General features: G+C 39.1%; 1 protein-coding gene across 2 annotated transcripts; it reads right to left on the bottom strand.

Annotated features, from left to right (window-relative positions):
* Positions 1-49,945: 49,945 nt before the first annotated feature.
* On the bottom strand, positions 49,946-122,238 carry TOX3 (TOX high mobility group box family member 3). 2 transcript variants are annotated; one of them, XM_085071871.1, is made up of 7 exons: positions 121,531-122,238; positions 73,603-73,668; positions 69,470-69,721; positions 56,058-56,327; positions 54,628-54,855; positions 53,196-53,276; positions 49,946-51,818 (listed from the first exon to the last, which is right to left on the bottom strand). In XM_085071871.1, exons 1-7 carry the CDS (start codon positions 121,630-121,632, stop codon positions 51,075-51,077), a joined length of 1,743 nt encoding a protein of 580 aa, XP_084927997.1. In that variant the 5' UTR covers positions 121,633-122,238; the 3' UTR covers positions 49,946-51,074. The 2 variants fall into 2 exon arrangements, with proteins under 2 accessions (XP_084927997.1, XP_084927996.1); XM_085071870.1 differs by having other exon boundaries at positions 69,470-69,724; positions 121,531-122,236.
* Positions 122,239-144,179: the final 21,941 nt, after the last annotated feature.

Here is a 144,179-nt window from a genome sequence, read left to right as displayed (position 1 = left end):
TGAGAGAATAACATGAATGGGGTAGGACTTCTGATCTGGAGGAGAAAGACAACGTGGACACACCTCTGTGGAGCAGGGCAGCCCCCACAGCTGGGCTCCCACAGAGAGCCCCAACTCCCAAGGCAGCACTGTCCAGGGCATCTTTCTCCCTCAAGTAACATGAAACCACAGAAAGAAGGCTAGAATTCTCAGATTCAGTGTAAAGTTACAAAAGCTTTTGTCAGTGCCAAACAAAGAACACAACTGAGGCAGTGCCATTGAATTATTAAATAAAAGCTAGAGTTTCAACATGTATATATAATCTAAGCATACAGTCTGCTACATATGCAGTGCATATATTTCTCCTTACCATCTAAAATTTACTTAAAACTAATATATTTAATCAGTAAGTAAGCATTATATAGAAAATATAAATTCTATGAGTACAATATGGATCCCCCACTAAGTACAAATAATCACCCTGCTGAGAAGAGTGTCTACATTACAATCTCCTATGCTATTTTTCCTGCACTCCCAGCACATGAAGGGCTCCCTAAAGCCAGGATGAGCTCTGACAGCCCTGCAGCAGGGTGACACCAGGGGCTGTGCTCAGGCAACTCAAGTGCACTGTTAACATTTAGAACCACAATCAACAACACGTATCAAGTAATCTGCATGTAATGGTGTTGAGTAGCTTCTAATTTTAAAAAACTGAGCATATTGCCCACTCAAAGGGGAAATTCCTTGTTATTTTGATGTTAGATGTGATTTACAAGGCCAACAAGTTAACAGCACAGCCAATAGCTTACAAATCCATACCATATGGATGTGGCTCTGCAGATGACAAACATGCTTTGACTCACCTGCAGTTTATTTTCTAGTATACATAGATGACTGCACTCAGGCTTTATTCAGACTCTTTTCCAGTACTGTCAACAGTTTAAAAATTGAGACCAATTTCAATCAAGAGTTTCACAGACCAGTAATGTAAATAGTCTTTGGAAACATAACATCCAACCCTTTAACAAGCATTTATCATTAGCTTATATAAGCCTATGGCTGGAAATGAGAGGGAAAGGAATAAGAAAAAAGAAAAAACAAGTGCTACCTTACTAATTAACCAGAATGGTGAGCAAAACACCCTTACAGCAAGGAATTGGTTAGGCCACTGGTAAGCCAGAAGCTTGACCAAACTATTGTCTTGAATAACTCAGAGGGTTGAAGGGAACAACTACTTACAGAAAAAAAATCCATCAGATATCTATCTTCTGTTGTTTGTATTATTGACCTGATCACTTGGCAGGGCAGGTGAACAATGTTAAGTCAAATTCCCAAATGGTTTAATTCAGCACAGCTTAATTCAGCCTTAATTTAGCACAGTTTCATTGACTGCAGTCCAGCTGGGCTGATTTATTCCAGCTAAAGGGTTGGCCCCACTGTAGTGTAACTGGTGAAAACTATTATCCACTGAAAGCATGATCATAAAGAAAAAGGTATTGAGAGGCATAGTATGAAATACAGGGTGTTGATATACTGAATGCTAACAATGTTTATCGCAAAGACAGCTCACTCTTTCACTGCTGTGATTATAGGTGCCTTTTGTTACAACAGAGCAAAAGAAGAACATCTTTATTGTTTGGAAGTCCATGTGCTCCTCCTATTTATCTTGCACTTGAAATCTTTACCCTTAGTTTGTGACAACATAATTATCTCCATGGAAACCAGCTAAATTGTGGTGAAATAGAGCACTTACGTAAGCCCTGGACCCTGCTTCTTCCCCAGCAAGCACAAGCGCTGAACAGACTGACCTGGGCACGTCTACATGGGCCCACTGTCCCCCTGGCAGAAATGCCACAACACACTGATTTCCTGTGTAGCCAAATTATACCACTTACTACATTAAGGCTTCCTAAATAGCTTTCCTAAAAGGCCTCGTTAATTCTTCAGTGCAATGAAGAATTACTTTGGTTTGATATTCAGATACCTGTATGTCTACCCAAGTTAGGCTTAGAGTGATTTGTAAAACAGTGCAATGTGTGGAAGGTGTCATGGAAAACATCAATGCTTTACAAAACTGAATTTCCAGTTTCACAACCTGAAAACACAAGTCCAGCAAGGCAAATATTTCCTAACATGAGTTCGAAGTTCATATCATGGAAGCTTAGCAACAATGAGAAGATTAAGTATGGGAGTTCTATTAAAGTATTTTTTCCCTTAGTGCTTTTGAAAATCCCACTGCACACTGTTAGTTGCAACTATGCTGGTCCAATCCTATTAGCTCTCTCCATTAAGTGTTCACAACTTCCCCTGGAAGATGTATTCTTCCATTTCAGCAGATAAAAATTAATTGTAGGCTTTTCACAGTTAAGTTACATTCATTTTATTTTTGAATTCGGCATGCACTGATGCTTTGGATAACCATTACAGGGAGACCCTTGAATACTTCACCATGTTTAATAAATAAATATGTATATACACACACAGATTTTTCTGGGGCTAGAAGAGACAAATAGGAATTGTGTGGTAACATACCATGCATTTGTAACATATTGCAGATATCTAAAGGCCAAATTATTTTTAGCTTGCTTGCCTAAAGAGATGAGTCTTTTGTGCTTGTGCCTCTGCCTGTTCCTTTGATTCTGCTGGCCAGTTACCCTCAACAGACAGGCAGTATTATCAGGGAGATTGTTGCTAAAGATTTCCAAAAGCCAGAGCCAAATTCTGTCCCCATTAAGGAGATGCTCAGAGGACTTTGGCCCTTTACATTCCCACAGCATCACTTCTGGCTGCTCATGCTGAGGACAGGCTCACTCTGGACTAGCAGGGATATGTGCTCTCTTTGTCCCCTCTGACTACACAAGAGTTTATGACTTATTGGGAAGAGATTACAAAACACTAAATTAAACAACTCCATCAGAAAACAGGGCTGAAGCATAGGAAAGATTCTGAGGTGCTGCCATGGAGAAGACGTGATGAGGAGAAATGGAGTTGATGACATGACAGAACATGTGAAGAAATTGGACAGAAATCTGCAAGACTTTATTAGGGGAGTCTCACAGGGGAGTTATTCCTGGAAAAACAAGTGCTCTCTTATTGTAAAGCAATTAACTGGAATTCACTGTCAAAGGTATTGCAATTTTGTAAATTATTTCAAGAGAACAGTAATCTAAATTTACTAATGCTTTTTGTTTCAGGTGAACACATAAGGCTTTCCTCCCCCAAGCTACTCATTTCTAAAGATGTCCTGTGCTCCAACAACAGCAATTTCATCCCACATTGTATTTAGCAAATTGCACTGAAGCGCATGAAGCCTTCCCATAATCTCTGTAAACATGGCTGTATATCTAAAGGCAACTCTTACACATGGGTCATTACAGATTCTAGTGCTTGATATCTCCTATTCCTGACCACGTCATCTCAGTAAAAAAGTTGTTCTGCATTTAGATGCCAAATAAGATGTTCTAAAATATATAAAATTCAGACATTTCAATAAACATATTTTTCTATACATATAGTAGATTCATATAATGCCTTTAAACAAAACAAAATACACATCTAGAGATTTAAAGAGCTCTACAGGCACTAGGTATTTTGCTTGAATGCATCATTACCTGTATACCTATATTATCTTCTTCTGGGCAGTGGTAATGAGTGGATCTGAAATGGTTAGGCTGTTTTGTTTATCAGCTGAAGTTTATACTAAACTGAGCCAGAAAAACAAGAGGCCAGACACAACAATTTCCTGAAACTGGAGATGGTGAGTAACGCAGCTTACACACATGGTGTGGCACCTGGTGCTCATTACACACAAATCAAACAAGCTCATCACTCTTGTAAAACATGTCTCCAATATGAGCCTGTTAAAACCCCTTCTCTTCTATTTCTCTCTAATTTTTAGGCATCGTGGTCAAAAGGTGATAACCACTAAAAAGAACATACCAGTTTGCCACCAGGGAATAAGCTGCAGCTGAGTTCCTTGTTTCTGGAGGCTTTCATTTTGTGGTCCTATAAGATTAGGGCACACAACCCACCCACAGCAGCTGAGAGCACTTAGCAATAACCCCTCCCTCTTTGCATCCTATGGGATGCATTTCAGAAGCTCTAGACTAGACTGAAAAAAGCCCACAGAACTCAAATATATCTGACAAGAGTAGCAGAAAGCCTGCAAAAAGCACGTAAAATAGAATTGTTAACAGCTCATGTTTGAACCAATATGATAGAAGTCTTACTGCAAGAGTAAGTAGAGCCTCAGTGGTTACCCCATTGAAATATAACAAATGCAGAATATTCTCCAAGGCTGTTTAATACGTACAGTGCAGCCACTAAAAGACTTCTGGGCTCCTCCAAGTTATCTCCTGTAGGGCTTCCCATAGCCTTTTCCTTATGTTTGCAAGAGGCAGAAAACGATGACCTAATAATTAACAAAGAAAGACTTTAATTGTATGATAATTTAATGGCTGAGTTAGAGAGGGCTTGTGTTATGAAATGAGATGTCTTAGTGGAGCACCCTGGTGAAGTGCACATCCAAAACAGATCCATTTTTATCTGCATGAGCATTCTGGTCTAGAACACCCATAGAGCCCTGCCAAAATGACCAGCTGGTGCTGCAGCAGCCTTGTGATTGTACCAAGTAGTGCAAGGAGAAGGGACAATCCTGCTTCTCTCGGCAGCTGTGTGAGCCCAGTAGCTCTGTAGTGCAGCATATCAATTACCCAGTAATTACCCCCTCAGGTTCCTCTTACTTAAAAGACAAAAAATCCAAAACTTTACATCAAGGTTTCCTAGAGAAAAGGTGATGCTGGAGGAAGAGGACAACATTTTCACATGTGTTTCTTCTTTCTTTCTTTCTTAATAATAAAAGGTCAGAGTCTGTAATTTTTAACTTGGATAAGAGTTTGGATTCACTAAGACTTCTGGAACAGGTGAAAATAAAAGCTGTGGAGTCAGTCAGAGAATAGGAAAAATAAGAGTATTCAGTATAAAGACAATCTGAGATGATACATAAATCTCTACAAGAAGCCACTGTTTAGCATTTTAATAAAAAACTTCATAGTGCTATTTTTCAATCTTTTTCAAAACCATCTTCTTTTCCTCAAGAAATTTAACATTTTTTATCATAGAAACACCTCATTACATTTAAATATTATGTGAGGGAAAGGAGTCATACATGAGTAATACATCATCAATAACAGAAAAATAAAACTACTGGTAGCAATTAGCATTATGAAAAAATTTTGTGAGTAAGTGAACATATATCTAACCTCTGTTAACTTTTTCCCCCTTCAACTTAGAGTAGGAGTTTCTCTGTCATTGCAACACTAAAGCATCATCTATCATAAGAGGAACAAAAGACCAAAGCACTATTCAAAGATGATAACATGAAAGGCTTTGAGCCTTTCATGCTTTCAGTCACATAGTTCTGAATCCTCCCCTTCTCTATTATTTCTGTATATTACTATATAAAACCATGCATCTATCCTATGGAAGATCTCATCTGGAGGTCAGAATTTAAAATAATACTTATGCTAAACTACAAATTGTTAGTGTCTAACAATTCAAGCTCTTTTTTTTGTAGTTTTCATAGCAGTTATACCAAACAGGTGAAGGTATCTGTCATAAACCAATCTGTCCTTCGTGTCAGAGTATTTAGGCCCAGTTGTTAAATCTCTATAACATAATAATTCTTTTTATGTCTTTAGTACTTTTCTCTGAGGACCTCAAAGTATTTAATAAATTATAATTAACAACTTTCTAATCAGATTCATATTTTTCTTACCAATAGAGAAGAAGAAACATAACATTTTTTACCACAATTTTTTAAGTCTTAAAATAAGCCTGTGGCAGAGGTAAGAACAGAACCCATTATAGCAGAGATCCCATTGCTTTGAACACAAAAGCATTAGTTCAGAATGTGTCTTGCTCTTGTTTAGAACTGTTTTCTGTGCTACTAATTTTGTAGACAAAATGCAGCCGAGCACTGAAGTCTTTCAGTGTTTGTTGTATAGCCGTAGGTACATGAAGTATTTATTCACATGTTGACATGAATTGTTTCTATGTAGCCTATGAGAATTCTTTCTTACTCTGTTTTCTTTCTACTACGTCTTCAATTTTTCCACCTCTCATCAATCCTCCAGAAGTACAGCACATGCATTTTAATGGAGAATACATCAAAGGTCGACAATGATGGCTGGCTACTCAACAGAATGCCAAACTGGTGAATCACAGCTCACAGGCTAAACAAAGACCAATCTACATACTCTACATGGGCTTGATTTTTAATCTCTGTATTGCCTGGGCTCAACAACGTTCAGCTGTGCTTCTACCATTCACACACAGCTTTTTCAGCCTTCTAGAAATATCAGCACAATCTCTAACACCTAGATCTGTTACAAGCTTGTCTTTGCCAGCGTTCCTGAAAATATCTTTAAGCACATTAAAATTCTACTTGAAGAATTAAAGCAAAAATTGAGGTGGAAGGATTTTCGCAGGATAGTGTATGAGAGAATTAGACTCTTGTGCTTGCAGAAGAGATGTAAAGGGAATACAATTTATTGAGAGGAAATAAGCTATATCTTAGATGAGGTCATGCCTATGCAGCATTGTTTGTCTGCTGGAATTAGAAGTGAGGATGAATGAGTGAGATGGCATGTAAGACAGCTCCAGAATTTCTTCCATATCCAATATGTTCCATCCATTCAGTAACAGTGCTACTGTTACATAGTGCCTCTCCCCTCTGTAGGATCATTTCATTTTTAATGGAATAAATACATAAATTTAAAACCTGAAAGCTTGCCTGCAGCCATTAGTGGCCTATTGACAATGTCCATGTATTTTCTAAAAGACGCTTCCTTGCATCCCTCAACACTGGCAAGCCAGAAGGCAGAATAAAATGTGTAAAATGAAACCAAGAGCTGAAATTCAAATTTCTAATGCATGGAAATGTTGTGCTAGCAAAATACTGTGTTGATTATTGTCCCTCTTCACATGATGACTACCAGCAGAGCTCACAGTACTGAAGACAACAGTTAGCAAAATACAAGACAACTCACATCTCCAGGGCACCTCAAGCACAAAAATCTACATCTTTGGATGATCAGAAATACCAGAAATCTACTGAAAGAAGCCATTCTGCAGCTATTTTACTTACAACTAGATGTGGTTGACCCAGAATTAATACATCAATGCATCAACACCAGTCCTGTGCCAACAGTGCCCATAATCCCAACACTTCTCTCCTGAGCACTGCTGGAGGTGTGGAAGAGGGACAGCTCTGTGCCTAGGACAGGCAGTAGGAACAAGGATTCTCAGGGCTGGTGGCAAACTCTTCCTTTCTGTATGTCTCCTGAGTGCCACTTAATTCTCTCCACTGCTAACTAGAACATCAAGAGGAAGCTTCCAGGATGCAGAGACCCAGCATAATCTACAAGCCTAGCAGAGTTCAGATGTTATTTGTGCATCACGTGCTGCAGATACAGTTTGGCATCAAAGGCTAATAGATATTTCTTTCTAAGGCACATAGCTTGTTAGGAGCTTTTTGGACCTGGAGACCTGAGACATCTGGGAAAAAACGAAAATATTTAAATGTTTTAAAGTGTTTAGAGTCCAGGCAGTGCACCCTTCCTGCTTGCAGAGAACCAAGTAGACTCACATTCATCCCCATTTTTAACTCAGTACATACCTAAGCCCACAGGGAAGTGAGAGGTGTGACCACAGCTGAGCAGAGGCTACAAAACCAAAGTAGAGCAGAGAAGTTTGTAAGAACTCATCCTCCTCCAAAGACATACCCATGTATGACATTGTCATGAAGACAGCATCCAAGCCAGCCAGAAGTAAATAACACATTGGAAATAAGAGAGCAGGGGGAAAAAAGTGTTGGATTTTTTTTTTAAATTAAATACTCTTGCCTAGTTTTCCTTAGCTAATTAGCATCCCTTCTTAGCGGTTTAAGTAACTGCTCATTTAGATCAGTGAATGATTGCTCTGAGATTAGGGTGTGGGAAAAATTTTTCTGTTGGGAATAATCTACTTATGCTACTGTTTATTTGAAGCAGTGATAAACATAGAGATTTTCCTTCCATATGTGCCAAGTATAAGAGAAAGCAGAATGATTAATGAACCCTTACATTTTACCAATAAATTACTAACTTCAGACACAAATTTATAGTTTTCATTAGTACAAGTTTCATTAGTTTCATTGCATGCTTTTCTTGTTTTTTTAAGAATGTTTATATTATTTCCATTTGATCTGCTGGGAATGACATTTTGCGCACCATTATTTATAATCTACAAAAATTAATTATGCTTCTAATTAACAGCATGAAAATAAATTATTGCTCAAGGAGTTATTTATTCAGTTGTAAAGTAGGAGCTTTAAGACTGCATATACATATACACATTTCATTTGTGCTTCTAGCCTTTTCTCTTTCTTCCCTTCTGTTTTACTTATTCATTTCTTCCCAGATTTCTGAGGCCCATTGAAGTTCGGCCTTTGTGAAAGTTTTCAGAATCTTAAATTTACTTCTTCTTCAATAAACAAGAACAGGATATCCAATTTGATATGCATTCTTCTTCCTATGCAAAGGCTAAGATATGTAAATAAATTAATAGTGGGAAAGAAAAAGTGAAACTACCTTGACCGGTTAATGTACTCCCTTTTCATGGCCATTTAATGAAATTAGCAGTTGTGGAATATGCTAAAGGTGGCTCCAGAGGCTGACATCTCATTATCTAGAGAGCATAAAAATGGGACAACCATGATGCAAACTACTTTTTTCTGCTCTCCTATTTTATTCAGGTGCAATTAGGAGTCACCTTGCAACAAAGGCAGGACACCTTTCCCACTCCATTCTCACCTCCCTTTGTCAGGTGTCAGTGGAGCTCGTGCCTTGCTCCTGAGAAGAGGCTCTGACACCATCCGTCTCCTCTCAGAGTCTCCACACAGCTGTTGGGTGACACAAACTCTCAGTTACAAAAGGGGCTGAGTGAATGCAACCACACAATTACTCTGTTTGTGCCTGTTTTCCATACATTTACAAGTTAATGGCAGACACAGTCATAAAAAATATTTTGAACTGATGTTGCAGAATATTCGGGGAAAGTGCATTTTAAATCATAAATATTCATTTATCCAAATATTAAAAGTAACTATTCCACACAGAATGTCAGGGAAATTGTTGGCGGTGTTAGGTCCAGGCAGACCACCTCCAGTTTTTAAATGTAAACAGCCAGAAAGTAATTTCAAAACATTCTGTGAACTTCAGTATGCTCACACAATTCCTTTCAAATAGCTGAAACCAGGCTGTCTATTCACAGATCGAGAAAGAAGGCAACTATCAAATGTTTAACTGTTGAGCCTGAGTTAGGCTAAACATTTTATTTTTTTTTAAATCTAAGATAACCATTAACTACCAAAATAATTTATCTGATATTCATTTAATCATCCATAGCCTTTAAAAAATAAAGGCTAAACCATCTATAACAGTTTCCAGCAATATTTCCACTGTCTATTTTAAGCCATGGTGTGCACACACACATCTGTGAATACTCCTTCCCCACAGGCTGTCTGCATCTCTCTCTTTCTTCCCAAGCCCCAGACGTCAGCTGAGGTTTAGCACTTCAGCACAGGGGAACAGGTACTACCTCTGCTGTCCTGCAGACACAGCCACACCTGTTCCTGCTGCCTTTCCAGCTCCTGTTGGGCAGCCAGAGGCTGCACATCTGCCCCGAGGACCATGGCAGAGCTGGGGTGACCAGCTCCATGTCCCTGGCAGCCAGTCTGCCATAGTCTGCCATCTGCTCTCTGGAGCCTTGTCCTGCCACAGTCCTCTCCAAAGCAAGCTGCAGAAGCATCTGGAGGTTTTCAGATACAGCCACAGACTAAATGAATATGATGATTAGAACAAAATAGATTTTTAAAAGATGCAGCCCTATATTTATAGATGGGGCAGTCGCTGTTTAGAAAGAATCCATCGCTATCAGCAGCAAGCAGCAATGGCTGATGGTGACTGATCTGTTCCACCAAAACATCTGGCAGCTCCTCCTCTTGCTAGCAGTGAAGCTGGAGAAGGCTCCCTGGGGAGAAGACCCTATTTCTCATATAAAGTTTCATTAGCTGCCACTGAGACTCTTTCTCCAGCCACGGCCACATGGCAAGGCCCTTGGCAAGAAGGGGAGCACAGATTGCTGAAGCATCAAAAAGAAAGTGGAGCATGATGACAGCAGTGTGAAGGGAATCTGCTGGCAGCAAGAGGGACAGGAGACTCAGTGTCTACCAAGGGAAAGACTTTGTGAACCTGTTACATATCAACTCTCGCAGGTCAATGTTATTTCAGGCTTCGTGCAGCTACCAGAGGCTGGATTTCTGGTGGGGCTGTTCCTGCTCTTGGGGCTTCCCTCTGCAGAGGAGATGATGTGCAAATCCTCCCACAGAGGGGAGGGCAAGGTGCTCACCCTGGCTGTGCCACTGCCAGAGGACTGTCATGGTAAGAGCCAGCACCGCTGTTTAAACAGGGGACAATATATGGAATTACTGAATGTAAAGCACTACCAAGGACCAAATGCATACAAGAAGGGTCTTGCTGAACCACTGAACAGTACGGCACTGATATCATATTGATCTGAAACTTTAAAATAACAGTACAGCAATTTTGCTTTACATATATAGTACATGTGGAAGGGGAAGCCTTTCCTTTCAATCCTGGTCCTTAATCATCTGTTTTTCTTTCTAGTTGCCATGTGGGTCATGTTGAAAATGTAATGAGACTATCAAAAGGTATGTTGGACAGTTTAATAGAGAAGTCTAATAAACAGATATTAGTAATGAACAGCTACCAGATAGATTAACATATCTTCTTTCTAATAAAATGTAATGTAAAGTAGATAGATTGTGATACTCAACAACCTCAGTAGTGGAGTTAAAATTGAATTATATGGAAGAAAAACCAGCTCTGTTCTGATTTCAAAATTATGATGATCTACTATTATGATCCATCACTAGCAGAGCAGTAGGTGAAACAATAATAAATCACTCCTATTTATAATGCAGCAAATCATAAGAAGTATCAAGCAGAGTTATAATTCATTTTCACTTCAGGTCATAATTAGACATCTACTGCATTGTATTTTTCCATAGGTATATCACTAGCTCAGTAATTCATAATCCATCACACAGAACCAAAACAAATGTAGACTGAGTAAAAAACTATTTCTCTCCTCAATGTATTTAACATACTTACTAAGTAATTGTAATAAGTACAGCTACGCAGTACACACAAGTGATATGCAGTATATTTTTTATATTATGTTAATATATTTCAGTAATTCTTGCAAAATTCCCTAATGGCTTTTGAATTTGAGGACTTAAAAACAACTACACACTTCCAAGCATACATTTACCAGTTATTTGCCAAGCTGTTTGGATAATACAGGGGGTGATTTGTCAGCCAGATACTGGCTGCAGGTTTCCTCTTGGTTTCTGAGTGCACAGCTATTCGAGGGAGATTAGTAGCAAACTGGTAGGGATTTGCATTTGAGGCAGGAATTCAGTTATTTTACCTTCTCCCTTTTCTTGTTCTTCTCCCAGTGTGAGAAATTTTGCTCCATGGATCATGCAGGAAGTGCTGTGCTGCTAAAAAGCAGCAACTGTGATATACACCTGCTCAGATCAGTGGAGTTTATTATAACAAGGATTAGGGAGTCTTAGTCATATTTACAAAGAATTTCTCTCCAAAGCAGAGTGAAGCCTGTGTAGCTTATTCTTCATAAATAAATACCTTTAAAAAAAAAAAAAAAAAAAAAAAAGCAGCACAAGATTAGTTTGGACATAGAGACCTTGCATTTTACTTTGTGAAATCAGCCTCGCTGGCAGGAGGGTGCTGCTTCCTAGATGCCAGATCCAAGCATATAAAGTCCAGAACCACCATTCTTGTTTTTAACGAGTCCATGCAGGAGTTGCTGAGGCACAGGAACTGTTCATTAAGGATGAAGATAGGAGTCTACATTGCACATCTCTCAGTGGCCAGCCAAGGCCGATGAGTATCCTGTAAAACCCCAACAAATGCACACGACAAGTTCAGAGACATCTGGAGAATGTTATAGCAAACTGCTTAAACTCCCTGTGGCTTGTGGAGTTGCCACTGCCCTGTGTTACTCAGCTTGTCACGTTTCCATCCCCTCCTGCTCTGACCTTTCACTCGAGCTCTGCCCCTTGGCTCAGGCTCCTGACACTCTGACCTATTCCCAGCAGTGACAAACAGCACATTTCATCCCCAATTTACAGCTGGCCGAGGTCAGGCTTTAACACCTCCAGCCATTATTCTACAATCCTGTTGATTATAGAGTTATTTCACAAGAACACCTGTCATCCACTTAAATCATATCCTCCCATTATTTTGTCACTCCTAAGACCACAGCTGGAGAAAACAGCCACCAGACACCAAAACAAGGCAACTTCTGAAGAACAGGAAGGTAAGCTGTACATCAGAATAGTCACCTGTTCTTCACAAGCCTTCTGCCAAGAAAAAGTTATTGCTCTCCTGAGGTGGTCAGGGCATTCTCAGGCACAGCTCCTTCAGCCCACACAGCTCCCAGAGCCAGCAGGGTTAAACACATCCCCCTGCCATAAATAAAGCACCAGCTCCCTGTGCAGGGGGAACCTGCCCCTCTGGATCTGTGTGTGCCAGCTTTGGTAGAGACATCTGTCTGATAAATAGCTCATTTTGCAATCACTATCATATAATTTAGTATTTTGACAGGTGCATAAACTTAACATGAGCTTTATATAAATATTAAACAGTCTTTCTAAAAATGAAAGCTCTGAAATGAACACAGTTCCCTAGGCCTGCCTTAATAATTATTCTGAGGAAAGGTTTCACTGAAGAAGAAAGGAAAAGAGATTTCTCTAGTGAAAGAGCACTGGAGTAATTTGGTGATATTGTATCTCAGTTTTGTGACTCTCAGTTTCAGGTGCTATTGAACCAAGCCTTTCTTCCCTTTGTTTTGGGAAGAAAAAACAAAACTGATAAACTCACTTGTTTTGATTCTTTTTCTTTGTTTTGTTTTGGGATTCTTTTGTTTTCTTTTGTACTGGGGTTTTGGAGGTTTTTTTGTTGTTTTTATTCTAATTTCTTTTACATTTCAGGTTTATCTCTTTTTCCTTATCCTGGAGGGAGATGTTTACTATAAATTTGCAACAATATCACAGAATGGGATCAAGGCTGAGTGAACACACAAGAAGATTTAAGAAAGCAAATACATGATAGAATTAATGAAGATGTTCCCTCCTGATGCTCTTCCTGTTGAGATACCCCCTTCACCCCACGATAGCCCTTCCATTGTCCACCTCCTTCCTCCTGGCCACTGTTCTGCCCTTGCTGGGTACAGCTTTGTTCCTGGAGAAGCACTTAAAGGATAAATTCTGAAGCCTTTGTGATGTTTTTTTTTTTGCTTTTTTATTTTTTTCCCCCACGCAGACATTGATTTTACCAAGAATGCACTCTACTCTCAGCACTTATTGCAATCAACATGAAAATAGTGTGGTACCACTTCTGAGGGTACCTTTCTTGTTTTGTCTCCTGTTACAAAAGATCATTTAAAGTGAATGATACAGCTGAAACCTGCTGCTTTACTCCTTGTGAAAATGTTCTGTTCTTTTTTGTCCTTAAATACAGTATTTAAAGTAACCTTTTATGAGGCCTTCCTCTTGTCAAGATGAAACTAAAAAATAGGGGGCTAAATATACCCCTGCTATGTCCTACTAATGGCAATTAAAAGTTACACAAAATGCATGCCTTATTTTAAAGATTGTTTTAATGGCTATCAGATAACCAAGCTGTCCAACAGAACTGAGAGAGCCAATCTTGGGACTGAAAATTATGGCCTACAAGACCTTGATTCCTAATTCTCCTGTGTGGTTAAATCCAACGCTAAAACCAGTTTGCCTCAAAACCCCAACAGAGACACTGCCCAAGACACCAAAAATCTCAGTGAGAACCACAATGTAAATCACAGCTGCTGACACCTGCCTCCATTACTTTCTTGTACACCTCTTTATAAAACACCATCACATTTACCTGTTTATTATTTATTTGTTTATTAACTAAATTAGTACATTCTATGCATTGCATGCTTCATTAAGTTGTTTTGCTCATTTCTTACTTTTCTACACAGGGAAACACTTTTAGAGCAAACTTAGGTCCATGATGAGGAGGGATTTTTTTTTTTTCCTGTAACTTCAGCTGTATTTCAGTCTTTTATGTCTTTATTGAAATCCCTTGCTGACATACAGATACAAAGAGAAAAGAAATATTCAGGCATCACTTTTATTAAGGATTAAATTCTGCTGGGTATGACACTGAAGGTGAAGTTTTCAAAAGATAAACTTTCCCATAGGATTGAATGACATAATTCTAAAACTGCTTTCTTCAAATGGCAGTTTATTAATAATGACCTTATGCAAACAATTACTGTGGAGCTTCTTTTTGTGACACATCAGAAGTAAAGCAAGCCCATAAAATCCAGAATGTTCTTTTCTATTATCCTTTAGTATTCAGACACAGAACATTCTTTATTATCTTTTTTTTTTTTAATTTTTAGACCAGTTAGTTTACTGGATAAGTTGATTCATGGTACCACACTGTACAGTTATTTCCCTTTAATTTGTAGGGCATGGTTTTGAGGATGGACTGGATATGTGACTCTGCAGCTCTGTGTCATCATGTTGCTAACAAAGTAGATGAGGAAAGGCAGCCTGAACTCTGCTTTCAAAGTCTAGTAAAATAAACCTAGTCTTTAATCCATTTAGTTTATTATTTAAAGGGAAGTGTGAGCTGCTCACCTCAGGTTTAGGTCTTGTGTGTGCTACTTTAATGCACAAAGAGATCTCATCTCTGCAAAAGGGTGAATTAACTATAAATTAGTTTTGCTGCAATAAATTAGTATGCATAACTGCTCCTAGCATCACATTCTAACACCAGAAAATACAAGCATGGGCCCATAAGTTGAAAATCTAGACAAACTATAAATAAAAGATACTTTGAATTCAAAATCCAGTTCATTAAATGAAAATTCCAAAAACATTTACCAGAAGTGTTCAGGAAAATCCAATTCTTATGACTAGTATAGCAAATCAGTTCTAGTTCCCACAAACCTCTATTTGACTGTTTCTATACCATGTTACCTTTCCCTGGTCCTTAAACAAATAAAGACCCTCATCAGTATTTGACCAGAATAATTCCAAATAAATAGAATTTGTATGTGTTGAAGTGACTTTTAAAGACAGATTTTTCTAGTAAAATAATATGGACCTCAATAAAGTAAGAGAGCTCCCAAAATATTTAGGAGGGGTTGTTTTTAAGACCCATCTGAATTTCATGGACAGGTTTTATCATGTGTGATTTCCATTCCATTTTCTTCATCTCTGTCATAGCATAAAATTTCATCAAGTGTAAATGTCAGATCTTTTCTTTATTATTTGCTAATGTCATAAAAAGCTGAATTGTTTGCTTTGTTAAAGGGCTTACTGAGCATTGACTTTTCTTTATTTGTATTTTACTACCAAAAATGTTTTAAAAAATAAAATAATAATAAAAAAATCCCATCTGAAATGGAATTTAAATAACAGAGCAAGGTTTGCCATTATCATAAGTGTATAAAGTACTTTGTGAGTAATAAAATGGATCATGGATTCTGGATAATTCAAACTGAAATGTTATGTTCAGTATCAAGATTAGATTACATTAATGTGGTTCATTTTAAATGGTTTAAAGGCCATCAGATGCATGTGAAAAGAATCTGTATCATAACTTAGAATAAATAGACTGAGACATTTGTTTATAATGTCAGTGCTAAACAAATCTATTACTATATTTCTGCATGTAACATTATGTTTCCACTATTATTAAACAGGCAGAGCATGAAGATAAATTATAGCCTTAATTATAAACATTACCTTTGCATATTTATTAATTTAAAATGAAACAGTGTTCACTAGCCTCAGATTATTTACATTTTCTAATATTTTAATTACCTTTGGTTTATTTATATAACTTCTTTGCTGCTGCTGGTCATACATAGCCCCTTAACTTGTGTAATCTGATTTTCCACACTACATATTATCCAGGAAATCAGACAATACTGTTATGGTTAGATTTGCCATAAGATACATAGGGAAACAACAGAGTTAACGATATGAACTCCAGCCTTGCTTCCCTTTTTTTCCCAATTGCACCCATCTAAACACGATGCAAAGAAAACTCTGCTTATCCTGAAACTATTCCATTTGACACTATGCCCTTGATTCAACATTGCTAGTATTCATTCTTAAAGTGATTTGGGGAGGAAAAAAAGTCCTTGAAGGACTCCATGTTTATTATAGCTCAATAATGAGCAGATAATGGGCAAAAAGGAGGAATTAAGGTCATAATGCAGCCTGAAAATTTTCTTTGCCTGGTTGAACTATTTCAGAGGAAGAGAAACTGCTGAAGTTTCAAATCCCTGGATGAGTTTCAAATCCTTCCAACTTCCAGCAAGAAAATAGGAAAACAAGCTTAACAGTGAAATTCTTACTGCTGCTTTACAATGAATGTCTTTAAAACCTCCAGTCAGCCACACTTAGCTCAAGTCAAGCTAGGACTCAGCTGACTCGAGCAGCAGCTCTGCAGAGCTCACCTGCAAACAGCCATGGCAGCAGGATGGGCAGGGTGGGCTCTGCCTGCCTCTGATCCCAGTCACCTCATCAAGGCTGCTATACAGCTTTTCTCTTAGCATAGAGGTTTATCTGTGGCTGGGGAAGCGGCCAAGAGATGAAGACATTCCCATATAAATTCTTTTGAAATTCATGTTAAATGCTATTTAATATAGGCTTCTTCTTACATGGTCTCTCTTTGTCCCACATATGTGGAAGAAAATTTGTTTAATGTTGATTCTAGTTTAAATTTTTTTTTTAAATCTTCACAATTTATCATTATTTATAATTACAATTAGAAATTGTGAAATTTATATTATAAAATATTGTAATATATTATATTATAATATATATTATATAAAATTATCTAATTTATAATATAAATTTATAATATGTATATTTTATAATATACTTATTTTATAAGTTTTACAAAATAAATTTTATCATGAAAATGCATTAGCTCTCTTTAATATAAAAAAATTCTTTGAATCAGAAATGTCTTTAAATTAAAGTAAATAACATAAATATTTTTATTGTGTTTCTGTCTCCAAAGACGGAGTTGCCTTAGTAACCATGAGCCAGAGACACTGAAGGGAACCAGCTAAAGAGACCTTAGAGTGGAATGAAATACAAACACATTTTTAATATTAAATAGAAAGCTTAAATTAAGTTTTCTAAAGACTTTACACTCTGTGATTCTTAATATGCTACAACATCATATATTCTGAATAAATGAGAAGGTCAATCTAGCCCACTTTCTACATGTTACCCCATTTGGACCCAGTTCTGCAGAATTTTACCTGCACAACGCTGAAGATGACTCGAATCAGCATCAGCCGTGTTGGGATGGAGCCAACACTCCAGGAGGAGCTGTGGGTGTTCTCATCACAGCCAGGTGCTCCTGACTGGCAGAACAGTGGGGTTCAGCACTCTGGTCAACACCTATCACATCTGAAAGGAAAGAAGTAGAAGAAAGTCCAGATCACTCAATCCCTTTCAGTAGTGGAGTAGCAGAACAAAATTGGATGGGGCGGGGCAGGGCAGGGGGAAAGAGAAGGGGATTGAATTATTTCTAAGAGGCAAAAAAGTGTTGGACTTTGTGGATGCTTCCCCAAAACTTCAGTTCTCCAGCCATAATCTAACTAACTGACCATAAGGCCAAAATTCCCCTGCTACTTTACGATTTTTTTTTTTAATTGTGTCCACAAAAAAAGGGAATTATGCCTTTTTAATTGTTGTCTTAATCACAAATAAATGAGCCCAAGTGTTGTCATCTTTCTACTTTCTGCACCCAAAGTCAAAATTAGACCTCAGTCTTTATCTAGGATCATCTAAAATTCTGTGTCCTTAAAAATACACACCATACTGAGTTACAGTCCTAGCAATGACAAAAAATAACCTGATTAATTATAAACCACCCCTTTTCCAAAAGCTTATCACTAATCCAATCTAAGAGCAGTTGAAACTTTTTAGTGAGATCACATGTTAATTTCGGATAATCATCACTAAAACTGTCTAATTATTCCAATTCATTATGATGACTGAAACCTCCTTTGTCAGCTCTTTTGACCTCTATAGTTTTATTATTCTTTAAATCATTTATAGCATGTCTCTTGCCATAGCTGAAATTGTAATTAACCTTAGCAATATCATCAAACATTTTATCAAGTTCTTCATCCAAAACTTTGGAAAAGGTTAAGAGTAGTAGGCAGAACTAAAAATAAAATGTCCTCAGTGGTGGACCTTGTTCATCCAAAATTTGTTGTGAAATAATGATGTAACATCAAGGTTACATATGAACGATGAAGTAAGAATCATCATTCTTCCTTTAGGAGAATATTGTCTTAGTTCCTTCATAAGACAACAGTATTTTTAATGATATCCAATTAAACTCAATAAACCAATTAGCATTAACTCTCAGGGTAATTACATCTCTGGGCTTGACAAAGATCATACTTCAACCAACATGCTAGCAGAGCTTGGAGACTGAATAAATGTGTGGTTTACCTCACAAGGTCATCTCCCTGATGTTATTATCCCTGACAAAGGAGTCAGCACTGCAAGAGCAGAGCAAGATGGCAAATGTGCACACTTGTCTGACCGGGCTCCTGCCCAATTTTCTTGATAGGTAAGAAACATCTCCTGGCAAAGCTCAGCAAAACTCTGCACCATTCCAGCCCTTCTTAACAAAAATGGAGGAGAAAAGCAATCTAGCCATGCAGAAATTAAAATAGGAAGTGCCAAGATAATGCAATTTTACTTTGTATATGCTGGAAAGGCTGGCAGAGCAGAAACAAAAGCCATCCATGCGTGGTGTACCTGGGGAGAGGCTGCAACTGTGAGACTCTTGTATCTGCATTGGAAATGGTGGGTTATGCAGGGCTCAGGCTGTATTCACCAGCAATTCTATTCCTGTGCAAATAACTTAGAGAAGGGTAAAAGACCAAAATATTTTGTGTTAATTTGAAACCAAATTCTGCCAAGTTTATGACACTGTCTTAAAATACCTCAGAAAATGATGGAAGATTGAACAACTATCGATTTCATTGAGTCTAGTTCAAATTTCAAAACATCCACATTTTCTTCAGATTTTATTTAGTATAAACTTTGCAGAATCAGTGTCCTACGAATCAAATATGCAAAACATTTTCAGGAAAAGACAAGGAAAAAGAATGACCTTATTTTGGTCTTTTCTTTTTTTTTTGGTGGATGGAAACTCTGTAGGAATGATTTATTACACAGCATTATAACACGTCTTCCTGATACTCACAGATGTCTTAAAATGCAGAATTGGAAATGGTGATAGACATTTATTACTGCAATGTATATAATAAATTTATATCTGATTTGAAACTAAATTGATCCCAAATTTAGTTGTATTTTCTTAACTATTTCACCTTTCTTTAATACCTTCACTTGTTCACATCAAGAAACCTTAGGAAAAGCATTTGAGAAAAGATAATACTAAATCTGCTGTGACACATTTCATATTATGCCAGATTTGACAGCTGGAAAAGAATCCTATTTCCAGCATGAATTTTTCCATTGAATCTTAACCATGGGATTTGATTTTAAAACATTTTAAAATAAGTGACATTTGAACTTCTGTGGTGAGTGCTTTATATTTGTGAAAACAGAAGACATGTAGTGCTTATTCCTCTGAACCCCCAAACATCCAGGGCTAAGTCCTGCTCTGCAATGCATCAAGCCCAAATTTCCAAGGCTGTTGCCTTTTCCCTGACTCCAGTGAGAGCCTCCCCAGTGGCACAGCCTTCTGTAGAGGAAAGGGGAGAATCACTGCCCGTCCGTGTGTTCCACCCAGGTCTCCTGCTGTCCCCTGGGGCAGCAGCTGATATAAATAAATGCAAGGTGCACAGGGGCTTTGGATTTAGGTGGGGCGACTTGCAGGACTTGCTCAAACCAGACTGTCCAAAGGTTTGGGGGTTTATCTACTGTGTGGGAGCAACATTTGAGTAGCTGAGACTCCAACAAACTTCTTTTTCATTTTCACAGCACATATTAGAGATGTTGTTCCATGGATGTTGTGTATATAATCTTACTAACACATCAATTTCATCAGGTCTGCCACAGTACCTTAACTATCATTTAATTGAATGTGATTCATATCTTGCAGATTTAATAGCTGTGTGATTTATCTACTTAACCAAAAAAAAGACAAATATTAATAAATGTTATACTGTGAACTCATATTAAATATGATGGGTTTATTTCTCTGGACTTTTTATTGTACTAAATAAAGCTCACAAGCTGAATCTGTAGAGGTAAAAAAAATGGTTCCTAATTATACCATTCTAGTTTTTAACAAGAAAATCAAAACATCTTTGCTGTTAGAGCTAAAAAGATCTCATTATGTCCTACTCATCCTTAGCACCAGATTTTTTTCTAGTCACAGGTGATCCTTTATCTCCCCCTTTCTCCTTCTAACTGCATTCAGCATTTGTCCAAAAGACTGCAACACGTCTCCTGACATTTCATAAGCTTTCTAAATTCCATTTTTCCGTTTTACTTGTTTCCTCTGGTAGTTTTAAATCAGTTTATCTCTCCCACAGAGCAGAGGTCCTGACCTGACACGGACCTTTGACCGTCGCAGTGCTAACACAAGAGCTCACTTATCAGATCCGAGTGCCTTGGAAACCCAAAGACAGCTGGCACTTACTGAGAATGGGAGATTAGTAAAATTAATGGTGTTGCACTGAAATGCACAAGGTAAATATTTTGATATGTTAGAAGAGCATATATTCCCATAAACCTTATCCATATGGATGCCGCACAGGAGGGGAGGCTGAGCCGGGAAGGGAGAAGCAATATTCAGTGCCAAAAAGTGGCTGTTTCCTCTCCAAAACAAGTTTGGTTTTTTCCTTCCAGATTTCTATTTTCTTTAATTGAGCTTTAAAATAAAAGGGAGGTCAGCCTGCTCATCCTTGGCCTTCTTGGAAAATTATTCAAAGTCAAACATACGTGGAAGGTACCATGACCTCTTCCACACACCCCACGGAGGGACAAAAGGGGAAATTTGTAACCCAATTTGTCATAAAACTTATGAAAAATATTTGAATTAATTGAAAAATTTGAGGAATAATAAGTCTAAAATGAAAATTTGATATGAAATGCTAAGAAGAGGCAGAAGTTATTTTAGCTAGAACATCAATTTATTCATTTTCAAGAAAATTAGGAAAGAGCTGTGTTTCTTTCATAGAAAAAAACCTCAACCTTCAGGAATTTAGAATTTAAGTTCTTATAAAATCCAGGAATGCAAAGCATGAAATTTTCTTCAGCAATTCCCTCAAATTTCACCACTGGAGAAAAAAATACCAACTGGAATATCCACAGAAAAAAGTCCATTTCAATTATAGCTCTGCTCAGGTTCAAGTTTGCTATTGCTACCACAGTAATCATGTTTGCAAAAATGTTTTCTGTCAGAAGGTAATTCCTGGATAACTCTGTAATCTTGAGAAATTCAAGAATGAATATTCACCACCTCCAAAATTAGATCACACTCAAGAAAGATATCTGGAATGACAAAACATAACTCATTTGTAGCTTGATGGAGTTAAGGAATCAGTCTTAATGCATTAGCTGGATTTAAAATTTTATATTCCTGCCTTGCTCCACCATCTCTAAGTCTGTACCGGGGCCAAGACAAGGAAACACCTTTTCAGGTCCGAGTTTAGAGCTGGAAAAGTGTGGCTACAGTTTGACAGTGCACAGCCCCATCCCATCAGGGCTGCACTGAACACTCAAATATCCTTTAGTCAGCAGAAAAGGGACTTTGCATGTAAGGGCTGCATTTCTTCTCATGTTCCTGGACTTCCTCACATATATGTAGAGGGACACAGCTACCAAGAGAGCCAGTGAGCTGCTTCCTAAAAGTTGTGAGATAGCTGTAACTAATGTTTCCAAACAAGTTTTGTAGTTGTGAGCAGAGGCCACTGAAATGCACCAATAATCCATCCAAGTAGTCTGCATTCGTACCAGCAGACACATTGTGATTTAAGAATATTAAAGAACAAACAGATGACTATACTCCTTGTTAATCATTTCTGCTATTTAATTATCCTAATAATATCCTGCTAAGAAGAGGTACCCAGGCTGAGTTTGAATTCAACTCACTTCCAGAAGAAAAATTAAACTTGCACTGATTAGCAGAAAAAAGTGAGAAGAGGGAGGGAGCACTGAGCAGAGATCAGCATTGGTCTTTAAAGGTTTGTGGGAGATATTGGCTCAGAGAAATGGTGTGATGGTCATAGTGGGGAGCATTGAGCAGCCCCAGGAGGAGTGGAAAATACAATGGCTCTCCCTGCTGAGGCTTTTAAGGGCAGATACAAAACACCTGCAAATACCTCTACCCTTGGCAGAGTGGGGCTGTCCTTGGGAGCTGAAGCAAGTGACCACTTGAGGAGTCCTTCCAACACAAACCATTCTTTATTTTAAATCTTTACTTTCATTTTCTACATATGACTTGGGTTGGTTTGCAGGATTCATGAGCACTACAGTGTCACCTCTGTTTCTGACACATACCTATAGCCACAGATTAAGATTTTCACTCATCATACAGACGTAGCATGTCTTACCCCACATGAGCCTTACCAAAAATGCAACCCTCACTTTAATGAAGATTCCTAGTAATGTCAATGGGATAAGGTTTATGCCTATACACATGCAAACAGGTTCTTTGTTGTTAAATCTTTATTATTCTAGTGCCAACTGCCTTGACACACAACAAAATCAGTACTATTAACATGTTAACTGGAATATTAATAATACTGGTGTGGTTGTTAAGATTCCTAACGTTTCAATATTTTTCTAAAAATGGATTTTTTTTCCCCACAAAAAGGGTGTAATTTAACAAAATCACTTTCTATTTGCACACAAGTTGCACGTGTACCATAGAGAGACATTGTCATTTTCCTTAGCACAGGAAAAAGATCAGGCCCTGATGTTAATAGGAAGCCCCCTGGCTTTATTAAAAATAATGGCAGTCTTGCCATGGGCTCCAGTAAAAATAAATGCATAATCAGGCTTTCAGTTCAGTGCTTACATGTCCATTCTACTTTTCTTCCTTGCTAATAAGGCATGCTCTAGCTTGCTCGATGAAATTCATAGTCTTTTACAAATAAATACTTCTTTGGCACTATCCTGTAAAAATGGACTAATCACAGTTTAGAACATAAATTATGGGAGCATAAATAAGAAAGCATCTCTTTTTCCCCTCCTCCTGTTGCTCCATCTTCAAGTTTGACTTTGATTGGAATGGGATTGCTGGTAGAGTTGGACAGTTTACAAGCTGTCCCCAAAATCCTGAATGATGTGTCTCTTGCTGAGCCTATGCCCCACAGGATCCGCCAAGCAGACATCACACTAATCCACTATTGAACTATTCAAGCATGTGGGAGTTTGAGCTGTCAAGAACTGTAAGAATCATGTGCAAGAAACTCAGCTTTTTCTCTCTTTTTCTTGCCCATTTCATATATGTAACTACATTTATCAATGTGTTATGTGTTCATCTCACCACTCACCTATTTTGATTTCTTGCTTTGAAGAAGCCACTATAATCAATCTAAACCAATCCAAACAATCCAATGGGTCTCATATGTTCCCTTCAGAAAGGGCCTCTGTGAAGAAAATGCTTTTACAATTCACACACAACACAAATGCAGGGGGAAGCAGCTGAAATGGGACAGCTCTCCAAATGGTCACAGGCTTGTGCTGAGCCCTGAACAAAAACTCAGCCTCTCTTCCCCTGTAGCTGCAAACATTTTCAATATGACCTCAGAAAACGGTGGATAGTTTGGCAATCAAGAATTTATGCAAACCATTAACACCCCAATTTCCCACCCTACCCCAGTTCAAGGAGAGAGGGGAGGAAAGGAGCCCAATTCGTGCACTGGGACTTTCCAGCTCCTGCTCAGGCTCCCTCTGGGCTCAAACCTTTGCAAAAAAACCAGCATCACTTGGGTCAAATACAGGGCTTGGCATGGTTTGAGGATACTGCACAAAATTCTGAGAGATTCCTCTGAAACGCCTTGACACAGATTTACTCCTGGGTTACACAGTGTAATTGACCCAGCACTTCTGAGAAAGATCTTCAAGAAGGGAGGAAAAAGCCTTAAGCATTTGGCCATGTTCAGTGTGGAGATGCACTTTTGTGTACTGCCCAGAAAAAGGTAAAGAAAAGTAGATCAAGAAGGCAAACACTCCCTAGTTATGTGACTCCATCACAAAATCCCAGCTTGGGCTCTCTCTAGCAAAGTGGGCAATATCTATTTCAAGAAAATGTTTTTATCATTTATTATGTCATAAGCAAAAGAGTAAAATAAACTGTTTATTATCATGTATAAAATGCTTTTGACCAGCCAACTGAAAAACTAATTTCATTTTCTCATTACACTGCCTCAGGCATCCTTTAACGTCAATTTTTATTACAGACAAAGAAGGGAAATTAAAATGATCAGTTACAGTGGAAGAAAATACATTTGTTTCAGATTTTTTAAAAGTAAGACTAATAAGCACTGAACCTGCTAATCATTCTTGGTAATTACAATTTTGCAAGAAATGGAAGAGAAGTCCTAGGGATCTGTATTTTAATGCCCCAGAAGGAACTCTCCTGTGTGGAAGTATTAAGGTTTCCAAGAAAATTTGAAAAAGTAAAACCAGAAGTCTCTGCAGAGACTGCTAGGTCTCATTGCACTGGAATAGGAAAGCTACTTAGAGAGTTTCTCCCTAAAGGAGAATTAGAGGTATTTTTCTTGCTTCTAGGTGGAATTTATTCTTCTCCTTTGGGTACGATTAAGGCAGCTTCACCAGCACAGTCACATTCCTGCCCATCTTTTCTACTTCCAAAGTGCACCAAATTGCAACGCTTTTACCAACTTAACAAACACCACAAGCACACACCCACAGGGGAGGTGGCTCAAAGTCCCTCTTCTGCCCCCACCCTGGGTGGGTCATCTCGGCCCTTTTCCTCCACAAAACGATCAGAGCAATCCCAGACTGAAAGCTGGAACCACAAGGATCCCTGAAAGAGACATAGGAAAAATATATAAATATGCAGATGCCTGTGTCCCAGTAACTCATTTTGTGCTGTGGTTTCTCTCCAGCCTTTTGGAGATATATGTCCAAGAAACAGAGAAGCAGCAAGACTGAAACAGCTGACATAAGTATGTACCATTTTGTGGGTTTTTTTTCCTTTTGGTTAGTTTAGGGTTTTGTTTTTTTTCCTTGAAAGATTCAAATATTGCAATTAAGCTCATCACCACAAAGAGCCTAAAATAAAAGATTTAATCATCCAGTGCCTGCAAGACCTTCCCTGTGCTTCAGCTTCTGGGGACTGGCAGCAGGGAGGACCTTCACAGGTGTGACACCAACTGTGCAGTGACACCCAAAGTGATGTGCTCCTTCCAAGGAGCTTCTGCCATAAACTCCACCAAAGCAGATGTTCCAACAAGACAATAACACAGTAGGACATTTCATGAGCAAAGAGAATGTCACATCTTTTTGTGCAACAATTTCATAGGCATTTTCAAGCCAATCCCCAAGCTACTTGCAGCTGTAGGAATTCAAGCTATTCATTTTCCTGAGACAGCTTTAGGAGCCATCCTGCTTCCTTTCTTCCCTTTGCTTTTTTTCCTTTTCTATAATTTTCTTCTATTTGGCCAAAATCCTGGATTTCACCAGGAGGGATGAGTTCCCAATGATGACAGAATATTACCTTAAATTACTATCCCTGTCTTCCATGGAAAAGACTACGGGGAAGTGTATTTATAAATATATAACATTTTTATTTACCTACATATTAAACAACCATCTTAAGACATGGGAGCTGGTGCTGGATGGAGGAATGAGGGCAGAAGTATGTGCTATGAATGTGCTCAGCTCAGTCACTTCTGGAGTCAAACTAAAGACAGTCCATCCTTAGCCATCTGCAAAAATCCAGATAGCAACCTCCTAAACCTTGCTAAAATGGTAAGTGTTAGGGGTCATCTACTTTCAAAGCATCCTGCAGGAAGTCCTTCCTGGGACCCAGGTGAGAACTGCTCTGGGCAGTTCAGGTCTGATCCTCTGCTCTTGGACCTTGGTGGAATTACTCTGATTTATTCAGGACTGAGGCCAGTTAGTACCAGTTCAGAATATAGTTTGGACATACCTGTTTACAGTGATATATGCAGCATCACTCATGGGACAAAAATGCCCTCATGTAGATCTGAACCCTAGACAGGTGTTTTTCTCTTTTGTTTCCTGCAGTTTAAATATTTCAGGCCAATGCTTGAATGATCACCAACAAAAGCTAAATTACCATCTATCTCCTTTCTAAGTGACATGTTGATTTAGGACTCTATGGCACATCAGTTATAATATGACTAAACCCACCTAAATTACTCTTTTACTTAACTCTGCATATTATCTGTAGGTGTTTCTCTGCCAGGCTAACACTGAGATTGTGGCAAGTACCCTTCACTTCAAAGCTCTTCTGGCTTTTCCCAGGCAAAATTAATGTTATTATTAAGCTGTTTAATCCTAATGTAATTCATCTTAAAAACAGGCAGCTGCAAACAGCTAGTGCATAAGGATGATGAGCAAAGCTTGCTCTTATTGAGCTCACAGGAACTTACCACTAGCTACCAGCACTGCAAGATGGTTTGCTTGGGTCTGTAAAACAATCTAGTCTTTCAGGACATAAAAGTAATATAAAATTGGATTAAGGGTATAAGAGGTGCTAAAATAACATTTCCAGAAAACAAGAAAGACAGTTAAAACAGAATGCATTCAGTATACAGAGGTAAATACAGAATTTTGAGAATACCTCCTATTATCCCAGTGAATATTCTCAGGAGGATAAGGAGGCTTTATATCACAGATAATTAAATGCAGGCTCTTTACTATTATATCTGTTGTATTCAAGAGAGCAGTAGGTTATAGGGCAATAGACTGAAATTAGATTTTAGCAGAACATGTGTCCTGACCTTTCTTTAAAGCAGATCTATTTACTTTATAATGCAGTTCATCTTGTAGGAACTGATGTACTCATAGCCAGTGTAAAGGTTAAGACATATGTGACTCTTAAACCTTCTTGCTTCTAACTCTGACATAATTCTCTTTGTTTATATTGTGCAAAGAGATATTTTAAATAGCCAGTGCTGAAAATAATCTTTCTTTGTGGCAATGTTAATTTTGCCTACCGCAACATTTACACATCCAGTGGAGCAAATGCATTTCTAAATTGCAAATCTAATGGGCCTGATCTTCCCAGTGTAAATCAGAGCAGCTCTGCTGAAACAAATTCTGAAGCCAACTAAATTTCACTGATTTATATCTAGGTACCTAACTTGGAGCTTAAATGGATTAAAGCCAGATTTACATGATTGTAAGTGATAAGATCTTGGCCTCGTGTATTTTGAAACATTATGGGCCAGATTGTGAAACCCTTCTGTCAGTGGCACAACTTGCATGAGGAAGTGCTCACCGATGTGGCTGCAGGCTGCACAATCTGGCTCTGTATTACACAGATGTAAACAAGGAACCAAGAGAAAGTTATTAAGTGGCTTTGATGATCTCATAAATAAACATGTCATGACACTTAAGTAGCTTTAATAGTATCAGAATCACAAGAAATATGTACAGTTCTATATTACAGATGTCCTGTGTTGGAGTCCTTAAACAAAACTGATGAGAGTTGATTCAACTATATCATGCCATGATTCTGGATACCATTTGATTTGCAGAGAAAAACCAGCATAAAATAGGACAATGTCATACTATACAATGCAAATAGGAGGTTTTGCACATTCCTCTTACTACTCTTCCTGTTGTTGTCCATTGATCTCCCAAAATCTTTTACCCTTTGCTTGTGATTTTTTTCCTCTTGATCTTATCTGCCTTAATGTAATTTATCTTCCTAGCAAGACCTTCAAATTTTGAGCACTACCTCCTTTGCATTAAATAAATTTATCTATTAATAATGCTTTAATTTAATACTAAGGCATATAACAGACATTATAAGCATTTGTGTGCATGCATATTTCACTGGCATTAATATACATACACACATTAACAAATCCTTATTCCATGTATATCTTGTTGACAAATTCACAAGAAACATGATCATAAATTTAAGCACTAATAGCATCCAAAGTCATCAGAGGTACACTCTATAGTAACTACTCCAAAGTGCATGCCCACCCCTGGAGTTACTACTATGTCCTAGCAGAAAAAGGCTTTGTGCTGGGTTGTTCTGCAGCCACTCAGGACCCGTGCAATCACACTGCCATAACAATTTCTTACTCAGCAGAAGGTGACATTATTGAATCAGCTCATTTCCTGTGTCTGTGGCTCTTAACCATCAAATGCTACATAACACTCCTACCCAAATATGTAGTTCTTTGCAGTAACAGCACCATGAACAATAAATACAAAAGAAAAGGAACAAAACAGCATTTTTCTTTCAGACAAGTAGTGTTCATTTTAGGGAGGTTTCCAGTGAACCTATTCTATTTGACCATTTGGATAATGATCAAAATTTGCAGCATGCAGGGATAATATTTGAACCTTCATTGGTTGGGAGGGGAAAGTAAAGAACAGCATCTCAGCAACTTCTCAAACATTTCTGGAAGCAAAACAAAAGAAAATTTGCTTTTATCAAATAAGCATTTAGAAAGAAAAGAGCAACTAGGAGATTGGCTAATAGAGCCTCCTGAAGATCCTGTGTCCTTCAAACTCATCCCACCCTAAAGCTGTTTGTCATGGACTAGGAATCAGTCACTTCCCAAGGGGCAGTATTCAGCTCAGAGCACATTCACCAGCACTGGCACCTCGTGGCGCTGGAAATACAGTTCCCAAGGAGCATCCTGTCTGTCTCAACAATTACCCTGAAAAATGTGTTTCCATTTAAGTCAAAGGACATTCCAAACAAAGCTAAAGTAACCGGAACAAACAAAATAGAAAGGTAGAAATGTAATGTGTTGTGCACCTGCACAGCAACACAAAATTCTAACTTAGTCTTTTTGAGAAATAGAAAAAAATGTCTCACAGAAATAATTACCTAAAAAAAAATTCCTCACCTTAGTTTTTATACTTAATATTATCATTCCCCTCATTCATAATATGAAATTCATATGAATTACAGATTCTAGTCTTACAAACTCCAGTAAAAAGCAATAAGCAGTAAAACTAGGAGGTTGCAAGGGGAGAGTGTGGACCAATAGCTCTGTTCTGACATGATATGATAAATATCGATTCACTTGGCTGTTAGGCCTTTCTACTGGATTATCCCAAGTCAGTTTTTATTACTGTGTGCAGACACACCAAGCAGTACCACAGTCAGCAAACAGAAGCAGCAGTGTGGAGTCCCAGGCTTGTGAGAACAGCCCTGGGAGCTTCCTGCACAACCTGCCCTCTGCCAGCAAAGCTGGGCTTTGCTCCTGAAGGCTTAAGACAAGACCAAGAAATTTTCCTCCTAGAAAATGCAAGCTCATATAGCACCTGAGATCATCTAATTAGTTGGTATGAAATCATACATGTAGGCACACAGAGAAAAGGAGGGCCAGGGAAGGGTGTTTGGCAGGAATATTTGTTCACTGCACATTTTTTCTAATGGGGGAGGTAAAAGATGGTTTTAAAGGCTGACCCAGGGTGGGAGTTGCATTACTGCATGCTCAGCTCCATGGGCAACTGGGCTCTCAGCAGTATCTCAGCTCCTCTGATACTCCCATCTTAATCACACTTCCCTCTGTTCCATGGCTATTCAGGTAAAGTGTGCCTTGCTAATGCCCTTTAGCAAAGAGGAAAACAATTCCAGGTTTCTATGGGAGAACCACACCAGAGAAAGCCCTTAAATATTTTGATGAAGCAGTGCCTTTTACCAGCAACACCACCAGGAAAAAAGTTTCCAATGGCTAATAAATACAGCTGCAGCCTTACCACTATCACACCTGCTGTAGAAATGGAAATCTGGAGGTTTGCAACCATGAATAATTTCTGTTGGTACCACAAAGTGCTGCAGAGAGGCCCTCACAGCAACACAGCAGCACACAGGGCTTTCCTGCAGCACCTTCTCTTGGTACCTGGAGAATCCAAGGCTCCTGGCACAACCTTAGACTCTGAGCCTGCCACAGGAGGCAAAATAGCAGAGAAACTCCCTCTCTTTTCCCCCAGAACAAAGCTTTACTGCAAGAGGGGTGATCTGTCCTGGAGTGAGGAAGCAGCTCAGAGAGGAGCCAGCGTGAGTGATGGTTGCTATCTGAGTCCACTTGCAGGAGTGAGAAGAGCTGTAACAGCACATATGGCTCACTGTGCTCTGTGCTTCCCTGCTCTGCTTCAGAGGCAGCTGAGAGAATTTCTTTGGGAGGAATAACGAGCACAGACTGACTGGGGGGAAGTTCTTGCAGCCCCTGGCATGGGTGCCTCTCCCTTCCTTTCCCTCCTCTCTCTCTTTCTGACATCTCCCTTAACTTTCTAAACTCACCCATTCTCTTTCCTCAGAACACACACAAGGGCTGCATTATGAGCTGGGAGATAAGGGAAATGGTGAATCATGAAAAACAGTAATTAATACTGAAATGCCATATGTGGTGTTGGTTTTGAATACGTTGCATAAGATTAGTGTTTTTTATAGATATTTCTTTCCAATAAAAGACTAGGCTTTCTCTTAAAGCTAAAATAAAAAGCAAACTCTGAAACAGCACCAAAAACCACAAGCTCGGTAATCATCCTCAGTAATGCAATTTTGAGTTCCACAAAAACTTACTTATTCTGGCAAGCTCCAGATTTGTAGAGCAGTTCCACTAGCATAAGGGATATCTGCACTGACTTTAATGTGAGCAAAATGGCTTCTGCAGTGTTCTAAGAGAAAAAGTGGATATATTATGGAAGAGGCCTTACATAATAACCTTTTTGTAAAGCTTGGATGGCAAGATGATTCTGTAAGACACTGAAGTCACATGCCATTAATCAGAAACGACAGTCTTTATTCATGTATATTTGACTGAAGCTGCATAATTTTAGCCTCCAATAGCCCTGAATAAATGACCTTAAGTATAGCACTTTTTCAAATTGACAGTGATTGATGATGGACCAAAAAATTATGAACACTGAAGAAGTAAACATGAAAAATAGACAAACCCTTTAGTATCACACAGATTTCTTGTTTCTTTCACTCATTTTTATCTCTATAACCTTGCTCATCATGCTTTAATCACTTTTATACTGTTGCATTTGTTACATTTTGCCTGCAGTGCCCCCACACTAAACCCTGAGCTTGCTGAAGGAGTCATTCAGATAAATTGAATTGATTTCATATTTTCCCATTCATGAAAAGAGTCTTTAAAGTTAGAAACTCTTTATGCAGAATGAAACTAAAGAAACTGATTACTTCTAGACAGCATTTATCTACATCTCTTGACAAAACTGCAGAGCACTTACTCACGTGAGCAGCATGTCTTACACAATGAGTGGTTAACCAGCCTCACCAGAGCTGCTGCAGCAGCAGCCCTTGAGCTTCCTGCTCCCTTTTATAAACACAAACCACCTGACTGGCCAGGGGATAAATAATGTAAATAATGTTCTCTAAGTAATTAAAACCCCACCCTATTGATCCTTTTACAAACCACTATGTGCTCACGCTAATTGATGAAATAGTAAAGAGAAACCAGAACCTAATTAAATTCGTTGCACATAAACTAGTCTTGTCTGTAGCAGTATCCTCTGCTGGAGTTAATTACTGACCCCATGCTGGACCCAGCTCTGTGCCTCAGCACCAGCTGATGCTCCCCACATGGAGAGCACACAGGGCTGAGCCCAGATTTAAGTGCAGTTTTATACCTCCCCCAAAGGGTGTGCTTGTATTGGAGCCCAAGTTTATGGCCTGACATCTGTACTGGGTGAACAAGGACACTGTGGCAGAGGGGTTCACCTGTTTGCTGACAAAACTGCTCTGTCTCTGTGTGACCCACAGGATGGGACCAGCTGCAAGATGGGAGAAGGGCAAGTGCTGCCCTGCACCCATTCCCTCTGCCTCTGCAATCAGTCACTCAGCAAGACATGGTTTCTGGGGTTTCTGATTTCAGTTGGGCTTTACATGGTTTAGTCTACAAAACACATCTCATATCACGAACAGAATGACTGAGCAAGAGGAAAACCAGTGGGTTGCAAAATGTAAAAATGTTTGGATTCATCTTTTAATTCATCTTCTTACAAAAAGCTTTAGCATCTGAAGATTAAATTAGAAGTAGGCGTGGCCCTATTGTTTTTTCCTTCAGATCAGGTGTTGGCCAAGTAGGAGCATCATCCAGAAATCACCACAGCCCTGCTATCTGCCACTGAGGCTGGTGGTTGAGCTAATCCATTGTATACAGTTTGATTTCCCTTGCAGTCCACAGGGCTGAGTGAGTGGCAGTGGTTTGTCGTCCTGGCAACTGAAACACAGTTCTAGATGCTGCTTTTATCTGGTGCTGTACAACACCACAAATCCCTTCTGTCTGTCAGGCTTAAATGAAAAGTTTTGGGGGTTTTGTTTAGTTTTCTGGGGTTTTTTAAGTCAAAAATTCTTGGTTTTAGTAAGAGCTAGCAGTTGTTGTGAAGGTAAAAACAAAGTTTAAAGCTTTCAATTTGTATTAATTCACTCTATTCCAAAGCTTTGAACTGATTCCGGGAGATTAAAATTCTGCAACGTTTCATTAAGAGCACACTGATGCACGTGCTGTTAGACTGTATAAAATGAAAGGCTTTTATTAGCACTTTTCCCTATCATGAGAGTGACTTTCATATTGGATTAATAAGGCTAATATTGCCACTGCATTATCACTTTATGAAAATTTGCTAATGAGATTTGAAACTGCTTAATGAAAATATCCCAGCTCTTCCAAACACCTACCCTGCTGACCACCTGCTGGAAGCTGGGCTGCAGGGCCACTGCAGGCATGGGGAGAGAGTACCTGACACCAGGAGAGGCAAACTTTGATTTTCTCTCACACTGCAGCATGTAATAACATTCCACACCGAGGTCCCCTGAGTTGCCCCGTGTTGGCGTGGCTCAGGGCTTCCCGCAGTGTGACAGAAGGTGACATGGTGTAATCCCCAGCACTGAGCTCTGAGGAGCCTGCTGCCTCATTAGAGCACTTGTGCAACAGGGCTGGGTGTGCCCTGATGGACACTGCCAGCCTGCTGGGCCCAGCCCTGGCTGCAGCCCCACACCTCTCTCCAAACTGGGGTGGCCATGAGCCCCCAACAGCCCTGGGCAGTGGGAGCCACAGCAGGACAAGGGGACAAGCCTTGCTGACAGGTCCCATATTTCAAAATAAAAATTAAAACAAAAAACCCAACCCAAAACCAGCAGCAGCAAAAGTTACTCCCTGCTGTTTACTTTGAGCATCATCCACTTTGGGGTGTGTTTTCAGTTTTAAGCTTAGCTTGTCCCAGTTTGTTATTCCTTGCCCAGAGAAGGCATAGCAATGGCTTGGGTGCTTGCAGAAATAGCTGCACTTCTGCATTTACAAGAGGGAAGATCTTGGAGGCATTTACCAGTGCTCAGCAGTACTTTGGGGCTACAAAAACCATCATGGTAGATATACAGCCCAAGTCCACAGATTTGCAACAGATCCATTAAAAAGGAGCACTTTTCACTTCTTATAATAATTGCTGAAGGCCATTTGACTCCTCTGGAAAGCAATAAAACTCTGTTTTTTCCTGCATTTCCAGCTGTCACGGTTTTGTACTGGTCCATGAAGACAATGAGAATGAAATCTGGAAAAGTCTTGGTCATAATTCTGCATTCCCTGGCACATTTCTCAGCTGTGGAATTATGCAACAGAGGGATTTGTCCTTGGGTGTCTGCTTTGCTCCTGCCATGTGTCATGGCTTGTATTGCTGCATCCAATGCCCAGAGAAACAAAAAAAGTCCTCACCATAGGAGGCATTTGGGCCACTGTTAGCAGAGTGAGGAGCTCTGTGCAGGGAGCAGTGCTGTACTCCAGGAAGTGTTGAATGCCAGTGTTTATCCAGCAGGAATCTGGAGCATGAGAATTTCTCTTTTGGTTCTTGGTCTTTTATTTATTTATTTATTTTTTACTATCTTTTCATCCAAGTGAAAAGCTCACAAGAAAGGGACAATATGCAGTTTAAAAACAGATTAGTGAGCAGATGTTCATCTAATCCAAGCACCCACCAGGAATTTTTGTTTATTATTGGATTACATTTAGGCCACAAGAAAGATAAAGCTGCTACTAGAATGTGCATGTACGTTGCATGTCAGGGCCATCCTACTGCAGGTTTTAATGCAGAAACCCCAGTTTTGGAGGTATAACCTCAATAACACTAATAGGCAACCACAGGTCATGTAGTTCTACTTTCAAACTCAGCTCCTGGTGCCATTCAGATTCTCACCAGCAGAGATTCACCCACACTCCACAGCCATGTGATGTTCAGAGTTGTTAGGACTCCTTTCCAACATTATAGTCCAAACCATTTTAGATTTACTCTGTTTTCTTTTCATATCTCAACAGGTTGGTGTGATTTCACAGCACATGTGGGAAAAATATACACCTTGATTTGACCACTGTGCCAAAGGCAGGTGGCTAATTGGTTATGTCATTAACTAGTCAATCCCCAGCACAAAAGGCATAAACAAAGTTACATGAATCAATATTAATAAAATACTGAAACAGGGACTCCCAAACCGTCTGCATGTATTGATCAGACATGGGAAACCACAGAATCAGGCAAAACCCCAGCCCCTGAGCCAACGTCCAGCATGGCAATCAAGGGACTCAGAGCTCCTCAGTCTCATTCACACAAAGGTTACTCAGGCATCACTCTGGCAACATAAAAATACCGCAAAGGGGATATAAATATTCAATCCTTAAGGTCCATTTACACTGCTAGAGGGGTGTAAAATGGCCTTAGGGTAAAGGAGAATTAAGATAATAGATTTTAGGGGCAGAAGGGATCACTGTGATTACTTAGCCTGACCATAGAGTTTTACTCAATAATTCATTTGTTGAGTTGATGTCTTCTGCTATCAGGAGTGCATCTCAGTACCACAGGTACTTCCTGCCCAGTGAGCCATAAGGACATTTTGCAATGAATATGCCAATGCTACAGAGTGCAGTGCAGTGCTCTTGTGGCATCCAGACGTCCCTTTGGTAAGAGCTGAGTCCCTTCTGTTTGGGCTGGAGCCCACCCGGCTGGGAGTGCCCAGGCTAACAGCACCACTTGGGCATTTTGGCTGGGGAGCAGCATGAGCAAGAGCAGCAGGACAGGCAGCCAAGCACAGCACCTAAGAGGAATTCTTTCCTCAACAGTTAAGGCAACTGACTTCACATGTATCCAGAAGTCAGAGCCTGAAAATAGAGACTGTATTTATATAAATCCCACTGTACTGCTGCTGCTGCTCATGGTCATTGGTGCTGAGAAATACAGTGCTGAAGCACAGCCCCAGCAAAACGTGAGAAGGTGGGAAGGGCAGCACAGAAGTGGATGCAATAGTTCCACTCTGAAATGCAAGAGGATGCAGTCCCTGGAGCTGGGCCTCCTCTCCCATCCTTCTGGGTAGAGAAGTTCATGTGCACAGTGCTGGATCAAGCTCTTTGTGCTCTAGATGACCTATTTAAAAAAAAAAAAATTAGTTCAACATGCAAGCCCTTGCAAAAAACAGATGCTGCAAGTGAGCTGAACAATCTTGGGTAATTAAATTGTAATAAAAATTTTGCTTCATTCATTAACTATGGTAATTGACCAAAAAGCAATAGGACACCTGCTATTTTCATTATAACTGCCCTGATATAATTCAGGGCACAATCTCCATGTGGAACAGGTCATTTAAGTATAACATGGCTCCAGATTATTGTATTAAACAGCTCATAAATATCCTCACTTTTTATTTCCAATCATTGCTTTCAACAGAGTTTGACCACAGCTGAATCCTTAGACCAGGATTTATAACAAACAGCATTTCACCAGATTTCTAAGAGTACTGTCTTTTCCTCTTTCCCATTCCTCTAGGGCCTATCTAGCATGAAATGTAGTCTCTGTAGATCTTTCAAAGGTCAGTGGGTGTTTCCTCCTATTTTGCTTATTTGTTATTTAAATGTGATAATGTACTGCCTTATTGTTATTTTTATTTATTATTTACAATGTGCCAATAGATGGAAGTGTCTCCCCTGCAGAGTACTGTCTTACAAACAGATGTACTGGAGATGCAAAAGAGCACTTCTATTTTTCCAGTACAGGGCTTTTTTTTTTTCACATCCTGCAAAAGAAGGATTTATTGTCTAACTGTATGGATGTCAATGCTGAGCCAGTTCTGCAGCCCAGTCAGGCAGGGTTCTTACTGCAGTAATATATTTACCCAAATAACAAGCATTGTGGCAATTGGTTGAAAGCATCCAACCAAACACATTTCTCAGAGTTTTAATTTAAGTAGTAATGGAGTATTAATAAGTAACAGGAGAAAAAATAAGATGAGTTCATATAAATTAACCATTCCAGTGGGTTTTTTACTGTAAAAATTATCCCAAAGCTCCTAAGTCGTATCTTGAGAATTTTAGCTAAGCTGCTTCTTGGCTGAGTTTTGTGAGGGCTCTGCTTATTTTCAGTTTCAGCTGTACAACTTGTACAGCACATTGAATGATTTAACCAAGCAGATTTAAAGTTCAGTAGACAGTGTTCTTTGTTAGATTTTAGTCACATACCAAATTCAATAGACTCTGCTGCAGGCGTACGTCAAAATGCCAGGAAGGCATGAGACATTGTTGAATATGTCGGAGTTTATTGTTTAGAAAAAATTAAACTTGGTCTCTCATTCAATCTTTTTAATTAAATAGTCATACTCTAAAGCTCAAGGGACAAGGAAAAAAAGAGAATAAAGGCAGTTGTTCTGTAAAACACAACAGATATTTCTTTATATCTGTATTGAACAAGTCAGTATATGTCATCTTCCCTAAAAATAAATACAAGTATTTTGGGTAAATGTGTTCCAAGCAATGAATTACCCTCACTGCTGCTAACTATTACCTACATAAGATCATTAACAAACAAACAGCTTTCCTGCATAAATAGAGCTTTGTTTGTTTCTGCATAGGAACTGCCATCATATTCTTTGCTGGTGAGTTTTGGAAAACAAGTCTTAGATCTCCCTGCAAAGATCTCACACAAAAACTGAACAGCCATATGTGATAGCTAGCTAAAAATCAAGTCATTTTTCTGCTCCCTGTCTGCAAATTTGTCCTTAAACATGAACACTGAGCAGACCGCATGCTAAATCCCAGGCATCAGGCATCAGCATTAAATTGCTTAAGCCCGGAGAACTGCCAGGAGCCTGCCGAGCCTCCCATTTCAAGGAATCTGCTCAAAGGCCACTATTAATAGTGTGACCACAAGCCTGACCCACTGGATTCGGAGTGGGAACACTTGAAAAGTGCTCCAAGTGTGGGTAACCACACCACAGAGAACCAGCAGCCTTTAACTCTGTCACCCCTGCAGGCTGGAAGGATGTTCACCCTGCAGGGGCCGCGGTGGGAAGCAGCTGCTCACCAGCACAGTTATGGCTTCAGTTTGCTAAACCAGGACAGCAAGATTTTCATTTCAGACCATCCATGGGTATGGTCCTTTCCACTCCATGCCATGTTTGCCCAGACAGCACTGCATGTCACCAACCAACATTAAAAATAACGATAGTTCTGGCTGCTCTCTGCCTTTGACTGTATGATCATCAAAATAACAACAGAAACGACAAATCTCTTCTATCCTAGTTAATGCTAAATTGTGTGACAGAAGTGCTTAATTCCTGCAAATGTAATGAGAATGGGAAGTGGTACAAATTCTAAGCCATTGAATTACAATCTTTAAATTGTAATCCTGTTTTCTTCCTTGCAGACCTAATTCACAGTAACTTGCAGCAAATCAATCAGTAACTCTTTAGACTGGGCTTCTTAATATTCATATTTTCAATTATCTCTTTAATGTGGGTAGAGATAGTTCATTATTCCTCTTCACTGCAAATATTTTCAAATGCAAAGTGAAGTTTTACAAGGTTATGACTAAAATATGCACTATTTTCTTATACCAAGCTGTGAAGTCAGTAAAGTCACCCGATTAGTGGTGATCAAACAGCAGCCATGCTCTTACAGGCAGGAGTCTCCATCTGTTCCATTGAAACTGAGTTACTTGGCCAGTTTGGCAGAGCAGGGTTAGGTCAGTGCTCAGTGTACTCATCTTTTGTGGTATTTGAACAATAAAATAAGGAAATACTGATGTACCTACAGTTTGATAAAGGAAGAACATTAGCAGTTACTGGTCAGTGCTTGGTAGTTAGGCTTAGTGCTTGGAAAAGACTAACTTGATATAGTAAATTTTCCCACTTACTTGGCTTGCCATTGTCATGGATTTTGCCTACAGAATTTGTTCATGAAACTAAACTTTGCCTTCCCCACTCTGAAACATTCCAAAGCCAGAGTAACCTTTGCAGTGGTTTTAAAATTAGGCCTTTTAATGTAACACTTAAAATAGGGGTTGCAAAGGTTTACCCAGCCAGGTCTCCATGAGCTGCTCTGGGACAAAGGTGAGCACAACACACACACAAAGTGCTATTTTCCCAGACTACATTCCAGTCTCCAACCAATTTATCAGGGGGCTTCCCAAACCAGAGATGGTGTCTTTGTGTTGAAGAAACCTGAACAGAATTTCCTTGATGATTTTGACAACTCCATGCTTTGAACCCTCATAAAGTTCTGGCAATCTGACAGGAGGAGTCTTACAGGTTGAAAATTCTGCTAGAGTGATGGAAGGGCTGGTACAGGTGCTGTGCAGAGAAGGAGTGCAGGATTTAACCTTCTGTATTAATATATCAAAACAGTTATTTAGCTGAGAGTACAGTAGCTATGTGGCAGCTTTATTCCTTTTTTTTTAAGCAGAAGTTAACTTTTTTATTTAGTTGAACAGCCTTGAAGTAAATTCTACCAACTTTCATTTTCAAACTACAATAGCCAATAATCACTTACAATCCAGGTGCTGGGGAGGTGTGCAAGAACCTTTTAAAATGTAAAATAACATGATTCTCTGACAAATAGAAAGGAAATCATTTTCAATCTAAAAGCAGTTGGAAAATTCATGATGTGTACTCATTAAAAGTGCCTTCAAATATCAAGACAGGCTTTCTCTGTAAACGCCAGATGAATAAGAATGGTAAGCAGTAGCTATGATGTACAAAACGCTTCAATGAACACAGTTGGTTTTGGTTTATACTGCTGGGTTGGCTTTTTTTAAAATCAAATCTGTATTGCTTAAAAGAGTTGTATATGTACCAAAAGTAGGAAAGGGGTAGGGTAGAAAATCTAATCCCACCTCTATGTAAAGATGGAAAAAACAGCAACATTGATGTTGCTTTGTGACCAAATACAGCAACAGTGGAGGCAGCACCTTTTTTTTTAATTACTAGCTGCTTAAATGTCTAAGTGTGGAAAGCAAGACACTGCATTTTCTCTATAAGGAGAATCAACTCTTCAACACCAACTAAATCCCCAGATTTCCCCCAACCTCAGCACTGCTCACAATCATTCATTCAGGGCTTCAAATGTGAACAGGACTGTGCTGGGCTCTGAGTCAAACAGCCTTCACCTTGCTGCCAGCAGGAATATGAGCACAGCTCTGAGTTATAATAGTTCTTTTACATTATAAAAGCACTGAAGCTGCTGTCAAGATTTGGTCCAGTAGCTCCAAAGCCACCATGAGCTTTACAATGGATTTCAAGAGGTGATGGCTAAAATCCCAGTGGCACTAAACTGAAAGTATGGGATGGAAATGCTATATATGATACGGTTAAGGGGTTAATTACTCTTTATTCAAGTGCTCTTAAATTCACAAAGGGATCATCTCTCTACTCTGTTCCAAAAACTCAGTTTCTTATAGCACCTGACCAGCAAATCTCAGTCACAGCAATGTTTGTCTTGAGCTGCAGATGATCAACCTCTCACCCTCTGCTTTTCCACACAGGAAACCCAGGAAGATGTTTTAAAGAAACAGGTGCAGTTATCAACATTAAACAGCACAGATGTTAATTAATCATCAGGAATAATAGACCTGGTTCAGCTTTTCATAAAGTTACCTATTTATTCTGCTGCTTCAGTTTTAACAAAAATCTAGGTAACAAACTTCTCTTCTCACTCCACTTTCATAGAGTGAAATCCTTTAACAGAACCAAAACACAAAATAAAATTAAAACACCAATCCTTTGAGAATTCTCATTATTTCTATTTTCAAGGTCTGGAGAAAGAAGAGATGAATTATGAGCAGTTACAGGCTTTTCTACTGTTCTTAAATCTGAATTATGTTTCATACCCAGCAACATACCTCATAAAGAGCTTAATTTTAGGCATGAGCTTAAGAGCCATGGAATCTATGGAGAAGAAGGAAAGGTGTAAGAATGCTGGTGACCAGAAATGGCCTCTTGGCAGGTCACAGGTATCATTAGTGTTGACAGAGGCCATTGATACCTGTGGGAGATTTAGAATGGTTTGATTTGACCTGGGCTTTTAATGGTGCTTATAAGTTTTCTGTAGTTAAAATGAAGGAAATTGAAGCAGATTTTTACATCTAAACATATTCAGTCTGACTGTCAGCAGGCCTGAAGATGTGCTTTGGCAGTGCACAGTGAGGGCTGAAATACAATCAGGACAGCCCACAGGGGCTCTTGGCCACCCCCAGTCCCAATCCCAATCCCAATCCCAATCCCAACGTCCATCACAGAATCAACCAGCTGAATATCCATGGTAGTAATGCTGCACTTCTCACCCACCAAACTACACCAACAGGGAGGATGGCAGGGAACCCCTGTTCAGTGCCATGTTACGATATCTACCATCCTAAGAACAGTAGAATTTTAAATCTCTATCCTTGACCCCAAGATGCTGCAATTTAAACAGCTTGGTGTCAGAAAAAGAAAAACATCAAACAATCAAACATGCAGGATTACAGGCTGGAAATCATGTCTCCTTCACATTCCTTCTCCTCAGGCTTTTAATATTACAGTGGACAGATAGGATATCTTTGTATGTGCATTAAAATAATTCTTTCCATAAATTAGTATTGGCTGTAGCTCTAGATCCTCCAGTGAAAGTGTTTGAAGGCAAAAGCATCATCGAATCATAGAATGGCATGGGTTGGAAGGGACCTTAAAATCACCTCATCTAATTCCAATCCTCCTGCTGGGCAGGGACATCTTCCACAAGACCATGCTGGTCAAATCCCCATCCAACCTGGCCTTGAAACACTCCCAGGGATGGGAGATCCATAATTCTGATTTCCTCATGCCCAATGAAGCCAGCTAGGTGCCCTTGACCCACAGCAGGGCCTGATGGAGCTCACAGAGCCCCACATCAAAGGGAAGGTTCCCTCCTGTCTCAGGGATTTGCTGTGATGATCCTGAAAGCCACTTTCCCATTGCTGTTGCCTGGCTGGGACTGGCAGGCTGTTGGGAACAAGCATCAGACACCAATGCCATGGCCTCGAGTCTGCATGGAAATGAGTCCTGCACCAGTGGCAACACACAGAAAGCAACATTTGCCCTCAAGAACAAGGCTTGGCCAGTGCTGTATGTGCACTGGGCTCTGCAAACCTGTCATGTTGTTCCCACGTGCCTATTATGAGCAACAAATACAGTTCTGGAGGAACTTTTGCTACACATGAAAGCTCATACAGTTCATAATTTTGAGAGTGTTGTCTTGGGGGTTTTCTGGTTGTTTTGTGGGTTTGTTTTGTTTTGTTTTGTTCTAGGGTTTTTTTTGGATACTCTCAAATAACCTGAAAGTTATTTTATTTCTTCATTGTAAGGCTTTTTTGACTTATTCAAGTTTTATTTTCCAGTGCTCTCTGTGAAATACTTGTTTGCTGAACCAGATGATGCTGATACAGAGTGCTCATGTACACTGGCATTTCCTTGGCTCCCAGATGTTGACTGGAGATCTGTGCAATTAAAACCATGCTTCCCCATGTGAAAGCCTATTTGGAGACTCTGTTCTGAGTAGGACAGCAACTGCTCCTTGGTAGGGTTCCTTAAGGGTGCAAATTACCCCAGAATACACAGTATATGTAGTTTTTCTCAATTTACATGGATGACCAATTATCTTGTCACCTCCTTTCCTTTAATTGTTTCCTGCCGCTAGCAGCAGAGGGCAGGGCTTGTGCAGTGCCCACCTCCCACCTGAAATCACCCTGCTAGGGAGCCAGGCTCCCACAGGGATTGTGTAACTTTCCAAAGAGGTGACCTTCCTCCACTGCTCAGGTTTCTGGTATCTCAGTCCATCTGTTTGTTTGGTCCTCCTGTGCTCCTGACTCCCTTGGAATGGCCCTGGAGAACAGAATTACTACTCAAGATATACAAAGATAAGGCCAACAGTCTTGCCGATGTGGATGGAAAGGATTTGAAATCACCTTTACCACTTCTGTATGCTAACCACAACTCCTGTTCAGTTAGGAACACTACAAGCATTTTGCATTTTTTACAAATAAGGCACCTCATACTGGCAATAGCTTTTACAAGTATAATTACACTGTAGTTCTATAAAATAAAATGTAATGCAAAACTTACACTTTCCAATTACACAATAGTAATTGTGAATAATTACATAAAATCTCCGGCCCTTTTTATGGCTATTTCTGACTCTGAGCTTGTGCACACTATATAAACACCATCTGTAGAGAATGCAAGACAACTTCTGTCGGAGCACAGATATAAAAAAAGTGTATCATCAACTTTTCAGTGAGCATCCAGTTAAACAGCTATTGTCTGTACCTCCTTCTAAACTGCATTCATTCAGCAACTTACCTTTTGGATTCACACTGGTGCTTTTTTGCATCCAAGCTTACAGACCTCCAGTACTTTTGTTTATTGCCAGAACATTTCTGCAGCACCTCCATCCCTCCCTCCCTCCCTGGGCTCCATGTGGCACGTGCAGCTGCACATCCTGCCCCAGCCCCTCCATGGCAGTGGGATTATGCACCAGCAGTTGACACAGAGCAGTGGTTTCCAAATTCTTGCTGTGAAAAGCTTTTGAGGTGTTTCAGTAGAAGGCTGCTGGTTGTGAATACGAAAGCAGGGGCTTTCCCCTGCGCGGAGGCCCCTTCTTAAGTATAAAGTACAAACAATGAAAATGAAAAGCAATAAAAAAGAAAGATCTGAGCTTTGAATGCTTCTTAGGGTCAAGCACTAAACCCTCTTTTGACAGCTACACAACCCACACTTGTTCTCCTCAAGAGAATTTGACCTCAAGTAAGGAATTGAACAAAGTGCATATTTTGTCTACAGTGGACAAATACATTGTTCCAAAGCAACAAACTGCAGATAAAATATACAGATAACGATAGGGAAAAAAACCCACACTCCCTAAAATGAAACCCCCACTATAATTTATGCAAATTTTTAAAAAAGAAGGAATATTTTTTCCTTTCATTGACTTTGTATTGTATGGCAGAAGGTTAATAAAGCATTATATTTCTTCTCTGTTATTGATTAACCAAAGTCAAATAACATTATCATTTTGCTTAATGCATTTAAATCACAAATATTTTCCCAGATGCTCTGCACAGGCACTTTGCAGATTTCAGTGGAAGTTGTTTACATGCTGAAACATTGAGCAAAACACTTTGCTGTGATAGCAACACACACCCAACAGTTTTCATTTTGTCAATTCAGAAGGAAAATTGCTGTTCCTCCCTCTCCCTCAAATTCTCTTTCTCGAAGAAGCATTCCCATGTCATAGGAAAAAATTACAAGCATGCTCATCATGGCTGCATTTCTCTGTCCATTTTCAGCTAAGCCCTGGTCCGAAGTGTCCTGAAATCATTGGGATTGTTTCTATTGGCACCATGGGCTCTTATTAGCTCTGACTACACTGCACAGCTGGTTTGTATTTCCCATAGGTGCAGTGCTCAGTGGCATTGCTGGCACAGGGAGATCTCCTGCCCCAGCAGAGGCTGCAGTTCCCCCCTGATGGCCATGGGGACAAGGAGAGGCAGTGGCCTACGATGGGCTGATCTGCTCCCTTTGAAGGCATCAGTTACATACTGCTTTAACACCAAAGTGACATGAAATGAGATCAAATGGAGCCTGTGCTGCACCCACATCCTGCTGTCACTGGTGGTGCTGGGACCACCACCCATTCCCAGTGGAAGCAGCTGAGAGCGCCGGGATTGAGAATTGTGCATCAATTCTTTTTTTTCTTTTTTTTCTTTTTTTTTTGCTGATCAGCAGCTTTGAAAAGAAATAACCAGAGCCAACTGCACCTTCGGTTTAAAGCCAAGTACAGCTTCAGGAAACATCAACAGAAATGAACGTGAAAGTATCACCATTTTTATTACGATTTTTGTTCAAGGATGTTTAATTTGATCAAGCCTGCTAGCAAGTTCTGGTCCTTTTCTGAAGTGAAGGATAACTTCATTTGCCTTGGGTTAAAGGAAAAAAAAAAAGAAGGAAAAAAGAGAGATTGCCCAGCCTTTATAGAAACACAAGTATCTAAGCTGACACTCAGAATTACATGTATTTCACATTGGGCTCAAGACTTGCTGTAATACACTTGTCTGCTGTAATTGACCAAAACTCTTATAGATTTATGTGCTACCATTCTATAAGGGAGAAAGTCTGTTTACATAAGGATGATAATTATCACTAGCTTCATCTATATTCTGTCAGTGCCAAGGCATGCTAAGCAGTAACCAAATCCTTTGGCAGTCTTTGCTGCAAAGCACCTAATGTTAACCCAGAAATTCCCAAATGCATGCCTGGACTTATGTATATTTTAGACATTTTCCACATACAATTAAGTGCACCCATATGGACATCTCTTTATTAAAACAAATATGTATTGTGTATGTGCACAACCTATTAATTTCCTTGTGACCCACAGGAGCAAGAGGAACATGAAGGGGAGCTGAAAGGGGAGAAGTTCTTTAGGACAAGCTTTCCACAGGTGGTGAGCAGATAGGAGCAGGGTGCAAGATTTTATTTATTTATATATATTTATAAATGTTTATATATACACACATGTATCAGGGCAGCAGTGAGGATCCCCTGATCAACAGTCCATACAGCAGAATTTTCCAAAGTGAGCTCTGATTGCCAGGCACTAAATATTCTTCACTTCCAAAATTAGGAAGAGGAAAGTAAGAAATGGGAGATCTACCTACTATTTTTTAACTATAGTGGTCAATTCTTATGATTCCTGGAACACCAAAACCAATTCCAAAATTAAGCAGCTTTAACCAGCAGCAAGAAAATAATAACACAAGGGATTTATTATTTCAGTGCTTTGTGCTACTGCAGTGTATATGTTTGTTATCAGCACAGTGTGGGCTACAGCACTAAAACAAACCAGCCTGTAGTAACGAAACCCTTCATGTTTCACAAATATTGCCAGCAGGTACCCTGGCACTTTGTTTGCCTGCATTTACTTCTCTGTTTTCTAAATACAAATATTTGGTTAAGGCACCTGCTCGGTCAAGGGCTGTGGCTGCTGACCCAGGTAGAACTTTTCAGACCTGTGCACAGTAGGATACCTTCTAAATGACTGTGGATGCAATTCGCCATCAGGTGGTTAATTCTTCACACATTCATGATGATTCACAGTCATTGAACCAGCACTAAGGATAGATACCTGTACTTGAAAATGAGACCCATGACTTGTTTAGAATAGAATTTAATGAAAGCAAATGCAAAAAAAAGATTGTTTTTAGATTCTGATTATTGTTATCAATACTTGGATCTGTTTGGGAAACAAATACATTTTGCAATTAGACCCCTGATCCATAAAGCACTTGAGCAACTGCACAGCAGGGCATACGAGTAGTCACTTCAATGAAATAACTACTTTTATACATGAATTATCAGCTCATTTTAAGTGATTTGCTGGATCAAAGCCTCTCTGTTACAATTAGAGCAGCAGAGTGACAATGATGTAGCAATTCCAGTTTGGAGAAAATAACACACGAAAGGTAACTGCATCATAAAGATATTCCTGGAGACAAAAGAGAATAAATGAAACCTGGAAGAAGTGCCCATGTAACTCCAGCACAATTATCTGTACAACTTCTTTTACCTAGAGGATTAAAATTTAATTTCAAATCTTGTAAGAAAACTCTCCACTACTTTGGTTTGTTTAGGAGCTGAAGATGTGAATGCTCCAAAAACTTGGAGAAAACCCACTGTTTAAAACACCACTTCTGGTTTTTAACTGAGGTAAACAGAATGCATTCTAAATCTCCAATGTAGCCTATTGAAGTGTCAGAGCAGCTTGTTCAAAGCAATACATTCACTTCTCAAAGATTTTAGTATTATAATCGAAAATTCTCTCCGTCCGATGCACCTGAGAAGCATTAACTTCTTGGTGACTTTAAGAACCAAATCCTTTAATACAAACCTAGCTTTTCCCACAGGCACTTGAAAATATTTAGCATTTTTTCAGTTGGATGCAATTTTCATAATAAAGTAGCTCACTTGGCTACCTGACACCACAGACAAAGACGCTGAGTGAGCAGCTCCTGCCAACTTAGAGCACGATCACAACCCTCAGCCACATATTAAGTAGGCTTTGAAACATCCAATTGCTGTAACAATGCAAGCAATTTACGTATTATATATTACCGTTATAGATTTTTTCATTATTCATACGTATGTTTTTCTGTAATGTCCAGGCACAAGTCTTTCACATTCTGTGTCTTTCAGTCAGCCTTAACAGAGCATACAACAGTTCTTACATTTATGTAACATTTAAATTCCACCTCTCTGACCAGCCTTAGGTTACCAAAGCAGCCCTTTGGTATTCTTCTGAATGGCACTGGCCCATCCCTATACATGGTGCTCCCTACATTCGTTTAAATTTCACTGGCAAATCTCACAGAAATGCAAGGGAATGACATATATTTTTTTCTGCGACAAAACACTCAGCCCCAGTCTATCAAACCAGAAATGTTCATAGTTAACTGCATTTCTGGCAGTTTCCAGGGTACAATTGTAAAACTACAGTATATTTTGTTAAATCAAACCCTACAATGATCCTGGTTTACTTCCATCCACTTAGCCTATTAATGCAGGCTAATACTGCATGTTCTTGTGGCAGCAAAATCTAAAGTGTACCAGGAGACTCTGGTGATAGATTACATGTACATGCTGTGTCATATCCAATTAACTCAAATTGACTGTGTACTGCATTATGCTGTTAGTGCATGGAAGATCAATAAATATGGAGAAAATCCAACGAGGCGCTCTCCATTCCCATCCAATTCTAGTAGGTCTGAGACAGATCATGCTCCTATGATGTGTGTGCTGCTGCTGAAGAGGGCAGGTGGTGCATAGACACCATTCAAACTTGGCCTATTCAATCTAAACTCCTCTAACTCGCCATTCATGCATAGCAAAACACCATCTGGTCCTATTTTGCCTCCAGCAATCACAGCTGACCAAAAACGATAATAACAGCTGTTGCAAAACAAAAGCCAAACAAAGGGGGGAGGGAAAGGTTAGAATGCAGTCCAGTGCTGCAAAATACTCCATGAAGTGAGAAATGGAAAAGGAGCCATTCAAATAGGAATCCCCATTGAAAAGAGTCACTGCAAGACTTGTGGTTAAACTTGAGATATTTAATCCATCTGTCCTGCAAACCACAATGGTCAGGTGATAATATAAAATTGAGATTATGTTGCACAGAGGTATTTAAAGGCTTTGTTCTCCAAGTTAGAAACTAATGACCCTGTGTCAGCTAAAAATTAAACCTCCTTATGTTCTTTCATCATGTGTCAACCTGGGTTAATGTGAAAGTAGAATGTGGTTAACCGGGGTGATAAAGCATCTGAAACCTTGGGAAAAGAAGGGAACAGTTAAGTGCTTCTAAATGCTATGAAGGAAAACATTCTTAAAAACCATGCACGACACTGAAACCATAGAGATTATTGCATTTTTCTTGTATAAATTGCGTATCAAGCGATTTAAACTAACAGTTTTATTTATGACCTATGATAGCACAGTTATTCACTCAGACTTAGGGAACATGAACACAAACTTGCACAGTTTGAAACACAAGATGTTCTGCAATATGCTATTGTGGGTAATGCAAAATATAATTTTGTGGCAAGCAGGGGGATGCTCCAGCTTTTCGAGATTCAAATTTTGATATTTAAAATGTACAGTCCTGCTTGATGATTAATTTTCCTTTTTTTTTTTTTTTCTTTTTGCTGCAGTAATTAAAACTATTTTTCCTGGAATTGAACATCAGTAGTTCAGCAGCTCTTAATCAAATGTGATAAAACCCAGGATTTATGAAACCATTTAATGAGTGTAATAACACCTGCTTCTCGCTGCAAATAGTTGAAAACAGACTTCAGTTGTAATTAACTCTTATCACTAGTGACATTTTTCCAACGATACTTCATAGGTCTTCAAAATGACAATTATAGAACTAATACACAATTACTGTCACATGCAGTTTAGCAATTATTTCTGAAGACATTTGTCTAAAGGTTTCAAAACTGACTATAAAATGGTTCCCTTTGTTATGTAACATTGGTTAAAACTGACACACACAAAATCTCTCCCAACCAGCCTCTGTCGTGCCATTTCTAATGCAGACAGGCTTCCTTGCACTTGGAATAAACACCCTCCATCCCAGGCATTATTAGATATCATGCTAAGGCTATTAGGAGCATGGGTAGCTGTCAACTAACACCTATTATGAAAAGCTTCAATTTATACATGATTTTTTCTGCTCCAAGAAATCTATAAATTTATAATTAGAATCTCTTGCTGTTCAATATTTGTACATAATAAACAGTGTACCTGAGGATGATGAAATATTGAAAGCTGAATTCATTATGAATAAACTCACATGAGTACCTCTTCCCTCAAGTCTGGCTGCAACTTTTTGGGGATCTCTATTCCATTATTTTTGGGTTGTGGTCTGAGCATGCTAGCCATGCCTCAAACAGGATTAGGATTCTGCTCAGGCTTGACACTTGCTGTTTTTAATTTTCATTTTATCATAAGCAGTTTAAGATTGTTGCCAGTGGTAATTTGCAATTTTTATCAAGACCTCTTCATTATAGCTTCTGACAGGACAGATGCTGTAATTAATCATGCCAGACAACTGGGGATAGTGGTCAGACTGCACTCACAGCACAGATATTGCAGGCAGAAAAGGGAGAGAAGAAAATAAAGGCTCTCTACTTTCTGTTCAGAGCAAAATATATGAACAGCACTAAAAACCTGACAACACACTGGATGTTAATGTTTCTAAACCCTTCATATGAAAGGCCAGCCCTCTCCATCCCCCCCACTCCACCACATTCTACTTTTATGAGAGAATAAAAGTCACACAGCTCAGGATCAGCCCAAGCCAAGAGCTGGAGGCTTACAGAGTGAACCCCACAGCAATAGCTGCGTTTACATCTGAAACTCTCAGATACAAAGAAAACCACAATTTGTGCTGACTTTCTGAGCTTTACTGCTAAGAGACAAGTTCACTACCCTGTTCTGCAGATCATCAGCTCAGCCCACCATGACTGCTCTGTGACTCCACCACCAGCTTTCTCTCTCTGGAGTCACAGACATTGCAGAGAAGTTGCCCAGGACTCTTCAGCAGAGCCTCTTGGAGGGTACAGGAGCCAAGTGCTCACTCTGTGCCCATTGGTATCTGTTCACTCCGTGTGTTTGATAAAAATCCAAAGGAGTTTCAAAAACGCCCAAGAAAGCATTTGCAGAAGGAAACATTTCTGGTTTCTCTATCAAAGACTTACAGCTCATCAGTTTTACTGAAATGTGTTTATTCTATAGCAAGATAAAAGCATTTATTTTAGATAAGCAAAATACAAACAACTTAATTGCTGCTATCATAACTCATAAAAAAGTATAAAACAGCATAAAAACACAATAAGCAATGTAGCAATTAATAATTCATGTTACCAGTGTTTACATTAAAGCCTCATTTATGAAAACTTTACAACACATGATATGAAAACTTACAACTTTTAAAGAAAATATTTACATTGATTATTCAGTTGTGGAGTTTCATTTAAATATTCTACTGGTTTTACAGCGTATTAACAACTCTCGCATTTCTCATCTTAGCTTTCTGTAATAACAGTTTTATTTAAGTGCATTTCCCTTTTAAAAATACAGTGTATTAAATCTGAAACTCATCACTTCAACACAGAATATAATATTCACATTTGTTCTGTAATTGGAATTAACGTAAGAGGGTAAATGTCAATATATATTTTCTTACGAGCTATGGCAGGATTATTTGGAGAAATGAAGTGAAAGGTTGAGTCAAACATTTAAGTCCAGTTACTTGCATTTGTTTTTCTGAAGACATTTAGGAGAGAAAAAAAATAAGAGCTTTGGCAAAAATCTGTGATTTACTCTATTTTTTCATGACAAAAAATGCCATCAACTATCTCATGTCATACAAGTATGATTGTATGAAATCCAATCATCATTTTACAGGTAGTTACAACTGTGCTTTAAGGGCTTCAAGAGTTCATACTGCCTTGAAGTGCATTATTCACTTTTAGAGAAAGAAGGGTTATAGCATATAACTCTGAAAGGCCATTTTGCAGTCATAAGGTCCAAGTATTTATTAGGCCAGTTGATTCACATATTGTAGGTAAAGCTTAAATAAATTAAAAAGGCATCACATGAAAAAGAGAACAGCATTTTTTCTTTTAAACAAAATGATTTATAGTCAGCTAAAAGATGATACACAGCTACATTGTAGTTCTTTATTGCCTATCTAATAGACACTTTAGAGGATCATTTGATCTGTTATGCATCCCTGCATAACTACCATCAACAATTTACAGTTTTCAGCCAAGTATGGTTTACCCCTACCCCCTCCATCAACACAAAGCCATGTTGCAAGATCACTTATCTTCAGAAAATACTGACCTGCGACAATACTTGAGTCTGTGTCTGAGACTGTATTTGTGACTGGTGCTGCTGAGGTGCTGGCTGAGGGCTCCCAATGGCAGGGATGGGAGAAGTGATCTGCGGGGCTCCTGGAGAATGCTGCTGAGGAGAAGGCTGTGACTGGTGTTGCATGTGCTGCATTTGCTGCTGCTGCATTTGCTGAAGCTGTATGTGCTGAAGCTGCTGTTGCATTTGCTGCTGATTAATCTGCTGCTGAAGATGCTGCTGCTGCTGCTGCTGCAAATGCTGCTGCATGTGGTGCTGAAAATGCTGCTGCTGCATTTGCTGTTGTATTTGCTGATGCATTTGATGCTGATGTAGCTGCTGCTGTTGCATCTGCTGCATCTGTTGCTGCTGGAGCTGCTGGATCTGGTGCTGCTGGCTTTGCATGGAGGGACTGACCTGGGACGAGGACGGCGCTGCCACCATGTTCGTGCCCATCGAGCTTATCAATGGAGCCGCAATGTTTGTTGGCAGGTTTGGGGCAATGGTAACAGAAGCCACAATCTGATTCATTGGCAGTCTCATGGTCAAGGGTTTTGGGGCAATTGCTCTGGAAAGGGGCTGCTGGAGAGTTTGGGGAGATGCCGACACTGTCGCGTGTTGAGACAGGGAACTATTCAGAATAAGCGAGGAAGACAAATTTGTGGATGCCAGTGTTTGCTGAACTGAACGAATTGTCTGGGCCTCAGCAGATTCTGCAGCAGCCTGTGTTTGGAAAAGAAATTAATTGTCTTTTCAACAGAAAAAACATTGTCACTGTTTACATGGAAATAAAAGCAACAGCTACTCAGAGACCTTTGTCATCTTTTGTTTTCTATCAGAAAAGATCAATCTGCAGTCTGAAAACACTGATCCAACAATCCATTATATCACCTCTTTATCTACCTCCCTACACGGTACCTCCAGGTCTTGGACAAAAACTAACTTGTGCCCTTGATCAACACCAGAAAGTCACAGATGTCACACACATTTTGCTGCTAAAAGAGCTAAAACAGGGCCAACACTTCCTATATTTACATGTTTGAAAAAAAACCTGTTCTTTGGGAGGCAGCAGCACACACTCCCTGCCCCACAAGTTATCTACCAAGGAGCAATTAACTGACACGCTTTAGACATTTACCTTGGAATGTAACAAATTGTGTTGCACAAGTGTCTATCCCATCCCTTCTCTCAGGAACCATCTCATATGAAAAAGCTACAGCAAGGATGTCTTACTTTAGGGGAGATGAGATACATTGACTTTGAGTGTAATTTCCACCTGCAATTTTCCCAGAAGTTACTTGGCAGTCCAAGTCCCATGGATTTGCAGGAAAAAAATATGATTTCTGACGGTTTTGAAAAGGCAACTTAAGACTCACTAAATAATATCCCTAAAAGGTATATCCCCTGCTGCTCTTAAACTTAGCATTGCAATACTAAAGGCTTTTAGAATGTTATCTAAGTCCCAGAGGCAACAGAAAAACACAGCTTCTAAACACAAGAACAGATCTTCCAGCTTTCAAAAACCCATGTGCTTTGTTTCCTTTGCAAGTTTTGTTTTAACTCAGGATGCACTAAAATACTCCACGTGGCTCCTGGCCAGCTAGTCCGTTTGTAAGCACTCCCCACATGCAGAGCCACCACACATTTCTTTCCCCTCACCTGCACTACTTAAGCTCTGCCACACAACTACTGCTCTCCAGCTCTATGCAAAGCAAGCCTGTCCTTTGAGAAGCAGCACTTGAGGAAAAACAAACCTCTGCAAATAGCTTGCAAATGTTAATGTCAAAAGATCAGTATATTTTTCATGACTGAATTTTACTTTTGTAGTGAAGTGCATTGCTTTGCCTCTGCAGCTCAAGGAAGATGTACATTTACAAAGATGTTTTCTGGTAATCATTAGTATGCAAGTAGAGGGATGCAATTTTTTTGCAGGGACTAAGCAGGGTTCAAGCAGCAGCACAACATCTTGTAGAGCTGCATTACAGAGATCCTAGGATTCAACTTTTATTTTGTATAACATCCCCCCTCCCTTGCCCCAAATATTTCAATATCACTGGTAAAAGCTCACTTGCATTACATCGAAGGCATTATTAGGCTTACCTTAGAAACAAGGCTTGCTCTGTAGGCAGCAAGTGCCTTTAGGTATTCTTTTTTGGCAGCTTCAGTTTTTCTTTTATATACCTATTAAACGAGACCACAGTTTCACCAACTTCAACTATTAAGATATTTTTGCCAAAATGCTCTCAAAATCATTTGCAACGAAAAAAAAAAAAACATAGACCAAAACCCCTGAAAACACTCCACTCTTAGATGTGCTTTTTCTTCCTTGAAAGTTCTAAATATTCTTGCAGGTGGTTACAGGCTTTCAGGTCTACTTGCTGGACTTGCACTACAATTTATGATTATCATGAATAACAAAAGACTGCTATTTGACTTCAATTTGAGCAGTCAATTGTTTGACAAGACTACCTATGCAGTCTTTACTCCCCCAGAAAACAGTATTTTATTGGCTCCAAGTAGCAGGGATAACAGAACACTGAGTATTTCAGATGCCAAAATGTATCAGCAGTAGTCTAGACTAGCAAAATACACCCATTCACATTTTCTTCAAAACAAATATTCGAACCACATATAAAAAAATCTGTATACCTTTAGAAAAGGTGGTTCAAAGAGCTTGGACTTGCCCCAAAGCCAGCATGAGAGAATCCCATTGAGTTAAACAAGAACAGTTAGGCAGAAATTAATAAATCCGCATTTTCAATCATCAGTAAATTTAAAGTTCACCTTTAAACCATGTTCATTATCATCTGTCAGAGCAGACTAGAAGTTTCCAAATGTATTTCAGAAACAAGTACCATTCATCTTCTGCCAAAAGGTGTCCTATCTTGGAATCTGCTCTCGCACAGAAGCTTCTATTAACTGTCACTGGGAACTGAATGGAACATCAACAGGCAAACAAAGGGTATCTTTTTTAACCCCCTTCAATCCATGTGCAGCAGTTACATGTGTGTAGGAAGAATAACCCTCAAGGAAGTACAAAACTCATCACTCTGTAGCAAGTTGGAGCTGGAGATAGCATTTCACACACAACTTTGTAATGAGACTCAGAGGATTGGCTTCAAAGGTTGGAAATCAACACGCTTTGTAACAAATTCATAAGGCAGATCAAAGGCAATGGTAAATATGCTGTACCTTCCTCTTTTCTAACTTATTAATAGGAAACAAGGGCTTTGAAATAGGAATCATCAAAAGATGGTTTTAAGAGGACTCTAGGACACTATAACCTGAGCTCTTTTACAAACTGCCCTTTAAAATTTAAAGACAAATACACTCATTAAATACTACCAGTTGGCTCTTACAAAAAACCAATTTTTTAGATGCCAGGTCTTCAGCAATTTCAAAACTCAGCATAGGTCTACAGAGGTAGAGTTCTACATCAGCAAGTAGCATGGTCCACTCAGAGCAGAGGTGGAAGGATTTTTTATAAGGACTACTATATTACTTCTTGTGAGACAACCCTGCACCAAGTTACCTGTTTTTGTTCTTCTCCTAAACTGTCCCACATAGATGCCACTATTTTTGAAACATCTCCAAATGTAGCATTCGGGTTCTGTCCTTTAATTGCAGCTTGTGTATCCCTGAAGAAAAGGGCATATGCTGACACTGGCTTTTGTGGCTCATTGGGGTCTTTCTTTTTCTTCTTCTTTGGAGTCTTGGGCTTCTTGCCAGAGTCTGGGGCAGCTCTTTTTTCTCCAGCAGCCTAAAAAACAGTAAGAACAAGAAAAGTAAATATATGCATGAAATAAGTCAGATAAATTGCAAAAAATTATTAACAGTCAGTCTTAATATTATATGGATAAAGCCACTATGTAGGCAACACTTGGGAGAGTCCTGTTGTGCAAGTCCTTCTCTGTACCAGAGTACTTAGTCTCACTGTGATCTCTTTGGATCTACTGGAACTAAATGCATGAATAGCAGTTACTCATTTTAAGCATGGCTCTGAGAGTCACATCCTACAAGCTTGATCTGAAAAAGTACACCCCAGTGCTAATTCGTATTAAAAAAAATTAGGATTTAATTCATAGCATATTTTGAAGAGGCCATCTATGTTTTTCCATTAAGATACAATTTTAACAGATGAGACTCAAAACGCAAAAGCTTGAAGGCATTTTCCAATTCCTAGGCTTAGACTGTCAACTCAGACATGGGCCAGGGGTTAAAAACCCCACCCTTCAGGCAAAAAGCAATGTCCACCTGCAGGAGCACTGGCTGTGTCCCGCCAGGCCCCCTGTGCTCCCCAGGCAGGGCAGCTGCCCCCTCTTTTGCTGGACTATGCACAGATTATCGCAACAAGGAGATCAAGTGGCTCTAAATATACCTCTGTGATAGTAATTTACTTTGATATTTTGAGGATCCTATACAGTGAGCTTTCCACATGCATAACTTCCATCAACTTAATGAGAAAACCTTTCATGGAACAGTCTTAAATTAGGCCTTTTACATAAAATGGTATGGCAACATTTGTACTTTATTTGGTCGATAATTTTTCCTTTTAGAAGAGATTTATTTACAGCAAAGTTTAAGTTAAGTAAACTCTGAGTTAGAAGAAAGCTTATTTTATTTCTGTATAAACACATCTATGTTTTACACGACTCCAGAAAACACCAAAACGACAAAACTGTCCAAAGCTGATTCGTGAAGAGATTCAACAGATCTGAAAACCTGAGACAAATTAGACCAAAAATATACATGACTCTCTCTATTCTTAGGTTTATTATTATGGAGGTAGTATGGAAATTTCTCATGTGAAAAAGGTAACCAGGAAATTAATCATATTCCACTTTACTGTAACATCTCTACTTTAAATGACCACACTTCAGCTGAGCTGATACTGCCACATCCATGAAAATACAGCGTGTGCATGTGTGAAGCTTGCTCACCACAGCCCATGGAATAACTTACTCTGTTTGATTCATCTGCATCTTCCTCATTGATAGAGCTGGATGGGGAAGGAGTGGCTGATTTACTTGCAGGAGGGGAGGGAGAAGTGTGTGGCAAATTAGTGCCTCCTAAATTTAGCCCCAGCTGCGCACTTAGCTGAGACTGGTTAATGGTGGTGAGCTGAGAGGGAGGCATAATTCCCGAGTGAGCAGCATCAGTCATATGGACAATAGATCTCATAATCAGGGAGTGATCCTGGCGGTACTGGGAAACTTGTGTGTGACTCTGGTCCTGAAAGAGATGGAAATGTTCTTTAGTTGTCAGCAGTTACCATACAGCACTATCAGGTAAAGTTCACAGGCTTACAGAACCACATGCAGTTTGCTTCCTTTCTTTTTAATGAATTAAATATATTTTTAATGAATTATGCGCAGCAACAGTTACTATAATTGGCTCAGACTTCACTTTTCCCCCAGCTGTGGCTAGTTTATTTTTGTTTTTTGAATAAGAATTGCATTTCTCTATTTTTAAACATTTCTTCTCTTGATGCAGTGAGAAATACCTAGTTAATAGAGAAACAGGATAACTGAGGATTCAGGAAAACATTGCAAATGAGGAGACACAAACTGTTGTCAAATGCAGGAAGTAAACAAAATCAGGGCAGGGTGAAGGGATATAGAGACAGAGAGAAAAGCATCTTCCTTTCTGACATTGATTATTTTTGGCCATTACAAGTAACAGCAGTAGGTACAAACCAGACCTGTCTGAGTGGGATTTTAAAGCTGTTTTAAACACAGAACACTGCCCTGTCAGGTCTGGAGTGCATTCACTGCAGCAGGCTGGAGAACCCAGTAATCCTAAACACTCCTAAAGATCCCTGTTGGCAAGTAGCACACGAAACTGCACATTTTTATCTTTAATCCAACAATCAAACGTGTGGAAGTAGCAATCGATGTACAAATCACTGACTTTATTTTTCTGGTACTCCACGTCTCAGAAACACAAGTGCTTGCCAGGTTTGGTTTCTACTGTTTCTTGAGGGCACAAACTGTGTCTCCTACATCTGCACAATATTTATCACATTTGTAAATAAAAAGAAGAAAGACCCTGAAGGTAATGTCAGCTGGAATCTGCCTATGAAAACTCTTTTTTTTTTTTTAACCACACACAGATCAATACACAATGAAGGAACATTTAAACAGAAAAGAAGATTCCTTAAAAAGTTAATAAGAGAATAAATAGCCCACAAATTGATTCAGCAACCTGATTAATCTGTAGTCATTGTTTGAACAGCCAGAAACATGAGAAATAAATTAGATTTTGAAAACTCTTTCATAATTAATAACCTTCATTGCAATTAGTAGCAGGTGCAATGATCCTTAATGAAATGACACAGAACAAAACAGCAATTGTGGGAGCCCAGCATAAGCCCACTGGACTTCCACAACAGAGCCTGACCTTCCTGGGGCTCTCTTATTAACTATGGATAAGCCCAAACCAGTTTTCAAAAATCTGTGTCACCATAGAGGTAAGTTTAGCCTAAATGTCTTTCCCTTCCTTTTTACAACTCTGCCCTCAACAGAGGCAGTGGTTCTCTGCTCCTGGAAGCCTTTCCTGGGCTGGGGTAAGGGGGGATGCACAAAGAAGCAACACCCATGTTAGAGAAAATGCACACCCTGCCTCATCTGCCTTTATACCCAAATACTGCAGCTCACTGCTTCCCGACAGCAGATCATAGTCATTCTGAATCTGGCATTTGGGTGTCTTTCTGCTGAATCCTATACAGTAGAACAAATCCTTTGACACAGAAGTACACATAGTGGTGCACTGGATCCAGCAGAGACAAAGTTAACCTCACCAGCTCACAATGCAGATCCTGTGCATCAGGGCTCACCCTCATCCTCCCCATGCTTCCCCAGCCATTGCCAGCTTGGCTCATCAGCCATACCACACCACACTGCTTCCCCTGCTTCTCAAATGCTTTTAATATTTTCAGTAAAGGACTGTAGTTCCTTAGAGATGAGTGTGTGTGCCAAAAGTGGAGCACTTGATACAGAAAGATCAGAACATCAGACTTATTGGCTGAAATACCCATTTGCTTCAGGGCACCTTTCTGTGAAAATTTACTGCTGTTAACTACAGGGTCATTTTGATTGTGACTTGTATTGGCAGTGGCATCTGGAAGTCATTCAAAGTCCTTTGTGAAACGATATCACTCTCAGCCTATTACTCCAATCGTTTTAGCTCAGAGATGTTACTTTATTGCATGAGGAAAACTCTGCTGGTTTTTTCAGCAAAGCTGAAGATCATCACAATAACCTTCTCTCATGAAAATTAACTTTCTTCATTATTGTGCAGACAGTACTTTGTTGGAGGTGTTCTACCCCTAAAAGCCTTGCTTTTGTTCTCCCTTTATTGCTACACAATGCAGGCCTTTCTGGCCTTTACACTGAGGCAGCAAAATGTGATGACATGGGTTACAAACCATTTACTCCAAGTCTTGTCATTTTGGTTGCATCTATGATTTTATTGAGACTAAATTCTCCTGACTTGCACTGACCCAGAATCTAATTTTATACACAAGCCCATTAATTCTTAACTGTCCCTTCTTCTGATACTATTTGATGCTTGTGTGGGTTTTCTGTATCCACTTATTTAATTTCCATTCTTCTTTTCTGTATATTTTCCTGATTTCTTTAGCCTTTTTTTTTAATTTTAAGAGCTTCAGTAAAATCTACGAGTGGTGATATTTTGTAAATGGCCATTTAGAACCAAACTGGTAAGACATATTTTATAAAAGAAAATGTTTCATATAATTTCCAATCCCTTATTATTCACATTATATGCGCATATGAAGACAACAAACAATGTATTTTCTGCACTTTCAGTTTAAGTTATAGGGCTGATGTATATTAAAAAGAGAAAGGAATAGGATTTTCATTTTTTGCTTTATGGTACAGTGCTTTGGGCCTGAACAACCTATGGTACCTACAGAAGAGCTTTCAGACAAAGATGTATAAGCCATTCTTTGTTTGTACAGTGGTTTGGAAAGTAGCAAGAAGGCAGGGAAGCTAGTTCATAGAAATATTAAAGCCCATGGCATTTTTATATAGCTCCTGAGCAAACAAAAATCTTCTAAGAAGGGACCTATAAGCAAGAAAACAAAATTTCCATCTATTAACTCTTATTTTTTCCCTGATACTACTAACGTCCAATACCAAACTGAAAGGATCAGTTATTATTATCAGTTCATTAGGCTTGAGATGTTTATCAAAGAAATGTTAAAAAATGAAAATCATCTTATATCAGAAGCACACATGGAAATACAAGTGCACTGAAGCACCCACATGACATCCTAATTACTTGACTGTATGAAAACTGAAAAGCTCACGTATCCAAAAATAATCCACTGAGAATACTGGGAGAATTTTAAAGAACATCACAAGCTCTTTTACATAAACTTAACCAGAAGTAAATGTGATACACAAGTATTAAAAGCATTCAGGATTTTTGTAACATTAAGCAAGAACAACAGATTAGTTCTGACAAAAACTGATTAACTTCTCAAGCAGGCAGTACCATTTTGACTGAGCCTGATCTGCTTTATAGCCTTAGATTGAAGTTAGGCAAAATGTGGTGATCTTAACACAAGTCAGGCAAAGCTCAACCACTGGTTTACTCAGCATGACATTAAAAGAAGGACATAATGTGTGAAACCAAAACCAAAAGAGCAATAACTTGTCTAGTTCCTCTGCAGACTGACATGGCTTTTAGTCAACTCTCTGTTGTCCTGCATGAGAGCTACAAACCCTCAGGCACAGAGACATTGACTGAGGAGAACACCAGGCACCTCTCTGGGCTCTGCAGTGACTGGGCAAGGGGAAATGGCTCTGCACTGAAAGCAAGGGGCTTGGATTGGGTAATAGGAAGGGATTCTTTGATGTGAAGGCAGTGAGGCCCTGGATGGGTCACCCAGAGAAGCTCAAGGCCAGGCAGGATGGGACCCTGAGCAAACTGCTCTAGTGCAAGGTTTCCTGCCCATGGAACAAGAGGACCTTTAAGGTTCCTCCCACCCCAAATCATTTTACCATTCTATGACTCTAATTATCTATCTGGATTTTTAAAAAAGCAAAATACAGTCCAAACTGTTTTCCCCTTCTCAAAACAACTTTATGGTGACTATCTAGGCACACTAGGCACACAGCTGTCAGCACTCTCCTGCACACATTATAAAGACATTCAGCATTTGGTTCATAGAAGGCTTCATCAATGGAACCATAAAGATATCCCTCCATCAAAATATGCTACTCCCAACCATTCTAATCACTTTAGACAGTCATGTCATAGAAGTCATATTTAGTCCTATTGCTAAAAGACACATCTCACAGCCTATGACAAATGTATATCTCATTTTACTCTGATCTGTAAAAGAGTAAGTTCTCAGAAATGTATAAAATATCAATGCACCAACAGACTCTAGAAAGCAAATAATGAAGTAAGGCGACTTGAAAAAAGAAAATAAAAGGAAAGGAATGTGTAAACTCCCACACTTTAATTTATACAGTTTTATCAAAGGTGTTTTTCAATGTGCCATGGAGTACTAAGAGAAAAAATTATTTTAATGAAACAGTTTGTACTTCTGTTATTAAACATCCAGTACTTAGTATAGCTTGTAATACAGTCAGTATTTATTTTGACAGATAAATGCATCCAGCCATTACATTAAGAGATGCCCTAATTTCCACTTACCTACCCTGCATTTTAAGAATCATTTCCATACAGTAATTCTATCCTGAATTCCTACCCTGATATAATTTTAATCTGTGGGAACATTCAACAAGATATTTAAAAATATAACTAGGAAATTACTTTTTAGAACATTTTTGAGCAATACTGAAGCCTTGATTAAAATCAATGTCTACAGCCTTCCATCATTTAAATATGCAGCACTTGCAGTGAGACTCTGGTCACTGAGGACTGAGCCCATGGAAATGCCTACAGGAGGATGTAGGGCTGGGCTCTGACCCTACACTGCACGAGCTAGTTTCAGGGAATTGAGAAATCTGCCAACCAAAATAACTGAGGAATAACTAAGCAAAACCCAACATTTATGGTTATGTTCACTGTGCCCTGGTTTCAGAAGTTGACTTAAACCATTATATATTCTATTGCCTGAGGAATTCATCACTGTCAATGTAACATAAGCTGATGCAATATTTTAAAGGATGTATTAAAGTTGAAGCAAATGCACCGCAATGTAAAGAGTGAAATCCTCAGTTGTCCCTGACTGTAAATTACTCCCTTTACTTTTAGTCAAGTCAGCATATCTCTAGAAGAAATCCTCAATATTCTTTTTCTCCACAAGTAAAGTATAGATAAAAGAATCCATTAATCTAAATTTTTACAGGATTGGACTTCACTGCCAATCAAAACAAATCAAACTAACAGGATGCTTTTCTCTGTCAGAGATTAAATCCTTACTTAATAGAATACAAAACAGTTGCACTTGGTTCTGCCACCACTGAAGAAGTGTCCTTCCTCTCCCCTCCACAGACACTGCCATCACTAATAGAGCTGTCAAACTGCAGTTATCAGGAGATCCTACAACCAGCAGCTTCTCTGCTCTGCAGTAAAAAAACTCCCATGTTCTATTTCCTGTTTCTGTAGAAAAGTAAACCTTACCTAATTTGATTCCCAAAAAAAGTCTGTAAGAAACAGTACGTCAGTTCTTAAAAAAAAATATTATGTCTTCTTCTTTACACCATTTTGTAGAGGCATTTAAAAACACTCTCCACTCTCTTCCTCCCAAGCATCTACCATACTTTAGAGCATATTGAATCACACTGCTCTTGGACAAGGCACCCAACAGCATGATCACAATGCATGTGTGACTCAGATCACAGATCTGGGCTCTGATCTGATGATTCTCTTGGCATGAGGAGCTTCTCTCCAAATTAGCAGTACAAGCTTAGGTCTGCTGTATGCAAACAGCGACAACACACTGCAAACAAACTCTGGATGGTTGAAATTAAGTCCCAGAATGTCAGATAAACGCTGTTAGCAGTTTTGTTACAACCTCCACAACTCAGGTGCTTCAGCTCCCAAACCGAAGGCAGACTTCAAAGGTCCTTATTATGCAGTAAGGAACGTGGGGAGAGAGTGTGAGAGAGCATGACAACTAACAAAGACTATCAAAGGTAACAAGAATTGTGCAAGGAATTGCAGGGGGACAGACTCAGGGGTTACATGGCATTTGGATGTTTAAAAGTTGCTACTAGCATTGGTAGCTATGTTCAGGGATAAAAAACCTAAACATTTTCTTTAGGTTTTGGGGGGGGGGGTTCTTTTCTATGAGGTTTCTTTGTTTACTTGTTGTTGGTTTCTAAAGTAAATCAGAAAAGTAGGTCTCATTATGTTTTGTATCATCAGGCCCAGGTATGGTTTTTTTCCAGCTACCTGAAACACAGAATAATTTAAAACTCTAAAGAGACATCACATTTCTTCATTGCTTGCAAACTCGAAGTGGAAGCTGAGTATTGGGTAAGATGTACAGGGGGAAACATGAGTGACAACAGCAGAGAATAGCAGGAATTTCAAAGAAAGTTTTCAAATTACACAAGAGCAAGGGTGGCTGGACCCAACTAAGCCTTTGGCCAGGTACAGCACATCCAGACCAGCTGCAGCATCTCAATTGGCTGGCTTATCAGCACCTGATTTTAGAGCTTGAACTCGGGAGACAGAATAGCTTAAAGCCATGGCTTAAGGTACAGTTAGTGTCCACAGCCATACATGCCTGAGTTCCTTCTCAGCTCAGTTCTTAGGAATATCAGACACTCAGCTTTGGCTCCAGTTCCTGACAGCTTTCCCAGTGAGGTATATCCCTTTGCCCATATTCATATGGTACCTTACAATATTTTCTGGAGCTGATAGATCTCGATTTAGGTGCAATTATTGTAAAATAGTCTTTTTCCAGAATGTTCTGCCAATGCTACTGTGCTTCTTTCATGCAGGAGTCCCCCATGATCTCAATAGGCAATAACCTACCTGCTTCAATTTTCATTATTTTTTAGCTTAGTTTAGTGCCTGCTATTCAGACAGGTGTCTTTGGCAAATGCTGCCACTTTGTTTCCCATGGACAAGTCCTTTCTAGCAGTCACTGAGTTGCCTGTTTTTAAGAACAGCAGAAGACACTTCCCTCTCTCATTCACAGGTGGCCCATTCATTGGTCTGTGCTAACAAGTAAGGAGAAAAAAGTACATCTCAGAAAAATTAGTGTATCGTCCACACTGAGAATTACAGTATCACTGAGGATATGAAAATCTTCACACTATTGTTTAGCAGCCCAGCACCACCTTCCATCAGGTCACAGCCATGGCAAGCAGCCCCTGGGCCAGAGCCACTGCTGCTCCACGCTCCCAGCCCATCGCCCACCTTCAGCTGGACACCCACGTGCTCCCAAAGGCGACTGCAAAATGCCCTGTACACCATCAGTGTAAAATAAAATATTTAATGACACACCAAACACACAGAAATGACTCTGTGAAGACTCAGAAGTTCATCAGCAAAGCACCCAGCTCTGAGCAGTGTCACAGCCCAGCGGGGAGCAGTCACCAGAACTGCCAGCTGAGTCCTGCAGGTCTCATTTCCCAAACTGTCCGTCGTGTTCCCAATGTGGCCAAATGTCACTGCTCTGAGCCACCCGAGCATCCTTTAATGCAGGGTTACTTGAGATCAATTTTTCCTGGTGCCACAAATTATTAAAACTAGTGGCAATAAGAGCTGCCATTTCTGCTGGGAAAGGCCAATACAAACCAGACTAACGCTGTTGATTTAAAGCCTGAGCTTAGCAATTCTGCACAGAAATACAAGAAAAAACAGAAGTCTGAAGAGAATCTCTTTTTCTCGTAAGAGTAATTGCTACTTCCATAAACTAGTAACCAGAGACTTCTGAAATTTGTTGTATATTTTGTATCAAAGATGACAAGAAACACATTCATAACAATAACAAGGGTTTGTTTTAATAAACCATTCCAGGCGTTAAACACATTAATGACCCATGAAATAACTGTTTCATCTGCAACGCATTAAACAATGTTGTTATAACATTTTATTAATTGAAAACCTACTCCATTCTCTCTAGATAGGAGATTACAGACTGGCTATTAAAACAGAGATGTAGAAATAAGTTTCTCTGTAAAGGAAAATTAAACATATAAATGAGAGTCACCCAGGCAGGTGGGTAGTGAAACAACCTTTTTTGCCAATTTTAAAGCAACGAATTTAGCTTTTAGTCTTGCAATCTTATGTTAATCTATTCACTTAAAGTTCATTAGTAATTTGGGAATTTAAACTACTAAAAAAGATCTAGAGCTGTAAGTAAAAGGCACCACTGTTCTGAAACATTAATAATATTTCTATTGTATGCAGCCTTTAATAAGCTCAAATTTGCACCTCATCTCTTTAAAGCCACATTCTTGAGATGTTTATTTTAAAAGTCTCTCCTTGAAATAAAAGCAATAGTCATCATTGTGTCTTTGATTTGAGCACAGTGCCACTCCTAAGGAGTAATATAATTAAAGATGAGCATATTCCACCATGAATTAGCCTTATCTGTGCAGAATCCTGACTGCACTGGCAGCACTGCAACAATTATAAAATATAAACAGGCTCAAATCTTCATCAAATAGGAAACACATTTTCTCTAGCAGCATAAGTAATGTAGGGAGCAATATATGTAAAACTATCAGTCTGTTTTTCTTACAATTGTACATTTCTGAATAAGAGAAAAAATCAGACTGAAAAAAGACAATTATTTTACTGTCTGTTCCTTAGATATCAGAAAGAGAATTTTGAAATTCATCAAAGCTAACCTTCTGTTATGTACAACAGGCTAAGCTGAAAAGAATGTTAACAAGTTCAATTTTCATTCAATCAGCACTACTGCTCTCTGAAATGTTTCATTGCAGGAAAGAAATAAAAATAATCTATATGGTAATTATGAGGATGAATCCCCCAGTAACTTTCAGCTACATGAAAGGTCAGTTCTATTCAAGATATTTTATCAGTCCCCTGCACATACTCCTGTCCTGTCATTTTAAATCTGAACAGCATTTTATTTTCCCATTTACAGCTACCTGCAGAATTAAGTACTTAAGCCAAATAAGAAAAAAAAAAAAAAAAAAAAAGAAATGTTGAATGCTGGCAAAGGCTATAATAGCATGGAGATAAATCGTTCAGCTGCTCTCTCTCAAGCCTCTGGGGCTGCAGATTTTTCTTCTCCTGGTGCACTGTGGGTATTCAAAACTTGTTCAACATGATTTCATTTCATTTCAGGCACTGCCTGAGAAAACTAAATTACAGAATCAATCATACAGAAGGTCAGAGTGAGACTTCATTACAAGTATTGCATGCTTGCATGAATATCTTTCATTTATGACTGACCCAATATGTCACAATAGCTGTCTAGTAAAAATAATCCACTTTCTGAAATTGATGTACTACTGATGTCAATGCTACTCAGCAGGCTGGGCAGATTAGAGAGAGGTGTTAAAAAAAGGAACCCTCAGGAGCAAAACTTGTAGTTTTATAGAATTGCCACAGTTTGCAGATTAAAATAATTTTTTATGGGCAGCTCAACAGAAAACAGAGCATTAATGTAAAATATTGGGGGTTGATTTTTAATGAGGATATTGCTGTTGATTTCTGCTTATTTATATTCAAGTATTTATAGGGATAATATTTGCATCATGTAAATCCACGCATTCTTTGAAGTCAAATGTACATCAACACTCCATTTTTCAGTGACTCCTTTTTGAACATCAGAATTTTATTTGCATGTTATTAAAATATTAAAATTAATCAAACTGCCTCCGTTTTATCTCCTCTTTTTGTTGGTGTTGCCTGTTTTTAAACGGTAAAAAAATGCTGTAAAGATAAATGTGTTGTGTTTGTTGCCAATAATGATGAAGTTAATCAGCTTTGTGACAAATTGTCACTCTATCCATAGTATGTGTATCTTAATAGCATAAACAATGGTTAACTCACCAATACAATCTTTAGTAATTACTAGGTCACATTTACGCTGAGAATAAATATATAGACATCTTTTTTGGCACCATGAATGCTATTTTCAATATAATAACACATAAAGAATATGTTAAATTTTTTTTCTTTTTCTTTTCCTCTGTGTGCGTCTTCCTGTGAGTAATAAGTGAGATACTTGCAGAAGCATTACGTGATACCTAGCCAACTCCATACCCTAAGGGAGACATAGGAAAACCTTGACATAACCTATTTTTAACCATGCCTCTGGCGATTCTGCATTCAAGTTTATAGGTGAACATGTCAGGTAGTACATAGAAAAAAGCCAGAGACACACAGTATTAATCATAATTCTGTCCAAGCCCATTTTATTTTTTCAACATTTGTGATTTAAAATCTCATGACATTTCTTCAAGGTGAAATTCTTCTACCAGGCTTTGCAACAGGGTAGGACTACATTTACCTAAATTAAATATTGCTTACAGTAAAGCTCTCTAATGCTTCACGAGATAAGCAATAAACTCGATGCAGTTAATATTAAAATAATTTAAGTTTTTATTCAGCTCAAGAAGCTTTAGTGATTAGCAGTACACCATTAATACAGCATTTAAATAAGACCATCCCAGTATCGCTGGATAAGAACATTGTTCTGTAAGTGTATACGAACATCATAATTATTTTACAACCCCATCTTTAGTTCTTTCAGATATAGTAAATTCAATTGACCATGAAATGAAATTTCATAGTCAAAATGCCTCCTTTACATTTTTTTATTGCTGCAATAAAGTTTTTATAGCTCCAAGGCAAGGTAATTCATGAAATGTCTAATTTAAAGATGAATTCTAATATTATTAATAAATATTTACCAGTTTAATAAAGTGCACATTTTCTACATAAAATATTACATAATGTTTTCATTGTTTTATTTTTGAAATACAGATTAACTGCTGGAAAATTTGACTGCCAAAGAGAGCTATGCAAGCTCAGGGGAAAGCTATGCAAGGACCCTCTGTTAATGTTTTTAAACTTCCCAAAGCTACCTAGCATTTATGAGCAGAAGAGAAAAAGACTACTGACTAGAACACAATGGCAGGGGCCACTCCATCTCACAGCATGAAACAAATCAAGCAGTTGTGGGGAATGTCTGACACACAAACCTCCCTATGTGGCTCCTCCATATCAAATCACACAATTCCTTGTCAATTCTCTGCAGAAAAACTGCAGCACTCAAGTTCCCATTCCATAGGCTTTGTACTGCAATCATCCCAAAAAATGCCACCAGACTACCAGGGTAAGAAGGCAGGAGCTTCTCTACATCTTCTCACTGACCTATGCAGGAGCAAATTCTTACTGATTGAGTCAGTGCAAACTGTGCCATTAATTTCTACATTGCACAGCTGAGGGAAAAGGCAAAGATGGAAAGCCTCCCATGCAGCACCAGAAGGGGCAAGTGAAGATACACATAATCTGGAGGCCTCTTCTGGTTGGAACTGTTAAGGTGACAGCATTTACTCATGGAAGAATCACATGCAGTGAAAGGATGCAAAATTAAAGGGCAAAACTGGGTCAGGTTACAAACCACTCAATAGCACTGAGGGGATATTCACACACATAACACAGCCCTGATCCAGCCCACAGTATTTCTGACCACGTTTCACTGTATTCAGTGCACACATGCTCCATTACTTTTGTTTTCAGGCACAACATTCCTGACTCTCAGGTTTTATTAATCTGATCTTCCTTCAGAAGTTACCCAACATGTACAGTGCAAAATGAGATCTAAAAGAAATACCATGTCTTTCAAGGCCTGTTTTAGGTAGTCCCTGTTTTGGATCCACAGAATGAATGAATTCTGTACCTCCTAAGTAGTGAGCAGCTTATGGTTCACTCTGCATTAGTGCAAGCTACTCTTCATGACCTCCAAAGAAGTATTAAAATTTGCAATGAAGTCAGCAGCCTGTAGAATTACAGAGAAATATTTCCTGCCTGTTGGTTTGTAAATCTTTAATTAATTTTCACTTGCCAGAATAATAAAAAAGAAATCACAACATAACAACACAACTCTTATTACAGTCCAGCAGTAAATATGTATTTTCACTGCACCAAGTTCAGCAAAAGGTCCTATATAAAAGAGCTAATCAGAAAAAAATATAGTTGATGTAAAATATCTGTTCAAGCTAAACATACACTCACTCTTCAATATGAAATACAGAAACTAATTCTAATTGTAAGCACTGAGTTTAAAATGCTGAGTAGGACAAACTGGCTCACAGCTGTGGCTCATTGCTGGCAGTATGAATGTGACTGCACAAAGCTCTCAGAAACACACTGGGAGATCCCCCAGAGCCCGAAGGGAAACACTGCCACAGAGTGGGAATTGCCCCTGCACCCTCCCAGGGACATCGCAGCCCTACAGCGTGTGGAGGTTCTGGAGGAAACTCCCCACATCCCTGCTTTTGATTGTTCTAATTAACACCAGAATTAGCCCAACAGCCCCCACCACTCAGCTCTTCCCCACCCAGATCATACCTCCCTATTCCTGAGGGCTCAGACACAGCCCAGGAACAGAAGATCACTCTGCCCAAGCCTCTACGGCCAACAAGAGCAATGGACACAACAAGCTCTTTTTATGGCCCTGTATTTCTGAGTAGTCAAGGTAATATATCCCTATCACTTCTATTATGAGTTGAAAAAAAAATCCCACTTATAAAGATTTAGCCTATGGAAGATACAGGATATAGGGAAATACACTGCTTTTTTCCTGCTGCCATACCGTGTCTGGCTCTCCTTCTGAGCTACTCTCAACACTGCGCTCTCAAAATATCCTGATGGATGTCAGATGTGGGTCCTACACTTCAAATACAGACAAGCAATTCATTCTAAATGCTGTAGTTCACCCTGGCCAACACTATGGTCTTTCAATTCTTGATGCCAGTGCCAACTCTATAACACATTTTTGAACTTTAGAAGCACTTGGGATGCACATGATGCCAATGGATATGGGCTTCGAAGTCCATTCCCAAAATGAAAATTCTGTGTTTGTCAAGCCTGACTGCTTCTTCACAAGAGATCTGTTCACAAACAGTACAGCATTGCACTGTACATTAACAACCATGTTTATCTTGCTGAATCCACCAGTATTTAACCCTTAACCATTTGTCAACTGCCTTAGGGAACTGAGTAATAGCAAACCACTGTTTGCTGTGTAACAACACGTCATAGTTCATACAGAACACGCCTGTAACATGGTACAGAACACTGGCAAATGCTTGGTCAGACTCCCAACAAATTACACAGCTTTTCTGAGGGGTCAATGAAAACTGAGAGATGGCACAAATCCTTATTTAACAGGCAATATCAGGCATTGGGAACACACAAAGAACCAGACCTACCATATGCAATCCATTGCTGTGGATGACGCCGTCCTGCTCCACGAGATTTCGGGATATTGTAATAGAGGGAAGATCCAAGCTCTGGGGGGGAAACTGAGGTGTAAATTCATTTCCTTGTGCAGGCAGCTGGTCACCAAGGCCCTGAAAGGGCAGCAGTATATCTGCCATGCCCAGTGCAGGGTCTGACTCGGGCGGGGGGGTGATGGGTGGGATTTCAAACTCCTCGTCCCCAAGGCTCGGCGTATGGAAGGTCTGCTGGAAAAGGACAGGACAAGGCACACAGTGTTAGGGCACACAGGGCTGAGCAATCACCTCCACACCTGCACTCAGAATCTTGGTTGGTTCTCAAATGCAAGCTCTACAACTGACAAAACTTTTAAGTTTCATATGGTGAAGGGGTTTGTGGATGATTCTGATTAAAGATTTAGGTCTCATTATCATATGGCTTTAATGGAGTATCAGTATTAACAGTTTTTTAATGTGTACTTAATTAGCAACATCTGTCTGTTGTTAGTCCGAATATCAGCTACATTGGATTTGGCTGTGTAACAAACTGCCACTTTATTGATATGTTAGTAAAATAGCACAAACAGCTTACATTACTCTCACGCTTCATAAAACACTGACAATTTTGTAGCACACACACAACAGGAATTCAGCACTGACCATTTCACGTCTTTTGTTTGCTTTTATCCACTAACAAACGTGAAATATTATCATTCTTTATTTCTTTTCCATCCCCAAAATACAGTGCAGCCTTTTAAATATGGGTTGTAATTTGGAGGAGAGACGTATGAAAGCGTGAGGGTGATTACAGCAGCTTCCAGTGCTTTCTGAAGCAAGCCAGCTTTGTTTGAACAGTAGGTTTGTTATGAACTAAACACCTGTTAAGATGCCTTGAGCAAAACATTTACTGCCAGTTATCTTCAGGGTTTGTGCATGTTTGTACGTGTGCATGTGTCTGTCAAAGATAATCTTTATTCAAGTAGAGTCTGTATCTGGCTTCAACATTGCTGACTTTTATTTGGGAAACAAATGAGCTATGCTTATTCAAATTTTTTGAGAGTTAAATGAACTTTCATATATTATTTCAGGTCCACTGCTACTTAATAATAGAAATTCAGTGCTTGAAATTAGGCCATTTTAAATGTACCCGAATCAGGACTGCCTTGATCAAATTGGGCAGTTGGCAATCCTAAAATAGGCACTATTGTCTTGTTCTGGACATGCAAGGCTGCTCTAAGATTTGTTTGTTTGCATTAGTTCAGGATTCAGGTTGGGGCGGGAGGGAGAATTGTTTTATGTATTAATTACATTGTTTGAATGAGTGACTTAATGCCAGTTAATTTAAAAATGATAAGTTCAGTGAAAGATCTCATTAACTGCTGCAAATTGTCATCCTTCAAACTGTTAATGATGATATAAATTAATAACCGCTTGAGAGAAGATGGAAACTGAAACACAAGAAAAACCTTTGCTTGCATATAGAACCTGTCAGCTGTCATTATTGGTCTCACACCAGAAATGATGAGGTCCCAGATTGCTGCAGTCTGCAGCACTGTTGGACTCTGCTGAGACTGTGCCCATCTCACTCCAACTGCAAGGCTCTAACTTAATTCTGGATTGAAGGCTGGGCCTGGATTAGGGAGATGTTTGACTTCCCCACTGCTATATTACAAAAGGTGTGAATTTTTCTTCTCATGGACCCCGTAGTTCACAAACACAAAGGATGGATTGGCCAGGAGAAGTGGTTGGCTAATGAACATAACCCTATGGCTGCATTTGCAGTTATTTTGGCACTAATGTGGTCTAGTAACAGATGCAACTGTAATTTGTGACTCATTTGCTACCCCATTACTGCTTAATGAAATCTAACATATCACATTAACAATACGGATAAACACTCATTCTTGATATGTGGCATTTGGCTGTTTTCATTACCACTGTAATTAACACTTGAAATATTATTTCAATAAATATTTAAGGTGCTTTAAAATGAGTTGTAGTAATCATGACATAGAGACAGGAAACATAAAGCAAATGTGTGGCTTCTAAGCCTGAATGTGCTCTAGGATTACACTCTTAAGGCATTATTTACAGAAATAAAATGGGATTCTAGCTCAGCAGTGCTCAGGCCCAAAATAATACTGAGAAAGCTACATTCATGTTAATGCAAAAGCACTATAATTAAATACATTGTAATGCAGTAATTGCAAAGTAGGGTTCATGCTTTAATACAAACAGTAACAATCATATTTTTATTCCTTGTTCAAGCAAAAGGGTTCAGTGAAATCAGTATTATTATAGTACATTTGAACCTCTCTTTACTTGACATATTTTTGAGATATTAGTAATTATAAGAACTGGATCTTTCTTCCAGATGAAGAAAGAATAATTCTAGGACAGCTGTAGAAATATATAACACAGCTAGATGATAATACAATCTCTTAGTTAGAAAAGTAGCATTCATCTTAATACTTATAGCTTACTACAAATGGGAGAGTAAATTGATGAATATCTTAACATTTTTAAATCTGAGTTAAATTCTAACTGTATAACTTATCCAAATATGTATATATCTTTAAAAATAAAAAACAAAAAAAAACCAAAAAACCAAACATAAAACAGACCTATGACTGAGGATAAAATAGATGTAATCTAAGAAGAAAGCAACCCCCTTAGTGAAGTAGTCTTAAATCCAAATCACTGGGCTATTCAGTCTGTAAAAAGAGCCTGAATAGTATGCAATTTGGGACTGCAGAAAGGTGCTGTTATGACCAAAAGATGGTATAACATTTGTGAGATTTATCTTACCAATCACATTTCTTAAAGTTATTAACTTTTCAAATATTTATATCTTACACATATATATATTAAAAAAACCTCTGTGCATGGTTAAATGCCATCTGTACTGAAATGTTCAAAACATTTGTTCCTTTTGATAAAAATGCAAATCTGGAGAACTGTTGTATCAACATATAACAGCCAATGTCTGACACGGTGAATTATCACAGCTGGAATTAAATTGTCTCTGAACAGCTGCTGGCAGCAGAGCTTTCATCAATGTTTGATTCAAATGTAGGAAAGAAATTCTACAGAAAGAAACATCATGTTGTCATTACAGATGGGGTTTGTGTTCATTATCACAAATAACACTGGAGCTACTGCCAAACAATATTCCCTTATCTAAGCAGTCTTGCTGGGTAAAAAGAGATGGTGACCATTGTATAAATGATTCATAAAATCCTACTCTTAATTCTAGCCTTCCTATTTATTGCTGCACCTTTCTGCTTATTTTCTCTGAGATCACTGCTTTAGAAGTGCACAGGAGTACCTGTCACTGAATCCCCATTTAGAGCCTGGAAATCAGGGCTGCCCATTTTTCCACCCTTTCCTTGCATTGGGAAGATTGTTTATGACATTCTAGACAGTGCATCTTGCACTTCCCATTCTTTCCTTTGGACTCAGAGCTTGGGTTTCAAGGATGAGCAAAGGCAGTTTCTGGCTGGATTTGGGGTCAGAATTAGTGTGTTGATTATCTTTTAAGTGGCTGTAAGGTGGCCCCACCTAACAGATACATGGAAACCAGAGCTGGCACACCTTTCTCCTGTTTCCATGCCCAAGGGCAGTGAGCAAACACATCATCTCCACAGCCCAACCTCTGGGCTTGCTCTGGACCCTGGATTCAAGAGATTCCTTGATGTAGCACACACACTTCAGGCAACAGAGCTGGCTTTGGTTTTCTAACTCATGTGAGTATTAAGAACCCAAATTAAACCATTTGTATCCATAACAAAAATTAGAACATTAGCTAGTAATGACTATTACTAAGCTTGCTTTCAAAGTGTACACCTACTGTGCTTTTTATTTGTTTCCTTCTGTTCATAATTTTTTTCCATACATAAAACAGATTTGTTTCTATTGACATGCTATGTAAGTAACAGCCTTATGGACAGCTAAATTGACTAGTAATGGAGAGCTGTCAGGTTATTTTCTTTCTCATTAAAGTCTTTATTTTGTGCTCCATAAAACACACAGAAATTCGGCACTTCACTCTTCATCCATTCAAAGTCTGTTAAATTATCACAGCAAACAGCAGAATATGAGCATAGATAAAAAATAAAAACATCTACCTCATTTGCAGCAAGAAATGCATTATTTGCCTCTGCCATGTTCATGTAGTTGTTATTGTTTCCAAACTGAAAGAAAAATAAACATTTGGATTTAATGTATGCCACGATAAACTTTTCTTTACCCCATCACTGGCATAGAAAAGGTTGAGGAAGAAAAAAACCAACAAAACCAAAACAACAAACAAATAAGATGTAATTTTGCAGATATTCTTTGAAGTCAGAACTCAATTGGATTCAACATCATCATATTATTATTATCATTATTATTGTTGTTGTTGTTATTACATACTCTGCATCCCCCAGTCTGAACAAAGAAGATATTCACATGTATCTCTCCAAAATTTTGTCCATGCAAAAGGCAAAGCTACCCCAGAGACCTAAAGGTGACTTTGGAAATTAAGAATCTGTTAGAGAGAGACTCCCAGGAAAGACACTTCTACTGCACTACACCTTTTCTGCTGCACATTATAATACTTCTGTCAGTGATCCTGACCTGGAGGATTGCTGCAGCCAGAAGTAGCTGCTGTGTCACTGCTCCAAGCAGACCTGGTTTTAAAGAGCTGAAGGCCAGTAAGGGGAAGAATGAGAATCTTTAATTCTGTTCCTAAAGTCCCATTCTTTCCACAAAATTGAAAAGCCAAACAGTCCCCCTTCATTTATCCTTCATCCCAGTGAGCTCCCACTCTCCCAGTGAACAGTAACACCAGAATATTTTGCAAATCAGAGAAACTGTCTGACACTGAGACCCTGAGATGTGCCCAGTGCCCACTTGCTCCCACTAAGGTGCAACTCTCATGCCACATGCCAGTGATCAGAAGGGATCTCCTTGGATGCCACAGAGTCACTTCCTCCAAATTCCCAATTATGAACATTTGCTGAGGAAGACAAGTACTTTTATTTCTAGGGACTGAACACAGAAAAGAGAGATTATCAGCATAATACTGTGCCTCATGCCCTTGAACAGCACTTGCAAAGGCATGCAGGCTGGTAGTGAGTCCTGCACGTGTTCCCAGAGGAGGGAGGCATCCAGAGCCCCTGATTCAAGGGACAGACACCAGGCATGTCCTGCACCTCAGTGAAACAGCTTTCAGAGGTGCACATGGCTACTGCCAGGCACAGAGCACAGCCCAGGCAGAGCACTCAGCCAGGGAAAAGCCCCTGTGCTGGCCCTACCACACCACTGCTGCTAAAGCCACACTGAGCCTTCCTCCCTTAACTCCCATTTGCCAGTTTTATAAAACAAATACTTTAGGAAGGCTTTGTTTTATCTTCTCTTGCCAGACCTTGGTGGACCTGCACCCTCCTCAGCCCCACAACTGCAAACACCAACAGCAGCACAAGCTCTGCACCAGTGTGTGAGGATGGGTGACCAAGCACTCTCACAGACTGTTCTTTCCAATCAAGAAGCTCTGTTGTGCTTTCAGAGCAGCTGAACTTGTCCTGAAAGAAAACCACTTTGCTTCAGCTCAATTTGCTACAGCTGCCTGACTGTCTTTAGCAGTGAAATGTTTCACTCTCCAGTTTCTCAGTGGAGGGACCATTGATTGATCCTTTCAAGAAAGGCTCTTTCCCTGAAAACTCAAACATCCACTTCTGAAAATAAGACAAAAAGTTAAAAGGAGATCTAAACAAAAAAACAAACAAACAAACAAAAAAAAAAACAAAAAAAAAAACAAAAAAAAAAAAGAGAATTGAAGCCTTGTGCACCTGATGAATTGTCAGATTGACTAAACAGGACATCAAAAAAATTAGGAGGCAATAATAAGGGAGGGAAGGAATACAAGATGAGATCGCTCATTCTGAAGTAACAAATTCCATTTGTGTACTAATCATTCTGAATCTTTCAACCTATAACACATGTTAAGCAACAGAGGCCTTAGCACAATATGTAGGCTGCCTCATAGCTATTAGAACTCTGTTATCCCCAGCTATGCAGATACTCAAGTAATGTCATCCATTTTTTAAAAGCCCAGATGTCACCCATGTTTGGAGATTAAAAAATTCAAGTAAAATTGCACATTCAAATGACTGTTTTGGCACATACGGATGTGTGTGTGGATCTGTTGCACAAAGACATTACTGCAGCTCAACAGTGCGATCGACAGGATAGAATTTTTCATGTCAGTTAGTGGCAAACTAAGAACAATTTACATGAAAAACTCAAATGGCTCGAATAGAGCTGTTCTTCCTACAGCAACTGAAAAAAAACAAAGAAACCAAATTTTTAAAGGATACCAAAGGGCAAAGGTACACAAGGAAGGTATTACTCTAACACTTGATCAATAAGTGAGGACAAACCCTGTCCTATTTTAATGACCTTAGCATACCAAGGGCTCCAGTGCCTCAAAAGAGAAATGTGGCTGATCTTCACATTTACCTTGAAGAGTAAAATTCCACATTGTTTTAATGTACATGTATTGCTCACACCACAACTGCTGCCATTCTGATTATCAGGTGGTTTTCTTTCTCTTTATTTTATTGAAGTAAAACAAAGGGGAGAGTGACAATTTAATTTTCCGTTTTATTAAGACTGTGGAAGCAAATGATATAACAAGGAATGTCAAAGCTAAAAGTTACAGGTACATATCCTTCATGTCATTCTGTTCTTACGCTATTTAATATTTAAGACCCTATTGTGTATGACTGAGGCACTGATGTCAGAAACTGGAATATTTTGGCTTTTGTTAGTATGGATCACAACTAATATTCTTTACATTTATTTTTTGCCTATGAAGTAGAAATGCGTTGAAGGCACATAACAATTATCAGTGCGTATTTCTAAGATTAAACTTCCATATTATCTAATGGTACCTATAACAACAAAAGAAAATAAAATGGTTATTATCTTAAGGACCTAAACAATTCAAAAAACAAATTAAGCTTAGAGTGAAATAAGAACTGGGTTAGAAATCCTCTTCTGAACAGTTAGTCTGCGAATGTAATTACTGAAGAAACTACAGCTAATCAGCTGTGAATTGTATCCATTAATTAGTATTTGCCCTGGAGAAATGAGAAAAATCAGTAACAATGTTAACACGGCAATGCACTGATGAGTACTGAAACACAGGGCCCTCAGCATTTAGTCAAGCAGGTGGCTCCAATGGTCCAAGTAATTTAAAAAGCTCTCACCTGAAGTGCAGAGCTAGAATTACAAAGCACTTCTTGCATATCTTTGTATCTATATAAGGCTATAATTAATGGCTTTTAATTTAGAAACACTTTGTGATCAGCTGGGAACAGTTATAAATCATTCTAAATAGAACAACGGGTTCTTGCCTATTTTAGTAAAATAATTTTTTGTGAAAAGACTCTTGTTGCAGACAATATTTTTCTCCATTTATTTTCCTAAGGATCCCTTGCTCTGACCCCTCATAAACAGCTCAGAGCATTGGTATAACTGATAGCAGGCATTCAAATTAAAGGGAAGACCCAGCAATCTGGCTGGACAGGTAGAGTCCCAGAGACTCCCACCTGTTGGGTTTCCCTGGGATAGAAGATGCAGCAACTAGTTCAGCTCTTTGCTTTGTGTTGGGATGCTTTGCAAATAACTTTGCCAGAGCAATTAGCAAGGTTTTGCATAAATGTTTTCATCTAAAGACGTCAAAACACCTTTGCTCTGTAACTAGGAAAGAATAAAATGTTTCCAGCTTCCTCTGGCAATACACACCATTGAATTACAAAGTACAATCAGTTTCCTTTGGTTTCAGGAGTTCAAACTCTCTCTTCAGTTTTGATGAACACACTGAGTGGGAGCAGCCAGCTGACTGCCACCACCACACACATCTGCCCATCTCAGGAAATGAACTGCACACAAACAAAGCCTCCTCTGAACTTGCTGTGAATCACAGCGCCCATTCTTCCTGCAAATCACTGCACTGAAACTATGACAGCTCAGCCCTCCACTCTTGTATGCTGGAAAGACACCTGAACCTTGGCCCTGCTGAAATCCCTCTGGACAGACCTGAGGATTGCAATGGCACTGCATGCTTGCTTTACTAACATCTTGCATAAAGCATGGCCAGAAAACCCATTCATTCTAGAAGAGCTGCTTGAAGCTCAGCTCTCCTCTCCTCCCCTCTTATCTTCTCATGTCTTCTCTCCTCTCCTCCCAAACCTGAAGCCAAACACCTGGTCTCATTCAGTTTCTCCAGCAAGGGTGGATATTTGCAATGCAAAGGGAAGATTAATGCCCTCTCCTTCCTCAACACATGCCCTAATGAAGACCAAATCAACTCCTGCCCAGCACTGGGGATATAAAAACTATCACTGCCAAACTTCTACAAAGTGCATGTTTTCTTAGACCAAACCTCTGGGGCCAAATGTTAGGATATCTGTTTATAAATCAAGGGATAAGCCACTTGGAATTGGCACAGCACAATGCTACTTGGGTTTTCAAACTGCCCTTTGTACTCACCAGAGCTTAAAAATTGGTTGGTTATGAAAGCTGAGACTAATGAGCAGTTGTTTTAAGGCAGAAGTCTGATATGATGAGCACCACAGAAAACCCTGGCAGCTTGGGATAAAAATCAGTGATTAACTGTCCACTGAGTCTGAATTCCTACACAGAAAATCTTCAGAAAATCTCAAATGTTGAATTGTGGCCACTCTCTGGCCTCTTTGGCAACTGTGATTGACTCATAGCAAGAGATAAAAAAAAGCAAAAGAGAACTTTACACAACAAACCCATAATAGTTTGAAAAAAAAAAAAGCTTCAAAAGTAACATAAATAATACTTGAAGGTGTTACGGACACACAGAATTATATTTTGAACCTACAAAACCTAATTAGAATTTTGCTGCTGATTTTAATGGAAAAATCATTTTACTTACAATGTTCAGTCATTAGTATTTTTTACCACTTGTCTTTAAATCAACTGACTTGTGCAATTCTAATCTGAAAAACATTAGAACTCAAATCCAACTATTCATTTCCTCAGGAGGTCAAATATAGAAATACATAAGCAACTTAAAACCAGACATAAAGGAGCACAGACTTTTATCTGAGCATCTCAACAGAACAAAAATGAATGCTTAAAACACTAACATTTTAACACTCAAAAAGAAAATTTAATCCAGCAGGCAACTTCACTAAATATTACAAATAAATCTTTTTACAATACTGCTCTTTAATAGTGCAACCCCAAGAAAGAACCACCACTGGAAAGGTTCTTGTTCCAGTGTAGGATAACAACAAAACCATGAAATATGAATAAATGTGCCAAATAAAAAACTTAAACAAAATACATCCAGAAGAGGAATGAAACACATTTTATCATCTACTCATAGCTAATCCATCAACTTAAATTTTGCTTAAAAGGAATGACTGAAATTTTATGCTCAAAGATTACATATCATATATCTGAGAAGAAAAAAAAAATTAAAAGTTAACACAGAATCCTCTCCCTGCTGCTTTTTTTTTTATTAAAGAAAACCTTATGCCAACACTTATTGGAAAACAGAATTCAGACTTAATTATCATTACACTAGCAGTTCTTTCATAATTATTAATGTTTAGTCAAAATACACATTTAAAGTTTCTCAGGATAGTGTTTCTAGTCAAAATTCTCACTGCCTGCAGAACAAGCTCTAGACCAGTTCTGTCACAGCACTACATGTCCACTTGTGTATTTTAGGCAGTTACATATCCAAGTTCTCTTATTTCTGATGCCAATTTAGTGCTTATGGAAAATGGCACCCTCACATGATCACACATCCACACTACTTCTGCAGTAAAATTAGAACTCATATTTTTTTAAATATAGCCATTAATAAAATCATTCTTTTATGGTGTGAGCCTACTTGTGGTTTTCATACAGAGAAATAACTATTTGCACAAATATATATTATGGCAAGAATCTCAGTTTTATCTTCATATTTGGCAAATTAATTCCTCTGAGGTTACACTACCCTTATGAGTAGAATGAAAGATAACAATCCCAAAAGATGTAATTACAGACCAAAACTAAATTACTTTGCAGGTCTAAGTACTGTATCTTAATAATTTCACCGGAGAACATCTTCACTGCATTTGGGCAGATTTGATTTTGCTGCCTGACCAATAATTACAGCTCTGGCAAATACAATGTCTGATAAGGACATCAATTAAGAATGAGCATTGTGTTATTTCAAAAAAAAAAATTCATCATGTTCACAGCCTGTCTGATTGAATGAAATGCCAAATTAAATTAATGGAGATTGCTAAGTCTAGCTGGCTGGTGGGGAACCATGCAGAAAGTGGGACAGCATAGACAATAAACTGTCTGTAATTAAAAGATGAGAAGCTGGACTAATGCTATTTCAGCCTGATTATTCCAAACAAAACAATATACACTAAAATTATTCTGGCAACAGAAGTAGATGGAGTGGGAGGAGGGCTACGACAGGGGACTTTTTATTTTTCTTTTTTTTTTAATAATATTAACTATCACCATCTACAAACAGCAGTGCCCTCACCAGATCTATTAAATTAAATACTGGGGGGGTTCTCATCAGGAAACACAATTTATTTTCTCAATGAACACGAAAAAACATACAAGAATTCTCCAATCCTTTCTGTTCTAGATGGATATCCAGCTAATCTCTGCAGAGGCTTTACTCCTAAGTTATGATGTGTTTAATGCAGGAGCAGAGAGTCCTTTGCTGGAAGAGTAAGTCATTCATGGAAGTTTCAATACTTCAAAAGCAGTAGATGGTATCCATATGATTTTATAAAATACAAGTATTCTGTTTTGATTTTGCTACTTGAAACAATGAGGCAGAGTGTTGATTGACAGATGCCACACCAGCAAACTTGTTAGGGATTCATATCCCTGTGAGTGAATGAAGAACTTTTTTAAACCTTGCAGATGAAGAAGAAATCTTATCTCAGGATGAATGCTAAATGTGAAATGCTACTCAGGAAGTGTCAGCCTTGGCAACTTCAGCCACCAGAATCTGCTACACAACAGTTATTTCTCTCCATTTCTTCCCCATCAGGATTCTCTCCCCCACCATATCAGGTGCAACCACCATATCCTCCTGCAACAACCTGGAGGAAATGCAGGTGATGCTGAAAACAAAAGGAGTTCCTATAGGGGATTTCATGCCAGAAAGCTGAATTTGCTTACACCTGCATCACTGATGAGCAACAAACCAACCAACAGATAGGAGTACAAAACTTTAAAGTATAAAGTTCCCAGCTTTGCTGTCACATTCTCAATCCCGAATTTTAGGCAAATGAATATTCTCATTAGTGGTTCATTAATTATTGAATCTGTTCATAAATATGTGTACAGTCATACATGGGGCAGTCTTTTGATATTTAAAATCTTAAAGCTTTTAATTCAGGGGACCATTTAGATTCCAAATTTTGAGTCTCAAACATCTGCCACACTAATTGTAATATATATCCTTATATAAGTGTGGCTATGCCTGTATATATATGTACACATACACATTCTCTAACTCTGCTCAGAGCCAAAAAAAATCTCAGTGGAATAAAACACTTGAGCAAGATCCAAAAGAAAAATAGACATTTATATTTTATTCATATAGCCTCAATATCCATCAGACACACTGTTTGCAGATAGTACAGATTTAAAAGTTTTGGGAAAGCAATTAGAATGGAAACATTTGAAGTTACTTTAAAAGCTTTCAGCCAGCAAATAAAAACTTTGACAATAACAGTAAAAAGCACTGACTTAATCTCTGTGATTCCAGCCAAACTCTTTAATATGAACTCCTTCAGTGAATTCCACAGCCAAAAGCTGTAACTGAATGATATTTTTGCAAAGTAGGATACTGAACGAGTCTTAGGAACAGTAGTGAAAGAAATATTTAATGGTCTCATGTTAGGCATTTTCAGATCTCTAAAGAAGGACATATTCTATAAATGATTTTATATGCAAGAAGTAACTTTGTATGAATATGCACAGTTATTATTCTGCTGACTGACAGTCAAGGCAATTCAATATATGCTAGACTTTTAATGCTACTTATTCCATATTTAAATGCATACATATTAAAAGGTGTTTCAAAGAGCAGTCCTGGTCCTAATATTTATACAAGATTAAGGTGTTATAAAATTAGTCAGCATCTTGAAAGTGTTCTCCAAGACAAACATACCAATAATTTTGCTGTTACATGTTCAAAGAATTTCAATTTACTATTTTTACTCTTTGTAGACAAGAATGTCTGTCCACAGACTACAGAGCTGTGCCTTCAAAGATAACAAAACAGACACTCAAATACAGATTCTGGGTATATCTCTGTGTCCTCCTACATATGCTAAGGCAACTTCTCCTCTGTACAAGGCTAATACAAATATCAAACTCAGACTAACCCACTGAGTTTCACATCAAGAAGATTCTACAAGATCTACAGATGTTACTTCACACAGTTCTGAAGTACATTCCCTATCATCACACCCTGAAGCTTGAAACACAGAAAGAGACCAGATGTTAAGATATTCAGTTACAAAGCCAAGGAGAGGCCACTGTAGTTTAAGTCTTTGTTTAAAAATATATGAATATTTAAAGAACACGTTTTCTTGCTTTGCTTTCTAACCTAGCTACGTTTGCAGTGATGAACTACGAAATTATTTTCACAACCACTCTCATGAGCATATACTTCTTGCTACAATAAACCAGATTACACATAAATGTCATGGAAGGCAAGTATTGCTAAAATGCAAAAAGAACTTATTTATATTGCTCCTGTTTGTATGTATTTTTCTCCAACTTTGTAGCAATTTTGATTCCACATGAACAAAGGACTTTTCACACGTGCAGTTTTCACCTTACCTATTTGATGTATGTATTTTATGAGTTACATTGCTCTAAACAGCAGAAATTCTACATAAGATTTCAATTTTGATGCCATCCAAGCACATATGGCAGTTAAAATATGCTCTTTTTACACAACTGCTCTGCAGAATGACACAAGGGTGAAGCACAATCCACGCCTTTCCATGGCCCTGGGAGAAGATGGAAATGTCTCTCTGCTCCACAACATTTACCAAACAGAAGATCAACAGCCTCTCAGAATGGCCTCCAGCACACCTACAAGATAATTTGATAAAAAGACCCAAAGCAGCTCTGTGGCCCTGATTCTGGGGCTGGCCCTCAGTCTGGTTTCCCCGTCCTGCAGAGCTGTGGCAGGAGCTGTGCTGCCATGCCTGGAGCCACTGCCTCTCGCCCAGCCCAGGGACTGGAGTCCTGTAGCCTCACACGACCTGAGAGCCACCAAGGTCCTGACAGGGAGCAGCCCTAAAGCACCAAGGACAGCTTTGAGGGCTCTTCTGCAACTCCCCTCCTACCTCTGAGAGCCCCTTTACCCCCAGCATCTTAACTACTGCAAGGGATATCCTCACAGGGCTTTTATTTGGTTGGGTTTTTTTCAGGAGGGAAATGCAGAAACACACAACTGGTTTTTCTATATGAACATTTCTGTTTCACTTTCCTCTTCAAGGCATTAAATTCATACAATCAAGCTGTTAATCATGTCTACCCCCCCATTTATTTTATATAAACTGTCTAAGCATTGAACCTAAGCATTTCTTAGCATAATGACAGCATTTTATACTTAGGATCCCAAGAAATACTTTTACATCACTATATTCGAGATTACTGTAACATTTTCACACACAAATTTAAAGTGATGTGATTATACTGGAATTGGAGCTGTAAGTAGCTTTTCTTACAATCTTATATCAAATTTCACTCACTTCAGTGAAAATTGTAAATTCCATTCTAGACTGTGAATCAGCTCTACTACACTAGCAAATTATATCAAGTTTTAAAAGTAAAATTGATAGAGAAAGGGTGAAGCAGATGTAGACATTTTATAATAATCATAATGGAGGATCAGTCAAGATATTTTCAGGCTAAAATCAGTACATGCATAAAATCCTAAATATCTCAACTCTCAGCCATGTTGAAACCATGAGTTCCTGCATTTTTAATGAAATCAAATACTTTCCAGTTTAGAAGAACTAATCATAACCAAATAGATAAACAGGATTTTTTCAAAGTCTCCATTAACTCTACTTCACCATGTGCCAGGCTGAACAAAGCAAGTCTATGCAAACACAGCCTGTGGGATGTAGCTGCTCTTATTACACACACAGCCCAAGGGGAAACTGAGGAAAGCCACCCAAAATGCCTCAAGCCCAGCACCACAGCTGGTGTCAGTCACCCTCCAGTGCTCCTCAGGTGGTGAAATGTTTCAGTTTGGAAAAATTATGTGAGTTAATATAACATTGATCACAGATGCCTTTTGTAAACAGGCACATAACACGTCACTTCCTCCTGTTTCTTTATTTTACATCAACCTGAAACCTGGCGGATTTCTCCACTATTTTTAGTTGGGGCATGATTACAAATCCCACAGCAGGGAGGCCTCTGGAGAGCCTTCAGCAATACCTGACTTTATTTAAACATGCAAGATGGAATCAGATGCAATGCTCTGCAATAACAGTACAGGAGAATTTAATTTAAGAGTAAGATAATCCCTCATGGTGGTTTGTATTCCTAATTTATGCCACAGAGACTAATCAGGCTTAATTTATCTATCTTTAGCTTCCCACTGTTTCCTTCCAACCTAAAGGCAACGTTTTGGGCAGCAGAAACTTTATTTTGTAGGTGAGTAACCTACTTAAATTGCATTTTCAACCATTACTACAGTCTAGCATTTTCTTCACTTAATTGGGTCACTGTATTTCTTCTTACAAGTGGGCACAGAAATTACTTCTGATATTGACTGCAGACCCCGAGGTTCAGCTGAGAGTTGAGGACACACAAAGGGTACACAGCAAATTCCATGTATGACAAATGAAATGAATAAAGGTTCAGTCAAACTTTCATATTAGGAAAATCCTGATGTTACAACACAGAGATTCTCTATTAAGCATCTCATGCATACAGGGCTGGAAATGCCTGGCACCATCATAAAACCAGAGCTCTCAAGTCTTCAGGTGACCTTCAGCATTGGTGTTTCATTACTAATGAGTAATTAGGTTTAGAATTAAGTGCATATTAAAAAGCACACCAGTAATTCCTTCTCATCATTTTCAGATGCCATAGAAAAACCAATGTTTTTAAATATAAAACTAAACTGTTAATAAAAGCTCACTTGAACAGTCAAGTACTACCCTTCACATCTTGATGTAAGCAAGCATGAGCTTTGATACATGCAAATTCTTGCATCTCTTTTCTTGAAGTATGAGAGACACCAGATCCTAGTGGCATTTCTGCTGCCAAGCTGTTCCACAGCTCACAACTCACACTCTGAATATATTCTCCTACTTTAGTGGACTGAGATAATTCAGTCTCATGCTATTCATATCAAAGATGTGCAAGAAGTTGAGAACTTCTTAGTTGAATTTAAAATGATCAGATGTAGCTTTAGCATAAATTCAAAGTAGATGCATGAATTGTAATCATAATCAGCAGATGTATAAAAGCTGTAATCTCTTCATGAACTTTCTTTGTGTAAATGTTCAGAAACTATGCAAGATATCCTAGGAATACCTGTTAGTTCCAAGCCAAGCTCACAACTGGAGGTCAAATGGGGAAAGTCACAAGCTTATATTCATGTAGCACTCTTCTTCCTTGTCAACTGGTGACATGACCTGAGCTCTACCAAAATATTTCTTTGGGTGTCTCTGAGATAGTATTTTTGATACAGAAACACTCTGGAAGAACCAGACAATACTTTGCACCATAACCATGCACTTCTGGCAGGCAGATGCCTGCTACAACTAGCTGCAAACTCCTGGGAGTTCTCTCAACTTGATTTTATATCTTGAACCTTACCATTCCACCTCCACCCACTTTTAGAATGGAAAATTCCCCAGAGATCAGAAATCTTTGGGCAGTAGAAGTGAGTCTGGTGTCAGGGCACTCTCACAAAATCCTGTGTATTAAGGGTTTTGTTTCCCAAATACCCAGGGCTACAGCTGTTTCATTACTGTATTATATTTTGGATCACACAATAACTTTAGCCAAGTTTTACAACACAGACATACTATGTTTCTGTGATATCAAAGTGGCATAAGGGTCCAGAAGTGCAAATCCCACATCCATTTCTAGAGAGCAAGTGAAATGATGCAAAACCATGCAAGGGAGCACAAAACATCCAAACTGCTTTGTCTGTCCACAGCAAGAACAAATCCCAGGAAATCCATAGGGCTGGTTGCTTCACCACCTGCCAAACTGGGGTGATTTTGCTCCACCATAAAGTTTCTCAGTCACTTTTTCTACCTGAATTGGGAAGCTCTGCAACTGTTCATGTGACTGTAAGGGAGAAGGCAAAAACACATGATGTTCTGACAGCATTTGGCCACTGAAAGAGGAAAATACTAACAAAGGGTGGGAAAATAACTAATGTGTCACACTAAAATATAAAAGGTTTTATAAATCATTGCTTTCTCTTCATTTGTATAAGCATCTAGAATAGTTTCTGATAATATTTTATTGTCTAGTGATTTTTAGATTTAGGAAACCCCAAAACCAAGCCATCCTCACAATAGTGGTTTGGCCTGTAATTGCTTGCCTGATCTGCCCTGGAATTATAGGATTTTTCCAGTGAAAGAGACTTCCTTTGCCAATCAAAACAAAGTTGCTCAATTGTATTTTCAAAACTGGTGAAGAACAATAAATGTATTCTAATGGAAGAATTGAGTTGTCAAATACAATATACATAGTCTGCTTTGAAGAGGAACAAAAAAGATATACAAGTGGTATAAAATGCTGTACAAGTGCTGCACTCTAGGAGGCAAAGAAAGGGTGAACTAAAGACCCATAGAAAAGTATAGTAGGACAATGATTATCAGAGCAGGATAATAAAAATTAGCTTATCAGATAGATAAGGAAAAGATAAACTGAAAGCTGGTAAGAGAAAAATGAGACTAAAATAAGTTCTGAAGAAAGATTAACACAGCAAATGAAAAATATTCAAAATTCAAAGAAAAATAGTAATAATATTTGTAGTATCTTGTAAAGCATGATTTTGAGAGCATCTGGTAACAAGTCAAAGCATACATTTTTATGCATACTTTCATATAATGCCATTTTTTCGTATTTTGAAAAAATGGACAGCTTGTAACAGCAAATATGAAATTTAAAGTAATCTCATCATTCCAGAACACCAGTAAAGAGGTCTAGAGCAAAGAGGTCTCTCTCCTTTTCCCCCCCACACAATCTCATGGATTTTCCCTTTCAACATGGAAGAGCTGTCTGTGTCCAAGCTGACATGCATCCATGGGAAATTCTGGGTAACTTGCTGTGATGACCCTTCACACATTTCCACATGGGACCTTTCTCAGCACCACAGAAACCACCAAGGACAGATTTCCACGTGACACAGGAATCTCTTCAGTGCTGTAACCTCACCTTCATCCAGCCTTACAGACAATTGTCTGGTTATGAGAAACCCCTCTGCTTCTATTTACACACCAAACCCCCAAACCCTCACACCTCTCATCAAATCAAAATTCAAACAATCATTTGTGTAAGAATTACCAAGGAAAAACAGAAACCTGCTGTGGTATTTACCAGGGAGAGAAACACTGAAGGGTTATTTGCCAACATAGATCAAGCTGCACCATTTGATTCAGATGGTTGTGTGCCATATTCCACTAAATGGAATATCAGCTGTAGCTAAAATAACTACTATGAAAAAAATAAAAGGGTTATCAATTTTCATGTCAACATTTAAATTTATCATCTTCTGAGACAAGGAGGAAGTTTTTGCCGTATCATTACACCATGCATGTGTGAAGAGGGGCTAAAGAGTATAAACCACCATTCTCAAATGTAAATTCTCTTTCTACAGTGTTCACTCTTCCTATGTTTTCCTTCATAAACATAAATTTAGGGAAATTCAGACACCTTTCCAGTCTCTTCCTCCCCTCAGAAGCACAGCTCGTGCTGTTGGCTCAGTAATCTGTTTGCTTCAAGGATATGGAATGGTGTTCAGCTTGTGAATATCACAGCCCTTCAACCTCACTGATGGATTTATTTATTATCAAAATCTTAAAGTGACAATTTCACACCCTCCCCACACCAGAAGTTCCTGGGTCATCTAAACAGAGTCATCAACATCTAGAATGGTCATCATCAGCAATGAAAGAGATCGACAGCATTTCCTGCTTCCAAAAGAAGGTTATATGCCACATAACAATGAAATGGTTATGTCAGCAGCAGTGAGGACCAAAATAAAAGACATTCCAGTGACTCAAAGTCCTGATGTCAGCATTGCCACCTGCAGAAATGATGCTAAAGTGACCTCAACTCCCAGAGAATATCTGTGTGCATCATGCTTCAAACCTGCACCCACTTGCTTCTTTAGTTATTTGCTCTATAATTCACTACACCTTTGCTTATGCTGATATGACTTTTCAGGTGCCACTGCAAAAGTGAAACAGAGTTTGGGGAGGTAAATGCAATTCACGATTCTTTTTCACTTGGGGCAGAAATGAAGAGTAGATGAAGGAACACCTTGATCTAACAACAGTGACAAACAAGGCACACTGTGAAACCACACATTTATTTCCCAATAGAAATGGTCAAATTTTAAGTATTCATCTCCTTGCCTACAGGGGACTTTTTAAAAAAAGGTCAGCTTTTACTCCAAAACTGAATCATTAGAGACATGGCTAGGAAGGGACATGCTGGACATGTATGAATCTGACTTACTCTCTGAAGGACATCACAGATTCTGTGTACAACTGAGCCCTGACTAAGGAAACAGAAATGCACATGACCCAATGGAAGAAGTGATTATTAAGATTTATCTAACCTCTAGATAAATTATACTTTGCTGTCATGCACTAGCAAGAAGCTTACAGGACAGAAGCAGGATTAGTTCAGGACAAGGGAAATTATTCATGTAACAGTTAAAGCTTAAGAAAAGAGATCTGGCTTATATCAAGTTGATGTTGCAGATAAGAGACTCCATTATAACAGGTTATAGTTGCAAAAATAATTTTGATTGGCATATCATTTATACTAACTACTGCTTGGAACCCACCCAGAATATGCAGCGTACTATAAACTGTTAGGAACTATAACTGTGTATTGTTCAATATTTACAATGTGCTTTATTTGGTAAATATAAGACCTGGCAGAAAAATGTAGAGTATTAAAAATAGTTCTTCTTAAAAAGAATGCCCCTTTTTCCTATAAAAAGAAGTATTTCACTAACTGTAGTTTATAATTTTGCTCAGAAATGTTCACAGCGGAGCTAAATAAACTTTCAATGAGGAGAATTTGATTGCTTTGTTCAGCTGCTCAAACAGATTTCTATCTCTACTTATTTGCATATTTCTGAATATTCTTTTTCAGGCCCACACAGTTTTTGTTAGAAAAATCAATTTTCTGTTGGACAAAAAGTGAGATTTGCTCTAAAGATTTTAAGCTTTTAAATAAACATGAACTGAATGGTGTAAAGAGCTCTCCTTTTAAGAAAAGATTCTTGCTGTTTGGAAAGAAAAGAATTCTTTGCATTCACAGGTATCAATTGACAGCAACAGATTTTAACATGAAGAGAGAAAAAATATACAAGGGCAAAACAAAAAGAGCTGCAATGTAATTATGTAGCTGCAACACAGACTGATGCTAAGTTTCATTTTTAAGGAACACATGTCCATATACAGTACATTAAAAATATTAAATTCTGATAGAAAAGCTTTGTTATTAGCTTTTTTATTGATTTTCCAAAGCTCACAGAATACTCATGATTATAAAATTATATCCTCTGCATCTGAAGAGAAGGATTGTTCTAAAATCCAACAGTTCTGCAGAATCCTCAGCAAACACCAAGCAAACACAATTTTTTCTAGGTCTGTTCAGCTCTGCTAATAGTTATTGTTTGCACAACTGTAACTAAGTACATTACCAACTAGTTGTTCAATCTATATAAATTTAAGAAACACACATTGCCAAGGAGTGACTCATATATCAGTCTATTATATGCTACAGAGCTGACTGTATTAAACAAATCACTTTCCTTACAGCTGAAGAATAGAAGCTATATACAGAGCAGAGGTTATTGTCTAATTTAAATCTTGGCTCCTTTCCCAGAGCTGTACAAGATTCCAATTTGTGGAAATGTTACTCTCTGCTACTGCCAGAAAGGCTACAGAAAATGGTATTGGGTGCCTTCCAGAAATATGTCTGCAAAATGCCAATCAACAAGTCACTAAAGATTAACAGTATGACTGTACCAAATTAATTTAAATTATAGAAACATATGGCTAGGATGTTTGCACTGCACTTAACACAACACCTGCTTCACAAACAGCTAAGTTTCCTTCCACAGTATAAAATAATATATGTCAAACACCTTGAACCTGATTCCTATAAATGGAAAAAAAAAATCAGTTCATAAACAGTAACCACAGGGTACCACTATCAGCTACAAGCCACCATTTTGTAATGGTTAAATCCCTTGTTTATCTTAAATTCTACAGCAACCCAGATTATGTACTCTTTTCCCATCTTAGAGAAAGTAATTAGCGACAATAGAAATTAAGAAAAAATGATGACAGAAATCACCATCTTTATATTCCATTTTAGAAATCCAATATGTTAAGTTGATTGTGATAGAATACCTCCAGATTTATAAAAGTCCTTCAAATACAGTATTGTGCCTTCTCTCTCTCTCTCCCCCCCCATTGATATTCTTGAGTAAAAGCCATTCCTGAAAGGCTCTATAGGCTCACAGAAAGTTAAAATCATAATAAAATGTACAAAGCATAATATTTGACCAGAAGCCAAATATTTTGTATTTCCTCAATGTGTTTTTTCCATTATTTTTTAAAACTCCTCAATATATATGATCATGTCATCAAATAAATAAAAAAATTTAAAAATCTGTGGCAGTCTCAGAAATATTTACACATTAGGGTGTGCCATATTTCAGCTGAAGAGGAAGGGAGCTGTTTTATGTTTCTCTCCACTGCTTTTCTATTATTGCCTAGCTAATGGAAATACATCAAACAAATGTTCTACAAGAGCAATAAATATTAAAGTTGACCTATCCATCTGGAAGAAATGAGAACAATACTGCTCACTTTTAGCCCAAATATGACACTGACAAATGAAGCTGTGAGATTCCATCACACTTTCAGCAACCTGGGCTAAGCGCCCACCACATGATTCTTGTACCAGCAATTTTCTCCATTCATCTTCATTAAGCGGTCACTTGACCTGCCTCCTAACGTCCCTGTCAGGTTTGAACCTTTAGGGGGCTGCTAGTACTTTTTAACAACGCACTCTAAAAGCTTTACTCCCTTTTGGAAAAAGCCTCAGATGAAGATCAAAGAATATATGAGCCATTTTTTCTGGAGAGAGAACCATGAGATGCTCGTCAGGACTAAGGCAGGAGATCACAGCACTGAATATGTGATGGCAGTTGTGTCCTTAGAGCCCAGAACTAAACCACAGCCTGGCAGGAAGCACAAGGGGACAAAGCCATCACCCTTTCAGCCATCAAAAGACAATTACACATTCAAATCAGAGTGTGATTTGAGTGCCACAAACTGAGTGCCCTCCTCTTCCTCCCTCAATCACTGCTTGAAGAAAGCTGGAACAGGCAGAGCATCCTTTACCCAGCAGAGTAAGAATGCTTCATCACATTAGCAGTGCTACATTACAGCCCCATTATTTTCTTTTTCAACAGTAACAGTGCAAATTTGATTACTCTGTAATAGTGAAAATTAATACCAATTCAACATGAATTTGCCAGTGTAATAAAAAGCTCCTAACAGGATTTTTAGAGACTTCCTCAAAAAACTTCATAACTTTATGATCACTAAGGGAAATCAGAAAGGCTAAAAGCACCAAAAGGCATTAAGTTTTTGACATTAAAACTATCTCAGACATTCATGCAATTGCAATACCTTCATTAGGGTAGTTCTGCAATGTTTATCTGACAAGCATCTGACGTATTGACTCCTTTTCTATTGCACACAAGCTGCTTATCTTCCTTGATTCAAGGAAGTCCTTAGAATTATAAATATTGTAGACTGTCATGGTAATGTAGCAATTAAAATATACCCACATAGATTTCTTTAAGGCAGTAAGTTCTTCAACCCTTTTTCATGTTGATCAGGTCTTACATGAGTGGTTCCATGCAGCTGCTAAGCACACCAGGGACTTACTCATCCAGGAAAACATTGCTGAATTCAAGTAAAGACTACAGAATCAAACAGAAAATAGGTACTCCTGATACAGGGGTGAGATGGATTTCATTGTGATCACCAAAACATGAACAGACATGACTTTTATACAAATTAAATAGAGTCCTTTATTGACAGGTACTTCAGCCATGCTAAGCTGGATTTACACCACTAAAATTTTTGCTTTTCTTTTTAAAAGCAGTCCAACATCTTATTCTCTGAAATTATTGTTGTAATTTCAACGGGTTCTGCAAGTATCAGAAACTTTGCTGAAAACCTGAAAATGTTTCCAAAAGTATGAACAAGAAAACCTACTGAGAGATGCACCATTTCAAATCAAGACCTCATCTAGCTGTATTTATGGTAGGTACATTTAATTTCTTGACCACAGGACACATTAGAGGGAGTAACTACTTGCTCATAAGGTTTTTTACTTCCATGCATAATGTAAGGAGTGCTTGAGTCTAAGCTGGGATGCTGATCTCAGCCTCTTTTTAATCACTATTACATGTTCCTACATCAGTATTAGAGCAATTGCACAACAATCCCTGGCACGACTTCCACGAGGCTTTTCTGACACACAGACAATTCACAAGAAAGCCATTGGTGCCATTAGGTTTCACCTGAGCCAGTATTACATTGAAATGGTATTAGCTGCCTTATCATCTGTGACTGCAAATGCCTTTATCAACACATGCTGAGCCTCTCTTTGGAAAGAAAACAATGGGATGGGCTATGTCTTGCTTGTCTGAGATGCTGAAGATTTCAGTTGCTCTGCATCAATTCCAATCTCAAAGTTAGTCACATTTCCCTCACTGATGACATGGCCTCAGTCATTTTCTCTGAAGGAACAGATTATTCTCAATAATGAACAAATGTCTCCGTGATGACAGAGATCTTCACAAGGAGTTTTCACAAGTGGGTCAGTCTATGACTGCTGCAGAGAATTCATTCTCAACATAAAGCAACTTGGAAAGATGAGCTTGTAGATCCAACAGTTCTCAAAATCACCCACAAGTCCATTATCTGCCAATTCTCTTTGCCTGGGGTGACTCCTTACAAAAGATTAATATCAAGTTAATAACGAAACAAGCTGCTCTAAATGGAGTCTCTATTTACAGGATGACAATGACTTTTCAATATTTTACTGTAATCAGTTCCTGAAGGGGGCCTGTTAATGACAAGATTAAAACAATTGTTTTGTCAAGGTTGGGAGCTAGAAAAATCAAAACACTAAACAATGAAAAAGAGAGGCCTGAGGCACTTTTCAAAGAACTTGTTAACAAAAACAAAAGTGAGACAAATCTCAACACAGCTCCAAAGATGATCCCACATATAGCAAGAGATATAATGTACATGAAAGTCTAAAGCATGCCAGTAAAGTTATACTTAGGTCTCTGAAGACCTAAGAAGAAAAGCAATCAATCTTCTTTCAAGATGCCATATCTTTATATATATGGAGAATTCCTATCTGCTGGAGTTGAGAGAAAAAAAACAAAACAAGCAAATAACAGATATTCCAAGAACCAGAGTCCAAAAAAGTGGGAAGCAGATTTTCATCTCTAGCTGATGTGTGCTGGGGAGTGTTTCATCTGAAGTGATGACGATGTGCTATGATAATGTCAGCTTTACCAACACCATCATCTGTCATGCCAGAATTATTCCCTGGCTCTCGGTGATGAAGTGGCTCTTCAATTCTTCAAGACTGAGTGACACTGAAGCAACCTGTAAAAGTATTTGCTACAGACCTCCAGAAAATGAAGCAGAAGTATCCTGTATTGAGTTAGACTATGCACACATTAGCACAATATTCTCATTGGAATTAGTCTTTCTCTGAGTAAAAACTTCATTAAGCAGTTGTGCCTTGAGCGCAGGGAACTCATCTTAAATTTCATTAACTTTTTCTACGCTACTTTCTTAACTTTATTCAGAATGCCCTTTCAAATGCAGTTCAGTCATGAACTCTATCATTCACAGTGCAGCATTGTTTGTGTCGAGTCTTTGCAGCAGGGTTATCACTACAGGTTAATGGATTTGTGTTCTGAGAAGCCATGATTAGAATAGCTGACCTGTGTTCTGCATTATACAGTGAAAAACATATCTAGCAGCACGATTGCTATCAAGTGTCAAAAGAGATACTGAGAGCTGTGTGTACAGACAGCACTAAACTCAGATGGTTTTATTACTCCTAGGTATTGTGCAGTGGTTAAATTTGACATGTACAAATTGCTGAAGTGAAGATTTGCAAAGTAACATATATCAATGCTAATGGCTTAGTTAAGAAAATTGTGTGCAGGATTGCAAGCGCAGCATGAATATGCATTTAGAATATTTGTGACACTTTAATGGACATTTTCATTACTAGAGGTTATAACAATGGCAAAAATCTGAAATTTTAGACAGGGAGTGAAGTAGTGAAGTTCTTATAATAATTCCACAAAATTCAAAGAGAGAAATTTTTCCTGTTGGAGAAGGCATTAAAATTAAGACCCTTGAAGTGGCCTCCCAATACAGCTATTCCAGCAGAACAATCAAGTACAAATAAAGGAGAAAGTTTTCTTGTCCCTTACGTAAAATGTTTTACGTTCTGTTCAGTACAAAGAAGTGGAAAACTTAAGCTGTCATGGCTTTTCTCTTCCTCTTTATCATTACAATACATGAGTTGACATCAAGGAGAAAAAACACAGAAAACTCATTTATATCTAAAGTGGACTAAAGAGCTGCTTGCTATGCTAGCAGAGCATCAGAAATGGCCATTAGGAAAGCATTTAATAGCAACTATGGCATTAGAAAGGAAGAGCAGCACATTCAAGGGAGAAGGCAAACTGATCACCTAGTGAATACTAACTTCTGTCAGAACAAACTGCACAGAAGATGAAGTCTTGGACTTTCAAACCATTATGTATGCACAGCTACAGCCTTCCCTTCTTCCAAATTGGCCTTTCACACATCAATTCTTTTAACAAATATGGTGATACTGCATTATGACAGTGAACCCAATCAGTTATGAAATGTGCATCAATAAAAAAAGCTTGTAAGGAAAGACTTCAATGGACACATTCAAAATTTAAGCACTTTCATAGCATTGTGCCTAGAAAGTCATTGACTTTCATAAGAGCTATACCTAGCATGTTTCCAGCTCCTGCAAAGTAAAGAATTCTTTCCAAGTTATGTTCAGTATGCTTGGAACAACCTGGGCTATGAGGCAGAGTGAATTCAGCCTGTCTGCATCAGTCTCATTCACAGGTATGGCTTAGAGAAGCCCAGATTTTGACAAATTTTTGTCCACTATTCCAACTAGTTGCAGGTAGGCATTGCTGCACTCCCCAAGAGTAGCAATGACAATGTATTCCATGTACACACCTTCTGTCTGCACAGCTGAGTTCTAACTGAGACTTAAAAATTCAAGTTCCTTTTCTTTCCTCCCCAGTAATCAGCTCTGAATTGCTAAACCAGTTAGTTAAGCCAAGTGTTTATTACACTTAAAATTTTTAAAAAACTCACACTGCTTCCCTTTAGAGGCAGTAATATATTTGCATCTGAACCAAGTTGTCCTCAGGATATAATTTCATTGAGCATATCTTCCTCATTTATTGTAGTAGCTTAATCTGCCTTAGCTCTTGTTACAGCTTGTTTAAACTGTTCTCAGATAGATTTTTTTCTACTTAACACCTTCTGCACTGGCTGTAATACTTCTGACATGACATGCTGTGCTAGGAGTTGCTGGTGATCATTTCCAGGGCTGTCACTGACATACTGTTTTCAGTAATACTCAAAACAGCACTTCCCTTTAGAGGGAGCTGATCAGAAACTGCTAGAAAAGGTCCTTTGTCCCTTGAATGTTCTGTTAACACAGAATTGGACTGGTGTCCTCCTGCAGCACAACTGCCAGCTTTGAACCAAAACACCTGTTTATGACTTGCCAAGACAGTAATTCCTTGAAGCATCATCTTCCAGATTTTCCGATATGAAACTCTACTACAATGAAATAATGATCTCTGGGATAATAACTCTGAAATCATAACCTCTGTGGAATACTGAAAGACTGAGCCATTAAATAAGTGTCTTAACTTCTGCTGTTACCACAGTCAAATAAATGTACCTAAAGGCTCTATTTTCAAAGCCTGGGATTTGTCACATCACCGGACAATGTGTTCACCAGCACTTGCTCAATGCTCAATTCAGCCCATTCCACTCAAACAAGCCCTTTCAGCATTCTGTTCCACAAGTCATGACACTCATCTCTGTAGCAAAGATGGTAAGCACTGTCTACAGAAGAGCATCTTTCTTACTTGGAACCACACTGTTTAAAAAACTCATCAATCATGAGTGATGGAAAATTATGGCACTTGGTGAACTGAAGCACCAACCACATCAAGCTTTTGTTACACAGACATCTCCAGTCATGCAGTATCACCTGAAAAGGCCCAAGGTGTCATTGACTATGAAATATGGATTCTCTATTTTAAAAAATCCATATGCTATAAATAAGCTGCTTGGGAAAAAAGTGGTATTTTGAATGCCAAGAAATTAATTTAATGCAATATGAAGTAGAACACACACTTCAGTACTTTTTTCAGGAAAACATTCACCAACATTACCTTTTCTAATAGGGCTTACTGTATTTTGAAGCCTACATAAGAAAAAAAGCCCATAAACTAAAGATTTGATTTTCAAAGGGTAATATCTTTGTCTTTTACTGTTTCAACAAAGAGCTGATTGTTCAGCTCTCTTTTTATTTTGGAGGAAATGAATTTGCAATTTATCAGACACTAAGGTCTATTCTTGAAAGCAGAAGAGAAAAAGAATATTAAGAGCACCTAAACAATGTCCAGTCCAAGAAAATGCACTACTAAAAGTACAAATACCGCATGAAACACTCTACATTTGAATCTATATGTCTATGTATGCTCATTTGGAGCTTTCTTTTTTTAAACAATGGTAAGTGCCATTTAAGTTAAAATCATATCTGAAAGTGTTTCTATCCCTGAGCAATAACCAACAGGAACATATTCCTGTGCATTTTTAATTTTTCTGGCACAAGAAGTATTCTCACATCTGTTAGGACTGATTTGGAATCACTACTCTTGGAAGACAGATCCTTTTATTTATTTCTTGAACATGATTTCCTGAAGAGTTAAGAGAGGCTTCAGAGACACAAATGGAGTAACCCAGCAAAACCCCAACCTGTGCCAAGGGACAGGGGGAAATAGTTTTTACACCACAGTGCAATCTCCTGAGCCCAGGGAACTGTAAACAGCCTGGGGACTTTTACTGATTACAGTCCAAGGCAGCTTTTTAATTTCTTCCCTGGAAGCCACTAATACACATTTAACAGTCTCAGTGGAGTTACCTGTAGATTTCTACATTCTGCTAAGAAACACTCACTAGGAGAGGAAGGATGGAGTTACAGCTAAGGAAATATATGTACAATTCCTGGTTCTGCCACCTGAGCCTGCATGACCTTGATCAAGTTACTTAACTTCTCTCTAAGTCTTGGCCCAGAGCAATTAATGAAAACAGTAAAATTTCTAACATCACAGGATATAAATTTTAGGTAACTCTAAAATGTAAGTAGGAAAACAGAAAGGACTGTGGTTCCAAAGGCAAAGTGAATAATCCAAAAGCACCAGAATCTCTAAGGGTAAGGATAAAGGTGGCATTGCTGGCTACCTGCAGAACACAGGAACTTTTTCTAAGGATAAACACTTTTGAGAAAAATTACAGGTTCCTATGGACTTAAGGGAAAAGAACACCGAAGCAGAGAATTTTAAAGCTCATACTTTCGGATACAGACAGTTTCTCTCTAGACCTCAGTCCAACAGACTAGGAAATAAACTTCTAAACCATTTAGGTTTCTAGATGGCAGAAAAATTATTTGGTTAATTAGTTCTTGCCCTACAGGATCAGCACTCATAAGAAGCAACTGATGGATTTTATTGTGGTAACTGACGTGTCTGACTCAAATAAGTTAAGATTTCTTTTTTTTTTTCCTTAGTACAAGCAATGGAGAATATTAGGGAATATGAAGCTATTTTAGCTGTACATGGAGTATTCATGTGCAATTCAATATCTCCTCATGCATACAAATATATACATATATATATATATATATATATATATATATATATATATATTTTGCATGTATATATGCCCAAAGCAGCAACTGCTGCTGCTGCCTATGGTAGCACTGGAGAAAGCCAAGACTGAAGATTTATGTTCTTTAAGTATTTGCTTAATTCTCTTGAACAGAGACTTTTTTCCATTATTCACATTGATGATTTACAATAAAAGTGATACTACCTCTGCAATTTGAATTAGTGAATGTTATAAATAGTTTATAGAGCTTAAGAATGGCTGCTCCCTTCGAGCCAACAAAGAATGAGTGTGTGGCTGTAGACCACAGCCAATGTCCAGAGCCATTACTTCATGCAGGTAGGAATTCCAAAACCACTTCACTACCAGTGTGAAGTTGCCAGTTTTATTTTCATCTAGGAAGAACATAAAGGTCTATTCTCACTGTATAGCCCTGCATGGATAACACATAGAAAGTCATTTATGTTCAGTGTGAGATAATGTTTGTCTCTTAAGCCAGGACACTTGCATGGCACGTGTGATCTACTTCATGACTCGTGGCACAAGTGGCTCTCTCAAGCCAGGACCAGCTCAGCTCCTATGTGCCACCTTCCTGCAGATGAAAACCAAAGCTTGCCAGGGCTAGGAGCTTTCCCTTCACTCCTCTGAGCTGGGTAAGGTGACACTGAAACTTCCAAAAGGTTGCCAAGGACAGAGGAAGGAACAGTAGAAACTGCTGTTCTGGAAAATTGCACTGCAACAGAATAAATCATAGGAGAGCCACAGGAGTTGCCTTTTTCTCCTTCCCTCTTTTGCTAAGAGAATGAGACAGAGCTTGGCCCAGGAGACAGACTCCAGACAGACTCCTCTATCTAAATATGAAGACTCTAACAGGTAAAAACAACTTCCTTGGTTTAAGATGTGAGAAGTTAGCTTTTTCTCTTCAAGACAGACTTTGTTTGGAGACAATCTTCCCGACTGCATTTGGAATACTCACCACAGCACTATTTATACTGCTCTAAATCCTTGGCTTACAATGCCTGCATCCTTTTGGAAACACCTTCACTGCAAAAGGAATATTGCACAAAGAATTCTTCCATGGGAAAAGCAAATCAGAAAGCACAAGAGATGCTACCTTTGCAAAAAATGCAGCATTCAGATACAGGATTATAATTAGGTTTCTATTCCAAGTATTTCAACGCACAGCTAACCTTAGATGACTGTGCATGAACCTTTTAATTAGCATGTTATCTTTGGAGCAATTAATATCTTGTACCTCATATGTTATCTTCAAATTAAAACTTTCACTTGCTCAGCATTATTAATTAATCATTGTGAATCTCAGATGAAATAGACATCATTCAAGAGAAAGTCAGTGTTTCTAGAATGTCACAGCCACTGACATTTCAGAACAATTATTTAGCTGTCTTCTAATAGCACAAGGCTATTGCCTTTAGCTTACATTGTCTTCACAGAACATACACACATCCATTATATAACTATTACATAAATTGTTTAACATCTCCAAACAGATTTTACTGTTGCATTATACAAAACATCCAACTACTGCAGTCTAGAGAAATTTTGGTTAAAAATACAAAAATAGATTTTTAAATCCTTAATAATCCACTCAATACAATCACAAATCTTTCCCTCCATCAGGGCCTGTAGTAGAGCATATAGCCAGTAGCAACAATTCAAAGTAAGAAGCAATATGACTATTTGACCCTTTAGATACCAATATAGATGAAGATCTTTTATAAGCCACCGTGCCAACCTGATTTACTGTGATGAATGAATAAATTCAAAGCCTAATAGCTTGTCTCTATATGTTTGATTTGAGACATTAAAAGAGAAAATAATTTCAAAAGGTGAGTGTCCTTATAAAAGAGTTTAAAACCACAGAATATTTAGGTTTTTTTCTGTCATGTAGCAGATTTAATAAAAGTAAATACAAATGAATGTAATGTGGCTACTCTCCATTAACAAATAAAGCTACCTCATATAACAAATTTCCTGTGCTTAAGCTAGAAACTGTCTTATGTCTGTCAATAAGCAAATAAATCTATACTGCACCAAAGGAAATTAGTATATTTCAAAGAAAACACAACAAGAATCAGTTGCAAAACATTGTGTTTTCTTTAATTGGCTTAGACAATGAAGAGCATGACCTATAAATATTTATCAGACAAGAGGAACATTTTCTTAGGGCTGAAGCACATTTGATTCCCAGTTTTCTTCCACAATTACTTGACTCTATACAGACTTAAACATGAAAGTTTTAGGACAATTGGGCAGATCCCATGCAGAATTGCTAGCTGCATAATGTTCTGAGCAAACTGCTACTCTGGTCACTTGACTTTACAATTCCTATTTTTAACATAATCAGTTTTTATTAACCCCATATAAATTAAAATCCATGTGCACATTGTTACAGGATGCCTCCTTAAAAAAAAATATTCCTGACACCCACAGAAGTAAACATTCTGAGTCCAAACACCTGTGGATTTAAGAAAAATAATTTGCTCCTACTTCTTACACCTTTATTCTACTATTATCACAAACGGGAACAAAAATGTCAGTAGTGTCAAAAGATGGCTCATTGGTGAGCTATAATTCTAGAGCACTGTGGTGAAACCAGCTGATACACATCATATACACACATAAATACATATACCTCATCTATGTCAAAATATTATGCACAGTCATATATGCATGGAAGTGTAGAAATGCCTGCAGAGCCCAACACAACAGCCAGGAGCTGAGCTTCAGAGCCTGCCAGGAGGTCCCTACACATCATCACCATCATCAGCACCTCTGCTTTCACAGAACAGGTCAGTGAGGGACAGCACTACAAACAATGCCCAAGGCCAACCAGCCGTAGGATTGGAAATGCGATTGGAACCCAAAAGCCCTGACTTTTATTTTAACAAATCCAGTGTTTCTTCTCCTATAGGAAAGGACAAAGACAGAACATCTGCTATTTTAAGAGAATACACTTCCTAGCTTGAAGTAATCAGGTTTCATTAGTTTATTTAGGAAAAAACTTGAACTACATTTGGATATGTAGGATGAAAAAAGAACAGGACAAAAGACAAATAAAAGAACCACCATGAATTTGATAAGGTATGAGCTAGATTTGTATCACATCCACATCAATGGGAATAAGTAATTTTTTTTTTAAAGATACAATTGTTCAAGAATAAAGACTTACAAAAACTTTTACCAAAATTAATATCTGTTAAATTTCTTACCAAGAAACTAGATGACTTTCACTAGATGTTCATAATAAAATGCAGAAGAATTCTGATGGTAGTAGTTTTAAATCAAATAGAATCTCTATCTAAATGCATTTTCTTTTAAAATGTCACTGTCTGAACACAATAAGCCCTGAGAAATACATTTCCTGCTGAAATTACTCCATATCTTACATGCCTCAGGGAGAAATGGAAGTAGAATACTCTAAATGAAGCTCTATTTGCTTAAACTATCGCTAGCAAAGCCCAGAGCCCGCAGGTCACTCTAGTGCTGCATCACACCCATGCACATCCAGACCTGTCTGTGGGGATACTGATGATGTTCAAACATTCCTAACCCACAAAACTCATGATAATGGCTTATTACAAATTCCTACAGCACAAACACTACACATTTTCAACTACTGCTTCAGAAGCACATCTATTTTAGATTGAATTAATCAGTACAGAAGACTGATGGACAACAAGGTAGCAAACTCCAGGTGAAGCTGAAGGAACCTGGAGGGCATCAAAGAAACCTCATTTGTGGCCTTCCAAAGAAAATTTGTTTGGAAGATCCAAACCACAAAAGACCTGAGCCCCCTGTCTGCTGTGTTTGCAGGAGCACTAGATAACCTGCCCATGGCTCACCAACTAGAATGCATTCCACCAAATTCTCCAGTTAGCTTTTTCACAGCAGCAGAGATAGACAGGATACATGTTTTTGCCCTCACACCTACCCACTGATGGTTGGTTTGCCTTTTTTCAACGTTTAGTGAGAAAAACCACCATTTTTACACATCTCAAGCTCTGAAATTCCAAAGAACTGTATCACAAAACAACAGGAGCTTCATCAAACCCAAAGCTATGCCAGAAGTTACTCCTTTTCCTGGCAAACCTATCAACTTTTCAATTCTCAGCCTAGTGAAACTATCACATACAATAATTTAAATCTAATCTTAAACAGACCAATGCTGAACTTTGGATGAGTAATAGACAGGATATATTTTTAACTTTTTTTTTTAATTTAATTTGCAACCATTATTTTGTATTTTTCCTTCCAAGGACAAGATGACTGACTCTGATTAAGAAAATAAATTTACAGAACTTTGTAACAAACAGTTTTCAATTACCTTTAATAAATCTTTGGTGTAAATGTGAATAGCTGCTTATGCAGATGAAGAGCATTAAATAATGAATTTAATGCTACTGAGCAAATGTCATTAACATTTTTTGAAGACTGGATGAACATTAGCTTTGTTGGTAAATGACATTTTGAATATTTAGGGTTTTATAAGGGTGGTTCACTTCTTCATACAGCAACAAATCTTCAGACAGTACTTGTGTCTGGTAGTAGAAAACTACAATTGATATCTTTTCCATATATACTTAACCTCCTACAGATTTATTTGATTCTCAATAATTACTATTCTCTGGTAAGAGGCATATGTTATTACAGCACACTGCACTCCCACAAGCTGTCCACTCAGTGTATTTTAATAAATCTCTGCCAAAGCTGTATAAATTTGATCCTGTTTAAATTTAATAAGGATCAGAATATATCAAAGCACAGATTCCCATGAGAGAAATAGATATTTTGCATAGTTATTGAGTGCCCTATTCATAAATACAATGTGTAAGACCTAGACCATCAACCTTGAATTAAAAAGAAAAAGAGATTAATGTGTGCAAAGCCAGCTACTTCTTAAATAACTAGTGAAATTAGTGTTTAATAAAACATTTTCCCCATACAACTGCTAAAGACAGCAGCACTGCCACAGTCTTACTTTTATGATTCTAATACATAACTATTGAATTTCTGCAGTATAGAAATACCTTCTCAAGTATCTTTTACAATCGTTCCATTGAAGATTTACCTACATAAGGACACAGATTCCTAAAGATTCCACCAAAGGTTGCTCTTTGGGTTGTGCTTTATGCTTTTCTATTCCTTGGGAGCACAGCTTTAGGCAGGAGGCAGATCAGCCACCGAGCCACAGCCACTGCAGAACCTGAACTACTTTAGGACAATGAAGAGCATAAACATGTATTTGACATCCACTTCCTGCCTTCTTCTGGAAGGATGTCTAGAGGAGGAAGAAATTCTCAATGCTCTATTAATTCTAGGTAAATTTTGCTGATTTTATGTAATAGCCTACAAAATTTTATGTTCTATTAAGTAGCTCGTGTTTCAGTGCTTGCTGTGCCAAAATACCAGGACACATAAGTGCACAATTAAATGCTGATTTAGCATCTTAGGAAGAATTTTGAAGATCACTATCATAAACAGAAATACAGCATGTATTCCAAATAAAAATACATTTATATAACTAGTTCTTCAGATTCCAACATTTTCCTTGTTATTGCTTTAAAGAAAAAAACTGCTTGCATGTAAGTGGAAAAAACCCAAACACCTAAACCAGATTTCCACTAAGACATGTAGAGACCACACCTGATAGCTGCTATTCACAGAAAGAATTCAAGTCTTCCACTGGAAAACTGCCTTCCTCATCATCAGTTTCAATTAGCAATTGTGTATGTAACTACACATACAACTTATCATTTTCAAAATGCCCCCACTTTCTTTTATCACCTTTAACGTTTACATGATCATAGGTATGAGAAAGAAATCAGACCATATTTATCCTGAATTAAAATTCATATGCTCAGAGTAAGGGCATAAAAGTCAAAAGACAAATCATTTTACATGGAGTAGAGCTCTTTCCCAAAGGGAAAAAAATGTACTAAATCAATTTGCCATTGTTTCATAAGTCAGCTACTGAGAATGAAAGTACAGACGGCTGAAATTAATGTGAGTTTTGCCATTGACTTCAATGAGCCAAAGATGTCATCCTCAGTGTTTTACTACACACAGAAGCCTGATGTCAGAATTGGTACAGCTTTATGAAGTACATTACAACATAATTCAATCCATCAACGTGAAGACAATCATACCATCACTCAATCATCAGTCCCATTCACATCTACAGTAAGACTCATTCTTGTTTTCTTTTCCCCTCACCATCATGTAAGGGCTGGAGCTGGGAAACACCTCAGCCATGTTTGTCAGCAAGATTCCTTTATCCACTGTCAATATTACAGTGTTATGGTGAGAGTGAATGTATAAAAACTGAGTAGAAAATTCAAACTATATCAACTGACATGTGTGGAAGCCATGATACAGGTAACATAGCTTTGCCAGAATATTGCCATCAAAATCACAGCACTTAAATCACAATTATTTTCAATTAAGATCAAACAATATAATGATATAACTATTGATCCTCAGTAACCACATGGCTAGGCTTTTTATGTACCACCTGTAGCACAAGTTACAATATGTCTTTGTTTCCAACACTTTTAGAAAATTTTAGAAAATACTGTTGGATCCATTGATTTAAAGATTCAGTGTTTAATCACAAAGATGCTGAGTTAAGAGTTTGGTGACTTGATTTCCTTACTTTTACAGGTTTGGGTCTTTCAACTTTAATGCTATTTCAACAAAGAGCCTTGTGTTTATTATGGAGATATTCTGTTGTATTTCCCTTTTCTCAGTTCATGAAATTTTCAATATAACAAGAAAAAACACAGCTCAAATTCTTATTTTGAAAACCATATTGTCATTTTTATTCAGCCTGTATTTTAATATAGCATCAATATTTAACTACTTCATTAAATGAAGTGTGACTTTTATAGTGAAAATGTCAGTCTTTGCAGTTCATTAAATTAATTTAAAGTATAGCTGCTTGATTTTTTTTTTCCTGAAGGAATAAAGGACTATTAACTGAAGGCATAAACTCAGCATTAGCATGTACTTTTTTCTTCAAATTAACATTCAGGATTTGCAACAGCCTTTACAAATTTAAGAGATTGTTTGTATCCTTTTGCATTATCCTTATTTTTATAATAGATGTCACTTTTATAGCACATACAACTGTTTATCACAGTTGGATATGACCAGTAGGATGTCGCAGAGGATATTAACACGTCACGTGCTATTATGAATCTGTAGAATCCTTCAAGTAATATTAAAAATACATTATTTTTAACTGTGGCATCTGGAAAAATAAACTGTATAGGATGTAAAATGTAATAACTCTTGGAATCCAACAGGGTTTATGAGTTCTGTTTTTCTGTTTCATAAAACATTCTTTGATGAGTATCCTTTTTATTTTAAGTAGGGTTTCTATTAACTAATACTAAAGAACACAGGGAAAGCTCCATTTCCACAAAGGCAGCACCATGTTTTTGCCATATGTAAGAAGTCCTGGTCCATATTGTCTAGGATATGTGACTTCTGTGACTCATGGCTCTATAGCTGGAAAAGCTAATTACTTCTGATTAATAAACTGACGTGCTTATAAAATACTGTAATAAGAATAAAAAAGCTTCTTTGAAATGAACTGAGATATAAAGGTGGTGATACTTTCTTTCCAACCTACTACTCCTTTTAATGTTTGGAGCAGGTCTTAATGACAGTGAAATCTTGAGTTTTGGAAGACAATTACGAGTTTTTATTTTCCATTTTAGTGTTTAGGTCCTGTCCCTTCCTGCCCAACAAAGCAATTGGATTAGGCCACTCTCTAGTAGTAATGATCTAAATCACTACCATGATGATTCTCACACTTATTCTCAGACTGCACTAAGCAGTTAATTTATGACAACACAGATGGTGATAAGGGGCACAGTTTGGACATGTGACATTTTCAATGTCATAACTATAATATCCATCCTGTGAAAATCAGATACTTTTCTAGTGTCTTAAATGCAGAATGCGAAAGTTCCTACCATACACTAACATTTTGGGTACCACTACATACCACAAAGATTTAGGTTGTAACTAGGACTTCGAAAAGTGTTGAATTATCCAGTATAGGATTTTGAAGTTCACCACATTCCCCATTCATCTCACATATGGGCACTTTTCTCAGTTTGTGCAACCAGCAATTGGCATCAAACTACAGAGGAAGAAGAATGTAGAATGCAGTAATTAACATCTACTAAAGTTAAAAGCTTCCTTCAAAAACCTTCTTCCAAGAATGCTGTGCACAATAAAGTTTTATTTTCTAGGTAAACTACTTTATATCTCTGAATTTGAGGTGCTACTGTGATTTGTTTTTCTATGTATCAAAAGCAACAGGGTTTCTAGGAAATTCTAATGTTTCAACTACCTCCCTTTGGATGAATGTCTCTAAAAAATACTATAGAGAATAAAAACTGAATTATCATGTGGATGAAATTCTGAAGGAAAAGAAACTCTAAAACTTAATTATAGAAGCAACAGTCAAATCACATATATGAAAAGCTAATGGGTAACTGCCAAACCAAACTGATGGGCTTCATTCTAGCAATCCCTTACAGCAAGGTTACATGGAGCTAAACAAAAATCATTTGCTTTAGGATGTCATGAGTTAATGAGCATCCACACAAGCAGAGGGATCCAGACAGCTGTATGAAATCAACGTGGTCTAGACAGGTCCCAGTGACCAGCTCAGTCCCACTTGAGAGCAAACCCTTTCCCAGCAGAGCCGAGCTGGTTATCCTGAATGGGAAACAAGTGCTTCATTCTCCCACTGCAGGGACCTGCCAGGCAAAGGCTGAGGCAATCCCACTCTTCCAGAACTGTTTTAGCACAACAGAGCAAGGAGGATCAAATGGATCTTTGCTGCCTATTCACCTTGTAAAACCCTAGGATCATCCACATCAGAAGAACATCAGGAGATCTCCAATCCAACCTCTGCCCAAAGTACAGGCCACACCAAATTGAGGAATTTCTTGCTTGGGGCTTTTTTTTTCAGCCAGGTCTTAAAAACCATCAAGGATTTTGGGCAACCTCTTCCAATACTCTGTTATCCTCAAAGTGATTTTTTTCTCTTTACATCCAGTCCGAAGCTCTCATTTCAGCTTGTGCCTGTTACCTCTCAGCCTCTCACCCTGAACCCTCGTGTCCAGTCTGGCTCCATCTCCTCTCAGTCACCAGGGATGCTGCCAAGTCCCCTGAAGTCCTCCCTCCTCCAGGCTGGTCAAGTCCTGCTCCCTGAGCCTCTGATCACAGGGCAAGTGTGGCATTACTGACCATTGCTCAGACCTTCACTCCAGGGTTTTATTTTTCAGTCCACAAGGACCTGCTGGTCCTTTCCAAGAGATGTGCTTCCCTGCCCGTCAGACCCCAGCCCATATCTCTCACACCAGTACCCTATAAACGGTATTTGGTACATTAGGCCAAGGATAAATACCAAAATGTATTTGGTACATTAGGCTAATTTGGTACATTAGGCCCCCCATCAAGTATTCCCTTTTCTAAAGCCCACTAAACAAGAAAAATAATATTTTTTCACTCTTTTTTTTTTCTTCATCCAGATAAGGTATTTTATTACCCATTCTGGTGCACAAGCATAAACAAATAAAATCCCATTGTTAGTACTTAGAAGCCAAAGTAGGAAGAATAATTACTTTGGACAATTGAGATTTTGAAGAAAACTTTTTATCAGCTATAGTCACCTGATTCAAAGTTTAACTTTCAACTATTTCAACCCGCTCTTCAAAAAAAGACAAAGCTAGAATATTCTTGAAAAAAAAATCTCTACTGATCTTTAATTACACTTTAATAGAACAAAATTAACATACACATCCCGGGACATATTAAGAAATAGCAGCAATGAAATTTGACAATAAGGTTTTTGCAATTAAACTGCCTTGTAACCAAGCAGCAGATATTCACAGTACATTTCAGAACTCAGTAATTCCCAGAAAACCATACTGCAAATGCAAATAATCAGATATCTGAAAATGAGGCTACCAGCGTTCAGAAGGAGCATTCCATATATTAGACCTTCAGAAGTAGCATATATTTGCTACTTTTTAAATTTTTCTGGATTTCTGCAATTAATCTAAAGATTTCTTGAGTCTGGAACTCAAAACCAGTTCACCCAAATGATCACTTCCAAGAACATCAGCATGCTACATCCAGGGCTATGAATGAGAGGCTTCCAAAGAAATCTGTGACCTATCAGGTCTTTGACTCTGTCCAACACACTTGGGCCACCTCAGTCTTAAACGATAACTAAACTGATTCCACTCCAGTTGAATTCTCAAGGTACTAACATACAACTTTTGCACAATTTTACCTCTATTTAATATAACTTTTCAATGCAAATTACTTGGAGGAAGCTTCAATTTTACATACTTCAACCAAAGGACTATTTCAAGAGGACAAAAAATAATCTTTGTTTAAAATGAAAAAAGCACCTACATTTTTCTACCATATAACAGGCTTGGAAAAGGAAATGCAGAAAAACAATAATTATATCAATTAGAAAAATATAAAGCTAATAATAACAACAATGGTAGTAGAGGATAGTAGAAATGTCCCTATAAGAGTAGATAAGCTGTTATTTTTTTTACACTCAGCTAAAAATATATACAAATGAACATCACAGGATAAAGTACAAAGCATATTTGCAGGGAATGCTGCATTCTCAAATCCTGAGGCAGTTACCAGAGCAGAGGTAAGTTAGCAGAGCATGGAGGTGAGGAAGAAGATGATTACCTGCCAAACACCCACATCAAGACAAGCTATCTAAGGATTTGATACTACACTTCCAGAGGCTGTCAAGGTTCCAGATGTGGATTGTTCCACCACCTCTTTCACACACTCCAAGGCCTTTCCCTCCCTCCTCACCAGCACCAAGGAAAAGCTCACCACTTCTGAAGGAAGAACTAAATAGTCTCTCCACATTCACTAGGAGATACTAGATAACTACCCACCACCTATAAATCTCATTGCTAATAATTCCCCGCTATAAAATCAGACTTCGGACATTAATTTTCTTTATTAGCTGTTCTGCAATACTCCAAAATTGTTATTGAGTGTCTAAGTAACTAACACACCTGTGCTTGCCTTGTCCAGAGTCTCAAATACTCACAGAGTGCATAACACAAATTCAATATCACCTATTTCAGAATGTAAAGATGAAACCCAAAAGAACAACATTAAACAAGATTAAAAGTACAGCCAACCCCATGGCCTGTGTTTCACCCAACCAAACACATGACATTTAGCACCAACTCTGAGCCTTAAAAGTGCTCCTTCCTGATGGGAAGGCTGCCTCAGCAGCTCAGCTCTCTGCACAGAAAGGTTTCTTCTCACTCTCAGTCTCAGCTCACTGTCAGCGTTGGTACAGCCACACTTGGAACAACACTGTTTTCCTTCTCACCCTGCTCTTTCCTTTATTACTGTTAAGCCATAGATACTTCAGGTCTGTTACATCTTCTTTTCTTATAAAAAATAAATTCTCCAATATAAGGTACTTATTAAAAAGAAAAAAGGCAAACAAAAACCAATGCACTTTTCTGCCAGACCTGCAATTTTACGTGTCAGTTCTTTCACACTTCAGGCATGAAGATTATCTAGATGTTCTCAGCTAAATAGCATTTTCCTTCATTTTTGTTTGGTATCTAAGCCAGAGAAAACATAATAATCATTCATTTCTTTAGCATAAGTACAGACAAAACCATTGAGGCAAATGTGTTGGTTCTGGTAAGAAGGAGAGGCACAGCAGAACTGGTGTTTGCCAGCAGCCAGAGTTAACACCAACACCACAGCCTGTCCTCACAGAACGTATCAGCAGCAGCACTGATTGCTTTGTCTTGTCAGCAGGTACAAAGAACTGGCTTTATCCTTTCAGGAAATGAATGGTTCAGTGCCCAAGAAACTACTATTTTAAAATACATCCTCTGAGCTGAGCTCTTCCCAGCAAGTTTATGAAGCTCAATTCAAAAGCAGATACAACTCTCTTCTTCAAAGAGAGCATATTCCTATGTGCAAGAGCAGGACTGCACCCCTTCCTTTTGAATCCACAGAAGATTTTCTTACAAAGTAAGGATGAGAAAGGAAAAGCTGAATATGTTTTAAGTCAGCTCCTACATGGAGTTTGGTTTGTTTGTCTCATTGATTGATTATTTTTTTAAGATAAACATAAATCAGCTTCACAGGGAAAACTTCAGTAGCTGGGATCAATAAGCAACTGGCCCTTCTCTAGCATACATACTGAGATTCATCATCTAAAATCCTCTTATTTCTTATTTCTGCATTCAAAGATCCCTGGCTACTAGAGTTTTTGGGGAAAAAGGCTGCAGATAGGAGCTCCTTTGCTTGGGTGCCATAAACAAACCAAATGGAGAAGCAAAGATGAACCTGCTTCTTTCTTTTGATCAAATGAGAACCAAAAAACAGCTCTTTAAAATGTAGGGGAAAATTTTAAATGTGAAGAACAGGTATTTTCATACCTCTCTACCCCTGCTGTTTGCCACCTAAAGAAAGAAGTTTAGGAACTCAGAGAGACTAAGAACACTTGATCCTCAAATCGTAAATATTTATCGGTGTTTCCTAGCCACCATTCCCTCTTTCTTGTCAAGGTGTTCCATATCCATTTCTCTGTCCTTTGAAATCAACAAATGGCCATTTCCTTTGGCAGCAGAGAATGCAAAGACTGCTTCCTACTACAGAAATGTAGAAGATCAAGCAAAACTCTAAGAATGACTAAAATAAGAACTGGGGAAAAAAAGTCATTAAAATTAAGAAGATCAAAGATTTCTGTCAAAATTCTGTGTCAGATTTGTGGTCCACTGGTTGTACTCACTGTAGCTGCAAAGTATCAATCTGAGTTCGTGAGTCTGAAGGTCCAGAATAACTTTCCTCCGTGGATATTGCTCCTTCTTTTACTTTCTCATTTATTTTAATAGAAAAAGGGTTACATCTGGGGGAGCAGAAAGCAAAATGTATCCTTGATATCAGGTCTCACCCAAGCAGAGAATAAATGAAACTCAGAAGATCTATAAATGCTTTATGTAGTCTAAAATTATATGGATAGGTACTTACACTATCATGATTTCTAGACTTTATCCTTTCATGTGCATTTAAAACACTCTATTGACGTCACGGTATTTTAATGGAGTGCTTTTTGAGTCACAGAAACACTCAGAATGAGGCGTATCAACAGTATTCACCTGCAGTTAGTCATAATGAATCAAGCCCTTTATCATTGTCTGTCACTTATGCCTTATGATGGAATAACCTTAAAAACTTCTATTTAGAAATAATTCGGCATAAGCACACAAATAACATGGACTATGATGCAGAGTGCACTATAATGGAACTCAGTTAATTTGCAATCCCAAAGCTACAAGCAATGATAAGGAGCCTCATGATCTCCAAAGATGTTTGTATCCTAATGTACATATTCTGTGCAGGAGCCAAGGGCCCCTCCCCACATTTTCCAAGCAGTGGAACCTTGTTAGAACTTATGCAGACCAATACAAGTTGTCTGAGCTTTAAAAATGTGTGACTGTCCAAGAGTCACGTTTTCGATTTCACATTTATTAGTTACATGTATCACAAGTAATAGCTGCCAATTTTCTTTACAAAACCCAACGCAAACCTCAAAAAAAACCAAAAACAACAACAAAAAAAAAAGCCAACCAAGCCCTCTAATATGTTATCAAGCGAAGAATCAGGATTCTTTTCTGGTATGTAAACTCTCCACCAGACTATTAACAGAAGGGCAAATTCTGAGACCTTCCTTGAAAAATTGCTATTTACTAGAGACAAGAATACAGGAGATAGGCAGCACACTCGTATGATATGTTATCACCAGCAATATATTTGTGCTGATAGAAGTCAAAGCCAATCTTCACCAGCCCTACTCAAACACTTTCTAGCAGAGAAGACAGAAAAAGGCTGCTATCCTATCACAAGTTGTTTGCCAACTAAATTTAGAAAAACAGTTTGATACTTAAACTGGGCAAGCTATAGCTGCAGATTGAGGCAAAATAAACACAGAAGCTCACACTACCATTCTGTAGCTGTTTTTTGTGAAGAATTACAGGTGGAAGAGCAAGACTGATCTCTAAGCTGCACACTGGACACACCACACATCTGTGTATGCACAACACTGAAGTGCTGTTTGTTTGCCTGCTTGAGTAGGTATTTAATGAACGTATTTTCCTTTATGATCTCTGATTAATCACTCTGAGTCATATTTAGCCCTAGATTACACTGCCTGTCTTTCACCTACCCCAGTCAGAGCTGCACTGCACTAAGATTCTGTCCCAGCTGTGGGTGGCTCCATGGATTTCAGGTTTTTGGTTTGTGCCACCAGCCAGCAAGCCCAGGCCAGAGCAGGCAGCAGAGCCATGGGGAGATGAGAAAGCCACCCATGGAATGTGCTGATGCAGAGCTCCAAGAGTCCTCTCACAGCACAGGCACCCACAAAGCTGATTCCACAAAGGGAAAACCTCAGAACAAGTCATCATCTCTGTAAGGCAGGGCTGGGAGAGCAGGGGGCACTGAACCACTGATGCACAGGGATGGCTGATCCAGAGTGCTGGAAACACCCAGGTGAGAAACCACTGAGGCTGCACCCATGTCACATCCTTGGAACAACAAGGAGTCACACAATACCCAGTGCACCTCACAAGCATCATCCAAGACCCCAGCACAGAGCTATTATGTTAAAAAAAGGCTTAGATGAAGGTGTGAGAATGAAACAAAGGCACTTCTGCTCTGTCATAAACAGCAGGTAGATCTCTATCATGGAAGCAGTGATGCAAGCCGCTGTTTAGGAAGCCTGGCTGCCTTGTGTGACATAACATGTGATTTACCACTCCACGTGCCCTCCTTGGGTCTCAGCTGCACCACCATGGGAGCATAAAGATAGCTCTAAGTAGGTTTTAAAAATGTCAGGAGGAAAGGACAGCAGAAGCATCTGGTAAATCCTTTCATTTAATAATGTCCTGAAACTGCAAATTATTTGGCAGGACAAAATAAATGGATACAAATTACTTCATCTTATCATTTGAAATACAGCTATTGGACAGTCTCATAAAAGCACAAACAGAAAGTCACATAGGCATAAACATATTATTTACTTTAATGATTACTTTGTAGTGCAAATCTATACTAAGCTCTAGTGTTTGCACCTCACAGTGTATTTACATCTGTGGTTTGTCCAGTGTTGTCTTGAGATCAGTCTTGGTTTTACTTACAGTTCTGCTGTGAAAAAGAGCAGAGAAAGCATTGTAAAATTCTGTTTATCTTACCCCATGTATAGAATAGCTTTTATTTTTAATGTAAGGTATGCTTACATATTTCAAACTGTATCAAGTGAAAAAACAAGAGAAAAGAGAACCATGTTGGGTTGTGGTAGGAAACCACAACTACCAAGCTTTTTGCTACAACAGATCAATAGCACAACATCCCCATATTTACATGGCCACCTATTATCATCATCATTTCAGCCACATGCTTATCAGGAACCCACAAAAGTAACTGCATTAACCCACTAAAGCAAACAAAATTATCATTTTTCCATGCCTAATAAAATTCTTCTTTATTTAAAGAAAGTAAAGAGAGGTCTACCAAATCTCCTATCAGGAAAGCAGTTTATTGATAAAAGTAGAGCTTAACAATAGCATTTTATTAATAACAATTTTTATTAATAACAAATACTGAAATACAATATCTTAAACCATTCAAAAATTCAACTATTTGTATGAGCCTTACAACTATAAAGAGAGTAGCATAAAAAGACCAGCAGATAAATATGATCTGTTCTGAAAATAAGCTTCTCCAGCATTCAGCAATTGATTTCTGCATGGTTTTAACACCATTTTCATATCAAAATTAGACAGTTAATCAATATTGAGGTGGTTAAATATGTCCTGAACCTACAAACCTTTATATAATTCAGTGACTTTGAATACAGGAGTTGTCCCATTGGGATAGAAAGGATGATTCATAAAGCTCATGTTGTTCCCTTGCAAAAAAAAAAAAAACAAACCACAGAAAAACCCCAACAACAACAAAAACAACAAAAACCAACCCTACTTTATTAATCTGGATGTCTAAAACTATTTAGATTTTAGGTCCCTATCTAATTTCTCTCATATTAACTGTTTAGAGATTTACAATATAAACTATAACCACTTGGAATGCCAAACACAGCAGAGACAAAATTGACAAAATTTCTTAAGGAAACCAAATGGAGAGGAGAGGACACCTCGCCTCAAGTGACCAAAACCATCTGCACATAGATTTCATTTTCCACAAATCCTACCATACTGGTAATTTTACGTATTTTCAACCTTTTGTTAGGTTGCCCAGTTGATCAGAACTCTTCAGAATATTCAGTGTAGAGAAGGAAAATCCAAATACAAATGTATCTGTCTGAGAAATAACACAATGATTTAACCCAACCATCAATTACATACTTGGTAAAGCAGATGGAAAGTGAGGAGACCCCTGTGCTGCTGCCTCTGCAGCTCTCACCCCAGCCAGTAGCTGAGACCTCTGAACTTTATTTCAGAGGTTGCCAGTCCAAACCCTGGCATTTCATCCCAACACACCCTTTGTTTTTAACCTCTGTCACAACCCACTCTTCCCTGTTAGTCTCGGCTCTCACAAGTCTTTGGCCAGGAATGGTAATATATGGCTGTAGTGACCCAGACAGTAAGAAGGGCCATTACTTTAAAGCAGTGGAAATAAAACATTGAATTGATAAAAATTTCTCCCGTGAAACACCAAGGTCAGGCCTGATCTAATGCACACATAAGTGAAAGATGCCCACATTGTATTAGTCTCCTATGAGTGTAAAAAAGCTGTGATACAAGGGATACTTTCAACTTCCAGTTTTTGAGATTGGATTGCTTTTCCCTCTTGATATGGAAATTTTCAACAAAATGTGGCTGCTGGGCAAACTGGTTGTGCAGGAGTAAACAGCAAACACTGATGACAAGAGCTGGAACATGAACTATACTAACAAATTGAAAACTAGATGAGCTGTTTGTTTAAAACAGTTTTCATTTTCAATTATAAAGTAACATTGTCTAGTGTTAGTAGCACACTTTTACCAACAAAATTCAGTCAGCAGCACTGGTCAGTCATACTTCCAGCAGTCTGCTCACAAGACTCAGTTATTTTTAATGTGATAAAAATAGTATTGTCAGCTAATCTGCCCATTACCATGAAGTGTCTGAAGAAGCTCATGAAAACATCTGTTCAGATATTCAAGGTACCTGTGGCAGAAGCAGCTGTGTAATGACAGTCTCCCCTTCTGGTTTTACTATTTCACCTGCCCAGTAATGCCTGTGATTTTCAGTACATTGTTTCAGGTATAAACAAAGACAATACATTCAAAACAGGATTTGGACTGTTTTGACACATGCTAACATGCAGGGGAAAAGATACGACATAGAAATCTTGTTACAAAAATAAAAAATGAATAATGTCACAGCAAGCATGATCTCATCAAAGTCTTCATCTGAACAGAGTACAGAGGCAAAAACCAGAAGGCTCTTGTGTGACATTGTTATCTAAAGTCCTGATTAGATTTTCACCCCAGAGTTCTCAATTTTGGTAGCAATCATTGCAAAGATACTATGGTGACTGGCACTCTATAAATACATCGCACAGACAGGTAACAGTACAGAACACAGCCATCAGATAAGAGTGTGAAGCATTTGAAAATTCAACCCTGCCATTAGGCCTGGATAACAGTACTCAATTTTACAGCAGCAGAAATGTGATTACAGATAAAAAGGTAGGATTAGTGTTGTACAAATTCTTCTCCTCTTAAATTTGATCATCGTCATTCAATAGCTTTACTTAGGTTTTTAGGGAGTGTCAGAATTCAACAAATATATAGGCATGTATTAACTGTAGATTTAATAAAAGCTGCAGCACAAACCACAGGTCACAGTTTGACTGGCCTCGCTTTGTCAGAGACCGCACAAAACTGCAACGAATGAATCACACAACTGAGAGCCTCCTCTCCAGCCTGTGCCAAAGAATAGAGGCTGTTATTTCCTGGGCTTCCATTTTAGGTTTTATCAGAAATTTGCAGTAATTCATCATAAGGTTAGGCTGGACTGGTTTCCTCTACGTGAAGTACACCATCTGATGCAGGTGATGCTATGGGAATGAGGTTCTTGTCATCCCAGTGGATTTGGTCAGTGTTTCCTCACTCCAGAGCCAGAGGTGTAAAGTGGTTCTGCATGTCCATGGCACACACACAGCAGAGCTGTGATTGCTATAAAATATCACTAATTTAAAAAACCCACCCACTAGTTATTTCCATACATACCCTAAGTACTCCAAATATCTCTAAGCATTAAATTCAACTCTTCCTATATTAGTGTACATTACTGAAAGCATCTTACCAATATGGTTGCAACCCACTGAAATGAAAATATCTAAAAATATTTCTAAAAATTAACTTCTCCAAAGTATATTTTGTATTCAACCAACTCTCAACCAACAAATGGTACATTCAGTATAGGAGCTGCATTGTTTGAGCAACAGAAAAATGGTACACTGCACAATCCAATCAGTATCAGCATTACAGGCAATACTCATTCTGAGCACCACAGGCTCTTGCACAGTTGCTGCCTGTGTCATACAGGGGTTTCCTCTCACAGCCAGCTCTTTGGCTACATCAGAAAACCTCAGGGATGACTGGGCCTGAAAAACAGCATAATGCAAGACAGGGTGATAATACAAATTATAATTTTCATTTTGGCGCACATATTCATATAACCATTTCACTTCCTCTTCCAGGGACTAGGAATCATACATACAACAATTTTAGTGATGGATTGGACAGCCACGTGTTTTGGGAAGTTTTTTGCTCCACAGCAGTAGTTGCCTACATAGTCCTGAGGTTTTGAGATATCTGAGGCAGGCAGTTCAGCACACTTGCCACACGTGCCAGAAGATCAGTGGAAAACAGTGAAGATAAAATGTCATTCACTGAGTTGACACTGCAACAGAAAGTTCCCAATCCCTTGCCTTAATGTCTCCAACAAGACCTGTGTTTGTCTCTGCTACACATCTGTACTTTTTGGGAGCTCCTCGGTGCTTTGTGGCCCTTTCCCATCAGCTGTGGCCACCTCTGTCACAGGCAGGCTGTGCACACAGAGCACACAGCAGCCTCCAGCCACCAGAGACTGCCCCGGCTGCACCCAGCAGAGCCCAGATGTAAAGGAGCATATTTGCAGGGCAGCTGATGAGTGAGCATGGAGCTTTCTGTCTTAGCAACATACATGCACCCATTGTCTCTCACCATCTGCTGGAGGAGAGAAAAACCTATGCATATAGAGCCACACTAAATTTGCAAGAAGAGTAATTTTGAATCATTTGCATAACTGTAATCCACTTTTTCCTAACAACACACATTAATAGGAATGACTTAGAGCCCCAGTTTAGCTGCTACTGAACTACTGCTGTCTTTGCTTTACCTCTGGAAGAACAAGATAAACTTCCTGAGCTTCCTTGGTAAAATGAAAAATATTTCAGCCAAAAACATCAAGCTCTGACAATCTCATACGTATGGTAGTGCCTAAATTAAGGTATGTATGTTTGAAGTTTGTATCCTTCAAGGACAATCTGTGTAGTAGAGATAAACATTATAAAATGTAGGCAGCTAAATAATGAAGTAAGTATTCTGGAATTTAATATGATAACTCAAGAACTGAGCTGTATGTATTTAGGTTTTGGAGTTTTTGCTTTTTCCAAATGGCATTATAAGAATTACAGTTCCTTTACCAAAAAAAAAAGTCTACGCCAGGATGAATACTAGTTCCCTAAATATTTTTAGTACAAGACATATAATTTACTCAATAAGTGAAAAAGTTTGTTTAGAAAAAGCTACTCAACTGTAGAGAATGTCCAAAATCATTCTCCATCTGCAGAACCATAAAAGGGCTCAAAACAGAAGCAGAATGTTTTACAACAGCTGGTCTCTTTCAACTTTCTGTAATTTTTACAGCTCCTTTTTGGTGATTTTTTTTTTTTTTTTAGTATACTGCAGCAGGATTCTTCTAGAAGCAGGCAAACCACGATTTCACTTGTGCAATCCATGAAGCAGAAGTGGATCTCTGTTATCCCGAACCACCACCGGCCAGACACATGCAGGGTCAAGTTATGTACTCTCACATCAGGACTGAAAACTTATCAAATATGGCCCTGATCCAGCAAAGCACTTAAGCACATGCTTTACTTTAAACATGTAAGTAATCCTATTAGAGTAAATGAGATTCAGCATAAACCACTGGACTGAATCTCAGAATACCTTGGTTGTGGCCCTGATTATGTCAGTGACCGACTGTGTAACCTTGGACAAATCACTGCACTCGTGTGTCTGTATTTCCCCTCCTGCCCTCTACACATGCAGGCCATGTTGCACAGCATCTCAGCAAAAGTAATCCCAAGGAATCTTCCAGAAACTGCTGCACTACAAATGATGGCAGGGATGCTAATGTACATCAGCCCATTTTCAAATGCTTATCGTACTCAACACTAAACTCTCCTCCAAAAAAGGCCCAAAACGACATCCCATACCCTTAGCTGTTCTTATCCAGTATTCACAACCAATTTCAAAAGCACAACTTTGCTCTTCCAAAGCAGTTGGGATGGAATCCAGCTGAAGGGTACCTGCAGGTCATGTCCAGGACAGCTCCTCAGCATGCCTGGTTCCAAAACCAGGACTCAGGATGCACCTCCCCTCCCACCTCTGACCCTTCCTCACAGGGCACCTGAGATCCCAAGTGCAGTCTAGGGGTTCAGGGGTCAGTCTGCCACATGCCTGCCAGTGCTGTACCCACTGAAGGAAAAAGTCCTATCCTGTACCAACTGAAGGAAAAAAGTCCTGGGAAATTCTGTTTAAAGCATGCAGGTGGAAGGCAGCATTGTCTCACAGGGTGCAATGTATTTGCACTACAAGGCTTTATATTTGATATTTTTAGATACAAGATACAATTTTCCACACGCGGGCCATATGCCATCCACTCTATGTCTTAATGATGCTGAGAATATTTTCACATAAATAATTCTGCTTTTGCACATCTATACAACCACGCAGTCTGTTTACTCTTGCCATCACGCTGCTTCCCGGCAGTTGTCACAGGCAATGTCACTGTCACAAGGAGAATAAGGATTCAGCTCCTAACAATGAAGCAGGCACGGATGAATGGGCAGGATACTCAAATGAGTTTCAGAAAGACTTGAGGTGAAATACTGTCCCTAGTGAAATCAATAACAGTTCTCCCATTTACTTCAGCAGAGTAAATATTTCAGCCCTTTTTTTTCTGTGCCTCCTGGTCATCTCGTTGCCTAACAGAACAATCACTTATTTTCCTTAGAAACACAGGGAAAAGGACGGAAGACAAGGAAAGCAAGGCAGGGAGGCAGGATTTCAAAACAAATGAACTCTTTTTATCAGAATAATTTTTAAAAAACAGATTTACAATGATTCCTCTAGCTACAGATAATAAACAATGCCCAAAATGAGATTAGATTAACACACTTAAGACTATCCTTTCTAGGAACTCATTCACAAATTCCTCTCCTGTCCTTGAAACACCTGTACACCACGTTGCTGTTTTCCCAGCTGAGCCAATGAAGAGCTCACAGCAGCAGCAACACAATTCCGCGTGTGTCAGCCTGCTCCGGATCAGGCCTTTTGCATACAAAGATATCTATTATAAGACACAAGCATCAGGAGCTGTACTCTGTTAATTAAAATATTTTCTGCTGCAGACTGGAAGCCTGGCCTACGAGACACTTGCCAATATCATGTTCAGGAGTACAGCAACTGAAATGTGTTTCTGGATAAGTCAAAAGTTAGTTACTTTTGACTTTTTCTGAATGTGTGCTCTGTTCTCATTGTACAACGATGGGAAATACAGTCAGAGGTTATATATAACTGTGCACTAGCAGCAAGTTAATGAACACAAGAAACTACCGGTTTTCAGAAGATAATAAAAAATTCGGATGTATAAAAATTAATTAAGAAAGAGCCTACAGAGGAACCCGTACCTGAGCCTGAATAAATACATGCCGTGCACAACACAAGAAAGTCACCGAACAAGTGAAATTTACAGTAAACACGCTGTCTACCAGTAAGTGCTGCAAGTTTCCAAAATGAGCCGGCATATCAGCCAACAGCGGACATTTAGCACGCATTTTAGAGCTCTCGCAGTCCTTAGCAGCACCCCGAGCCGGGGCTGACATTTCATCTTTAATTCATGCTCCTGTGCCTTCCTCTCCGCGCTAACAAAGCCGCCCGCCGCCAGCCCGCGGGGCGCATGCGCGGGGCAGGGCTGAGCGCTCCGGCCGCACGGCCACTGCGGTCCGGCTGGACACGGCGACACCGCAGCGCTCCGGCCACCGGCACCCAGCGGCGCCCAGGGACCTGGTCCTGCTCAGCGACAGCGCAGGGCACCCACGGCGGCTACTCAGGAGAGATTTCTCTAGGAGAAAGTTTTCTCCAGCTAGTCAATCTATTTGAACGCACGTTGCTTCTCTCTCTGAAAGTGAGATTTGTATTTCAGCAAACTTTATCTCTGCATGTGGAAAGGGTTTTTAGAAAAACAGGATTTAACGTGAGTTTAGGCTTCATGCAGCACCCTTCTCTTCCTCAGCATCTCATACAGTGCCTCACAAAAGGCCCCAGAGGTTGGACAAACATAGCACCAGGAAAAACACAGTGTGAAAGGGATCTTTATGTGCATGTGTGAGGGCCCAGTGCTAATAGCTCAATGTGCTATTGACACATCACAGTGCAAACAGCTAAGTCTTTTTCAAAATAGCATGAGTCACAGTGTCATTCTTAACTTTGCCTTTCCCAGATTTGGGTAATTTGTGAAACAAATCATCCCCGCATTATTAAAACGCATTTCTGTAAATGAACGTAAGACACTGGGAAATGACTATTGCTTCTGACTGTAACGTTTACTCCAAACACTGCCCATGCCGCAGAGGTGTGAATAGACAGAAGTGGTACTGCAACTTCTCTGACAGCCCTCGCCAAACCAGAGCGTTAGTTACCTTCCTGGACCAGCAGCTGATGTGCTTTTAGATAATCCTCCGGTTTGGATAATCCTCTAGTTAGGAGCTGGCCATAACAGAGCCGGACTAAGCCGAGAGAACAGAGCAGAGAGAGGCTCTGTCCTCTCCTCGCAGAATCGTCCGAGCCCACCGGGCTCCCCCTGACGCGCCAGGAGCCGCCGCGGAAAGTTCGGCAAGTCCCGACCCCGCCGCGAGCGCTCCGCGCCCGGGACGCGCCTTTGTTCCCCGGCCGTGGGGAGCCGGATCGCCTCCCCGAGCTCCTCCCGGCTGTCTGCCGCTCGCATCCCTCCGAACCTCCCGAACACCGGCCCGAGGGCGGGTCCCCCGGGGCGAGCCCCGCAGCGGCCGCGGCAGGAGGAGGCGCGCGGCCCCGCCGAGCACAACTTTCCGGGACCGGGCATCCCCCGGCCCCGCGGAGAGCGGCGGGCGCACCCGCCCCAGGTTCCCCGCATCCCCAGCCCCGAACCTCCCCGCCCCGACGGAGCCCCAAGTCCGCTCCGCGGGCAACCCGGCCGGGCAGCAGCTCGAGGAGTTAACACCCGCGGCAATAATCACCTTGTTGTAGTTGTAGTAACCCAAACACTGGGCAAAGTCCAGGTTGGAGGGGTCTCCGGGGAGCGCGCTGCCCGCCGCAGCCGGGTAAAATCTTACATCCATGCTGGAGAGTTGGTCCAAGAAGTGCACTTGGAGAGACCGCCGGGAGGTTTAATAGATCCACCTTCAAGTGCCTTCCCCGGGCTAGGGGCACGGGCGAACCGCCGAGGGAGCGGAGCTGCGGGGCGCCGAGCCTGCCCGAGAGCGGGGACGAGCGAGGGCCGGGGGGCGGCGGGGACAGCGGGAACAGGCGGCGGAAAAGTGCAGGTAAACAAGGAAGAGAAGAGAGGAGGATGAGAGGAGAGGTGGGCAGCGGACCCCAGGTGGGTGCCCGTCCACCTCGGCGGGAGGAGGGGAGGGGAGGGGAGGGAAGGAGGGAGGAGGGCAAGGGAGCGGGAAGGAGGAGAGGGAGGGAGGGAAGGAGGGAGGGAGGGCTGTTGTTTTTTAAAAGCTCAGTGCCAAGCCACAGGCTTTGCCTCCGCATTCAGGAGCAGCTGCTGTACACAAAGGAGCCACGCGCCCGGCGCGGACGGACGGACGGACTGGCCGCCGCTGCTGCCCGCCGCAGCCCGCCCGACAAAGGCGGGGGACCGTCACCGCCGGGGGAGCGGGGCACGGCGGCCGCGGCCGCCCCGCGCTGCCGGGGACGGGGCGGCTACCCCGGACTCGGTGCAACAGGGCTGGGCCGGCCGGGCGCGCTGCGGGGCGAAGTGGCGAGCGAGCGGCGCCGCGCTGGCAGCGCTCCCCGGGCGGAGCGGAGCGGAGCGGTCGGGCCCGCGCCCCTCCCCGCCCCGCCGCGCCCCTCCCGCCGCCCGCAGCCCCCCCGCCCGGTGCGCGCCCGCGCCGCCGCTCGCCCGGGCCGGAGCGGGGCCGGAGCGCCCTGCCCATGGCTGTCCTCGCTCCCGGAAGGCTCCAGGTGAGTAACTTTCACCGCTTCCACCAGTTTTCTGCCTTTTTCTTTTTTTGTAATGCACTTTATCGATTCACACCGCTGCCTTGCTGCGTCAGGTTGGTAGCAGAAGAAACGAGATGTTTGTAACGTGCTGTCACGATCAGGACTTTAAAGCACAGTAGTTTGCCTCACTCACAGAAACCTCCTCACACTCTCAAAGTCTCCGGGTGATGAGTCAAAGCAACCCGCTAATAACCCAAATTTGTCTAGTCAGTTACAGGTACAGCCCAGCCGTGTCTGCTCCCTTGCACGGAGCTTCGCTGACCCAAAAAGCTGCTCCAGAACTTTTGGAGAAAACACTAAAGCAGTTCAAAGGCCATTTAACCTCATGACTTGAGCCGTGCAGACAAGGTGCAAGAAGGAAGGATGAAAACACGCCCTGGACTCAAGGCTTCTGTGACAGGGAGAGAATTGCCTTTTGGGTCTAGGGTGGATTTCTGGGCAGTTCTAATATAGCTGAAAGTACTCCTCAGATAGAGTTTACTCCATTTAGTTGCAAAATAGCAATGATAACACAAGTATACAAGCTTTAACTGTACAACATCAGCAAGACCACCAAAGGATAGACATCCTGGGACGATGCTCAGTCCCACTTCTGACTCACACCTGCCTCAGGAGCTTAGTGCCCCATGCTTCATCTCCAGGCATGGTTCTGCACTGCCTAAAAACATCAGGAGCAAACTGTAAAACAGTCAATAGCTACATCATGTGGAAAGGAACATCTTCCCAACTCCATTCCTAGAAATCTTATGTTCAATATTTGTGGTGGCACAAGTAACTCCTGCCTGCACAGGACATGCCAGATCACCCTTATTCAGAATATTGATTCTGAAGTATCACGCTTTGAAGCGAGGATCTCTGACATGGTATTTTGCCCTAAGAGCAGAATTAAACATAGCACAGATACACATTTGTGTTTTCACAGAGTATTCAGAATTTAACTCTCTAAAAAACAGTTGTTTATGAATGGGTAAATGCCTTGATAGCGAAGATAAGAGGCATACTCTGTCAAATATCTAATCCAATTTCATTTTGGCAACCATTTTCAACCAAAGGCAAAATCTGCAAAATGTACTCTGCTGCTCGAAGAGAAATGGTTAAGGAACATACAGCATGGAGTATTCACACAGGCACACCCCATATCTGTGGCAAAAATTACTTACGCTCCTGAGAGAAAAAAATTGTTCAGAAAAAGACATTGAAGCTGTCTCAGAACACAACACTGCATTAGAGCATTTCTCCAGCACAGTGATGGAAAAGTGCTAGTGTACAGTCGACACAGCAAACATGTTTCAGCTGAGGCTAGTAAAGTAATACTAGCTTGGTTTTCTTCCTTGGGTGAGAACCATTTCCATAAACACAAGTGTACGTGTTAGATTAAGCAGAATCTCAGGTATAAGAACAGATCATTGGCATCAAGTTCTGGAGTGCTCTGCCATAGGAACGCAGCTATCTCCCACTGCCTAGCTCTTGGTCTCTACACTTCTAATGAAATCTGAAAGCATTTTCCACTGAATTCAGAGGAAAACTGCATCAGTGAGGAATGAACAGCAAATGATTGCAAGTTTGGCTTTGGTGCTGTTGCTGTCCTGCAAGCAGGCACTGAAAGGCTGCAGAGCTATGTGGTCTGTGGCCCTGGGCAGTGCATGGCCTGCTCTGGCTGGGCACAGCTCCTGCCTGGCAGGGCAGCCCAGCTCATTCTCCTGCCCCACTGCTTGAGCAGTGCCCTCTGCTCGGGGACAAGAATGGGAGGATTCAGGTGAGAGCACATCAGGTGCTCTGTGGCACCAGCAGCTACCCACACTGGGTGAGGAGACATAGGCTCAGGAGATGAGCAAATTATGGTGATGTAAATACTGATGATTTTAAGTATCCTGCTGTTTCCAACACAGTGCCTTCTGAAAATAAGAGAACAGGCACAACAGTAATACCTCAAAATACTATGTTTTGACATCGTTGGCTCAGAAAGTTAATGTAAAATCAAACCAGAATAATTCAGCATTAAAAAAAAAAAGTAATTACATTCAAGCTAGGCAAAACACCCCCAAAGTATTATTTGGTGAAAAGTTTTGAAATACTGTCCATTTATAGTATCATGAAACTAAACCAGAACTTCGATATTTCCAACAAAAAAAAAATCCAATTCCCAGCTATAATCTAGCTTTGTCACCTCTACCTAGTGCCCAAAGTAGGTCTTTTGCAGAACTAGTATGACTGTAGTGAAATTATTAAGTGATCTAAAATGATCTAAAAAACAGAAGAGAAACTGGGATATACATGCTAATTTATTTTTCTTTAAAATAGAATATTATGGTTTATGTGATATTGTGCCAGAGAGAATTGTACAAACTAAAGAATTAAGCAAGTGTGTGTTTTTCTTTCTCAACACCTCTTCAATGTAGTTTATTAAATAAGTAAACTTGAGTAATCTCTGCTAGACTTTCAATCCAAATACATGATGTCATCATGCGTTTGTTAGTTACAATGTATTTATCTCGGGAGTACCTTAAAGATGGAAAATGAGCCAAAGTATTTACAACCTTCTGTACATGATGATTGAAAGGAGTCCAACAAATTCTTCTCTCAAGCTCTTCTCTTTAAGGTCCTTTGGTAAAACTATGGCTTTGAAATTCTACTTTTAATTTTTTGTTTGTTTGTTCCAGAGTAGTTGGAAGTATGAAGTATTTGCAATTTTGAGTAAGTATTCTCTTTTTTCCTGCTGGTTTAATAAAAACAAATATCTATCTACAGTAAGTGGAGTAGTCCAGTAATTTCCCTGGTGCTGGGTAGCCTTCATTTCAAAGAAACTTTTTGAAAAGCCTTGTTCCATAAAGCTTTGAATGTATGCCTGCTGATGCCAACAATTATGATTCAGGCAGCAACACACAAATGGTGACTGTTCCATCTTCAGCTATACTTTCTTCTGACTCATCATCACAATTCAATTTTAAAAGCCATTAAGAACACTCAAACTGCTTTTCTGATGTAAGAACAGAAATTGTATTGAGTGAATCAGTCATATACAAACTTGAAAGTGTGCCTGCACAAATTCTCACTGCTGCCCAGAAACCTTTCAACTTGCACAGGTAAATATGAAGGTTCCAGGCCTGGCTGATTCCTTGCAATTTTTTTTTTTTTTTTTTAATCAGGCCAAGCTTTGCATCCTTACAGCCCCTGCAAACCCTGTGTCAGTCTTCCAATGTGGAACATGGAAATAGTGTCTGAGTCTCAGTAACAAGGGCATTGTAAGATTTACTCCAGGGAATCACAGGTTCAGGAAGGAACCTCAGAGAAAAGAGCAAACAGACCAAATAGATCCCTTAACACCCAAAAAAGGTGGGCAGCCAAGTCCTCCTCAAGCATCTCACCTCACCCTGGCTCTGGCCACACAGTTCCTCCTGCTGTCAAAGACAGCAAGCATGGGAGGGGCAGGAAAATGAAGGAGAAGGGATGGAAAGAGACTGAAAGTCTTTGTTCCAGTTTCAGAATGCAGAGTCAACGTTAAAAAGACCTGAAATTCACTTCCACAGTGCAGGGTCCCTGCCTATTGCCCCAGCCTGCTCCATGGGTTGGGTTTAGGGGAAGGTAGCTGCATTTACCATGGGCAGTGAGTGGGAGAAACATCCAGATTCTCAGGAGGTTCAGTAACAACTTTAGAATGCTCAAGTACAGTAAGGTACTTGGCAAATTTTAAAACATCCAAAGTAAGGCACTTCACAAACTTTAACTTAGCAAACTTTAACCTAGCCAGACACAGCAAGGCACTTAGGGGAATTTTTTGGTCCAGCTTTGAGAAGAAGGTAGGAGAAGAGAGCGAAAGAGAAAAGGGAGAGAGGAAGGTTGATAGTCACCATCCTAGGACCCACCATTCCTCCAGTCTCCTACACCATGTCTTTTGGCTTCTGTAAGAACTGGGAGGAGCAAGAGGAAATGGAGGAAAACAGGATCTCTGCTGTCACCTGTAAAGAATGTCTTAGCCCCTTCCCCCCAGAGCACATGTGGAGGATGGAATGGCACAAAACAAAAAGGGTGGAATACAGAAGGAGAAAAGAAAGAGCACCAAGCAGGTCTGGTTTAGAAAAGAGTCTAAAGCCTCATTGAATCAATAGAAAGTCCCTTTAATTGATTGCAATGGGCTTTGAATTAGACCTATATTCTACTTATCAAGTACAGCTGCTGAGAATCAATAATATTTTGACTTACCCTTCAAAGCAACAGCTACACTAGAAACTTATGGCTAAGAAAAACTACAATTAATAGCATATTAATTCATTAGAGTTTATCTCACTGAAGGCCCCTTCTCATTAGGTGGTAGAGTCATATGGCATTTAGAAGTGATCATACATGCATGGACATCCTATATAAACAAGGCCATAAAGAAAATACTTCTGTTCTTAACATTAAGTCAGATGAAATATTCATTGATATCTACATTTGTCAGCAAGAATCTCAAGCAGAGATCAATAAACACTTATTAGTCACTGACTACATTTCCTGCTGTAAAGGAGAGAATCTCAGCCAACAGATTGGAGAAGCCAAACAATCAGGGGAGCTGGAGTTTAGTGCTTGCCTGCCAGATGATCATTTACCTTCTCACTGTCTCAGTTGCTACAACTAGAGGACTACAGATCAAACGATTATTTAAAAGCTATAGTCATTCCTTTAAAATATAAATCATTATTTCAAAATACAACTGGATTATAGCAAGGGAAAAAAATCACAACTACAAATTTTTGGTTTATCAAAATTCTATATCTTTCAGGCCCAAGTCAGGAAATGCATTGCTTTGTAAAACTGGGAAAAAATAAAATTATTTAACTTTTCAAATATTTACATGTGCCTGCTTTGATGTTTCTATGGATTGCTGACGTCTCTTACTTTACCTGAAATATTTTGCCATCTCAAATCACATACAATATTTTAAACCATACTCTAGTACAAAAACAGATAATTGAGTTGTTTAGAGAGCAGAGACAACCACTAATACTGTTAAACTGTGTTACAGCAAAAAGGTTTCTGTTGCTTTAAAGAAAGTATTCCATAACCTTCCAAAATAACCTGTGTGTAATGGACAATATGGGATTACTTTTTGGCAGAGGGAATATCCTGTTGCTATTGACTGCAGTGTTACAGTATCCTCACGTACTAGTACACAGTTATTGTGAGATAAAAACCACGTTGAAAAACAAACTGATTGCAGTACTCAAAACAGTAAAGGCACTGTCCAGTAATATAAAAATTGACTTCTTTAGGAGAACAATGACTGGAACAGTGTCACTTCTAGATTAGCATTCAAGAATAAAAGTTTTAACTGAAACTAAGAAATTAATGCAGTGTATTCCTTTCTTCCAGGGATGCCATTTTAAAAGAAGACAGGAAAACTTGGTTAGAGATGGTGCTGTATGTGGTTATATCTGTATGTGTGTATATATATATACATACACATTATATATATATACACACACACACACACATATATATATAAAATTTATATCGTCTGTTGATATAAAGCTGTGTCGTGTGTTTCTGTTTTTCTTCTCCAGATCTCTCCACATTCATACATTTGTTGAATTTAAAGTGATGGAATGATTGGGGTGGGGGGGAGCTACTGGCATCTGCTTTTTACAGGGAATTTACAAGGACAACAGCTACAGAAAAAAAGCTTTGCTCACCATGAGCAATCCAAGTTCTTCTTTAAATATCTGTGTTAGTCCAGAGGAGTCTGTTAGGCCAAAACTGTCTTTTTGCAGTAGAATCAAATCTATTATAGGTGAAAGAATTATTTTAATGAAACGTATCTGAAAAGTCTTAGTGAGATATACTGAAGAGTTTTTCCAGGTGAGAAAGGTTATATTTAATCCTTGTATCTGCAACAGATTCGCTCATGCATGTTTTTCAGTTTTAATTTCATCCAATGTTCTTTTAAGCAATGATTTGAAATATACAGATACGACCTCTGATACATTTCAGGTGCACACAGTGCAATATAAAGCACCTAAACAAGGATGTGGGGATGTTCCTGGAGCGATCAAGGCAATGTCTTTCTGAGATTTTGTGAGTTTAGTTCAACAGTCCTGCATTTCCCCAATGCAAGGGCACACTTACCCTGGAGAGGAGGTGAGCAGCAGTGCCCTGGCTGTCCCCAGAGCTGGGGAGGTGGCTCTGTCCACCCTCAGTGACCACAGAGCACATCCTTTGTTGGTGGCTGGGGAATGGATGGATTTTGCTCATCCCTTGGAAGCCGATGAAAGACTTAATGAGACACTGCCAAGATAAAAGGCAAAAGCAATGTATAGTTTTACAGTCATGCCTTAAAAACAAAAATAATTATTTAAAAATGCTACTATCACCATGTCCCTTTCAAATGTTACAGTGACTTGCCATGGTATTAATGTCACGCCATCTACCAGCACAGGTTCTAACACAAAATAATTAGTGACCAATGGTAGAGAAAGTGAAGATATTAAAAAAAAAAATTAATTGGGCTGTAGACATACAGCTTTATTTGGATAGATCAGATCCATGCAATAACTGGGAGTATTCTTCCAAAGGACCCATTAGTTATCCTTTAGGTCTTCTAATTAATGATGTAGTCTTCTGAGAGCATATTAATAACTCTGATATTAATAGCAGCATAATTCTAGCTGAGGATTAAAAAAATGAAGCTCTATCTTATGAGTACTTGTACAATAGAGTTTGGGACTTAGTAATAGACACATACATAAATTCATCAGATTGAAAATTAAGAAACAGATTTCTGAAGGTATGGTTAGGGACTGTAATAACATCTCCAAAATGAACTGCTATAACTTCATTCAGGACTTATAATCAGTTATAGAGTTGAGGGGTTTTTTTCTTTTTTTGATTCCTCAGTGGGCCGAGTTTTCAATGTGGAAAAGCTGAAGACAGATTCCTCTTCTCAAGGCTATTTCCTGAAGCTCATGAACAGTATGTGCCAAGCTGTTGTTAAAGAATCAGTCCTCATTTCTATGAATGGCTAATATTTAATAAAACATCTGATCAGAAAACCAAATCTAAAAAAAAAAAATCAGCAGTAAAATAACACTCTGACTTGCAACTAAATGCAATGTTCTTTGATATAAGTCTATTTCAACTTCATTTATTCGAGAGTTCTACAGCAGTCAAAATAATCAATGCAGAATTTTCCATGTGATTTACACATTGCTTTTTAAAATGAATTGTCTGAAACAAAAAATGCTTTTTTCTGCTGCCTGGCTTGTTTTCTAAAACATATTCTCTTTCTTTTAAAGTGAGAGAACGACCTCTGCTTCAGGAACAATTTTCTGAGACAGTGTGTTTATCAAATGGCTTCTCTGCTTTCATGAAAACAATTTATTTTCACTGAACTCCTCAAGATAAGCATTGAAGTCAGGAAGAATGTACAATGACATTTATAATTACATTCAAGAAACAAATATTTTGCTAAAGAAAGGGTTTGGATTTTTATCTGTTTTAGAGATATAAAATATTTTCTTTCTTCCAACATACCATTTGACAATATTTTCTCCCTGAAATTACAAAGTATATTTTCATATGCATGGAAAGAAAAGCCCAGGACAGTAATCTTCTCATAGAAAGGCTACAGTATGCATCCTAAACAATGAAAGCTGTAGCATAATCCTTACAACCAAATTGCCTTCCCTGCCCCACTCTTTGGAGATAATCTGCAGAAAAGGACAATTTAAGCAGGAGGGTCCATGCCCCTTGCAGAGCCTCCTCCAAACAACCCCTCTATGCCCAATCTTAGAAAGTAGACAAAACAGTTGTCTCTTGGGATGGCACATCCATCTCTCCAGCTTTCCTCCCATGTTTTCCCCTGGCTCAGAGACAGTTTCTTAATCTCCAAAGCTCAGTCAGAGCCTGTGGACACAGGGCATGGTGCCTCCCATTCTCTGGGAGACCTTGCTAAAAATGCTCCCTCTGTTTCCCCTATGGATTCAGCCCTGGACCTGTTCTGAACCATCACCAACAGAAGCTCAGTGGTGCTGGACACTTACTGCTTCCTGCTGTATTCTGAACTACCCCTAAAATCAAGGTAGTCCACAGTGTATCTCATCTTTCAGGACAAAGCACCCACAGATTCAGCCATACAGTGCCTGTATTTTGAAATGCAAATTCAATAACTACCTATGCAAAAGCTGGCCATGAATATATTTAGGAGTTCCATTTGGGCTGCCTGGAAACGTGGGGTTTACAGGATTAAAAAGGCATACTGCTATCACTCCAATGAATGCCCTTTAATTTGTGGGAATTCATTTCAGAATAAAAAAGTTAAGATCTGGTTTATTCCTTGTCAGTCAAACATCCTAGCTTTTCATTATCCCATTTTTTTTCAGTGCATGTAGGTAGTTCTCATCATAAAGATTCCCTGATAAAGTTCTCCTCCAGAGACATACTCTTTTTGTAGGCTCAGCTAGTGAAGAAATATCATTCATTTGTAATACTCAAAGAGAAGTTGAAAAAAAAATCAAAAGCAGCTGAAAAGAGATTGTATTTCACTAATATACACCAAGGCTTTATTTAAAATATACAGTGTTAAATTTGATCAAATATCAACCCACCATTCAGAGCGAAATAATCTCTTTTAATTTGCATGTATCTGTGTGTGCCAAAGAGAAGTGTGTTTGCTTTCAAGCAGGTGCACATCCTGCTATGACTAAATCTCTAACTCATCAAATTGCTTTACCAGTGTGGGACATGCCCTTTTTCTGGAACAGCTTCAAGCATTTTCCCCAGCATTTCAGCCACCTGTTTACCGAGTTCATACTCCAAAGGAGATGCATGCAATTAGAAACAAGGAAATGAAAATAAATGACCTTGTTTGTTATAAATAACAAAGAGACTCAGCAAAATTAATGCAGTGAAGCCTGACCTTCTGACCTGAAAGAAAGAATCACCTCATTCCTTTGTAGCAGGCTCACAATGCTCCAGCACCAGGCATTGTTATGCAGCTTTGCCTCTTTTGATGGATCTTAAAGGAGTATATTCTAAATATTAAATGTTTTACAAGTTAGATTAGGAAATTTGCATTAAAAAGAATGTTGAAACAAAGTCAAAAGGGCAATGATAAAAATTATCACTGCTTTATTTAGAGAATCCAGGTAAGCTGTGTGTATGGCAGTTCACTGTAATACAGTTTTTCAACTGAAAAATAAATATGGCATTCCAGGTACTAAAAAGCCATGAAATGTCTCCTTCGGTGTTTGGTGAATTGATGAGGGAGAAAGTTTTTAATTAGCCAACTCCAGGAAAAGGAAACATTTTTCTTTTGTTAATTGTTTGTGCTATGATGGTCTGACTTTTGAAAAAAAAGCAAAGTACTTCCACAACTACTGCCAAAAACATAAGATTTTTTTACCTCATCCTTTAATTAGGCAAGTAGAAATGCCTTCTTTTGTATGAAGCTCACTGAATAATGTTTCTATGGGTTACATTTTCACTTGTAATTGATTCATGTCAGTCTGGAACAGTGTCCAGCTGCAACAGAGGGCAAGGTGTTAGAAATTTGTTTCCCTGCTTGTCTTTGGAGAAAATGAGAACACAGCGTTGTTTTCATGGCAGTCCTCACAAAAAGAGCAGTGTGTAATTACAGTGCTGGTTCCCATCTTGTCAGTCTCCCAAACAAGTCTGTTATTAATGAAGCAGCTCAGAACCGTTGCAGAAATGAAAGGAAAATGTGTTTGCATCTCACTGGAAGCAGTTCCCACAACAGGTATTGTTTGATAAAGATTTTCCCCAAACTTGTTTTGTGGGGGTTTTGCCCCCCTTCTCTCACTTTCAGTGGCATCCATCCAGCTGCTGAGGTACTGCAACACCCTTCAAAGCAATCACAGCCTCAACTCTGCAAGTTCCTCTTCTGCCCAGAGTGAGGATGGGGTGGCTCTGCCTGCAGCACCCAGGATGATGGGCACAGCCCAGGGACACAGACAGCCACCAGGGCAGGTGGTGGCACCAGACAGCACAGCAGGGATGGGCAGCCCCAGAGAGGCACCGGGAAATCAGTCTTGTACATGGGACGTGGCTCCTGGACCAGACCAGCAGCTGGAGCAGCAAAAGGTGCCTCATGCAGGACCAGGAACAGGATCAGGAGCATGAGGGTGCAGTGGCTCTTCTCCTCCCCACCCTCTCACACTTCTTCCACATTCTGCATCCACTGGAGCCACTCCACCCCCTTAAGTTCTTGGCATGACTCACTCCTGCTCCCAAACTTTCACAGTAAAAGGGTGACCTGAATGAATAATTTCCAGCAGAAAAGGAGAGCTGACCAACAGAGCCTCTTCTTCTCCTCATGTACTCTCATGAACAGCTTGTGCTTTTGTCCAAATGAGTGTATCATTAAAAACTAAATACTCCACATGGCTGAAGGTAGGGATATGTTGAAGTGTTTGATTGAATCACAGACCTTCGGGGTATTGTCCTCTCAGTCAATCTGCATTTGTCTACACAGATTGAAACCAGAGGACTCACGTGTCTAAAGGCTGAGCTGTGAGGCCCTGTGTGACAAGTCACATCTGAGAAAACCTGCATGACAAACAGGTTCTGAGAGCTGAGCCCAACCAGAAGAAATTCTACATTTGTGGAGCATGAAGTCATGATCTCTGTCCTGCTCTGGGGCTCCACGTGTGAGCCACCAAATAGCCGGGCTGGAGAGAGGCTGTGGGTCTGTGCTGATCCACCACTGCACCATGTGCAAGGGATGGAACAGAGAGAGCAGAGCTGGGGATCCATCAACAGGTCTCATGCTCTAAGTACGAGACCTTATTTTTCTAAAAATTGTGAGTATTTATGTGAATATTGATTGTGAAATGCATAGGCTGTGTTTCTTTTGTTGTCTCTTACTGACTTCAGCAGTCAGGGTGTAGCTCCTCTTCTTTGTAAGGGATAAGTGGAAATAATTTACCATCTTCTGCAAAATCTCATTTTTATCCATTCAGAATAAATTCTAGATTAATATTATTTGACAAGTAACTTAATATTCACATTTAATATTTGTCCTAAAACTCACTCATTGAAGAATTTGTGGTAATTCAGCTTTAAAAGCCTATCGTTCTAGGAAAAGGAAATTCAAGGCTCTCAGGAAAAGTCTATTAACTCCCCATTTGCTTTGTTACTACCCTCAATATATGATATCTTAAATGAGCAAAATAGTATTGCAAATATTCAGTTGTTATGTATTTATTCAAGACAAAGCTCCCAGACTCCTGTGAGTTGCCTGAAGAACTACAAAGTGAAAATATTTATATATTGGAATGAATATTTTCCCTTTTTTTTTTTTTCTCTTCTTGTTTGTATTTAAATAATTATAAGAAAGGACGCTGAAGGAAAGCACACTGTGCTATTCGTTAATAATGGACTGAGATCCCAGCAGCTCCAAAGCAGTTACTGTAGGTAGTTAGTGACTTCCATAAAGTCTTTCCTATCCCTCGAGGAATCCTCCTCCTGTCTTCCCAGATTTTTTGCATTTTGCCCCCTTGTTCCAGCCATTTCTGCCCCTGCTGCCATGGCACCTTTGTGTCCTGTCAGTTGCACATTGGCAGTGTCTGCACAGTGTGTCCAGCATGTGACACAACCCAAGGCAGAATCTCATCCAGGCTGAGCCCCAGCCTGTGCCCAGAGCTGCAGGTAGAGAAACTGCAGGGAATTCTGGAACAAAGCTCTGCCTCCTGCCTTCTCCATCAGCAAGCCAGCATTTACCTGCCTGCAGCAGCCTGCTGCCAGAAAACCCGAGTGCCTGAACAGGGATACCATGGGCAGATACACTGCTGATGGGGCTCTGCCTCATTTGCCACAGAGCTAAGACAGGATGTGCATGCAGTGCAGAGATGAGCCATGCTACCTGCGACATCCAAGGCTGTGCATCTGCTTGGCAAGCTCTGCTAGGCTGTGTGTAACCACATTGTGGCCCAGGTTCCCAGAGTGTTATAAAAACTGTATTGTCTGCTGCAGACTGAGGAGGGTGATTTGAGTGTCCCTGCTGACAACAGCCCAGGACAAAGCCCATTTCACTTGTTTTCAGGCCATATGGATCTCAAAGCTGTAATTTTCAGCACCACCTAGGTGTTATTTGCAGACAGAAGAAGAATAGTATTAGTCCAACTAATTTCTAAATTTCCACCACTAACAGAAAACTTTCATGAGCTATTTAGAGACAGCAGGCAGCAGAACAGAGCAAAATAATCTTCTGTGTCACATGAGTGACAGTTCTAGTCCCTTTTGGACTGGTGTCTGCTTTGGCATGTGGTTTATAACCAACCTTCATCTAAGACAACTGAACACATGCATTTTTCCCCTTCCTCTGTAATCTCCCCAGACTTATGCTGCCTTCTTCAGCTCTATTTTGGAGCAATGACTTCCACCCTTCTGTCCTAGTTTATTGCAAATTGTGCAAGCACCAAAACCATGCTAATGTGCAGTTCTAACATGCAAGCTGATTGTGCAAGCACAACCATTTGCTCTGCACCACATCCCTGAATGTCCTTGCAATACACTGCTGAGACAGACCTCAGTGCTAGGAAAAGTGGTCTCTTCTGTAATTACAACCTAAACCAAATACTAAGACATAGAACAGAGCAGTGTTACATCCAAGAATCAGTGCTAGAGATATGCAAATAGAAACAGTATTTCAAAAGGCTTGAAATGAGTAGCATCCAAAATGAGTGATAGTATAAACTGGGTCTAAAAAGTACCAATTTTCAGGAGCGTTAGTTTACATGAAGCTCATACATAACTGGCTTTCAAATTCAGCTGAAGTCTCCCTGGAAAGCAAATGGTGTAGTTTTACTCCTTGGCTGTTTCAAGATTCAGGAAGGGTAGCTACCCACACTGGAGCAGGAGAGCACATATCTTTTTCCCAAGAATACAGGAGGCACATGCTGACCAAGAAAATAGTTGTGAAGAGCAGAGTTCCTACACACAAACCCAACTGCAGCTCTTGCAATTCACAATTAAAGGCGCCACATGGTCAAAGTTATTGTCACTGGTACTGAGGAAAGACTAAGAATTAACAAAAGTTCCCTTCTTTCTTCCTCTGGTATCCATCCGAGGAGAGAGTAAGCAATACCACAGACAGTTTGAGGGGACAAAGAGAGTGTCAGGGCCAGTGTCCCTGTCTCAGCACGACAGCCCTTACTGGCCATGGGTCTGTGAGCTACTGCTGAGCACATAATGATTTTGCATTGAAAGGCTAAACCAGCCATTGCTCTGGGCTGAAAAACCACAACTCTAACTCATTCCTTCATTAAATGCTTTGCCATTCCTTGAGAATGAGAGGGTCTATAGGAAAATCACATTGTCCCATATTCCACTGGTAAACAATGTCTTATATATATTAAACTGTTCTATAGTAGTCATCTGTTCTTTCCAAGCTGTGACAGGACTTTGAATTATTTGGTCTATCAGCAACTGCCTGTAGTAAATTCCCCAGTTATGCCGTGCATGGCAGGCTTGCGGAAACACCCGTGACAATGAAGTGAGCAGAGAACTCATACATGACGGAATCCACTCAGCAGACTGGTTTTTGGGGACAGTTGGGCCTCAACAAACAATCCTTTCTTCTCGGTCTATAGAGGAGCTGCACTGGGGCCTACTTTGGCCATTAGTCTAAGGAAAGCCTTTGTTGAACATATAGCTGCTTCTCACATTGAAAGAATAAATCACATTCTTATTCTGGGTATGTCTCCACTGCATTCACTGATGTGAATGTTGTTCCATGGCTGAAAAACTGGGTAAACAGCGTGCCCTGTGCAGCTCTGTACTGCTGTGGCTACATTACTGCCTGAACAACCTCATTTACAGCCTGCCTGGATGTGCCTGTAAGAGCAGCAGCCCTGGCAGAGATCTGTTCTTCCAACAGCATACCCCCTCTTTTCAGGAATATTTCATTCTTCAGGCTGGATTACCAGGATTTGAACCACTTTGGAACCCACTTTGCCTGAGAAAGAGAAGGGAAAACCCTATCTTTTCTATGCACTTAGCAAAGCAAAACAGAATCTGGGAAGGTTTCAGGAACAGTTCTGAATCTGTAGGGTTTTTCTAGGGTTATGCACATATGTATAAATTTCTTAACCACATATCCTAGAAGCACATGTCCCAGATAGTGCATGTTCCCCTTCTAATACTTAAAATCCAGAGTAATTAATGTTCTTAACTGCTTCAATATACAGCAATTCAATATTCATTCACCTTCACAACCATACACCACTCTCCACTCTTCAATGTGCTTTATCTTTTACTATTAACTTACATTTATGTCCATCTTCATGTCCTGGAAATAAAAGGAAAGCTCCAGGTTTCAGCAGACCATAGGGACCTCTGCTGACAGTTTCTATAGAGGCGGTCATTGTTGGATGAATAGAAGTGGTCTTGCATCATACCTGAGCCTCAGTTATTGGAAATTAAGTTTTCTGTTTGATAAAGTGAAATTGATGATCCATCATCACCCTGGTGGAAAGGCTTCCATTTCCAGGCAGGATGCTACAGCTTCATCTCAGCTTTTGAGTGATTCCTAAGTATAAAAAAATATAGTACATGTTAGTCCACGTGCAGAATTCTACATTTTGACATTTGAGCAGGAGTTTGTCTCTGGCAAAAAATTCCTGTGTCCCTTCTACCTCCCATTTCAGTTAGCACTTTTCCATTAAGTGCTGTGTTACAGAAGAGAGCCATGGCTGAAGCATAAGGGGAGCTCCTGCTTAAAGAGGGAGGCTCCTGGGAGGCACTGATCCCTCAAGACCTCTCACAATTTTAGTTCAGATCTACAGCATGCAGCATTTCTGGGTTGTGATACCATAAATATATATATATATGTGTGTGCATGTATGGTGTGTGCATTTGTGTATTCCCCTGCACAGATGTAAATTTAAATTAATTTAAAGAAAACAACCAGAAACAAACAACCAAAACCAAAAGTCAACTCCTCTTGACACAATCCCTTCTGCTATACATGTTTTCAAACAGGATAAATGGTAGACACAAATATATTTAGTAAAGTAGTATTTACTCCCTCTTTCCACATACAACTTACTTGTGCTGTTGGGGAATCACTGCAGGTAAATTTCCAATAACCAGAGTTATAACCACCTCTAAATTCAAATTTCCATTTTGAAGGTTTTCTGCTTTCTTTTATTATTTATTACAATAGAGCTTCCTTGCAAAAATATTATGTATAATTATTTGCAAAGAAAACAGCTCACTGTAAATGCTAATGTTAAATGTTTGTTTTTAAAACCTTAGATACACTAACCCTTTAAATTATTGTTTCAATTATTTCTTCCTCTTGCTGCCATTAGGGAAATATTTTATATATGCAATTGCTCCCGATTTGTGTAAGGAATTCCAAATAAATACTGTGGCCATTGATTTCCCTTAGTTCATCTCCTTTGTTCTTGCATCTCAAAAGAGTTCAACTAACCTGGTAGCATTTATCCTGCCTATTCCCTTCAGAATTATCTCTGACTCAATGAGACGACCTCTTAATTTCCTCTCTTCTACAGACCTGCTTTCTCTAACTTTAACAAATAACTAAGGTCTCTGCCCTTGTACCATACTAGCAGTGGTTCTGAACCTTTTCTGATTGTGCAATAACTTTTTTAAAAGATAATTAAAACCGGAGACTGGTCTTTTGAGCATTACCATGATACTGTCATGTCTCACCATTATCAGACTACATGAAGCCTCTGTATTTGCATTTCACACCTTGCTCTGATTCTTTTTGCTGTTCATTCCCTTTTTTCCTATTTTTTTTCTTTCTTGCTGATGGCAACTCTTCAGTCTTACTGTTCTCCATTGGTCTGGGCTGTCTTTGAAAGCATTTTATACACTCTTTACTGGATTGCAAGCTCATGGGGTTTTGTATTCTCCTAAGTACAGTTCATTCTGTTTAAATACCCTGACTCAAATAAAATGAGCATGTGGCCTCTCACCATTGCTCCTCCATATCAGCCTCACCTTGGTCTCATTTTGGTGCCCTTCTCTCTACTGAAAACTTGAAAAAAGCCCGTAGTACATAAGGATAATGGAAATTGCTGTGTACAAAACTATTCTCTTGTAACCACAGACTATCCAAACCATATGTCATGACTTAAAATCAGCCAAGAACTAGCAGTCTAGGACTATACTTCAAGTCTTCAGGCATTTCCAGCCAGGCACTATTTCCTATAACACGGTCAGCAGGCTCACGTCTCCACCTGAGTGTTTCAATTTCTCCCAGAAATGTGGGTTAGTTTTTAAAGTCCAATTTTTTGTCAGTATTCAGCTGACAGCTGTCAGCTATATTAACTCCTTTTTCTGTTTCAGTGTCTCTTCTTTGTATTATCCTTATCTTCATCCAGAAAACTGACTCAAAGTATTTAACATCTGAAAAATATATTTCTCTCAACCAAAGGCAAGCTACCTTTTCAATGTCTCAAACTCTACTGCATTCTCCAGTGACCTCATTTCTTGTGTATTCAGAAAATCTCTTATTTATCTTAGCCTTTGCACAGACTTCTTTTATTTTCTTCCCTTTACTTACACTTTCCCCTTTGTTCTGTAATCTTTCAATCTTCTCCACCTGCTTTATCTTACAGATGATTGATATATGCATTTCAACATTCTCAACTGCTATTTTATTTATCCCAAATAAATATCCACACTGGATGGCAGGTGTAATTCTCTAGCTACAAAACTTCAGCTTTGAAAATCTCCTATTTTTTTTGCCATCCATACCTTTCCATGATCCCCTCATGCTTTTCAGAGCTTTTCTTTCTTCTTGCACTTTTTGATTTCACTATAAACCTAGCTTGGTTATAACACCTCATATCAAAATAGTCTCCCATTCTTACATCTCTAGTCATGCTATATTTATTATGCACACCTATGAAAAGGATTGTTCCCTTTCTAGTCCAACCTTTTAAATTGTGCAAAGAAGCAATATTATAGCATTCAGTCTGTGATTTGAGTTACACACCCAGATTGATTTAAAGCTAGATGGAGGGGCAATTCAGGTATGTTGTGTGTTTAAAAGGGCTCTGTGTGAAATAAAAAGAAATCTATAATGTTACCCTCAGGATTTCAGGCAATGATATTCCAAGTCTGAAAGAGAGGGAATAAAGAAACTGGAAAAGGATACACACCACTGACCAATCAATTGAAAAGTACGGTAAATGGAAAACAGAAATCTCCCTGGATTTGCCTTATGGGCTGACAGCAGTGGCTTTGTATAAAAAGAGAGAGCACTTATGATCCACTTTCTACTTGAGACATTATAAATTAGTTTTTCTGAAGGCATAATCCACCGTAACAGATTCTGAGGTGGTGTAGAAAAATCCCACCGCTCCTTGATATGAACACTAAATAATGCCCTGTCTTTCATGGATCCCATGTCTCTTTGCTCAGGCAAAGCCTGTCTGTGGAAAACTCAAAAGTTATTGAAATGCACCAACCTTTATTGCAAAACTGAACCACACTGAGGATGAGTGCAACCTTTATTAAGACTCAGGAGACTTTGGTTAGGCCTCACAGTAGACAAGCTACAAAAGGCTCTTGTCTTTGTGCTACTAAGTGCAGGAAAGAAACCTCTGAAGGGCTTTGAATGAAGATGAGAGGAGCTCCCCTACACCCTAAATTGCAGCAGGGATCCTGGCATCCCAGCTCTTCCCAACACCCACTGCCTCACCACAGGCAGCCAGCTCCATCTCTTTTTACTGACAAAAAGTCTCCCTCATTACTTCTGCACCTTTGATAGATCTTGGGGGCCTATCTGGTTAAAACTCAGTGTGTAACAGAGAAACTGTCTGGGGCAGGATTCCCCAAGTTCCTATTACATGGCTGGAAAACTATAGAAATCCCAAAACAATACAAGTGGAAGCACGCAGTCTCAGACCATAGTGATGGACAGAGAGAACCTCTCAACAAATAGATGGATTTGGAGCTGGGTGGTGATGCAGGGAGCACTCTCTCTCACCTTTTTAAAAATCTGTAACATTGTGCATTTCTCCTGTACTGCTTCTAATTTTCTCTTGGCTCCAGGAGTATTGCTGTGGCAAGCACAGACCTTTCCCATGAGAATTCTTTTCTCTCTTCTTCTTGTGTTTTATAAACAAAGATAAAGTTTGGATGTTATTAAAAACAGTTTCTCAAGATATGGACAGTTCAGGCCTGGCCAATCAGGCCTAGGGGGAGGCTTCGAACTGACCAATCTGAGTGACCTTTGAAAAGTCTATATAAGTTGGAATTAAATAATAAAACCTACTTCTTGATGCTACACATTGAACCTGGACCTTCTTTCTCTGCTAGCGGCTCAACAGTGACATATTACAGCACCATGTCTCCTAACATATTAAGTTTCATAATGGTGTTAAGTAATTGTCAGCAAAAGGAAAAGGAATTACACACTAGAACAACAACAAAAGAAAAAAAAAAAAAAGGAAGTCAAGCCTGTCAGTCAGGCTTCCTATTGCCTTCAAAAACTTCCTTTGAAAACCTGGTGGAGAACAAAAGAAGTCTGTGCAGGCACTCTGGACCACTCCACACTCGCTAGCATTGCTCTCCAATGAGACTAACAGGCACAGTTAAGCACATAATGACTTCTCTAAAATACTAATCATTATTATTTTCAGTAGGATTCCTTCTATAAGGAAGATCATAGGAGACTTTCCAAGCTCAGTTCTAGAAGACAGTAAGTGAAATACTCTCCTCTACAGCACTTTTCTCACACAAGTTGAACTTATTTTACAAACCCACAACTCACCTTTCTAGTACAGGGACACTTCAGGCTCTAAAGTAAACAGGCAAATATGAAATGGGGTGACTCAAATATTTACGCAAGCAAAGCCACTCTTTTCAGAAAACAAATAAAGTTAAAGTTGGCAGAGTTTTATAAGCCATCACACTTCACTTTGTTTTTCCACTTCTTTTTCATGGCCCAGATTTGAAAGACAAGGTAACCTTGGTGACTGCTGAGGTGGCACACAGCTGCTCATGACTGTCCCACCATCCTCAGGACTTCATTGGGTCAGGACATGCAGAGGCCAACTCCTCTGCAGGGACTGGGGGCAACAGGAAGCAATGTATTAAAAGTGCATGGTGGGAATGAGATTGGGACAGAGAAGAGATCAAACAAAGCCTCAGCCTTTCCTCTCATTCTTGCAGAATATGGAGGGGAAAAAAAAAAAAAAAGTTTTGTTTCCTTAGTCAAATATATACAAAAATGTAAAAAAGAGAGCCTGAGGTGGATGTTGTTTATAGTACAAGCATTGAATAGTCCTACCTCAACATCTGAGTCACGTCATAGTTTTGCTAGTAGGGTTCTCAGAAAGTGGAGAGAGACAATGGAAAAATAAATTCCAATGGACAGGATAAAAACCTTCCTTAGAAATAATGCAAAAATTATACAGGAACTATAAAAAACCTACTTGGTTTTAATGACAGATTTATGTCAGAACAAATCAGACTTCACTGAAATGCTTAGCTTAGCTATTTCAGCTATTTTAATGTACAACTTAGGTGATATAACTTGATAGGGAAGACACTGACTGAAGACTAGAAGCAGATAGCTCTATTCCAAAATGCAGCGTGTAAAGGTTGTGTGCATGTTTGGTGGATAGTGCCCTAATTCATTACAGAATGGGATTTGTATACTTACACAGTGAAAAGCTTGGATTAGGCACACAACATAATTTCCATTATGTTAATGTTGCTTTAAAATATATTGCACGGAGTGCTGCAACAATCAAATTATCAATTATAATGTCTACTCAGAGTAGAAAAGTGTTGCAAACAGAGGGCTGATTACTGCTTCAGTACTTCCAATCTGCATACTCATTGTTTAGTACAGGGAAAACAAATTATCTTGTGTTGGCCCTAGTTCAAATTTAATTAAATGAGTGCAAAGCAATTATAATAAAGTACAATAGTATAGTAATGAAAGGAAAATAACTCATTAACCTATTAATCTTTATTTATGTTCCTCTCAAATAAGTATGTAATTTCTTTATCACTGCATCCCATAAGAAATAGCAGCTCTCACTGCTCGTGGCCTGCTTTAGTGGGGCTTATTTTGCTAAAGATCATTGTATGACTTCACTGTTACTATTTATATAGATTTTATTTAATGTGTCTGATTTTTCTTCTCTCCCTTACACAGTGTATTTTAAAACTCTTTCCCACATATCTGTGATGTAGATTATAAACCTGTTCTCACCCCCCATTTTCTTTTAACACTTGTCAGCTCTGAAAGGTAAACCTCTCTAGGAGCATTGCTATGCTTCTGTCACTGCATAAGGGAGGGAGCACTCCCAGAACATCTGCTCAAAAAGACGCTCTTACATTAAGACATAAGATGAAAGCATATTATTTTTAAGAGGACCTAACACAGCTATTGCTTTACAATCTTTATGGGTATACCAACGCACCCCATATTTTCAAATGTGCTTTTTTGATTCTTCACTCAACATTTATCTATGCTGCTGGGTTGTCTTGTGATTCAAGTTTGAGGAAAACCAATATTTTTTGATGATTAGCCAAATATTACACTGTGGTGTACTTTAATTGTGCTTGCTGTATGCTAGCTATCATTATTACCTTATCTCTCCAGAACTGGTTTTGTTTTCAATGACATCTTACATTCTAGTGTGTACATTTAATGTCACACACCAGTGCTTAGCTTATTGCAGCCAGTCAGGGTTGACTCTGTCCTTTCACTAAGCTGAGCCTCTCACAAAAAAATAAAAAAGAGAGAAGAAAAAAACCCACAAAAATTGCACCAAATTATTGCCAAAAGTATGCCATGAAGAAGTGGCAAGATTATGAGCAAAAATAAATTTCAAATTTTTTACTTTGTAGCACTTTTGCTTTTTTTTATTGTTTTTTTTTTTCTGAATTAAATGGAGTAGAAATGGTATTGTACTGTAAGCAGTGACTGAATATTATCCTGGAGAGTGGACAATTGGTAACTGCTTTATAAACTATAAGGAAAAATCAAATGAGAAGGACCACAGATTTAAAATATAGTTTCCACTTCTTCTTACACAGATTTAATTACTGCCACTTATGGAAGAACAGAGGTACCTGTGTGAAACATTTAATCAACAGAAATTCAATTCTGAATATGCATAAAGGCTGAATGAAGACTCCTTTTGAAAGCAGGGAAACAAAACTTTCACAACAGAGTTTGCAGTGTCAGATGTCCCGAGGCTTTTTCCTTCCCATGCACGGACCTTGTGCAGGCAAGGTCCAATCTTACTGCCTTATGGGATTCAAGCAGAATAGCTTCCAAAAAGTTATTAACAGATTCTCTGAGAGGATTGTAGAGGTGCAAATTTACAGCTCAGATGGCTGAGAAACATACAAGTTCACCATATCTTTCCTCTTCACACATAGCAAAAAACTTCTGCCTTGCAGAGTGTATTTCTGGTTTCACAATCTGCTGCTGAGAACTCTGTTAGCAAGAAATGGAACTCTTTAATCATAATGACACTTAATGAGTCACTCTATTCTTTGCACATTTTTAACACTCAGTTCTTTATTTCACACTTACTGCTCAATTCTTGCTTTTCTATTATTGCAGCACTAGTACTGCATTAATACAAGCAGGCACAGGGCTGTGTGCAGCTCTGTTGTGTGGAATGGGACAACTGGCATTGTTCGTGGTGCCATTGCC

Source organism: Lichenostomus cassidix, chromosome 11, assembly GCF_008360975.1.
Source record: "Lichenostomus cassidix isolate B80296 chromosome 11, HeHo_3.0, whole genome shotgun sequence".
Lineage (NCBI taxonomy): Eukaryota > Metazoa > Chordata > Aves > Passeriformes > Meliphagidae > Lichenostomus > Lichenostomus cassidix.
The sequence above is the reverse complement of the archived record's forward strand: the minus strand, read 5'-3'. Positions and strand labels throughout refer to the sequence as shown.

What these genes read in the sequence shown, in the direction of transcription:
- TOX3 (XM_085071870.1), bottom strand. Translation starts at nt 121,632, where the DNA reads ATGGATGTAAGATTTTACCCGGCTGCGGCGGGCAGCGCGCTCCCCGGA. An exon ending in ACAGCAATGGATTGCATATG is followed by an intron (nt 56,328 to 69,469) that starts GTAGGTCTGGTT and finishes CATCTCTTTCAG; the next exon opens with GACCAGAGTCACACACAAGT. An exon ending in GAGCAAGCCTTGTTTCTAAG is followed by an intron (nt 51,819 to 53,195) that starts GTAAGCCTAATA and finishes TTCCAAACACAG; the next exon opens with GCTGCTGCAGAATCTGCTGA.